The sequence below is a fragment of the Terrapene carolina genome, unplaced genomic scaffold, assembly GCF_002925995.2.
Source record: "Terrapene carolina triunguis isolate 2854851 unplaced genomic scaffold, T_m_triunguis-2.0 Scaffold33723, whole genome shotgun sequence".
Taxonomy (NCBI): Eukaryota; Metazoa; Chordata; order Testudines; family Emydidae; genus Terrapene; species Terrapene triunguis.
The window spans coordinates 2,368,182-2,494,835 of record NW_020698074.1 but is presented as its reverse complement, the minus strand read 5'-3'; the positions used below and the strand labels follow the sequence as shown (position 1 = coordinate 2,494,835).

The following is a 126,654-nucleotide window of genomic DNA, read 5'->3' as shown; positions in this document are numbered from 1 at the left end:
AATGGTACAGGATAACTAAAAACAATTTCATTCACATTGGTTCTACAATGAAACCATTGTGCTGTCTGTGACCTTCTGAATTTTCTCTTTGTTGCAGAGATGTAGATGCCCAGGGATTGGAGGATCACTCTAGAATCCTTTGATAAGTGAAGGGATTCATCTGTAGCCCTGCTGAAGAGCTTGGGGCCCTCAAAGATCCTCTATTGTATTCTGGACCTCCCTTAGGAGTCCAGAGAACTGCAGCCAGGAAGGGTGGTGCATAATTGTGGTAGCTGCCATAGAACAAAAAGCTGTGTTCACTGCATCCAGTGAGCCTTGCAAAGGGGCTTTGGCAATCATCTGACCTTCAGTCATGAAAGCCTGGAACTGGTCCTTCTGGTCTTGTGGCACATAATAAAATGAGATAACTTGTTGTAATTTGTGTAGTCATACTTTGCCACTTGGCCATGGTAGTTAACTATCCTGAATTGTAATGTGGTCAAGAAGGACCAGACGCTTGAGCTCCTTTTCCTGAGGAGCAGATCTGGAGTGATGTTGTCTGTTTCTCTCCTTTATGGCATTGAGCCCCAGAGAATTTGGAGTGGGCTGGAAAAAGAGGTGTTGCAGGTATGCAGTATTTCTTGTCCACCCCTCTTGCAAATAGATGGGATAGTGACTGGTGTTTGCCATACTGTTCAAGCTGGTGACATTTATAGGTTAGGCTATTTTGCTATGTGGAGAGATATGTAGGATGTCTACTAGGGCATGCTGTGGTTCCTGCACCTCTTCCAAGGGGACCTGAAATGATTCAGCTATCCTCTTCATAAGTTTTTGGAAGACTTTGAAGTTATCTGCATAGGATGGGAGTTCTTGTTCTTCTAGAGGGTCCTCTTGAAGAGGGGAGGGGATCCTGTGGTACCAGAGGTTGCCCCTTGGTGGAACCTTTTGCATGAGGGTATCCTATAGAATTGGCCTCTGTGTAGGATCCAAGGATTCCAGAAAGGCATAAGGGAAGAGGGAGGGACCCCAAGGGTGCTCCTGCCAGAGAGGTTGTTAAATCAGTCATTGTCTGGTTCATGGGGTCTCTTCCTTGGGAGACATCTCAGGTAGGGAGGTAGTGAAATTTTGGATGGACATCTGAGTCTGAGGAGGTATGTTCTCCTGTTCCTATAGAGGCAGGGGCAGGAGGAGTTGGGGGCAAAAGATGTCTGCACCAGTGGCTGTGTTAGTATCAGCAGTTGTGTTGGTACTGGCTGCGATACCTTCACCTGAGGGTGTGGCAGCATCTGGGAGGTATGGCAGTATCTGCAGAAGATCCCTCTTGATACTTAGTAGAGGGGATTCAAGTTCTTCCAACACTCAAAGATCCTCTTGCAAAATAAATCTAATTGGTACTGGCAAAACAGGACACTGAGTGGTGGTTGCGATGCAACTGGCGGTACCAGGGATGGTACAGCTGGACCATCCGTATGGTCCTTATGCCCTGGACCCACAGGTGCTGGGGTCAGGACTAAAGATAGTGTCTTTGAGAAGTCCCTGTGCCTGGAGGACTCCAAGGGGCATACCAACATCAGTGCCAAGTGGGGCTGTTTGTGAGAGACTTTTCGATGTGCACCATGCTGGAGGTCTTCTTTGATGGTATGTGGAGCTTGGTACCGGAGGATGTAGAATCCTTAGCAGTACTCATAGTGGGACATGAGGTCTCCTTGCTACCTGATTTGTGGGAGACTTTTACCTTTTCTTAGTCTCTCTATAGGGGAATCTTGGTCTTTTCTTAGAAGCCTTCAGGGTCTCTGAAGCTGTCCTTAGGTCTCCAATCATTGGAGCAGTAGAAGTCACCAGTGCGCTCATGGTGTCTGAGCTGATATATGGTGGGGGGGATCAGGGTCAGAAGTGGTAGCTGATCTCAGGGAACTGTCCATGAGGAATAGCTTGAGTCTGTCTTCCCTCAGCTTCCTAGATCTGCTCTTAAAATCGGTGCAGATCTTGCACTTAGATGGAATGTAGGACTCTCCGAGACAGCAGAGGAAGCTGGAATGTCCCTTGCTGAGGGGAAAAGTTCTATTACAGGTTGGGGGGACTTTGAAGTCTGGGGTTTTGGGCACACCCCAAAACAGAGAAGGCCGTAGACAAAGACAGGCCAAGATTGGAAGGGTGGGGCAACTGTGGGGGAAAAACAGGGGGGACCTGAAAAGCACACAGTGTGTGGGGAAATTAATAAAACGACAAAATAAAAATGTAAAAAGGTAAGAATAAAACAATAAGCTAGCCAAAACTAGGAAGCTAATGGACACCACAGCACTCTGTCTCTAGCTGCAGGTGGTTGAGAAGGAACAGGAGTTCCATTGGGTCCGCCCTCCTCTACATGCCCTCAGATCAGAGCACAAGGAAGTAGGGCACAACTGCACCACTCCCCAAACTCTCTGATTGAAAGCGCACAGATGTGTGCACACCTAAAGTGGACAACCAACTATTCAAAGAAGAAGTATTATTATGCCCATTTTACTGACAGGGCGCTGAAGCTCACAGATGGAGGGAGTGATTTGTCCATGGTCCCACAGGCAATATGTGACAAAGCTGGGAATCAAAGCCAGTTCTCCTAAGTTTCAGTACTGTGCCTTAATCACAAGGTCATTTTATCACCCCAAAATGTAGACACTTATTTAGATGCATGAGAACATCTATAGTTTTATTCCTTAGGATAAAAAAAACTCTGCATCAGGATATAAGCCAATCACTAAGTGATGACTGTTGGGGAGAATTTTTCCTTCTGGGCAGGTTATTCCATAATTTCCCACTACAGTTTTGCTCACCTCTTCTTTGGAAGCGTCTGGCACTGGCCACTCTCACAGGCAGGATACTGAACTAGACAGACCTCAGGTCTGAGCCAAGATGGCTATTTCCATGTTGATGGCTATTTCAATGTTTGAGTTAAATCAACAACAAAATCATACATGCTTTTTCTACAAGCTAGTAATTGCAAACTGAATTAGCATTAGGAATTAATATTAATGGACCAATTTTATCCCTGGTGCATCCCCATTCTGCCATTATGTCATTCCAAAGTGTTTAGAATTATCAAACCATGTTTAACAATTTTACCTTTTTCTCCATCATGTTTCCAGCATTTGTCACTATCTTTAATTGGAAGCAACATGGTCCACTGGACCGAGAGACAGAAATCCTGGGTTCTGTCCACATCTTTGCAACTGATTTGTCAAATGAGCTTGTGTAAGTCACTCATTTCTCTGTACCTCAGTTTCAAAGTCTTGTGGTGCTCGACAGATGTGCTAGAAGTTTCATGACAGATCAGTTGTTGCAGGAAATGGCTTGAACTGCAGCTGGAGAAATCTATATTTTGTACAACTGCACAAACCACACCAATGTTTGTCTAACATTGACAAGTTTGTCATGGAACTGAGACAGATATCCATGGTACACCAGTACTGTGTTGCTCATCCCTGAGCTAAAGAAATTATAATTTCATCAGTCCTACTCTCTGCTCACCCAGACAGGGGCCTCTAATGACTGGAGATAACATACCTTATAGTCCTAGAATTCTGGTTTGTGAGTCTTCAGAAGCAGGATCTAAAGATAACAGGAGCCTGGGGATTGGCAAATATGTTTCACCTGCAAATACCCACTCCAGAAGTGTTTTTATATTTTGTGTCTTTATCTGGCTGTTCCTACTGGTGATACTGGATCCAAATAGCCAAGTTCCCTGATGCACTGTCAGAGGGACAGACCTGTAGAAGTTTTCCTGCTGTGACCTTATTGCATATTGGCAAAGGGTGTAACTAGGAGACCGAAAGGGCTATAAACTGTACATGCAAAAGCCTCGTGAGCCACAGATTATTGGCAAGTATTGTAATTGGTGGAGCTGTGACAAGGAGAGGGATATTGACAGGATGTGTACAATTGGGTTAAACCTTGACCACTCTGAACTTATTTACTGACAGATCCTGGGTTTTATTGACCAGCTACATATTTGCTATATTGATTGTCCCTAGAGGAGAAAAATTAAACATAAATCCCTCAGTATCCCCCCTGTTGTGTGACTTGGGCTTTGAGGAGGAAGAATACCATAGAGGTATTCCGGTTGCCCCATCCTCTCCAGCAGAGTTTGGGGCTATGTGGGGCTCATTTTGTTTGCAATTACTAGCTTGTAGAAAAAGCATGGATGATTTTGTTGTTGATTTAACTCAAATGCCTTATAAATAGTTGACAGAGAGGCTATATTGGTTAAAGATTCAACGAACAGGGTCCGAACCAATTTTTTCCCCCCTCAGTGGCATTGCCTACATAAAAAATGTAATACTCTCATTCCAGGAATGGTGCAGCAACACTTATGAGTAGCCACCTTGCCAGTGCTAAGATAGACAGGGTTCAGAAGTTTTGTGTGGGTTGTTGTGTTTTGTTTTGTGTGGGGGGTTGTTGTTTTTTTATTTACCACCATGTCATGACAACCTACTCAGAGCTCTGTTTGGAATGTCCCAATGAATAGGAGCAGTGATTGACATGTCTGGGGGAAGGATGCATTTTTCCTTGCGGTGCTGGACATATGATGAGCTGGACCTGCTCAGAGCAAGTTTTCATATCATGGTACTAAAAATGTTTGTGCCCTGTCTGTGCTAGCACTTTTACACTCTTGCTTTCGTTAATGCAGCCACACTGTTGCTGACCGTTCTAAAGTAAACAAGGCCTAAGTGGGCACAAACTGCACTTAGAGCCAATCATACCACTAAGTCGTTACAGATTCAGTTAAAAGTTATAGATTGTGCCCATGTTTGAACTGGTTAGTTTGGTTTTTGAACTCAGGCACAGGTTGTCAAGAACTGTCCATTCTGTTCTCATAGGGCCAAATTTCCGAGGACTTTGATCAGGTGAAACTCTCATTCAGTTTGTCCTCAACATTCTCACATGTGTCTACCACTCCTTGTTTGTCACTGAATTTTTTTCTAGCATTTCAGATGACTACAGTCAGCACTCAACAGCCTTTTGGAAAGGTACCACTCTGCCCCACGCATTTGAGAGAATGCCCTAGGCTACGTACCTTTTTACATCCAGTTCCCTGATTCCACTTCCCACAAAAGATCAAATTCGTTTTCCTTTTTCCTGAGAATGCAGTGGTGCCAACTCTCAGAATTTTATTGGGAGTTTCATTATATTTGAAGTTTTACTTAAAGCTCCACCTCCTGGAAAAGGTTGGTTACGTGAGAAACCTCAGTTTAATTTTTTTTTAAATGTAAGTTTTTAGCCCTTATGATTGCAGAGAAAGCTTGAAAAGGTGAAGCAAATGCACCTAAAATATCAGAAACCAGAAGGTAAATAAATAACATAAAAATACCCACATTTATTATTTTAAAAAAATCATATGATATTTAGGCCAATCTCATGAATTCTGGGAGCCTAGCTCATGATTTTTGAACTGCTGGCTTTACAATACTGGGACTGTCTAATGGACATTAGAGAGAAATCAAAATAAATACAAAATCTGAGTTGTTGGCTATATGGGTTCCATGGTAAGTGAGCAAGATGTCAGATATTCAGGCTCAATCTATTTATTGAGTGAAAACAAAGTCAGCATAATACAGAAAGGTTCACACGTTACCAAACTGGAGAACAGTCTTTCAGTGGTTACATCTTCACTCTATTCCAAATTATGCTTATATTTATATTCCTCTTGTTTATGACTGGTAGAAGATTCACCAATTTTACACATCTTTTCTTATCTAGGTTTTGTACATAACATTCCAGATGGCAGCAGACAATAGAAACATCTAGGCTAACTGTACCTAGCACACAATTTGTATTTGGCAAACTTAATAACATTCCAGATTTCACTAGACCGTAGAGACACATGCACTAACTGTACCTGCACACAGTTCATATTTGACAAATCTCAACAGATCATACATCTTGCATCTGACAAATTCTGCAAATACAAAGAACAAAGGTTACAACAATTTAACTGGTAGTAAATTTCCACAATAAAACTTAGCATGACTACAAAGCATTCAAGGAAATTTTAACTAGCTCAAGACACTAACAAACTAAATGTGGGTGAGTCCAAAACTATACAAACGCCAAGAGATACCAAAATGGTATAAACTAAAGTGGAAAAAGATTCTTATTCTGGAATAAGAGTTTCCAAACAAGGAGTTATACCAGTATAATTATAGTGGTAAAATTATACCTGTATAATTAGGCTGGTAAATTTCCCTATGTAGATTTGTCCTGTGTTTCTTATAGCAACCAGGTTTCTTTGTTCTCTCCCTCAGGTAAGGCTGGCCAGTCTCCAGAGGGTTGAAAGTTATAGAATTACACATCACTTTACTTTTTCTTCTTCCATTCCATTTGGGGCATTTACTATTGCTCCCCACTTCTATTGCCTGCTGAGGATTGTCAATAACTCATCTCCAGTCAGTTGCTTTGGTACAGGGTTTGGGCATATCTGCTTTTAGCACTTCCAGTTTTACTTGGTATGTAGGATCATTAACTTTTTGTTCGTCTTCAGAGCCCATTACATATCAATAGTGTGACGGGTTGGACTTCCCCCTCCCCCGCCATCTAGGATGCCACCTGATGTACTGGGGTTTCACTGAGCCTCTCCTGCTCCACCAGCCTGGATTCCCTCTTCCTGTTTTGCTGGATTAGGTTCTCCGGCCCTTGCAGCACACACACACAGGTAGGGCTGCACCCAGCTGCAGACACAGACACAGGCTGAAGTCAGCTCTGTATGAGATGACTCACCCAGCATTCATGTGCATGCCCCTTTTGGGAAATAAACCCAAAATAATACTGTCTCGCACTGTATAGAAAAATCTGCACAGCGCAAGCTCATAAACATTCGCCGTGTTCCTCAATGTGAAGAGAGATATGCACAGCTCCTTGCCCCTCCAGTTAGAAATTGCATAAACTGGATTTAATAATACACAAAACAAATGTTATTAACTATGAAAGGCTGATTTTAAGTGGTTAAAGGGATAGCAAACAGAACAAAGCAGATTACTAAGCAAATAAAACAAAACACACAAACTAAGATTGATTCACTAAAGAAATTGGCTACAAATAGTAATTTCTCACCCTAAATATTGTGACAGCAGATTACAAAGAGTCTTAAAGGCCAACAGCACTGGCCTGCAGCTTGAATCAGGTATTTCCACTCACAGACTGAACGCCCTTCCAGCCTGGGCTCAACCCTTTTCCCCTCAGTTCAGTTCTTGCTTCCAGGTGTTTTTCAGTGTCTCTTTGGGTGGGGAAACAGAGGAGAACCACAATGATGTCACTCCCCTGCCTTATATAGCTTTTGTGTATGGTGGGAACCCTTTGTCTTCCAGTGGAAAAACACTGGCATCCCAACATGGGGGGGAGGGCCAGTACCAGGTGACTCAGACCCATGTCTCTGCAGGGTTGTAGCAGCCATTACTCTTAGGCTGTCTGGGGCGTCCACAGGAAGATTAAGCTCTTTCACAGTCCATTGTCTTTGCTAATGGGCCATCAGCCCTGTCTGGCTTTTTCACTGTTGTACCTGAAGGACTAGTTGTGAGTGACACCCAAAGTAGCACATTTGAAATACAGATACATGGTCAATATTCCTAACTTCAGATACAGAAATGATACAGGCATACAAATGGGATAATCACATTCAGTAAATCATAACCTTTCGAATGATATCTTACATGAGCCATTTTGCATAAAGTATATCATAAGCATATGGAGTGTAACGTCACAAATAGTAACACCAGTTATAGAAGGCTGTGTGTTTATACCAACTCTGCCCAGTTCAAGTCACTCACACAAACAGTGCATGAAAATGAAGGTTCTACACACAACAAAACTGCTTTGAATTAATCTTGAACAGGATTCTATCCAAATAGAAAATCAGGGCTTGTCTTGGCAGGGGAAGAAGCCCACAGTAGCTGGTGTGCACTAGTTCTCTGCTCAAACTCCCCATGTGGACACTCTTACTGTGCACTCACCTTGGAAGTGTATTAAGGTAATCCACCTGAGGGCACTATTAGTGTGCAGTAAGAGAGTTGGTTCATAGTAGCTAGTGCACTTTAAATTCACCCCCTCGCTCACTGCACACTAACTTCCTGGTATAGACAAGCCCTCAGATTAGGGTGACCAGACGTCCCATTTTTAAAGGAACAGTCCCGTATTTAAGCCTTCCTGCAGGTGTCCTGACTTTTTCTTAAAAACGGGCAAATTGTCCCGTATTTTCTGTCTCCCCCACATCAGTACTGGCCAGATACCTGCTCAGCAGCTGCCCTCCCACCAGCGGTGAGTCAGGGTGGGGGGTGTGGTCCAGTGGCCGATGATGAGGGTAGGTGTGCAAGGCTGGTGGCGGGGAGAAGATGCAGTGTGCAGGGCCGGGCACTCCCCCTGCTGGTCCATCAGCGCAGCCCCCTCTGCGTGCTGGCTCTCAGTCAGCAGGCCCACACCCCTCCCTTCCCCCCGTCCCATTTCAGGCTGGCACTCGTTGCGCGCTGCGAACTGCAGTGGCTGGTGAGTGCAGGCAGGCGCCAGGTGGCGGCTGGTTACGTGTCGCCTCTGCTGCCCACCCATCGGTCCTTTACGTGATCCCACTCTCGTTGTCCTCTCCCTGCTTTGCTTCTTCACCCCCCCTCTAGCCCCGCTGTCCTCCATATTCCCACCGGTGGGGCACGTCCTGCTCCCAGCACTGTGTGGAGAACAACCCCCTGGTCAGAGTGCTCCGCTCACCAGCAGTCTGGCCGGCAGGCTCCTTTCTTCCCCCACTTCCCCTGGCTGGGCTGGTGCCTTGGGAAAGCCCAAGACACTCCGGCCCGAGATGCTGGCAAGGAGGAGCTGAGCCCTACATGTGCCAAAGCCCCACACAGTGCTGCCACGGGGAAGCTTCTCCACCCCTCAGCTAAGCTCTGCAGTGGGGATGGAGGGGAGTGATTTCCAGCCTGTTCATGCCCCAAACCTGCAGGATCCACAGCAGCCCCTGGGGCAAGGGCTTAGCACCCTCTTCACACACACCAGGAAGCACAGGCTAGTCACTCTCCCCTGCTGAGCCATCTCTCTGGGCGGGTTGGCTGAACCCCCTACAGTCAGGTTCACTGGGCCCTGGTGCACAATGCATCCTTAGGGCTTAACCCCCTCCTGCCCGCACTGTAGCCGGGGGGGGGGGGGGGCATGGGGGTTAGGGGGGGGGGGGGGGGGGAGGGGGGGGGGAAGGGAGGAGCTCTGTAAAGACACGGGCCAGGCCCCCCCTCCTCTTCCCCTGCGGCTGGAAGTAGCTCCCTCCCTTCCCTCCTGCACAAGTGCCGAAAGGCTGCAGCTGGCCACATTCTGGTGTGAACTCTGGCAGAAATCTGGCGGGGGGAGGGCATGTGACCCTGTGTGCGCCCCCTTCCCCACGGGTTGCCTCAGGAAGACGTGGCGCCAGGTACCAGGAGAGGTGGGTCCATCCCGGGTGCCCAGCCAGGCACGGAGGGCAGAGAGCGCCGGGCAGAGTGGGTTGGTCGGTCTCTTCCCCCCCTCATGTAAGAGAGGTGTCCGGAAATGTGTGTGTGTGTGTGTGTGACCTCTCCCCATGTGTGTGATGGGGGGGTAGGTGTATGTGTGTCACCCCTCCCTGTGTGAACCCTAAAGCCTTAAAGATAAGAAGTTAAATAAAAAGAATCCAACTATGCAGTATTTCTTTTTAACAGGGGCTCAGTCAACTTGATGTTAATTTGAACGTTTGTACTGCATAGTTCTGATTGATTGCCGTTGAACTTGCTTGAATACGAGTAATTTTACCAGGTGTCCCATATTCAGAATAAGAAAATATGGTCACCCTACCTCAGATCATCTTGAGCAAGGGATGGTAAAAACTGACTAAGAATTTCAGGACATGGCAGCCCAAAAAAACAGATTGCCCCATCTGGACATTATTTGTAAAACTCTATTTGAGGGCATAATACTGTTGAGTTTGTGAATGACTTTAACTTTGGGTTCTGAAAGTGTTGGTCTACATTAGGTGGGTGTTCTTACTTTGTTCCCATCTATATGTGGTTCCTGGGACAAAGGCCCACTGCAATCAGTAGGAGTCTTTCTATGGACTTCACAGGGCTTTGGATCAGATTCCAAGTCAGGAATGTGAAAGTTGGTATTCAGATAAGACAGGGAGATGAGAATACTATTAAAAATATATAATTATGGCCCCGATTCTCCACTACTTTGTATCTTGTGCAGTCAGTTATACTTCTGTAAAGTGGGTGTGAAAAGCTACCATTCTGATCTGGTAGCACTTTACATAGGTGTAAATGCCCAAAGTGCAGTATAGTATCCCTATGGGCTTATCTACAGTGGGTTGATTTTTTATTTATTTTTTTGCCTTGATGTAGCCACATTGAGGTGAGCTGAACTGGTGCAAGCCCCTACTGTAAACATGTTGCATCAGTGTAAAATGTGACTTACACCCATACAACTTACTTCAGTTTGACACTTGGTAAGATGCACTGGTATCACTTTTTATGTAAGTGCAGTGTGGCTGCACTAGAGGTTTCCTCCAGTGTAGCTACCCCAGTGCAAACATTCCCTATGTAGGTAAATCCTTATTTCTAGACAATTAGGCCTTGTCTGCCCAAGAAATTGCTAGTTTAACTTAAATTGTTTTTTAAATCTATTTAGTTAACCAAGTGCAAAGCCCTGTGTGGACACTTAAGGTTGGTCTATGCTATAAAGTTAGGCTGACTTAATTACATTGCTCGGGCTGTGAAAAATTTCATGCCATGTGATGTAGTTAAGCTGACCTAAGGCCTGGGGTAGACACCACTAGGTTTATGGAAGAATTCTTCCATGGACCTAATTACCTGCCCTTGAAGAGGTGGATTTACTACAGCAACGGAAGAACTCTTTCTGTTGTGTAGTAAGTGTCTATGCTACAGCGGCACAGCTGTGGTGTTTCTAGTGCAGACATAGCCTTAGTTCTGTTTAAAAGTGGCTTATTTTGGTTTAGGTTAAACCTGTTCCCAGTTGATTTATGCTAAACTGAAATAAGGTTGGTTTAAACTGAAATAAGCACATCCACACAGGCTTTTACACTGGCTGAAGTAAACTAGTTTAAAATCGTGCCTTTAGTTAAACGGTGCAAGTTTCTCATGAAGTCAAGTCCTTACAGTTTTGTTACCCATACCTTTACTTTGCAAAGACTGAGAAGACTGCCTTTCCCATACACATCCATATTATGTTGTAGGGGAGGGATATTTGGGGGGCTGTTTTATAAGACTTGGTGAAATTAGGAGGGACAGTCCCTGTTGCCAATTGCAGCTTATTCCATTTCATAGTGGTTTATACCTGATACTCCCCTTTTCGCTTCCCTAACAAATGTGGAAACATAAATGTTTGACAGGTCACGGTTTGGTGGAAGTATCAGGGTAAGTACTAGAATAGAACCAGGAACAGTGCTAAGACATTCATTTTGACGAGTTAGTTCTATCCCACCTGTGATGGTAAGGACAGCAATGGCCACCTATTTAGTCTTGTTTAACTAGTAATAATAAGCTAACAAATTGTGTGGTAGTTATTAAAAAAACTTCACTGTAGGCTACTTGTTGTGGCTGGCAAGGAATTAAAAAAAAAATCCTTTGTGCCTTATATCCATGCCCATCTACAGTGGACTACTCTTGGGGGAATTCTGCCCCCCAAAATTAAAAATTCGGCACCAACAAAATTAAAAATTCTGCGCACAATATTTTAAAATTCTGCATATTTTATTTGTTAAAATAACGCAGTATAATCACGCTGGTTTCAATTATTTTGGTAATTTATTTAGACCAGTGGTCTCAAATTCAAATGATCACAAGGGCCACATGAGGACTAGTGCATTGAACCGAGGGACGCATCACTGACACACCCCCTTGCTGCCTCTGGCCCCGCCCCCACTCCACCCCTTCCATTAGGCCCCGCCCCTGCCCCACCTCTTCCCACCCCTTCCCTGCCCCATTCCAACCCCTTCCCCAAAGTCCCCCTGCCAACGCTGCCCCCAGGGGGTGCAGAAAGGGTGCAGGGTGCGGCGGGGGCTCAGGGCAGGGAGTTGAGGTGCAGGTGGTGTGCAGGGTGCGGCAGGGGGCTCAGGGCAGGGCATTGGTGGGTGGGGTGCAAGAGGGTGAGGGGTGTGGCAGGTGGCTCAGGGCAGGGAGTTAGGGTGCAGGAGGGGTGTGGGATGTGGCAGGGGGCTCAGGGCAGGGAGTTGGGGTGTGGGATGTGGCAGGGGGCTCAGGGCGGGGGTTGGGGTGCAGGAGGGGTGTGGGATGTGGCAGGGGGGCTCAGGGCAGGGAGTTGGGGTGCAGGAGGGGTGCAGGGTGCGAGCTCCAGCCTGGCACCGCTTACCTAGAGCGGCTCTGGGGTGGCAGCAGCGCGCACTGGGGCCAGGGCAGGCTCCCTGCCTCCCTGCCCTGGCCCCCAGCCCCGTGCCGCTCCATTCCAGGAAGCAGCTGGAACTGTGTCCCTGCAGCCCCTGGGGGAGGAGGGGGGCCTCAGGGTTCCGTGCATGCGCTGCTCTTGCCGCTCCTCTAGGTACCTCCCACAAAGCTCCCATTGGCTGCGGTTCCCTGTTCCCAGCCAATGGGAGCTGTGGGGGGCGGTGCCTGGAAGGAGGCAATGCAGGTGCCCTCCGCCTCCTTCCCCTCCCCTCCGGCCCAAAGGGCTGTGCTGCCAGCTGCTTCAGAGAGCGGCGTGGGGCTCGCAACGCCACAGGGGACAATCCCCCGGGTAGGCAGAGGGGTGGGGGGGGGGCACGGGGAGCTTGGCGGGCCACACACAAGAGCCCCGCGGGCCGTGTGTTTGAGACCCCTGATTTAGACTATAATACAATGGATAAAGAATGGGAGTGGGGAGCATTGGAGGAAATCCCCAAACCCCTTCTGTCTAATAGTAATGTACCTAATGTTGACCCTTTACTTCTAGTTATTAGTCAACAAATATATGCAGCCATATGCTCAGTGTTACAGCATAGGCAACTGAAGAGCAAGTGAGGGCTGGGGACTCAAACTCACAATGTATATTGGCTACTGACCATCTCCAGACAGGTCAGTAGCAAACAGTTCATGGAGCACATTTTGATAGGAAATTTTTTCAGTCTAAAAATTTAGACCAGTTCTAATCACTAAAGCACCATAAGCATTTATAAGTCCACACTGTCCTTTACAATAAGGCTCTTTTACACCACTCTGGCAATGCAAAGGAGCCTTAGAATTTTTACACCTGTTTTATACTCCTGGGGAAATTCACTAAGAACTATGGGAACAATTCACTAAGTAGGCAGTCTGCTACATTCTGTTCTGCCTGAGGGAGCAGAGCCCCCTGCCCCATGCCTACCTCCCCAGACACACCCCAAAGCCTTGCCCCTCCACGCCAAGCGTGCCGTAATAGCGAGCGCGAGGGACAGAGTGTCTCTTTCTCTCACACGCATGACTGCCAGCCCTCCCGTCCCAGTGGTGATTTATGTCTCTACCGGCTGCTCCGGGCGCCCACACTGACCTGCCTGCACTGCTGGGGAGGGGTGTGTGACTGGTCTTGCGGCTTCCCTTTGCTTCCCCATCAGAAGTCATTTTTCTGTGAGGAAGCAAAGAAATCTGTGGGGGCCATGAATTCTGTGCACGCGCAGTGACACAAAGTTCCCCCAGGAGTAACTGGAGTCAGAGGAACTGGATGGGCACTGGGCTCAGCAGTCTTCTATGGGAAGAGCAACAGCAGTAGCCAAGGAGTTTTCACAAGAAGTACCACTATCATCATCCATTCAAAGTTGAAATTAGGGCCCTGTCTACATGAATGACATTTACATTGTTGTAATGGCATCAGTATAGTTATACCTGCTGTTAATTTTCTTAATTTGCTGTGGACTCTGGATTTTTGTTTCTCATTTGCTGTATTGTCATGGGTTGTTGGTTGCTCTCTCTCCTGCCCTTCAACTACCCTGCTTCATCCTCCCAGGCCCCACCACCATGCTTCTCTCCCTTTCTGCAAAGTCTCTTCCACCTCTTCACTTGTCTCCCTCACCCTTTGTTCTTACTCCAACAATCTCTTCTCCGAAACAAATAGAAACAAATATGTTAACACAAAAGAGAGAAAACTACCATGATCATTTAGTAACTTGTACTACTTTCCCATATCCATTCTCTCACTTTTGGTTTTTAAATAGCAAGCACTTTGGGGTAGGGGCTGTCCTCACCGGGGCCTGTGCGTGCTGCCACAATACAAATATGAATAATAACATTGAAAGATGGCTGTGAATCATGGTGCAGGCCGACCGAAGGGGAGTGAAAGCCCCTTCCCCAGCAAAGGGTGCTAATTTTAAAGTCACTTAGGTCTGGTTTATACATAGTTTTTGTACTATTTCAGTTACAGTTATGATTTTTTTTATTGAAATAGTTATGGTGGTATAACCTCTATTGTGGATGCATTTATATCTGTATTTAGGTGCCTTATAGGCCAGGTTTACATGACAATTTTTTGCTGACGTAACTATGTTGGTTAGGGGTATGACGAGGGATAATCTGTGACTGACATAGCTGTACTGGCAAAACCCCCTAGTGCAGACAGGTATATTGGTGAAATTATGCTTTTGCTGGTATAGTTCATTTTGCTCAGGGAAGCTGGAATAAGCTATACTGGCAAAATGTTGCCACTACCACCATTCTTGCTAGCAAGCATGCCTGTGCCTCTGGACACTCAGTACTGCCTCCATAAAAGGGTCCATCTCCATTCAATTTCTATTCCTTCCACACTCAACTTTAAAGGTGAAAGTGAGCAGTTCACAGAAGCCTCCCATACTTGTGTGGAGTAGGGCTGCAGCATTTGGAATTGTTCCTTTCACTTTCAGTGGGAGGGGAAGACTTCACATAGGCTATCATTCTGCATCCTGCCAAGTTTCATTTGTAAAGCTGGGTGTGGAAGAAAAAGAAACAAACTAAGTTTCATTTGCTATCGTGTGACTCATTTCAAATGTCTGACTGTTCTCTTGGAGATACCGTAATGCATGTGTGTTGTGAGGGTGTTTCAGGTCATAGTTCCTGCTGAATTCTGTAGCAGAATTTTGCAAGAAGTTTTATCAGAATTAATGTGGGATGGGTAAAGTGAACGGTGTGCCTGCATTTAAGTGTGATGACTCAGAATGGATGTCTAGTTTCTAGTTTGTACCAAACTCCAAGTGAACTGGCCTTCGCCTCTATGAGCCAGCTTTCACCTCTATGAGCCAGCCTTCCATTACTCAGCCCCCCGGCAACAGGCTTATATACATTTTGTCCAGTTAGTGCGAGTTTTGCCTGAGTAAGAACTGCTGCATCTCAACCAGGGACTTCGCCTTCTTCAGCTCACTTAATATATATAAATAAAATTACACCAAATAGTTTCTAAAGTTCTCCTCTGTTGTTCTAGCACTGATACAGCTCCACTGATCCTAGCAATTGCGGGAGCACTAGTGTAGACCATGCACAAGGTGTTTTTGCCAATGTGTTGTCTAGACTTTCTCTGATCAGAGTTAAACGATGTGGTGGTAAAAATCTCCAGTGACAGCAAGGTTGCTGATTCCCCACATGTGGTGCTATAGTAGGGTTACCATACATCCGGTTTTTCCCGGACATGTCCGGCTTTTTGGTAATCAAACCCCCGTCCGGGGGGAACTGCCAAAAAGCCGAACATGTCCGGGAAAATACCGTCCGGGCACTTCCTCTCCCGCAGCTGCTCTGCTCCTCCCCTGACTCTTCGGCTCTGTTTAAGAGCCGAGCTGCTGAGCGCTACCGGCTTCGGGCAGCCCCCATGCCTCCAGACCCCAGCCGCCGGCCGGGCACTTCCTCTCCCGGGCTCCAGCTGCTCTGCTCCGGCAGTGCAGGGTCCGGAGGCCTGGGGGCTGCCCGAAGCCGGTAGCCTTCAGCCGACAGCCAGCCACTCCCAGTCCCTATTGAAGCCGGCCCAGTGGCTGGTTTCGATTTTCGAAGTTTCAGCTGCTCAGGGGCCTATCCCCGGCGCGAGCCGCCCGTTTCCCCGAAATGACGTCGATGGGAGGGCGTGGTTAGAACGTGGCCCGCCCGGGCCTGGGTGTGCAGCGAGTGTAGCGCGCCCGCTAGGATGGGTTTTGTTTACGGCCAGCAGCTGAGCAGTGCCAGGCCGCTGTGTAGAGCTGCGCGCTATGGAGGAGCAAAGAGCAGCTGCAGCGGCAAATGCCTCTGTGTGCTGGCGTGCTGCCGCCCCTTCAGGATTCAGGTAGGTGGGTGCATGTCGCCATTGCATCCATAGGAGGTGCAGCAAGCCAGGGAACTTCTTACGGAAGAAAGCAGCCTGCACCTCTCTTTAGTCAGGGTGCACTCGGGGCTAATGCACGAACCCATCGCCTCCCCCCCCCTTATTCCCGCAGATTGAAAGGTAGAGAGAGAGCCCAGAGACCATCTTCCCAGAGCCACCCCTACTGCAACTCCCGCATTCGGCAGGGCTGCGTTGCATTGAAGGATGTGTTTCTTTAGGGGCCCCCAATCCCACCTTCGTTGGACACCCAAAACTTCCATGAAGCTAGTGGGGGTGCTCAAGGAATGCAGGGGAGAGTCCATGTTGCTTTTAAGGGAAGGGCTGTTACATTCTACATGTGCAAAATAACGGGTGCAGTTATAAGTATTTTAGAGGCTTGCCTGCATGTGGGGTGAATTATGAGGCCATCTTTGCTCTTTCACCTGGGGGCTGGACTGTGTGTGCTTTGTGGTGCCCTCATGTACAGAGTACTTAAAAAAGAGGGACTGGTTGTATGGATCTGTGTTTAAAAGTGGGGGGAATTCGTTTAGTGCAGTCTGGAAATGAGCACATTTTCTAATGGAGTTGGACCCCTTTCCACACTGGGATTAAGTCTTGTACTGTTGCACCAGGAAGCTGCTTTTTGATCTCTCTGTAAACTGAAATTTTTTTTGTTTAAAAAGTAGAGTGAATGGTCTCTGCACTTTGGTAATAGCTTATCCTGGTAATGTTTGTTTTTCTTTTAATCCTTTTCTTGGATGTTTGTTCCAAAACAAACCAGCAGTTTTGCAATATTGCAAAAATAGATAATTGAGGTTTATTGCAAGTGGTAAAAGGTTTCCAAATCTCCTGGAAAATATGTTAGTAGGAGTCCAATGGTTTCCCCATGGATCTGTTATTGATACAGATACATTGGACTCTTCAGAGCTGAATATAGTCTAAGCATAGGCAAGGGAACCAGGATTTGTAGAGTTGTATTCCCAGCTCTGATATTGACTCACTGGTCTTGTCTACACCAGGGAAATCTTGCAGAGATTTCTCACTATCGCTTATACTAGTTCAGCTCCACCAGCAGGACTGGGAAACCTTGTATAAACAGCTACCTGTGTTTCAAGTACCCTGTTGATCTTTTCTTCGCTGGATCACATCTTGTGGTGCTTAAAGTGTGATGGGAACTGGTGGCTGTTCTACACTAGGATTCTCCAAGTTGCTGTCCCCCTTCCTCCCCCTTAATGGCTGTAAACCAGAGTTAACAATTTATAGTATTTCCCTAATGGAGACAGGAAATGCTAGCTAAATACAAAGTTGCTTATTAGAGTGTAACTCTGGTTTATGTACACAGCCATCCTCCTGGAGATAAGACATGCTATTGCCCTTGTTACAGGGAGGAAGAGGCGATAACTTGGAAATTAAAAGGAAAAATCCTATTCTGTTACAATGATAGGATAACACTACTTTGGATAATAGGTAGGACCAAATTCACCACAGTGGTAAAAAAGTAATTATTAACTTAAGGGAGGTCCATGCCACATATGATAGTGTTAAGTTTGGCTTGGGAGGGGAGGAGGAAGAATGTCAAGCACAGATCTATCTTTTTAAATAAACCCACAATGGCTCTTGGCTTGTTCTGTGACAAAGAACTACACCATTAAATTAATCAGATTCACATTTAATTCTTGTATTTAAGTGGTGGAGCTGCAATACTGTGGATTTTACTAGTACACCTCTACCTCGATATAACACTGTCCTCGGGAGCCAAAAAATCTTACTGCGTTATAGGTGAAACTGCGTTATATTTAACTTGCTTTGATCCACCGGAGTGCGCAGCCCCGCCCCCCCCCGGAGCACTGCTATATCATGTTATATTGGGTCGCGTTATATCGAGGTAGGGGTGTATTATCTTTTACTTGTAAAGTGTTATAAGTTTTCAAGGGGCTTCCCAAGATGTGTTATTAGACAGGTACTTGCCCTGTGGAGTTTATAGTCTAAATGGGATGAATACAACTTAAATAATTAAAAGACAGGGTAGGAGCATAGAGTCGTAACTGATCTGTGGTGGATCAGGGTTTCCCACATCTAAAGCCCCATTCATCCAGTGATCTCAAAGGGACAGATGTGATACCTTCACTCATACTGAGTAGTATCTTACTCTGTGACTAGTTTCCTAGATTTCACGGTTAGAGCCATGTGAAAATCACAATTTCACGGACTGGGTGGAAATAGTGAACATAGTGAACTTAGCCCAAGACGTGCTGTTGGCAAAATTGTGGGAGGTGGAAGTCGGCATCTGTGCTCGCTGGTCTCAAGCTCCGTGCAGCTGCTAGTTTGCATTCCAAGCTGCAGCTGCGGCACTGGCTACTGTGCCTTCCATAAAACCAGCTCCCAGTTCTTCTCTCCCCCGCCCCGAACTACTGCTCCAACTAATGCTGCTGTTCACTACAAGCTGTACCCAGCATAAGATCGATGTGCACGGATGCCCACTTCCACTTCCCTGATGTTGGAAAAATCATAGCAGTTCAGGAGGGACTTTGTAGCCGTGCATATTCTGTGAAAATGGATACTTTACTTGTGCTGCTGCCTGTGAATTTAAAAAATAAATCTGTGATTTTTCACAGGTTCTTACATGATGTAAGGTCCTGGCATGGTTTCAGTGCTACCTGCACCTCTGTTCCTTTGCTGTCTCTCTGAGTGCAGCCCTGCAAGTGTCAAGCCTTTACTTCTCTATCATGGGGTGGAATTCCACGTTTCTCCCATTCGTGCACCAGGCTCTGAGCTACAGTACCTTGTGTATTGACTGTGCTTACACAGCAGGTATGACAGGTCCAGCACCTGCAGTTCTTCTCTTCAGGAGTGTATGTGTGTATAGTGGTCAGACAGCACTCTTAAAACCAAATTGTTGTTTAACAGTAGGAACAAAGCATTTAGAGAAGAAGACTTTTGAAATAGTCTACATAAATGTCTATCTTATCTAAAGACTTACCATCTCTCATGGTATCTTCTGCAGACACCCCAGCAGGTCCTGAGGATTACTCTGATTTTTCCTCTTGAGGGAGTCCATTTTTCAACTCTTATAGTGCTTTTCAATCTTCAGGTTCCCAGATCTTGGCTCTACTCATTAAAACCAGTTTTGTAAATTGGCTGTAGTCAGGAGGTTGAATTGTCAAAATTAATAGTTCGGGCATTGTCTTTTAACAGCTCTTAAGTGTTTGCTGAGAAGTGGCTTATCTTCAGCCATTTTGATTCCTTCCTGCTTGTTTTCCTTACCGCACCCATCTTAAACTAAACCGGTATTTATGCAGTAAACATCCCAATAAGCAGGTCAACACACAGTATTCATAATTTACTGCAGAGCAGCTCCAAATCAGTCATAGGTGCTATTTAGCATATGTAGAGATATCACAAGCTAGTTTTTCATCAGTAGATCTCAGCAATTCCCCAAATCCCTGTGAGACTGGGAAGTGCTATTATCCCCATATTACAGATGAGGAATTGAGACACAGAGAGGCTAAGTGATTTGCCCAAACTCACACAGAAAGTCAGTGGCGGAACAGGGAATTTAATCTGGGTCTCCCAAATTCTATGCTAGAGCCCTAATCACTAAACCATCCTTCCTCTCCTTTAAGAACTAGTAACAAAGATGATTTGTGGTTTAACAGGGGATCTGAAGGCATCTGTCTGCCACTAACTGCTTTTGCTTTCATCTTTCCTTATTGTTTTGCTTTCCCCTCACTCATTGTCTTTCCTGCCTGAAAATCAACTAAATATCTATCTAGTATTTATTTTTTTGCATTTTAGTTGTGCCTGGAGCCCTGGCAGAGATTGAGGTCCCGTTGCACTAAGCACTAAATACACAGCGTAAGAGACGTGACCTGCCCTGAAGACCTGACAGTCTAAACAGACACAACAGAGAAAAGGTGGGAGAAAGGAAGATTATTATCCAAGTTGTACAAATGGAAAAGAGAGACTAAGTGATTTGCCCAGGGTCACACAGGATGGCTGTACCAAAGCTGGACATTGAGCCCAGATGTTCTTGAGTCCCAGTCCAGTGCCTCAACCTCCAGGCTGTTTTTCATCTCAAAATCCCTTATGCCCCCTATCGCTCTGATTTCTGTGACCCCAACCATCCCTCCCATTGTTAATTTCCCAGATAACACCTAGGACAGTGGTGGGCATTTTGCTGATGTTGACCGTCCGCAGGCACGGCCCCCCGCAGCTCCCAGTGGCCGCAGTTCGCTGTTCCCGGCCAATGGGAGCTGCGGGAAGCAGCGGGCCGCAAGGACAGCTAATAGGTTATATTGTGGTATGAGAAATGTCGAAATGATGTACCTCTTTCCAGATGAATCTTTGTTTAAAGCTGAGCTGCAAAGAAAGTGGGCGGGGCAAAAAGTAGGGTTATGCTCAGGAGGGCTGGAACCATTGTGTAGTGGTGGTGCTGAGAGCCATTGAACCAAACTGTAAACCCTGGATATGCTGGAATCCACTTCAAGCCAGGGGGTGCAGCAGCACCCCTAGTTCCAGCACCTATGGTTATGCTATTATTTTTCTTGTTCTGTGTTGTAGACAGAAGGCGGGCTTTTGCTCTGCTTTCTAAAAATTTTCTGATTGTTTTTTACATTAGGAATTCAAGTTTTGTCTGACTTGGAAGAGTCTGTGGTGACTGGAGAACTAGTAAAATAATGATGCAGGATTTTTAGTAGGGCTGTCAAGTGCTTAAAAAAATTAATCGTGATTAATCACGCGATTAATCGCACTGTTAAACAATAATAGAATACCATTTATTTAAATATTTTTGGATGTTTTCTACATTTTCAAATATATTGATTTCAATTACAACACAGAATACAAAGTATACAGTGCTCACTTTATTTTTGATGACAAATATTTGCACTGTAAAAAAACAAAAGAAATACACCTCTAACCCGATATAACGCGACCCGATATAACACGAATTCAGATACAACGCAGTAAAGCAGTGCTCCGGGGGGGCGGGGCTGTGCACTCCGGCGGATCAAAGCAAGTTCGATATAACACGGTAAGATTTTTTGGCTCCCGACGACAGCGTTATATCGGGGTAGAGGTGTAGTATATTTCAATTCACCTAATACAAGTTCTGTAATGCAATCTCTTTATCATGAAAGTTGAACTTACAAATGTAGAATTATGTACAAAAAGTAACTGCACTCAAAAATAAAACAATGTAATACTTTAGAGCCTATAAGTCCACTCAGTCCTACTTCAGCCAATCGCTCAGACAAACAAGTTTGGTTACAATTTGCAGGAGATAATGCTGCCCACGTCTTGTTTACAATGTCACCTGAAAGTGAGAACCCGCGTGTTTGCATGGCACTGTTGTAGTCGGCATCACAAGATATTTATGTGCCAGATGCGCTAAAGATTCAGATGTCGCTTCATGCTTCAACCACCATTCCAGAATACATGCGTCCATGCTGATGATGGGTTCTGCTTGATAATGATCCAAAGCAGAGCGGACCGACGCATGTTCATTTTCATCATCTGAGTCAGATGCCACCAGCAGAAAGTTGATTTTCTGTTTTGGTGGTTCGGATTCTGTAGCTTCCACTTCAGAGTGTTGCTCTTTTAAGACTTCTGAAAGCATGTTCCACATCTCGTCCCTCTCAGATTTTGGATGGCACTTCAGATTCTTAAATCTTGGGTCGAGTGCTGTAGCTATTTTTAGAAATCTCACATTGGTACCTTCTTTGCGTCTTGTCAAATCTGCTGTGAAAGTGTTCTTAAAACGGACAACATGTGCTGAGTCATTATCCGAGACTGCTATAAAATGAAATATATGCAGAATGTGGTTAAAACAGAACAGGAGACATACAGTTCTCCCCCAAGGAGTTCAGTCACTAATTTAATTAACGCATTATTTTTTTAACGAGCATCATCAGCATGGAAGCATATCCTCTGAAATGGTGGCCGAAGCACGAAAGGGCATACGAATGTTTAGCCTCTCTGGCATGTAACGCTGGCTACAAAAGTGCCATGCGAATGCCTGTTCTCACTTTCAGGTGACATTGTAAATAAGAAGCAGTCAGCAGTATCTCCTGTCAATGTAAACAAACTTGTTTGTCTTAGCGATTGGGTGAACAAGAAGTAGACTGAGTGGACTTGTAGCCTCTAATGCAGGGGTCGGCAACCTTTGGCATGCGGCTCGCCAGGGTAAGCACCCTGGCGGGCCAGGCCGGTTTGTTTACCTGCCGCGTCTGCAGGTTCGGCCGATCGCGGCTCCCACTGGCCGCAGTTCGCCGTCCCAGGCCAATGGGGGCGGTGGGACGTCGCGGCCAGCACATCCCTCGGCCCGCGCTGCTTCCTGCATCCCCCATTGGCCTGGAGCGGTGAACAGCAGCCAGTGGGAGCCGCGATCGGCCGAACCTGTGGACGCGGCAGGTAAACAAACCGGCCCGCCCCGCCAGGGAGCTAACCCTGGCGAGCTGCGTGCCAAAGGTTGCGGACCCTTGCTCTAATGTTTTACATTGTTTTGTTTTTGAGTGCAGTTATGTAACAAAAAAAAATTACACTTTCATGATAAAGCGATTTCACATCACACAAGTACTGTAGCGCATTGAAATATACGATTTCTTTTGTTTATCATTTTACAGTGTAAATATTTGTAATAAAAATAATATAAAGTGATCACTGTACACTTTGTATTCTGTGTTGTAATATAAATCAATATATTTGAAAATGTAGAAAAACATCCAAAAATATTTAATAAATGTTGATTGGTATTCTATTGTTTAACAGTGCGATTAATTGCGATTAATTTTTTTTAATCACAGTTAATTTTTTGTTAATCACGTGAGTTAACGGCGATTAATCAACAGCCTTAATTTTTAGTTTTTATTTTTATTTTAAAAAATCTCAACCACTTATTGAAAAAGCCCACTTATGTAACAAATTAAATAACTTAGTAAATGACTAACACTTTAGATAAAATATGCCTTTAATAAAGATTCAGTACCCTTATTCTTTCAATTAAAACAGGAACTAGTGAAATACATGCTTTGAGACATACAGCAGTTTTTCCCACAATACCGGGGAAGATCAGACTGGATAATCTTGATATTTCTAAGGTAATAAACAAGCAGAAATTAACTTTATTATTATTATTTTGGCTGGGAGGAGAGGTACATTTAGCGTTGGAGAGATCAGAATCTTTTGGGTGTTGCACTTTCCTACACGATAAAACAAAAGAGCACAAGCCTAATTGTTAATAGAATCTTTGCAAGTCACCTTAAAGAATGCAACACAATGCTGAGTTGGATGTGGATAATTAATTTAGCTGTGAAAGGACTAGAATTGTTGCTTCCTTTTCAGGGCAAAAAAAGTTAGCTAAGTTATTGTTGTAGGATCCTAAAGTCATGGTCATCCCTAGACAGAGGAAAAATAATACTTGGCACTTAAATTGCAGTGTCTGTACATCCTCATGAAAATGAGCACTAATGTACTGACTGATACTGCAGGTAATAGTGTGAGTATGGACTGTCCTGCATGTGCAAAGTCCCACTCGCTGTCATGCACAGGATCAGGGACTATGTATTTGGGATTGGGCTGCCCGTGGCCCAGCACTTTTTTCAGATGGATAGCTCTGTCAACACACATGTGGGATAACACAATTTCCCTACCGGCTCATGCTTTCCTCCTACCCCCGTGTCTTGATATTCCTTTACTTTTTAGCTTGTGTGTCTGGGTTGATTTTTGAATTACAGTATCACCTCAGAGTTACGAACACCTCGGGAATGGAGGTGATTCGTAACTCTGAACAAAACATTATGGTTCTTTCAAAAGTTTACAGTTGAACATTCACTTAGTACAGCTTTGAAACTTTACTATGCAGAAGAAAATGCTGCATTTAACTGTCTTAATTTAAATGAAACAAGCACAGAAAGTTTCCTTACCTTGTCAAATCTTTTTATTAAAACTCCCCCCTCCCTTTTTTTTAGTAGTTTACATTTGAGACAGCACTGTACTGTATTTGCTTTATTTATTTTTTTGTTTCTGCTGACTGCATACTTCCAGTTCCAAATGAGGTATGTGGTTGACCTCTGGTGTTTATAACTCTGAGGTTCTATTGTATTGTGTGATGTGGAAGTGGGAGGGTGGACAAAGCCAGTCAAAGAATAGTCGTGGACTGCCAGGAGCCACCCAGGGGCCCTGCATGTTACTTTGCACAGAATCTCACAAAATTTAGACCTTGTCTAGATTATGGGTGAGTTTTGGGCTGATAAAAATGTGTTAGCTGGTGTTTAAAGGTATTTTAAATAGCAGTTAAAGTGTGCTCCCTAACACTTTAAAAAATTTTTTTTTGCTAGCCTAAACAGGAGAGAAGGCCCTGTCCAAACTTGACAAGTCTATTTTTCCTGTGCCTGAAATTTTCATTTGTTTGAGTCACAACTAGATAGTCTGTCAGTGTTTCTCAAACGGGGGTCGCCTTTGTGTAGGGAAAGCCCCTGGTGGGCCAGGCCAGTTTGTTTACCTGCCCCATCCGCAGGTCCGGCGGTTCGCTGCTCCGGGCCAATGGGAGCTGCTGGAAGCGGTGTTGGCCGAGGGATGTACTGGCTGCCGCTTGCAGCAGCTCCCATTGGCCTGCAGCGGCGAACCGTGGCCAGTGGGAGCCGCGATCGCCCGGACCTGCGGATGGGGCAGGTAAACAAACCGGCCCGGCTCGCCAGGGGCTTTCCCTACACAAGCGGCAACCCCAGTTTGAGAAACACTGGTCTATGTCTACATTAAACGTTACAGGCACCACAATGGCATAGCCACAGCATTGCAGCTACGCCGCTGCAGTGTAGACGCTTCCTATATCGATGTAGTTAATGCATCTCTCTGAGGGGCAGTAGCTGGGTCAACTGAAGAATTTTTCTGTTGATCTTGCTGTGTCTACCCTTGGGGTAAGGGCGACCTAACCATGGCACTCAGGCATGGAATTTTTCACAACCCTGAGCAACATAGCTAGGGGCGGTTTAATTTTTAAGTGTAGACCAGGCCTAAGTGCCAGCATTATGAGCCAGAATGTTGGAACATCACAGGTGCAAAAATAACAGTACATTCTGCAATTTTAAGATTTTTTTGCCATCTTTACCATTTAATGTGGAGCCAAATCACATTTTTTTAAAAAAGTTCTATTTTGTTTTCCGACTTTTCGCACACAACAACTATTTCAATGCAGGCTGAAAGCTTCTTTGTGCAGCATCCAGGGAACAAAGTGTAAAGGGCTGCAGCCTCCTTTGGGTGGCTTTTGGGACCTTTCAGTGCAACAAAAACATTCGATGGGCCTGATGTTACTGCATTCCATCTGTCTGTGGAGAAGACTCCATCTTTCTGCCTGACAGCTGCAGTGTTTGCTTTCGGAAGGAAGAGAGGCTGCTTCTTTGGCAAATGTTCATGTAGCCTGTTGGAATGGGTTTATTTTCTTTCTCTCTGAATGCTGTTGAAGGTGTTGGCAGTCACTCTTCTACAGTTTAGTTGTTTGTGTTTTCTGCTGATGTGGTGATGTCTGTCTTCGAGGACGGGGTAAGAAGTTGCATTCTTTTTGCATGACAGGAAGGGTGACCACAAAGACTTCCGGATGATGAAATTCCACAGGCTGGGAGAGAGGCTTCTCGTTTCCCACCATTGCTGATAACGTTATCATCCAGATGTAAATAACACCCCCCCCCCCAAAAAAAAATCTTTCATAAAAAAAAAAAAATACTTGTAGCCCTGCTGCCTGGATTTTGGAGGAAGTGACATGCCTTAGGGAGAAAAGGCCTTTTCTCCCTAGCAGCTGTTGCTATAAGGTGAAGCTTCTAGATGAACTTGCAACAGCAGCATTAAGTTAACCACATTACATAATGTAGATTGCTATTCTAGTTTTTCTCATTAAATAAGTAGCTTAACATATTGTTTGTCTTACAAAATGTATAACCCCAGAACATGCAGGCTCAACAATGTGTCTGGGCCTTTAACTTTCACATTTCCTGATTATCGGATCCAGTTCTCAGTATTGCTAACCCCAAACGTTCAAAAATCACAAGTCAGGCCTCCAAAAAATAAAGAAGATTGGCTTAAAGATGATGTTATTTAAAAAAAATTAATTGAGCCTTTAGGATTCACTCTGATCACAGTTTCAAGCTTTTCTCCACAACCACAATGCTCCCTCTCCACCTCCTCGCCCCCCCCCCCCCAAAAAAAAAGAGAGAGAGAGAAAATTGGGACTTTCATGTAATCACATCTCCAGGAATTGGTGAAACACCAAATATCATGAGAGTCTCAACAGAATCCAAAGACTTGGCAACACTGAAGTCAATGGGAGCTTTGCCCTTTGATTCAGTAGGAATAGGATCAGACCTTAGTGATTTTACTATTGTATACAATACTTAGGTCCAGATCCTGTAAACACTTACACACATGCTTAATTTTGCTATAATGAGTAGTCCCATTGAGTTCATTGGGACTCTTCACAGTAGAAAAGTTAAGCCCATTCTTAATTATTTTCAGGATTAGGGTCTTGATATTACATTGATGTAGTTATTTGCATTCAATTATTCTGAAAGCATGGAGAAGGGTCTCTGTGGCTTCCCTGCCCCCAGACCTCTGTATTTCTGTGACTTAAGGAAGATTTCCACCCGGTGAGGGACTTGGTATTTCCCCAGCAGGAAAGCCAAGGCCTTTGGTTACTTATGGTTGTATGTTCTTATGGTTCTGATTTTGCCCATTTATGTTGCATGAAATAAATAATTGTGCTCATTCAAGCCAGAATAATAGATTATATCTTTGTTATGAACTCCTATGAATGGAGAGATGTTTAGCTTTCTTTGAGAGAGAATTAAGCTTCAGGAAGAAGTTAGAGCAATATGTTTTATGTAGCAATTGGCAGTTAGTTCAGGGGTTCTGTTTCAATAAGCACTCAGCTGTCAAATTTTGATATCCAAACCTCTTGGCTCTTGTGCCCAGCCTTGCTCCCAATGAAGTCAACAGCAATCATCCCATTGATTTCATTAGTATCTGTTTTAGGCCCTTGGCTGGCAAGGTCAAAAGAATAGGCTTTGCCACAAGCTTTTTAGTTCTGCTTCTGGTTGTGCTGGAGTACTGCATGAAGAGACTCTTGCTGTATTTCATCACTACTGCTTCTGGACAGAATCAAGAAATGCAGGAGATCACAAAAATTAAAAACTGGCCAGAGGAAGTTGGTAAAATTATTGCAAATGCCAAACAATGGTTAATGTTGAGGAATACATTTTGGGTCAGCTGTACCGAGTAGATTGAAACCAGAGGGAGAGCTCTGATCTCCACACCTCCCCCTTCTCCAGCTGGGCTGATGAGAGTGAAGTCTCCATTTGCTTTTCCTGCAGGAAGGATAGTTGTGTTCCTCTCAGCCTCTTGACTTTAACTGGTCAGTCTCCCATTTTTTACATTTACTGTTTTTCTTTCTGGGGGAAGACATGAGCTTATCTGATTTCACTTATGCTGGGGTAAATCAGGAGTAACTTACAGTAGTGTAAAATGGTGCAAGTGAGATCAGAATTGGGTCCTACAGACCAGCATACTTCCTCTTTCATTTTCTTGTCTTGTGAAAAGAGGTTAAAATTTCTGGTGGTTTCTAAATTTGATCTTTCTTGTGATAAATGCTGTAATCATTATACTCATGTTTGGTTGTCGTCCCCCCCCCCTTTCTTTCTAATTGTATTTTATTAGAAAAATCAGTAACAAAAAGCAAACAAATGTTGTAACCAAAGATCTTTCACTATATTGTTCCATAACATGTCTGTGAAACTTGGTTGTAGTGTTGATTTTTATTTTAAACGGACCTAAAATAAATACTTAATATTACAATAAACAAATTTAATTCTGGGCAAAAGCCAGAGACCCCACCCTCACTACATTCTCCACCTTAATTCTTGAAAAAACAACAACAAAGTCCACCCTTGATAAGATGAGCTATATCAAGCATTATATGTACTCTGATCAACACAGAACCAAACACACATGCACAATGCATATTAAGAAAACATCTCGGTAGCTGAACCTGTTTCAGGATATTTTTTTTCTTCCTGTAATCATTTTTTACTTGCTCCTGATGTTAAAGGGATACACGTGGATTAAAAATCATAGATTAAAACTGAAAGAATTGGAAAAAGTCTAAGGATTTTTTTGTAACATAGGTAAGAATTTGGTTTTTAAAATATTACTCGTTTTTATTATTTACACAGTTTATTGCTTTTTTTAATATTTTTTTTGCAGCTTGAGAAATGAAACTAAGGTTCCATCTTCACTATGAATGCATCTGTCTCTCTGATTTGTGTCTAAGGCTTTAGCATAATTCTAGGAACTTGGTTAGGTCCTATCCACTGCGTTTCCTTTGTCTAAAAAATCTGTTACCTTTTCAAAGAAGATCAGGTTGGTTTGGCATGATCTGCCTTTTGTAAAACCATGTTGTATTTTGTCCCAGTTACCATTGACCTCAATGTCCTTAACTACTTTCTCCTTCAAAATTTTTTCCAAGACCTTGCATACTACAGATGTCAAACTAACAGGCCTGTAGTTACCCAGATCACTTTTTTTTCCTTTCTTAAAAATAAGAACTATGTTAGCAATTCTCCAGTCATACGGTACAACCCCTGAGTTTACAGATTCATTTAAAAATTCTTGCTAATGGGCTTGCAATTTCATGTGCCAGTTCTTTTAATATTCTTGGATGAAGATTATCTGGACTCCCCGATTTAGTCCCATTAAGCTGTTCGAGTTTGGCTTCTACCTCGGATGTGGTAATATCTTACCTCCATATCCTCATTCCCATCTGTCATCCTGCCATTCTCCCTAAGCTCCTCATTAAAGACTGAGGCAAAGTATTTGTTTAGATATTGGGCCATGCCTAGATTATCCTTAACCTCCACTCCATCCTCAGTGTTTTGTGGTCCCACTTCTTCTTTCTTTGTTTTCTTCTTATTTTATATGGCTATAGAAACTTTTACTATTGGTTTTAATTCCCTTTGCAAGGTCCAACTCTACATGGCTTTTGGCCTTTCTCACTTTATCCCTACATGTTCTGACCTCAATAAGGTAGCTTTCCTTGTTGATCCCTCCCATCTTCCACTCCTCGTAGGCTTTCTGCTTTTTCTTGATGCAAGATTTCCAAACTGATGGGAATGCTTAGCAACACTTTTTTGTTTATTGGTAGTTCATTCTTGGGAAAGGATTTTACTTGAAGCTTCAAAACTTGCTTTTCTCTTTCATTTTTGAGATTTTATTTTTTTGGAAGTAACATTTCTCAAAATAAATGTTTTTGGTTTTAATGCTTTTGAATCCCTTCTCCCCAAACATGTTGGATGTTGTGACTATTTTAATTTCTCTGTGTAAGTAATTTTGTTTTGCAATTTAAATTGCAAAAATGATTCTGGTTCCTGTCATTGTCCCCTTTATGTTCCCTCGGCGTGTTTCATACTCCCTTTTCTTGTATCTTGTCTTAAATTAGATTTTGATCTCTTCAGAGCTGGGTATATCTCTTGTGTTTGTATGATAACGTTTTCAGGCTGTAGTCAGATTGTTATGCAGTTTTGCTGTGTAATTGTCTGCCTAACTGTATAACCAGAAAAGCTGGTCAAACCCCAGGAGAATTAACAGGTTTTTTGTTTTTTTTCAGAAATGTTTCCTGTTTTTTCAACCAACTAAAATTAAACTTTTAATTTGATTTTTTTTAAACCAATTCTGTAGTTGTCTCACGGTTTTTTCCAGATGTATGTATATGTGTGTGTCCATTTAAATAAATTAGTTTAAATACCATTTTTAAAAATAAGATTCCAACAAGATTTGAGAAATGTACCAAGCACCTACCAGCCAAAGGACTAAATCTGCTAGCCAAAGGTTGAGACAAACATTAAGAGGGTAAATTTCAAGTCAGTGCTGTGGTCCAAGTTCACCTCACCATCTTCAGCTGCTGGGATAGGAAAGATGGTTTTTATCTGTCCTGCTCCTAATGTCTGGTGGGAGGAGAAGTTGCTACGTAAAATGAGATTAAATTGGCTTCAGAACCAAAGTGAATAATTGTTGCAAAAGAGAATTTGGGTCTGATCCCAAGAACATCCATAATTTTCACTGAAGTCCTTACAAGCTGGTTATCACCTTTCAGGATTAGGTCCTTTATGAAGGAAACAGGCTTATTCTTGTGATTTTTTGGGGGGGGAAGGAGGAGCACCATAGCATAGAGCTTTCATTTGTTTGTTTTGTTTTTTCCCTTTCAACTAGCATGGATCCCATGGATTACGCAGAGTTTATGAAAAAAGCTGGAAATGAGAACTTTAAAAATGGAAATTATTTCTTGGCCATCAGAAACTACGATGAAGCCATACGTGTACTCTTTCAGTTATTCCAGTGGGGGATGTAAGTATTCAGCTAATGTATGACAGAGTAAATGATAAGAGAATTTTAAAGATAAGTGATCCAGCTATCTGAGGATAGCAGGAATCAGGAACTCTTGAGCTCTGTTTTCAAGCCTGATACTGACTCTTTTTTTTGTTTTTTGGCAAGCCACTTAACATCCCTGATTCATTGTTTTTCCCCATCTGTAAAATGGGCATGATACTAATCAAATTACCTGAACAAGCCCAAAATAAGTATTGAGAATTATTGTAAATTAAAATAAGGTTAATTCAAGCTTGAATTAAACTATTTACTGTGACTTACTTATTTTTCATTTTTTCTTTCACTCTGACTCTTTCTACTGGCATTGGGCTAGACCAGCAGTTCTCGAACTTCATTACACCGTGACCCCCTTCTGATAAGAATTACTACACTACTCTAGGAGGGAGGACTGAAGCCTGAGCCCGCCCGAGCCCCGCCGCCCTGGACAGGATGGCCAAAGCCCAAGGGCTTCACCCCCCAGTAAGGGGCCTGTAACCTGAGCTCCACTGCCTAGGACTGAAGCCCTTGGGCTTAGGCTTCATCCCTGGACAGTTGGGCTCGGGCTTCAGCTTCAGCCCCGGGCCCCAGCAAGTCTAACATCAGTCGTGGTGACCCCATTGTAACGACCACTTTGGGAACTCCTGCTTTAAATCAAGGTTTAAGGACTTTAGTAACTCAGCCAGAAGTTACTATAGGAGTGGTTGGGCGAGATTCTGAGGCTTGTAATGTGCAGGAGGTGAGACTAGATGATCATGATTGTCCCATCCGGTCTTAAAGTCTTCGAGTCTATCTGCTGTACTTATGCTCAAACACTGTAGTATCTCAGCCCCTCATACAAACTAACGAATTTATCATCTCACTATCCCTCTGAGGTAAAGAATGGAGGCATGGAGATTTTGTGACAAAGCAGGATTGTATCTCAGCTCCTCCTCCGACCCAGTCCAATGCCTTGGTGTCTAGGTTCAGGATCTTTAGCATAAATTTTCCTAGATACTGTCTTGGTTTGGGTCAGATCCCCACCATTCAAATTATCAATATTCAAAAACCAAGTAAGAATTAAATTAATGTTCTTCCAGATCCTCATCTGGTATAAATTCGGCTTCCCTGGAGTTATGCCAGCTCACATCAGCCAAGGATTTAGCCCTGTATTTTTAGTTAGCGTTTCTTGGTTGCTGAAGCACATTTGCTCTCCTTACCACCTGCAGGTCACACCCCCAGTGTTCCACTCAGGCCTTGGGCCTGATCATGAACCCATCCAAATTGTTTAATTGAACCAATGTACTTTCAATATTTTCCTTCAGAGATTAAATGAAAAAAATAGAATGCAGTCATAAAATAGACTGTATTTAATGCATATCCCGAAAAGGGTGGGATAGAGTTATGGTGGCATGTATGAGCATAACTGTATTTCTTTACTTCACCTTGTAACATTAATGTTGTTTTAAAGTAGTATTTTTCCCTATGGAATATTGCTATAAGTTATGGAATTGTGTTAACTGAATTTGCAGGATCTTTATTTTCTTTCCAGAGGATATCTTTTTGTACCATAATTCTGTTTGGTGGAATAAATTGAAGAGTTTTGTCAAATTTTTGTTCACTATAAAGTACCATTTATCTCTTTAAAACTGATTAAACATTAATGTTGCTAATTTTTGTAGGGTTTCTCATAGAGATGTGGCTGTGTTATTGTGCAACAAATCAAATGCCTTTTACAGCCTTGGTAAGTGGGAAGAAGCATATCACTGTGCCAAGGAGAGCCTCCAGTGGGATTTGTCCTATGTTAAGGTACGGCACGTTTAATCCAACAGCTCAGCAATGCTTGCCAGCCTTATTATTCTAAACAAGATTCAAAATTAGTTTAAAAAAGATTAGTACACAAATACTATTATTTTTCTTACAAGGTGGTGTAACTTCAGGGTCCCTAATCAGTAGCCGAATATATGTTTTGACATAAAAAAAATTACAATGGCAGTTGTATTTTGAATGACATGGAACTAGCTTACCATGAACCCAGGTATAATGAAACCATAATTAAGTGTTTCATTGCACTATGCAAATTCCAATACAGCAAGCTGTCTTGTGAAAAATGATTTCACTATGACCCCAATTCAGTGAAGCAATTAAATGTATGCTTAAAGCCCTATGTCGAAGCCATTTAAATACTTCAACAGATACTGAAAAGTGGTACTAGATTTTTGACATAAGCACGTGTTCAAGAGTTTTGCTGCACTTGTGAGAGGGTTGAAATATATTTGATAGTTTTGTTCTTTGGTTATTTTTCAAAGTCTTGAATGAGAATTCTCTGCTTTCTTTCTAGACACTTTAATGACATTGATAATATGTGAAATACAGGGGTGAGCATTTCCAATGAGTCAGGTCCTAAGAAAATTGTGATTTTACAGACCGTCTGGAAATTGTGAAATGAGCATAAAACTGTGTTTAGTCTCTCTTCCTCCCTCCTTCTCCTCCCCCCCCCCCTTCCCCAACAGTCTTGTGCTCGGTGTGGCTCATAGCATCATTTCAGAGCAGTAGTTTGACAGGACTTGGTGGCTGGTTTTATGCAAGGCTTGGTAGCCAGCACCGCTGCTACCTCAGCGGGGAGGTGGAGGCAATAGCAGATATCTGCGTGCAACAGTCTCATGTTTGGTGTGGCCTGTGGCCAATTTTATGCGAGGCCCAGTAGCCAGTTACACTGCCCCTTGGAACACATGCTGCAAATTGCACTGGGCATGAGACCAGCATGCACGGATGCCCACCTCTGCCTCTCCGCTGTTGGAAAAAATCTCAGCAGTCTGGGAGGAACTCGGCAGTCGATTTTTATGCGAAGGAATGCAACAGTGATCTCTCGTTGCATCTGAAGAAGTGGGTTTTTTACCCACGAAAGCTTATGCCCAAATAAATGTGTTAGTCTTTAAGGTGCCACCGGACTCCTCGTTGCTTTCGCTGACTGAATCCCATGCATATATTGTGAAATTCACTACTTGGCCTGTGACACTGCTGTGAATTTTATTTAAAAAAAAAATCTGTGATTTTTCTCGGGGCCCTACCAATGAGTGCCAATGTCATACACCTTTACCCCGATATAACGCTGTCCTTGGAAGCCAAAAAAATCTTACCGCATTATATCAAACTTGCTTTGATCTGCTGGAGTGCACAGCCCTGCCGCCCCAGAGCGCTGCTTTATCGCGTTATATCCGAATTCGTGTTATATCGGGTCGCGTTATATCGGGGTAGAGGTGTATTTATTCTTACAGAATTCTTTGAGTTTGAGTGTAACGAGCTGAGAGAGTAGTATTAAAACCCACACATGAGGTACTTTTTGGGGCATGATTAGCAAGTTGGGACTAGAAAATGTTTAGCTTAATAATGAGGCTCTCTAAATAATTTTGTTTGCAAAAATATTTAATTTAATTTTCAAAAGATATTGGGCCTTCAGGAGACTAAAACATTATCATATTCAGATGCCCACAGTATTTTACAGCTTTGTTCTGTAGATATGTGAGTAATTCTCTCAACTATTTAAAATGTTGATAACTTTGTATGCAGTTAGACCAGGTCCTGCAAGTCTTATTCAGGGCAAACATCCCATAGTAAAGTTACTGATAGTTTTCTGTAGGGCTTTCAGAAATGGGCTCCTAATCTCCTAAAATTAGAAGTAACAAGATTTGATGACAATTTTGTTGTTGTGTTTTTCCCACTAGGGCTACTATAGATCTGGCTATTCACTGCTGCAGTTGTCGAGAACTCGTGATGCAGTTATTACATTTTCTCGTGGTTTGACTCTTCTGTGTGGTTCTATGGATCAATCTCAAATTGCTGATTTTATAGTTGGAATCTTCACAAGTGTTAACGGTAAATTGGAATGGAGGCTTGTATTTTATTTAGATTCATTTAATAGGAACAGGACAGTTGAGGGGCTTGTGTATGAGATTTGGAGCCATTCTTCCTGGAATAGTTAATTAGGTGTCTACCGACCAGGATCAGATTTGAAAATTATTAACATCTGATAGCTGTACAGTGGCCACTGTAAATTGGATGGATAGTCTTAATCCTGTTTATAGATGAGGAATATCCACATTCCCAAAACACCACCACTGCCACGCAGATGAATGAGTTGTCACACACAGGTGCCTCAGTTGTGTTACAGTTAGAACTGGTTGAAATTTTTCATTAAAAAAATGAAAAGTTGTGTGGAAGAGGAAAAACTTCATGAAACCGTTTAAAGTTTTTTAAAAATTCCTGCTAATTGAAAAATTTTGACGGAAAATGTATACAAAAACAGTTCAGGTTGTTCCTTTGCCAAGTTTAGTCATTTGTTTGGTTCTTTTTTTAGTTTGTTGCCAGTTTTGATTGGTCACCTTAGCCACGTTGAGGGATTTATTCAAAATATAAAAATTTCCTTTTAAAAAAAGTTAGTTTTAAAAAAATGGAAAAATCGTTTGAAAATAATTCTGTAGATTATTTTTTTAAAAAAATCAGTCCATTTACAACACTATTGGAAGGAAAATGTTTTCAAATGGTTGGAAATTCCCATTATTTTAGTGGGAGAGTAACGGAGGAGAAGTGATAGCAGGTTTTAGCCAGCTCTAATTATAATATGATTTGGTTGGGCCTCAGAAAACTTGGCTAACCTGGGAGGCAGCACAAAGCTGGAGAAAAAGCAAATGTTGTACTGATTTTGCAATAAAAGAAAGAAGATTGATCCTGGCAATTGCCACTTTTTAACTTTAACTACCATCCCTAGTAAAACAATGGAACAGATATCAAGAGGAACAATCACAAAATGTTTAAAAAGGAAACACAACCAAGAGCAGTATGAATCTTCCCAGGCAAACTTGCTTGCCTTTTCGGACAGAATTACAAAATTGGTGGATGTAAAGAATGCAGTAAGTTTTTAATTCAGAATGGCTTGGAACGAATACTGTCATGTGTATTAAAAACTGACCGAAAGACCTAGATCCAAAGCCCATTGAAAGGGAATCTTTCCATTAATTTAATGGGTCTTAGGGCTTAACAATATATGCAATGAATTTAACTAAGTGCAGTCTGGAGATTTAGGGCCTAATTTTTCTGAGGTTCTGAGCACCCACAGCTCCCACTGACGTCAGCTGGAGTTATGGTTGCTCAACAGTTGTAACATGGATTGTAGTATGGTCCAGTCTTAGCTAACGTCTCTATTAGTGACTAGGGGAAGGAATGACAGCATGTCAGTGAAATGTGCAGTTGCTACAAAAATGGGCTGAGTTGCAAACACAGTTAGGACAGAGAAAGTACCTGGAGAGTAAAAGAAATATGAGCAGAAAATCTCAAAATAAGATCAATATATAGTACATGTAAGCCAACACGTCCGGGGAAAAATAATTAGAAATGCTCACTCAGTGGGAAGCATTAATACTAAGAGACCTGCAGTGTCAGTGAGCAGCCAATTAGACTTGAGTTTGCAATCTTTATCTGGTAGCAAAGCACCAGGTCAATTTTGGGCTGCATACTCTTAGTCCTCTACCCTACTGGCGTGACACACACACACAAACAAATTGTGACAAACTGAAGAGAATTTATAAATGAACATTACAAATGATTATGGAGCGGAGGTGACATGAACAATAAAAAGAACTGAACATGTATATCTTGGTCAAGCAAGACTTGTGGGGATATAAATTCTCCACATATGTGAATGATGTAAGCACCAGGGAAGCAGAGTAATCATTTAATAATACTTAGCATTTTTACGGTATTTTCAAAGCACCATACATTAACTGATAAATTTATATAACATCCCTATCCCCTCTCCCCCCAGCATTTTACAGATGGGGAAGGTGAGACAGAAAGGTGAAGTGTCTTGCCTAAGGCCACAAAGAGTCAGGGAAGAGCCAAGCCTAGAACTTAGGACCAGCTGAATCATAATGCTGTACTGGTTTCTTCCAGCCCACGCACTTTCCTAGTCAGTGAGGCAGATCAAGGAATAGCTAGGAGTAATGAAGAAAGCGAACATTTTAGGCTTAACATCAGGAAAAACTTATAGTGAGATGTATTAAGTTGTGGAATACTCTCCCAGAGCAAATTATAGAAAGGCCTGTGATGTCAGCAGTGGGAAGAGGGGAAAAAAACACATGCAAAGGGATACTTGGCTTTTCCCATCCCACTAACTACTTATTTCTGTGGCAGAGTCAGACCCCTTTCTCCTAAGATCCTACATTCCCGCCTCCACTGTTGCTCAATGGTCTGGTTTACAAGCTTTGCCTGAGTCAGGGCCGGCTCTGGCTTTTTTGCCGCCCCAGGCAAAAAAGCCTCCGGCCGCCCCCCACCCCCCAGCAGGGGGGGGGGGGGGGGGGGCGGCCGGGGCCCCGGGGGGAGGGCGGCGAGCCCCGGCGGGGGCTCCACTCTCCCCCCGGCGGCCGGGGGGGAGGGCAGCCAGAGCGCCGGGGGTCGGGCGGCGAGCCCGGCCGTGGCCCCGCTCTCCCCGGCGGCCGGAGCGCCGCGCCGCCCCCCCTCCAGGTGCCGCCCCAAGCACAAGCTTGGTGGGCTGGTGCCTGGAGCCGGCCCTGGCCTGAGTGAGCCCAAGGGCATGCCATCTGGTTTCTGGCAATGCCTCTCTCTCACTTGCTTCGTGCACTCTCATTCCTGTTTTAGTCAATTTGGTCACTTACATCAACTTCTCTGTTCATACACATAAGTAGAAAAACTGGTGGAAGGTTTTAGATTTTCTTGGGCTTCAGAGATTTTTCAAAAGCAAATGGTTAATTTCACATTGTTCGTGAAATCTGTGGCATCTTAAAATAATGCACCATTACTAATTATTGAGTAGACATCTTACTAGTATTAGTTGTGTGAATTGTATGTTCTAATTTAAAATGTTTCAATGTATTAATCACTACTGAAGAACTGACCATATGAAATGAATTGCAGTACTTGGAGAGCACAGCTTGTAAAAGTTGCATGTGCTAAACACTTTTCTTAAGCTTCTTTTTTTATTTTCTTAGGTGAAAAATATATAGCACCATATTTTCTTTCCATTTTCAAGAACATTTTGGATGAAAGATTTGATGCATTAGTTTGGCAGGTGGTAATAGAAAAATTAGCCAAGAAAGGAATGTGGCAGGTAAGTTTATTGCTGTGCCAGGAATATTAGTTAATCTGATTTTTTTTTCAATAATAAGCTTTAATTTTCTTAAATTGCTTTTAAAATCTGAAATTATTGTTCCCCTGTGCAAATGTCTTGATTTTTAGAATTAGAAAAAATAGAAACTGAGTAGAAAATAGTTTCTAAAATTCTCATTCCCTTTTGAAAGGGACACAGTCAACTTCAAAAACTTATTTGTTTCTTTTTGTTTATTGTGGTTACAAGACACTTCAAATGACTAATCTAATCTCTGAAAGAGATGAGAGAAAAATATTTATCTTCATTTGCATTTATGGTCAGTCTTACTGTTTTTTTTGTATGACCAGTCAGTCTTCTGATTTGTATGGGTCTTTAACCCAGCAACAGAGAAATGGAGAACAAAAATAGGAATATATGATTGCTAAACCACAAAAACTAGCTAGAAAACTCACTAGCAGGTGATTAGTGTCTCAAATTAATTTGTCTCCCTTTTTTTTAACTGACCAGATTTGAAGTTGATAGTACTTCTTTAAATTCTGAATGATGTAATAACCATCTAGACAGATCATGTAATGCAGTGATACTCTGACTGAGGCTCGTGAGCTGCATGTGGCTCTTGGCAGCACGATATTAAAACACTGTGTGATATAATGATTAACCAGTCAGGATGTTTTTGCTATGTTGTTAACCAATTGTAGTTGATACAAGAATAATACTTGGTCAGTCATTTTGCTGTGAGAATGATATACATAAACTAAGTATTTCCCCTGTCATACTGCTTAAATATGAATATATAGCACTATAGTAAATGAAACAATGAAGTCACACTACTGTGGCTCTTTTGGGTAATGTTGTTCGCTAATTTGGATTCTGAACTACTGAGGTCTGAGTAGCACTGTTTCCTGCTTCAGAGCACCAGCTGAATCTTAAGCAAACACATGTTGCCAGAGATATGCTTTTGTCACTGATGATGCAGGAGCATAAACACGATGGCAAATGCTGCAGCGCTGTAGTAACTTGTGCCTGATGAGAAGCTCAGGTGGGGAAAAGTGTTTAATTTGGCAAAGGATTTAATGAATGAGAAGAAAAAGGAAGCTTTAGTGTTTTGAGAATCTGTTAGGTTATCACAAACGATAGGCAGTAATAAAAAATTATATCTGTAGAGAGCACTGGTCAGATTTTTTCCCTTTAAAGTTTGTTTAAATGCATCAACAAACATTAAAATTAGTGTCTAAATGCTTGTAGGCTCATAAATATTTGTTTTTCCTAGTCCTTGATGTTGGTGGCAGCTGAGAGAGACAAGTTGCCGAGAAAGCTGAGAGTCACTCATTTATCACTGAAGGATCTTTTTGAGGTACTGTGCTGTCGCATGCATTTTATTTAACAAGATGACTGACTGTCTTTTTTCTTTTTTTTCACAGTTTTACTAAATGACTTAATATTCTGTGAATAAGAGTGAGCACAGATTAAACAAACATCAGTTTGTAAAAATATGTCATTAGTGCTGGCCAAAACATTTTGTCTGAAATTGTCCCCTTTTTTTCTCAAAAATTTTAGAATGTTTTCAATGAGCTGTATAATACACTAATTCTGTAACAAAAAATAGGAGTCTTGTTTGTATCAGCTTTGGTAACCAGCACTATACAATCAAGTTGCTAAATCAATTGTGAGAGTGTGGCAGCTGCCTTCACCCTCATATGACATCTCTATAGACTTCCTCTTCCCTTCCTTGTGAAATCCCACAGATTCTGCTGCATTTGAGGTCTTTCAAAGCTTTATTGCAGCAGGGAGGGTTTCTGCCTACATAAACTCTGCAGTCCTGATCCTGTTTTCGTTGACTTTAATGACCATTTTCCCATTGTCTTTAGCAGTGCAGGATCAGACCCTGTCCATAGGTTATCTCAGTTTCAAAGAAACCACAAGAGGGCATAATTTAACATCCCCTGTCATATGACAGGTGCTAATTAACGAGTTGCAATTGCAAAGGCAAAGCACGGGCTACAGAATCTGTTTTGAATTATGAAACTAGCCATCCATAGGTTTTCTTTGTTTTTTTTTTTTAACCTAAATCAGATCACTTATGTTTCATATAGCTGTTGTGTGCAAATTGTGCAATATGGTGTTAAGAGAGGATTAAAAACCTTCTGCTGTGGAATTGTACTGAACCTGCTGTTGATGTGAGTTTTTACAGTGCGCTTATGCTTAAAGTTCTCTTTGTACTGCTGTTAAATGCCTCATCTTCAGTGGTTTGAAATCAGATATTGAAAAGTATAAGAAAATATATAAATTAGGGGACTATAAAGTAAGCTCTGTACAGCTACATTTACTGGCTAAAAGTTTAACACTGTAGTAGGGCGTATCTGATGGAATGTGACAGGTTGCCACATATCCTGTAATTCAACAGCACAGTTAGTATTTTTACTGTACATCTTTGAAACTGGGGCTGTTTTTTACTCCTATTGGTGGAAAGCTGTTCCATGGATGGTGCAGGGAAGAGGAGAAGCCCTGAGAAGGAAGGGAAGGCAAAACTAAATGTAAAGACATTTAACCACATTGGCTAATCGTAGCTTTTAGTTACCACAGAAAAAACTTGTCTGTATTTAATTAATGTGAATGGTGTAGAGGACTTTTATAAAAGGCCCATGATCTAGGAGCCATACTTCTCAGATGGCTGAACTGAAGCCTACAGATACAGAGAGATGCTGGTAAACCTTATAAGGCTGTGTTCCTTACTAGCATGATTGTCATTATGAAATAATAGTACACATCATCATCATGTTCCTATTACGCCTCTGGCGTTTAGGGCAGCAATGAAGCTCCTCCACTCCTGTCTGTTTCTGGCAAGTCTTTCAATGGTTCACCAGCTGTGCCCCAGGTTTTTCAGTTCGGCTTCCACAGCAATTCACCATGTTGTTTTCGGGCAGCCTCGTTTTCGCCTGCCTCCATCTTATTGCTACTCTGGTGATGGAATCCGTTTCTATCCGAAGCACATGACTGATCCATCTCCAGCGCCTCCTGGCAATGATGGTGCTCAGATCCTCTTGGCTGCACTGTGTCAACAGATCTTGGTTTGAGATTGTTCTGGACCAAAAGATATGGAGGATTTTTCTGAGGCAGGTTATATGGAATTAGACATGTCATACTTTCTCATTCCCCAGCATTCTGCACTATAAAGTAGTGTTGAAAGTACGCAGCTCTGATAAATCTTGAGTTTGGTTTTGGTGTTGTATTTTGATGATTTCCAGAGTGTATTTAAGCTCCTGAAGGTGTTCCTGGCTTTACTGATTTTGTTCTGGATATCCTGGCTTGTTCCACCGTCCTGGCTGATGGTGCTGCCCAAGTATGTGAATGTTTCTACATTGGTGAGAACATAATCCTCTATCCGTACTGGTGATGGTGAGGCAGTATTAAAGGTCATGATATCTGTCTTATTGCGGTTGATTTTCAGTCCAGTTTGCTGTTTGAATGTGTTGAGTCGAGTTGTTTTTTCTTGTATATAGTGTTGGGTATGTGATAGGAGAGTGACATCATCTGCGAAGTCCAGGTCTTCAAGGGATGAGAAGAGTGTCCATTTAATGCCTCTTGGCATGTCTTCTGTTGTGTGGCACATTACTCAGTTGATGGCAATGTTGAAGAGGATTGCAGACATGACACACCCCTGACGTACTCCTGTTTCAAAACTGAGCTCACTGTGATTAACACTGCATGTAAAGTTGAAATAGATGCTTTTGATGACGTTATACAGAAAGGAATTCCATATGACTGCAGAATGTGCCATAGGCTGGTCCTGTGATGCTATCAAAAGCCTTCTCAAAGTCTATGAAATTTATGTAGAGTTGCCGTTGCCATTCTAAGCACTGTTCTATTATGTTTCGTAGAGTGAAGATCTGGTCTGTCCATCCACGCCCTTTCCGAAAACCAGCTTGCTCTTTTCTGAGAACGGTATCAACTGCCTCTGATATACCCTGGACTATAATCTTGCACAATACTTTGCTTGGCACAGATAAAAGTGCAATACCACACCAGTTACAGACACTGAGAGTTCCTTTCTTCAGTATCTTCACTATAACCCCATTGGTCCACTCATCTGGCACTTTCCCTTTCCCAGACTGATGTAAATAGAGGTGCCAGGATAGATGCGGCTAATTTAGGATTTACCGTGAACAATTCTGCATTCAAGTTATCCTTGCTAGGAGCTTTCCCATTTTTTAAGGATTTGATGGTTTGAATGATCTCTTCCTTAGTTGGGGTGTCTGTGTTGATATCAAGATCTTCTTCTGCCTCCTGGATGTTTCCGTCCTCTTTAGGTGGCTCCTGTTCAGCAATTCTTTGAAATGCTCTGTGCGTTTCTTGTTCTTTTTTGGTTGTTAGTAAGTGTCCTTGTTTGTTCCTGATGAGTGTTTGTTGGTGTCTGCCGTTTACCACTGATAAGCTGCGTCATTTTGTAGACGGTTCCTTGTTCACAACAAGCAGCTGCATCCTCTGCTTGTGTTGCCAGATTATCAATATAATGCCATTTGTCCACTCTCACAAGGCATTTGACCTCCCAGTGTGCCTTGCTATACTGCTCGTGGTATTTGTCCTTTAGCTTCTGGGATTTTGTGTCTAAAACTTTTTCCTTCAGGGCTTGTCTGGTTTCTATGGAGTTCCATGTGCTGCGTGTAATCCACTCCTTCCTTCTCTTCTGCCTGTAGCCTAGACAGGCTTCACCGCTCTGTTTATAAATTGCTGTTACTTTGTCCCACCTCTTGTTGAGCTCCTCATCTGCATTTCCCTCCTCTTCATCAAGGTCTGCAAGTGCTTGAAACCTGTTCTTTAACTGCCGAACGAAGGCTTTCTGTATTTCAAGGGACTTTAGCTTGTCGATATCATAACGTCCATGTCCTTTGTTTAGTGGACCCACACTTCTCAGTTTTAGCTTGATGAAGGCTGTCACGAGGTGGTAGTCACTGCCAACATCTGCACCCCTTCTCACTTTCACATCTGTCAGTGAGTATCGCCATTTGCCATTGATCATGATATGGTCAATCTGGTTCTTATCTCTGCTATTTGGAGAACACGGTGTCAGCTTGTGAATTTCATAATGGTCAAATAGGGTTCCGCCAATGACTAAGTCATTCATATTACAGAAATCAACAAGCCTTTCTCCGTTTTCATTCATAGTGCCACACCCACGTATTCCCATTGCTCTTTCATTGTTTGCGTTGTCCTTACCGATCTTGGCATTCAGGTCTCCCATGACGATAGTTAGGTCATGGCATGGTACTCTCTAACTCCGCCTGTAGTGTAAGGTAGAATTTGTCCTTTATTTCTTCATCACTGTCCTAACACTGAATCAGGGTGATATTATGAGAGCCAGACTGAAAAGCAAACATAATAAGTCTGCTGCTGATGGATTTCCATTCAAGCAGGGAATGCTCCACTCCCTTCTTCAAAAGGATGGCAACAGCTTCATGGTGTTGTCCATCATCCTGTCCAGAAAACAGCAAAGTTTCTCCCAAGGCTGCTGTTAATCTTCCTGATCCCATCTATCTACTCTCACTGACACCCAGGATGTGTAAGCTGTAGCGTCTCATCTCTGCTGTGACCTGAGCTAGCTCCCCTGCTTCATACATTGTCTGTATGTTCCAAAAACCAAGTTTGGTTTTTGTCTTGGTGTTGAGCACTTCAGTCTTCATGCCAGTGGCTTCCTTTCGGCTTTCACCACTGGCAGTCATACAGGTCATTGACTCCTGAAGGCCATCACACACAGTAATGGCTGATTTCTCTGTCGCTTTTTCCGTGACATATTTTGTTTTTTATGAGACAGGGTTGTTAGCTCTGTGCCTAACTCCCAACCTGGAGAACCAGGGTGTCTGTTTTGTCTGGCTCCTCCCTCACAGACCAATCTGGCATGGTTGAACCTACCAGGAGCAAAAAGCCCCTGGGGATCATTAGAGCAAGCAAGCTGTTCCGCCATGACAAGGCACGGACACCAGAGGACTGAAAGTACACAATGTTTAGTTTAATTTAACTCTAATACTACCAATTTTTGCTCCTGAAATTTTCCCATGGAATTTTTGTATATGTGGAAGAGTGTAAAAAATTCAAGATGGAAAATTCCCAAATGTTGTTTTCCTTTGGAGGAAATAAGAGGAAAAAGTGCCTTTTTCTGCTGGAGTTTTCAGTGCTGCTTTTGTTTTTGCAGGTGTATATAATATTTTCACTTCGGATTTTGCACAAACAGTAACTCTTGCAAATCAGAGTTCTTAAACATAAATGTTGCAGATGTCTGCAATATGTGTGGAGGCCACTATTTAAAAACCAAAAATGGGAAATAAATATAAAAAAGAATAAATAGAGATACATAATATACAATATACTCTGTGTGTGTGTGTGTATGTATGTATAATATATAAAAATAAAAAAAACCTTTATATTGAGAGCTCTTTGGGGCAGGGATGGAGCAGAACAGATCCCTGAACCTGGTCTGGGGCTCTAGTTGCTACTGTAATATAAATATGTGTAATTAAATTTAATATTGGGTAAGGCAAGTGGCCAATATTTATTCATAGACTCATAGACTTTAAGGTCAGAAGGGACCATTATGATCATCTAGTCTGACCTCCTGCATGATGCAGGCCACAAAAGCTGGCCCACCCACTCCTGGAATAATTCTCTCCCTTGACTCAGATGCTGAAGTCCCCAAATCCTGATTTAAAGACTTCAAGTCACAGAGAATCCTCCAGCCAGCGACTCCTGCCCCATGCTGCGGAGGAAGGCGAAAAACCTCCAGGGCCTCTGCCAATCTACCCTGGAGGAAAATTCCTTTCCGACCCCAAATATGGCGATCAGCTTAACCCCGAGCATGTGGGCAAGATTCTCCAGCCAGACCCTCTGGAAAAAGTTCACTGTAGTAACTTTTAATATCCCATCATTGACCATTGTTACTAATTACCAGAGATGGCACGTTATTGACCTGTTGACTAAAATCACGTTATCCCATCAAACCATCCCCTCCATAAACTTATCAAGCTTAATCTTAAAGCCAGAGAGGTCTTTCGCCCCCACTATTTCCCTCGGAAGGCTGTTCCAGAACTTCACCTCTCTGATGGTTAGAAACCTTCGTCTAATTTCAAGCCTAAACTTCCCGACGGCCAGTTTATATCCATTTGTTCTCGTGTCCACATTAGTACTGAGCTGAAATAATTCCTCTCCCTCCCTGGTATTTATCCCTCTGATATACTTAAAGAGAACAATCATATCCCCCCTCAGCCTTCTTTTGGTTAAGGTAAACAAACCGAGCTCCTCGAGTCTCCTTTCATACGACAGGTTTTCCATTCCTCGGATCATCCTAGTGGCCCTTCTCTGTACCCGTTCCAGTTTGAGTTCATCCTTTTTAAACATGGGAGACCAGAACTGCACGCAGTACTCCAAATGTGGTCTTACCAGTGCCTTGTACAATGGAACCAGCACCTCCTTATCCCTACTAGAAATACCTCGCCTAATGCATCCCAAGACCGCATTAGTTTTTTTCACGGCCACTTCACATTGCCGACTCATAGTCATCCTGCGGTCAACCAGGACTCCGAGGTCCTTCTCCTCTTCCGTTACTTCCAACCAATGCGTCCCCATTTGCTTTGCCTTTGTAACACTGAATTCCCAAGTAGTCAAAAACTTTGCCTGGGCTGAAAAGGTAACAGGACTAAAAAGATGATTTCTTTCACATATGTAAAATAATATAACTGTAATATATCTCTCTATTTCTTTGTTATCAGAAATATGTCCTGTTTGGCCATTATGAGAGAATGGAAAGAGTACCAGAGTTGGTAGAGTGGCTGATCACCATTGGAGCAAATGTTGGGAGCATTGGAGCATACCCACTTCATGCAATCATCAACCTCTGTATCAAAGCAAGTGAGTGACATCTCATGTTGGTATAAAACAAAAGCAACCGTAGTCAACCTACAGAGAATTTGCATATAAAGCTCATATTTAACAATCTAAAGTAAGCTCAAATCCAAAATATATAATCTTACATAGCTTTAGTCATTACTCTTAAAAATAAAATTACTTTAACTATGTGTCCAGTTCATGTGTACCTGGGAGTCCTGGGAGCCTAATAATGACCCTCTCTTCTTTGATTCAAACCTGAAGTGTAACTGATGTGACCATCTCAGACCCTGAATGTGTTAACTCTGAAAAACCTGTCTGGGGATCAGGGTACATGTTTAAAATTTGCGGTCCAAATTCAGAGCTGCATGTGTTAGGGCAAAATTTGGTTGTTTATCTCCGACAATGCAGCTGGCACTTGACACCATTTCTTGCTTGGTATTTTACACTATACTTTCCTCTCTGTCACCCTTAACTTTTAAAGAGAAAGTCTTTGATAGCTTGTCTGCCCACCTCTGGCAGGGGTGCGGGGGAGCAATACTGCTTCCCCCCATCCTGTCCTAACAGGACAAAGTGTGCTGTTTTAATAACATGTGGTTTTAATTTATAATCATTTCAGAAGGGAACCATCTTTTCAGATGGCTACTAGATGAGATACCAGACTTGAAGGGTAGTATCAACCAGCAAGACCAGGATGGTTGCACAGTCTTGCATGTCGTGGCCTCTCATTCCACTGGATATCCTATGAAACGTATGTAATTCCAAATGGACTTTTTCATCAGCTTGGACTTTTGTTTTTTATGGCGAAAGAAAAAAAACTCCAAACATTGATATTCTTTATTTCATGCCAAGAAGGAGAATGACAAAAGACTTGCAGGCTCAGTGTACATTTATAACTATAGCAAATATAGCAGAACTTAAAAAATTATAGGGCACTGCTTTGGTGGACAATTTCTTTGTCATTTTGCATAGTTATTCTGTGTAAGGTCTTTTATTTTGGTTGGTGGATTAAGATTTAGCCACAACTTGCTGCAATGTATTTATATCTTTCTTGGTCCATTTATGTATTGATGTTCTCAGAAATTAGAAGAAAATTAGGCCTCAAACTAGTCTGAGTTTTTTCTCACTTGTAGAGGAGAACCAAATAAAAACGTCCCTTGATGTCAGTAGCAGTGTGTCTTGGCTTAGATATTGAAACTTTGAGAGCTGCTTTTCTTGTGGGGGTCAAATAGCCCTGCCATCTCTGTGGATGCTTTTATCTTATAACTATAGAAACCTGGTTTGCTTTTTATTTGCATTTCTTAATAAATCCACTGGGTGGAAACAGGAAGTAAGCATCAGTCCTGAAGTTACCCTAGGCTTTTTGTTCATTATACACAATGGCATTCTGGGGCCTCCCTTTGATCGTCTCTGTGAGTCTCATTCATACTATTTAATTTAGTTTTGCTGTAGATGAGTCACATTTCTTCTCTCACTGCTGTCCCATCTGTTGCACAGCGAGCACAGTTCTTGCAGAGCAGATAATGGAAGACATTTCAGAACCATCTTGCTGACAAAACTCAGTTAAAATAACATGAATGGCAAGGCACACGTGTACAAAAGCAAGAGAACTGTGTTGAGTGTATAAAGGTGTCTCACTTCTTCCCAACCTTTTCTTCTCCAAGTTTTGCCTGGTATTCTAGCAAGAGGGACACATACAGCGATTCAAGTTGTTAAACTTGCAGTTGTGTCTGAGGAAAGTGGAAATAATTTGATGCAGCTTTCCTAGCAATCATTTTATGCTTCTTTCACTTGCCTGGCTGATCCTTTGATTCTCCGATGCTCCTCCTTGCTGTTCTTTGACTGTGATTTATAGCACATGTTCAGCTGTTGGAGGCAAAGAGAGTACATCTCCTTCTCTCAGGGTAGCACAATGCCCATCATAATGGAATGTGACAGAGTGAGACAGGAGTATAGAGCTTTGTGGTATATTAAAGATATTGTGTCAAGTGTTGAATCAGAATTTATATTTTGGGGTTTGGCCAATTATGTTTGTTCTGCAGTGTTTTAGAGGCAGTTATATTAGGATACTAGCTTCCGTTGAAGAGAATGGTGGTACTGTCATATTTATCGAAGTGGAGATAACGTATGCAGCAAGGCTTGTTATTAGGTAATCATATTTTTATGCCACTCCTGATATGAAAAAAAACCCTAGTGACTAGCTGTGGTTTCAGGCTAAGTATCTTAGATACTTTTGAACATGCTTTCCTCTTTCACCAACCAACCCACCAAAAACAAAAAAAACCCAAAAACCAACAACAAAAACCCCAACATCAAAAATAAACCCCCCAAAACAAATTGATAAAATGCATTGTTTCATGTAAGGACCAACTCCAAGTATAACGGCTTCTATAAAATTGAGCTGTTCTTTCTTTGATTAAAAAAGCATTTGAAACCATGGCAGTGATTTTTCTTTCATTCTGGACAAGAGGATAGTGCTAACTCTCTACTGTATTTATTTTATGTTTCAGGTCAGACAGAAAATGTGCAGATGCTCCTAAATGCTGGGGTGGACCCCACTATTCCAGACACACAAGCAAGGTGTGCCGCAGATATCTTGAAAAAAAACAAAAACTTCAAGGCAGTAGATCTAATCAACAATCACCTAGCAAGACATGCTGCTTCCTCTAAGGAATCACCAGGTACTGATTGCTTTCCCCGTTTTAAATGACATTCTTCATGTACAGAAATGTTACACTTCTCATAGGTTGTAATAGGTAAGTTTTTATAGGGTTCTTCTCTGGTGGAAGTGCATCAAAGTGTGCTATTTTTGCCACCCTGCCTCCCCTTTGTCTTCTGCATCAAGTTAGACATCTTGTCCATGTCTACAAAGGCCTACGTAACACCCCCACTGACATTTCTAACTTCTTACTGCAGCGTCCCAAAGCCTCTCTGCTCTGCCAGTGATGCCTTTTCGATGCCCTGCTGTCTGCTTATCCCACAGCCACCTCTGTGGTTTTTCATACTGCCTTTGATGCACAGAATGCCCTTTTAGCCTTGACCTGCTGAATTATTACTTTGGCCTCGTACAGATTCCTCCTTAAGCCTTGCTGCTTCTGTGATGAATCCTAACATCATTGTTTTTGTTTAAAAACAAAAATTCTACCACCAAGTTGTTCACGTCCCAACTGAATTATTGCTGCAATTGTTGTTCGTTTCACGTTCCTTCCCCTCTCTAATGTTAGTCAGCCCCTCTCATTGCCTCCTGTGCAAAAAACAGACCCCAGTCCTGAGAAACGCTTACTTATGTGCTTAGCTTTAAGCATCAGTGAGACTACTCATCTGCTTAAAGTTACATATATGCTTAAATATTGTAATAACTCTTTTGGGTCATGTCTTCCTATTTATTATAAAGTGTCCACTGTGCTCCTGGGTGCTGTAGAAGTGATAACCTTCAAATTTTTATAGTCCTAAAATTACGATGGAATGAGATACAGTGGCTTATCATTTGTGCCAGTCATTATGTGATGGTTTTGTGAAGCTGAGGCTAAGAGTAGAGACTAAGGACTCATTCTTGTTCTCTGTTATGTGTAAATTCAGCTATTGTGCCTCTGTGAGCCAGTTCTGTAGCTGATTTTTCCATGATTGGAACTCAGTTTGACCTGTCATCAGTGAACAGGCTCAGATGCTGTTGGGACCTGCCAAATTAAATTCACTTAGGCCTGGTCTACACTTACCCCCCAATTCGAACTAAGGTACGCAACTTCAGCTACGTGAATAACGTAGCTGAAGTCGAAGTACCTTAGTTCGAACTTACCTCGGTCCACACGCGGCAGGCAGGCTCCCCCGTCGACGCCGCGGTACTCCTCTCGTATAGCTGGAGTACCGCAGTCGACGGCGATCACTTCCTGGTTCGACTTATCGCGTCCAGACAAGACGCGATAAGTTGAACCCAGAACTTCGATTCCCAGCCGCCGAACTAGCGGCTGGGTGTAGACATACCCTTAGATGTCTGGATGAAGAAGACACACATAATTACAATATAAAATTAGTAAAATAAAAATCATATCTGATTAGGAGCTAACACTCTAGAGCAGTACCTTACCATTCCATACCGTTAACAATGGGAAAGAAAACTGGATCTTTTTGACTATTCTCCTTTCAATAAAGGAAAACATCCTGACCTGTTACCTCCATCTACCAGGGAGCAAGAAGGACCAAAAGGATGAGTTCTGCTGCTGGTATTCATAGCCTAACCCACACACTTCCTCTTCAAATCTTTTTATACTCTTCTCGTCCTCATTTCCTTTTTCACGTACATGTTCCAGCTGGAAGAGGAAGACAGAGAAATGATAATAAGAGAGAGAAAATAAATTCAGTTGAAACTCATTACAGATTAGCCAAGTGAGAATTAAAGGATCTAATTCCATTTCTCCACTCAGATTTATTAGCAGGTCCCATTATTAGATCCTATGTTACAAAGCCTGCTTTTTAAAAAAAAAGAGTGCTAATTTGCAAAATTAGGTACTCTGTAATGGGTCACATAGTCATTAGTGCAACTCAGCTGGGCTTTCTAGAAAAGAAAAACTTGGAGAATATTTAGGGAAAGGATCTTGTGAGGAGAAGCATTTGGAGTCCAATAGCACTACAGCTATTTTCAGCACTTCAGCCAATACAAAGATGAGATGGTCTGCATTCCAGATGTCCTCAGGTTGATCCTGCTTGAATATCTTGGAAATGTGTGCTACTATACCTGCTTTATAGGCTAGCATGCATACAGCCCCTTCAGTTTCCCATGCCTGTTTCAATGGCCATACAGTGTAGATAGGGTAGAGTTTTGGGAAGGGGGGCTCTTATATTTGTAGAGCTTTCTTTTTTTAAAAAATTTTTCCTCCCTCTAAGTCAGTTTTGAATTCCCCTCCTCACTTAGAGTTTGTTACATACAAGACTGGGGAGAAGATGTTCCTGCTGCTAGTGAGAGATTTTTCAATGGTTTGGTTAGCTTCCCTCTAGGAGTGCTGTGGCTCTTTTTTGCAATCAGTTCCAATGTCGCTGCTGCTTATGCGGCCCCTCATGTCTCTGGTCTGTCTTCTCATAAGCTTCAGCAAGCTCTCCTCTAAAAAATTTTTTGGCAGGACTCCCGCATGATCCTCATGCTAGTTTTTTCCCTTTGCCAGTTTAAATAAGTGGCAGCCATCAGGCTTGGGTACTAAATTAATTGGGTTGGAGACATTTGAGGAACTAGCTCCATTAGGAAGAATGTGGACAAATTGAAGAGTGCAGAGGAGAGCAACAAAAATGATAAAAGATTTAGAAAACCTGACCTAGGAGGAAAGGATGAAAAACCTGGGCATGTTTAGTTTTGAGAAACGAAGACTGAGGAGTGACCTGATAAGTCTTCCAATATGTTAAGGGCTGTTATAAAGAAGATGGTGATCAATTGTTTTCCATGTCCACCGAAAGTAGAACAAGAAGTAATGGGATTAATCTACAGCAGGGGTCGGCAACCTTTCAGAAGTGGTGTGCCAAGTCTTCATTTATTCACTGTAATTTAAGGTTTCGTGTGCCAGTAATACATTTTAACGTTTTTAGAAGGTCTCTCTCTATAAGTCTATATTATATAACTAAACTATTGTTGTATGTAAAGTAAATAAGGTTTTTAAAATGTTTAAGAAGCTTCATTTAAAATTAAATTAAAATGCAGATCTTATCAGTTTAGTGTGATCCTTGCCCTTTTCCTTGCTGAGTTTTCCAATGTCTGGCACGTATTTGGATACTTTAAGCTGCACACAGGCTTCGGAGTGATCAGTTATTAACCGGCTCCGAGGGGGACAGAGGACAGATTTCATGTGTGAAAATACCTGTTCACACAGGTATGTGGCTCCAAATGCTGAAAGCATTGCAAACGCAATTTTCTTCAAACAATTAAATTTCACTGGCAGGGATGTCCAGCAGGTCAGAATAGAGGCCCCATAATCTCTCTCGGTAGCTTCAAGTGCACTCCACAGATCTACAAACTTTGGTGCCCGCAATTCTGAGCTTTTTAACTGAATGAGCTGCATTTCGAAATCTTCAACACCCAGCCACTGAAATACAGACAAATCCAAGTCGCTTTTGTTGAACTTTTCAGGTTTAATTAGAAAAGAAAGCATTGGGCCAAATCGCTGGAAATCTGTCAGAAAATTCTGATTCCAGTTCTTGCATGTACATTCCAATCTCATCGACACTGATAGTGCAACATGTCAATAGCTCTTTTATGTGTTGGAAGTAGCGGAAAGTAGAAGTTCGAATATCCTGAGAAAAAATGGCTAGTTTTACAACAAATGCCTTCCAGGCTTCATAAAGATCCAGAACCGTTTGCCCTGCACCCTGGAGATAGAGGTTGAGTTTGTTTAGGTGAGCGGTGATGTCAGTTAGAAACACGAGCTTACACAGCCATCTGTCATCTTCCAGTTCGGGGTAGTTTTGTCCTTTTTCTGACAAAAAGGCCTCAATTGCATCAAAACAGTTTACAAAGCGCACCAAAACCTTGCCACGACTTAGCCACCGAATATTGCTGTGAAGTGGAATGTCGTTATAAGCACTGTCCATCTCTTCTAGCAGTGCTTGAAACTGTCTGTGAGTCAAAGCAGATCAAGCAACAAGGAAATTGACTATTCACACCACTGTATTCATCACATTATTAAGCTCTGAATTAGAAATTTTAGCACACAGGTTTTCTTGATGGATGATACAGTGAAATTTGACTGTCGGGCGGCCAATTTGATCTTCAAGTAACTTTACAAATCCCTTCTCTTTTCCGACCATGGCAGGAGCACCATCTGTTGTCACACACAATATTTTTCTGATGTCAACTCCTCGTTCTTCAAAATGGTTTACAAAACTTTCCATTATATCTTCCCCCTTTTGCTGTGCCATGCAGGGGTTTTAGGCAACAAAGTTCCTCTTGGATTTCATCAGAAGCACAATATCTTGCAACAACTGCCAAACGTGGGACGTCGTTTATACCCATGCTCTCATCAGCTGCAACGCTAAACACTGCTGTGCCTTTTAATGCAGTCGTCTGCTTTTCGTTAATGTTTTCTGCCATTTCACGTATGCGTCTCTCAACTGTTCTGGTAGAGACAGGCAGTTCTTTTATTCTAGATATGATCGTATCTTTATTTGGCAAATCATTGAATAAAACCTCCGAACTGCTGAGAAAAACTTTTTATGTATTCCCCATCTGTAAACGGCTTTCCGTTTTTTGCAATGCACTGTGCAATCTTGTAACTTCCTTCTGTAGCTTGATATTTACCTACACGTAAGCATTTAAAAATACTGCTTTGCTTCTCTGATCCTTCTACTGCCTTTTTGATCGATTCAGTCATGTCTGCTTCGTGAAGAGAGGTTTTCTCGTGCTTCGTTTGAAAACGTCGTCGAACACTTGATGTGCGACAAACAACACTTCCATAACAGAGAGCACGAACAGCATGATCCTTCTTTTGAATAAATCCAAATGTGTCTGTCCAAGAAGGCCGAAATGAACGGACATCTAACTTTGCTTTCTTAGGAGCTGACATTTTGTCAAATGTACCCCTCAACTCACAGTGGAAAAAAAATGGCAACAGAGGGCACGCACAAGGTCAGATGCAGTACGTTGTTCCACGTGGTCTGATATAAGCAGCAAACCAGGACTTAAAAATATCCCAGTGGCCTGGAACAATTTTTAAGGTGAGGGTGCTGAGCTGTGCCCCCTCTTGCCCCTGTCTGCACCCCCACTGCCTCAGGCTCAGGCCAGTGGGCCACAGCTGGGGGTGGCTGCAGAGCCCCGGGCCAGCAGTGTGCTGAGCTTGGCCGGCAGCTGGGACCCTGGCTGGTAGAGGGCCGGTGGCTGGAACCCCAGACTGGCAGCGGGCTGAGTGGGGCCGGCGGCTGGTATCCCAGGCCAGCAGCAGGCTGAGTGCGGCCGGGACCCCAGTTGGCAGGGGGCCGGCGGCTGGAACCCCAGACTGGCAGCGGGCTGAGCGGGGCTGGTGGCCGGGACCCCAGACCGGCAGTGGGCTGAGCAGGGCTGGCAGATGGAACCCCAGACTGGCAGCGGACTGACCGGCTCAGCCTGCTGCCGGTCTGGGGTTCCATCCGCCGGCTCCTGACAGCAAGTATCCTGGCTGCCGGCCACGCTCAGCCCGCTCCTGGCCTGGGGTTATGTCCATCCAGGCAGGCAGCGGGCTGAGTGGGGCCAGCAGCCAGGACTCCGGCTGGCAAGGTGCCGGCGGCCGGAACCCCAGACCGGCAGCAGGGTGCCATTGAAAAGCAGCTTGCGTGCCGCAGGTTGCTTACCCCTGATCTACAGCAAGGGAGATTTAGCTAAGAGATTAGGAAAAACTTTCTAACTATAAGGGTAGTTAAACTCTGGAATAGGTTTCCAAGGGAGGTTGTGGAGTCCCCATCATTGGAAGCTCTTAAAAACAAGTTGGACAAACACCTGTCTGGGATGTTGTAGGTTTACTTGGTCCTGCCACAGCACAGGGGGCTGGACTTGGTGACTTCTCGAAGTCCCTTCCAGCTCTGTATACTATGACATTGAGAAAGAGCAGCACCCCACAGTACTTTAAGAGATAATATGAAATCCAACATTTATGTCACACTGCATAATCCTTGACATAATCATTGCTTGAAAATATACCTCTCATCTGATCAAATGTTTCCTAGTGGCTCCTTATTGGATATATGTTGTTGGACACTAGGCACTAAATAAGTGATAGTTCTTAAAATATAGGACAGATGGTCACTTCCAGTACAGGGCATTGATTTTTTTTTTTAAAGAAAGGAATAAGACACCACTTTTGGCAGATCCTCCCAGGTGGAGGTTTCCCTTGCCTTTTCTATCGAGTACAATGTGTTTTGGATCAGGCCCTTAACAGAGAAACACCCCTGTTGACTTCAGTGGACTTTAGATCAGACCCTTAAAGCATTCCTGGATACCAGTGTGACGGATTTGGTCACAGAGACCCCCTTGGGACTGTTACCTGATGTGCTGAAACTACCTCTGAGCCCGTTTTCTCTGATGGCTTGGGACTCCAGAACTCTGCCTTGTTGAGCCAGACACGCTAGTCTGCTGCAACACAGACCCATGGTCTGGGCCACACCCCCAAAGCTGCAGACTTTAACCAAAAACTGCTCAGCAAATCACCTATCTCCAGCATCCAGACACTCAGTTCCCAATAGGATCCAAACCCCAAATAAATCCGTTTTACTCTGTATAAACCTTATACAGGGTAAACTCATAAATTGTTCGCCCTTTATAACACTGATAGAGAGATATGCACAGCTGTTTGCTCCCCCAGGTATTAATCACTTACTCTGGCTTAAGAAACAAAAGTGATTTTATTAAGTATAAAAAGTAGGATTTAAGTGGTTCCAAGTAATAACAGACAGAACAAAGTAAGTTACCAAGCAAAATAAAACAAAACACGCAAGTCTAAGCCTAATACATTAAGAAACTGAATACAGGTAAATCTCACCCTCAGAGATGTTCCAATAAGCTTCTTTCACAGACTAGACTCCTTTCTAGTCTGGGCCCAATCCTTTCTCCTGGTACAGTTCTTGTTAGTTCCAGCTCAGGTGGTAACTAGAGGATTTCTCATGACTGCCCCCCCCTTCTCCTTTGTTCTGTTCCACCTCCTTTTGTAGCTTTGGCACAAGGCGGGAATCTTTTGTCTCCTAAATGGAAAAGCACCAGGTTTAAGATGGATTCCAGTACCAGGTGACATGATCACATGTCACTGTAAGACCTCATTCTCCATTCTTTCAGGGCTGGCCTGCACATACCCAGGAAGGTTTGCAAGTAAACAAAACCATTCACAACCAATTGCCCTAGTTAATGGGAGCCATCAAGATTCCAAGCCATCATTAATGGCCCACATTTTGCATAGTTACAATAGGACTTCAGAGTAATACTTTATATTTCTTGCTTCAGATACAAGAATGATACATTCATACAAATAGGATGAACATACTCAGTAGATTATAAGCTTTGTAATGAAACCTTACAAGAGACCTTTCACATAAAGCATCTTCCAGTTACATTATATTTACACTCAGAAACATATTTCCATAAAACCTATGGAGTGCAACGTCACAACCAGATATCCCACACATGTCCTGCACAAAAGCAATCCAGGGCAGCTGCCATAAATTAACTTTTGCAGTGGTGGTGTAGTCATGTTGGTCTAAGGATATTAAAGAGACAAGATGGCTGAGATACAGTTTATTGGAGCAACTTCCACTGGTGAAAGAGACAAGCTCTGTGCTTCTCAAAAGCTCCTTCCTTTCACCAAGAGAAGTTGATCTAATAAGACATTATTTCACCCACATTGTCTCATAAATTAACTAGTTGTTTAGATGAGGCCAAAGGATATTTGCACCCAAATGGATGCTCCTCTCATTACCCTAACCTCCATAACTGTCCTACCCCCCAGTTCTTCTACCCAATCTCCAGCCCTCACCAGATATTTCAGACTGACCTAGACATCATTCTTAGGCATTTGAAATGTAAGGTATAGCTTTTAAGATGTTTACTTATGCTGTTTTTGTCACTACAACCTTGCAGGTAGACCACCTGAGTTCCTCTACAGATGCCCCCTTTCCTTGAAGTTAGCCAAAAATGTGAGATGTATTGCAGATGTCTGTCAGTCTGAAGTTTACCTAAGTTGCCCTGGCGCTGTGGGAGAAAACACAGTGGGTGGAAATCTCCCCTAGCTCGAGGAGTGAGTATAGAATGACTTGACCTTTTGAAAAACACACAAGAAATTTCAGATTCATGGTGAGGCGTACTTCCCTCCAAGACAGACGGAATTCTGAAAACTGGCACAGTTGGAGACATTTTAAGATGTTGCCTTACATTACCTTTCCAATTTCCTCTGCCTTTAAAGTAGTTTCTCTTTCAAACCAGAGGATCAAAATCTTTCTTTTGAAATCAGTATAGACAGCAGAGACAGGATAGCTTCTCTTCCATCCTCATTGATTCTTTATGATTTGGTAGCACTTTATATTCACTTTGCGGTGGAATGGCACTGCAAGGTGCCGAGCAATGTGAATCAGACCCGTGCTAAGTACAGAACCTGACTTGACAGGCTTAAAATACAAACAGTAGTTCCAATAAAACACTTCAAAACTCTCTGAAGTATTTCTTTAAAATAACCCCTTTCCCAATTCTTGGGGGAAGAAGAGACACATGACAAGGAAGTTTACCTGCTGGTAATTATTTCTTGTATTTCTTTCCTTACCTTCCTCCTCCTCCCACCATCCCGAGTATATGATCTATATCAGTTTTGGAAGTAGAGTTGAGCTATTTATACAAGCAGTGTCAAGCAGTCCCTTTTTAGTCAGCTTACTTGCTGATAGGTGGGGACCCAATGCTGTTGGTCAGGATGTTTTCCTATATAGGCTGGAAGAAGAGAAGGATGGTGGTCGTCATCACTAAAGTGTATCGATAATGTTTTTGCTAAACAAAAGTTGGCAAAAAAATTAGGGGGACAATTTACATTTTTCTTGAAAAACAAAAATTGTTGGCTATTTGTGTTTTGCTTTTGATGAAAACGCTTTGTTTTAGGGCTGTTGATTAATCACAGTTAACTCACACGATTACTGAAAAAAATTAATCACAATTAATTGCCGTTTTAATTGCTCTGTTAAACAATAGAATACCTATGGAAATGTATTAAATATTTTCGGACTTTTTCTACATTTTCAAATATATTGGTTTCAGTTACAACACAGAACAAAAAGTGTACAGTGCTCACTTTATATTATTATTTTTGTTAATAATTTTTATAGTGCAAATATTTGTAAACAAGAGAAATAATATTTTCAGTTACCTCATACAAGTACTGTAGTTCAATCTCTTTATCGTGTAAGTACAACTTACAAATATAGATTTTTTTTTTTTGGTTACATAACTGCACTCAAAAACAGCAAAGTAAAACTTTAGAGCTGACAAGTCCACTCAGTCCTACTTCTTGTTCAGCCAATCGCTAAGAGAGACAAGTTTGTTTACATTTACAGGAGATAATGCTGCTCGCTTCCTATTTATAATGTCACCTGAAAATGAGAACAGGCGTTCACATGACACTTTTGTAGCCGGCATTGCAAGGTATTTGTGCCAGAAATGCTAAACATTTGTATGCCCCTTCATGCTTCTTCCACCATTCCACCATGCTTCCATGCTGATGACGCTTGTTAAAAAAATAATGCGTTAATTAAATTTGTGAGCGAACTCCTTGTATGTCCCCTGCTCTGTTTTATCCGCATTCTGCCATATATTTTGTGTTATGGCAGTCTTGGTTGATGACCCAGCACATGTTCGTTTTAAGAACATTTTCTCTACAGATTTGACAAAATGCAAAGAAGGTACCAATGTGAGATTTCTAAAGATAGCTACAGCACTCAACTCAAGGTTTAAGAATCTGAAGTGCCTTCCAAAATCTAAGAGGGATGAGGTGTGGAACATGCTTTCTTAAGTCTTAAAAGAGCAACACTCTGATGCAGAAACTACAGAACCCGAACTGCCAAAAAAGAAAATCAACCTTTTGCTGGTGGCATCTGACTCAGATGATGAAAATGAACATGTGTCAGCCCACACTGCTTTGGATCGTTATCGAGCAGAACCCGTCATTCGCATGGATGCATATCCTCTAGAATAGTGGCTGAAGCATGAAGGGACATATGAATCTTTAGCACACCTGGCACATAAATATCTTGCAACGCTGGCTACAACAGCGCCACGTGAACGATTGGCTGAACAAGAAGTAGGACTGAATGGACTTGTAGGCTCTAAAGTTTTATTTTTGAATGTAGGTTTTTTTTGGTACATAATTCTACATTTGTAAGTTCAATTGTCATGATAAAGAGATTGCACTACAAGACTTGGTGAATTGAAAAATACTATTTTGGTTTTTACAGTGCAAATATTTGTAATCAAAAATAAATACGAAGTGTACAGTGCTCACTTTATATTCTGTGTTGTAATTGAAATCAATATATTTGAAAATGTAGAAAACATCCAAAATATTTAGATAAATGGTATTCTTTTGTTTATTAATCATGATTAATTTTTTTAATTGTTTGACAGCCCTACTTTGTTTCAAAAATTTTGACCAGCTCTGATTTTAATGGATGATGTATGGCTAAATCCCTTGTACTGCTCTGAAAGTCTTAACTACTGCATACAGTAACGCAAAAAAGAATAGCAAAGTTTAGTATCACAATAAAACTATTGTCTACACCAAAGCAATGGAGCTAAAATTAAGTTTGCATAGTACAAAGCACTTGTCACCATGCTCGAACTTTGAAATGCATTTTTAAAATGTTTTTAATCACAATTGATATTTCTAGGCAACTTGCTAAGGGAAAAGGGTCTTGCTAAAAAAAACTGATGATGTTTGTGACTGTTTATGTGAAATTCCAGGAAATGAGTATATAAACTGGTTTCCAACCTGCTTTAACAGAAATTCTGACTTTCCCATTTTTAACAAAACTTAAAACTAGATTTTGATAAATTTAATCAAATAACAGATCTCTCTCTAAATAATTGCTAAACTGTTAGTAATGAAAGTAGCAAACTCTAGTGTCTAAATGTGTCAATCCAAATAGTGGATACTTCATCCTCCATGTAGCGGCTGAAGATGGGAAAACAAACTTTGTGATAATGGCCCCAAATAAAAGGATCAGAACCAGCGAAGCCCTCAAGTTTTGTTTCCTGTCTCAATAGGTGGAACAGCTTGCTGGATAGCCATCGAAAACACTCTTCAGGTGGTGGTGGTGGTGGTGGGGTGTCAGTACTAAAAGACCCTTTGAGAGGTCACTATGGGCATTCACCTGGGAGCACAGCTGAACACCTAAGTGAGCAAGCAGTTCCTTAAGGACCACAAGATTCAGAAACAGAGGAGACATGTCTCAGCTCTGACCTGGGCAAAGTCAGTCATGGCTTGGGCCTACCTCAAAGCCTGCGTATAGAGAGATAATGGAGTGCCCTGGGTTTTACTTTCACATGCGTCTCCTCTATCTCTGGTTCCTGGAAAAGTGGTCCCTACATTTCTCTCTCTGTATTATTGTCTTCCCTGGCCCTATGCTGGTGGCTTCAGAATGAAAAGATCAACTTAAATTCCTCCAGCCTGCGTTGTAGTAACAATGGGCATACGTTTATTGAGCTGGGGTCCTATATGATGCACTGTTTGGTCCAGGGTTGCCTGTTCCTCTCAAAAATTTCTTTTCCATTTGCCTTGGCACTTTTACACCTCATTCCCTTTCTGAAGGGCGTGGTTCTGAATGGCAAGGTTTTCTGGGCTTAGTGCAGGAGTAGGTGAGCTGAGCTTTAGTTGCTGCTTTGTGGCAAACTGTCTGACCTCCCTTCTGGATCTCCTGGAAGAAGACTAGCTTTCTCGGGCTGTCTCCAGCTGTCATTCTTATGTGGTCTGTCACGTGGACAAAGTTACATTCCGCAAAGCTGCTGGCAAACTCATGCTGAGTCTGGACTTTTGTTTTTAGGGCTTTTGTTAACTAATGTAAACCACACTGTCGTTGTACATTATCCTGAGTATGGGATAAATTGGGAGGTATTACATTACTATGTTTTTATTTTAAAAAATGTGTTTTTATCCATGCTAACACGCCATAAGCTGCCAATAAAATGTATTATATAATTATATTTTTAACACCCCCCCCCCAACAACAACAAACAAATAAGTAACAGGATTACCAGTTTCAGTGATATTTTTTTCAGGAAGGAGCGAAAGCAAAGCCTCAGTTAATGAAATCAACTCTCTTCTGGATGCTTTTGATCAGTTCTTGATGTTTTGCAGTCCTGAAAACCAAGCACAGCATAAAAATTTATTGAAGCATGAGACGGTTCAGAGGTTTCTGAAGCTTTTGTCTACTGTAAAAGGTAAAGTGAATTCCCATCTCTCCCCTTCACAAACTTAATAGATGTGAAAAATATATTTGATGTTAACATGTAGAGTGCTTTCCACAAGTATCTGTAACATCTCTCTCAAGTGCTGCCCTATCTCACCTTTCCTTCCCGGTGACTCTTAAGAGAAATAGCCTGGATTCTGCTTTTAGAAATCTGGATCCTTCAGGCTAGAGAGTTCTGGCTGGGCTCCTGCTTTGAATAGAAAGGGGTGTTGGCTGTGTCACCTGCTTATTGAACAGTGTTGTTGTCTGAATGGTGTCATGCTTCCTTTGAGTTCTCGCAGCTCCTGTTGGCCCTCTCCAGGCCGCATAGGTTTCTCTAAACCACATGCTGGGTCTAGAAGGGATGAGTTGAGGTGCATGCTCTGAGGGACTTTTCTCTTCAGTCCCCTCCCACCGCAGCTGCTACGGGGAGCCAGCACTTCAGCTCACAGGCAGACAGATGTTCTAGCTGAACTTGAGTTTCTCACGACCTTGCTGTCTGCTGATCCCTAGGTGTGGGGAGTTCACAGCCTGCCAGGCCTCCGCCCCCTGCCAGGTCATGGCTACCAGATCAGACCAACCCTGAGGTGTGGCTCAAGAGTCGGACTGACCATGGCTGGTGGCTCAGCCCACATAGTGCTGGGCTTGCAAGGAGTGCTGGTCTCCACATGCTATCTTCACCGCGATGCCTCTGCATCAGGGATGTCCATCCTGGAAGAGGTTGAGTTCACAAACTGCCCCAGGTTCCCTGAGGTATCCTTGACAGATCCCTGTTTTACAGGTCCCCAAAGTGATAGCTTTATGGCAGGCATGGAGGTGCCTTCTAGCCCAGCTCTAAGATGGTATGTACCAAGTTTATTTCTGATGCTGCCAATAGCATCTTGCCACCTGTCTCTGAATCTCCCTGGGGGGCAAAGCAAAATATAGATCTGTTATTCCTGTAAGGGCTATCACATGTCCCCCTAAAACTCAACACTTGGCTGACAGCTGCTTTCTAAAAGATAAAAGCATTTTTAATTTTTCTTCCCTTCTGCAGCATTTCCCAAACTTTGGAACTCAGTGCTGGGTAGGTGATATGCTGGAATACCATAGGGGGTGAGAGGTGGCGGATCATGGTAGTTTTTCAGCATAAGGATCATGGGATTTAAAAGTGGGAAATTTTTCATCTTTACAAAAACTAGAAACGTAACATTTGATCAAACCGTTTTCTATCTTGATCTTAGAAAGCTGTGCACATCCTATGGCTGCGTGCTGGATGTGTGAGAGAGGGAACACTGCTTGGCAAGCGGTCAGTCAGACCAGAAAGGGAATTTGGTGATGGGAATGCTATAAAGGCTCTGCTACTCTAACTGGGTAATCCCCAGCATGTTTTGAAATGTATTGTTATAAATATGAAAGCCTGTAAGGGAATTGTGATTAAATGGGCATTTAAAAAAGGTAATCAGTTGTAATCAGAAAAAGGTGAGTAATCCCTGGTCTACTCTTTATCAGTCTAGCCTTTTATGCTTCACTCATGACCATGCCACTGAGTCTCTACTCTTCTTCACCCAGATTTTCAGGATACTCTTTTCATTTTTATAGAATCTTTCCATTGTGCCTAGTCTCCTCCTGAGTAGGTTCTTTCTAAACCCCCCTTTTTAAAAAAAATTCCAAAAAGAGTCCAAGGCTTTCAAGATTTGTGAACACGTGCAAGTAAATTTTTTCTCAGAAAAGAGAGAGCATAAAAATGATGGCATTTTCTTATTCAACAGAGCTGCACCCTGTGTCAGCGTTGTGTATACTGCTGTTAGTGACAAAAATAAGCATTAGAATTGTAAAGCCAACAGAGTGAAAAGAAACTGTGTTTTGTTCTGGCTTACAGCAGAATTATTTAAATTAGTTCCTACCATAGGGACAAATTTTGCCCGCAGTTACACCAGAGCAATCCAATTAAAGAACTTGAAGACTACTGAATTGCACAGTTGAAACTGAGAGCAGAATTTAGTCTGCAGAATCTTTTATTCAGATCTTTCTGAGCTGGCAGTCAGAAAACTCATGTACGTACTTGTATAAACTCAGCAAATTTGATCTGGAAATAATTGGTGGATGGCAAACACGGAATCCCACATTGCTATATTGTTTAGAGTCACTCTTCAGAATAGAACTGTGTTAAGATCTAAATCCAGAGCCTGGGTCCTGGGCTGAGCAGATGTAAGGAAGAGGGGGATGAAGTAGTCTGCCTGGCCCCAATGGGAATCGAGAGGACAGGAACGTGTTTGCTGCAGCAGCCTTGCTTCCTGACTCACCTGTGCCCTTTTCTTTCTCACTGCTGCACAGGGAGTTTGAGTGGTGTGGGGCTGTGCGGTGCATACACTATGTATGTCACATTCTCTGCACAGCAGAACCACACCAGTTCCATTGCTAAGGGGGCTGGGTTTTGCCCTAAGTGTCTATGTCTGGACTCTAGTAAATTGATCTCTCTGTTAGAGACAAAGGTGTCTGGCCATAGCTGTGATGAACCTTCCCTAAGAAAAGTTGAAGTTCATTTGCATAGTCACACTTTCTGCTGGGAGAAGCTTAGAACCAGTAAGAGAAATGATGTCCTAAGGACAGGAGGGGATGAAAAGGGTCCAGAAGAGTGCAGCAGTTGAGGTTTGTTTCAGAAAATTGAGGGATGAGAGCAGGAGAATAAAGCTCTTTTATTCCCATGAATTTAGTCCTTTTGATAAAGGTGCCAGACTGAGAGCCCCAGAGATGGAGGTCCTTTAACAGATATAGCAGAGGCAGCAGCACTGCAAACTTCTCAATACTGCCTCACCAAGTGCCTCAGCCCTTTCCAGGAGACCGTCACCTTTAGGACTAAAAGTGTAGTTCACTCTTCATGCCTTTATGAATCCTTGTCCTCTACTGGTTGTGAGTTAGTGACAGTTGTGGTGATATATTTTGTCACGTGCACACCCTTGTCCATTAAGACGTGGACGGAGACCAACTCACTTCTCATAGGGAACCAAGCAGCTTCTGGTGATACATGTTGTTAAGCAAAGTAGAATTCTTTCTGTAAAGCGGTAATTAGAACTCTCTTCTGACCTGGAAACAGTGAGTCTGTGTCTGCCTTCAGTTTTTGTTTGTGTTAGTTTTTCTTGATTTTTAGATTGATCAGTGTTCAGGTCTCCCTTCCTTTTTGGAGGTTTATTTAAATCCAAACTAATTGGTCCAATTCTATCTGGCTTTACCTGCTATCTGATCTCAGTGTAGGAAGTCCCGTCTATATTCAGTACCGTTGTATGTAGATTGAGACAGTTTAATAGCAAAGGTGCTTTACTCGTAACCCTTTGGGTTCTCCTCCAAAGGCTCCTGCATTAATCTTTAACAGTGAAGATTCCACAGTTGCGTATTTGGTGCCTGATGAAGACTCCTTTCCTGACACCGGGAGTTGTTCTGAAACTGAAGGTTTTTTCTTCAAGTGTCAAGAACTTGCACTATTGGGACAATTAGATGCAGTTGCTGTCTGATTTTGCATTCTCTGTCTGTACCATGTCCAGTCAGTCCTCTCATTCTTTATGAGAAGGTTTTAGGTTTACAACTCACCTTCCATTCAGGGAATAACAACCTGAGTTACTGCTTTGCCGTTTTCCAAGAATGGGAATTGTCTGATTGGTAGTTTTGAGTTATCCAGTGATTTCTTGTTTCCTTGAGGTACTAAAATAGCAACTCATTTACCACTAGTTTGTAAAGTCCTGCATGAAGTCCTAAATCTTTTGTCTTGAAAAAATATGGTCAAACTGCAGCTTTATCATGTAGTTGATGGCCTTCTAAGGGTGGCCTTTGTTATCAGGACTTCAAACCAGATGTTCATAATAGGCCCTTCTGGCCTTAAAATCTATGAATCTAAGAAACTCCATTATTTAAATTAAGGTTACTTAGATTTTTTTAAGCCTCCTAAGCTGATCTCAGAAAAGAACCTTCTTGCTTACCTAAGGTAGCATTGATTTTGTTTATTTCCCCCCCGGTGCTGGATATAGAGTATTAATGCAAGACTGCCAGTTACATATACTGTATTTTAATGGGGATTTTTTTTTCAGTCAGTGATTCTGGAATCAGTTTGCATTGGTCATTATTTTATTGCTACCCTGCTTCTATTTAATTATCTTTTGCTTTGCTTCCTTGCAGAAATTCCTGAAGAAATGGTTTGTGACATTTATGATACTTGTGCTAGCAGTTTCATAAAGCTTTTGTTGGAGAAGCAAATGTGGCATGAAGTTTTGCTATTGCTAACACGGAAAGCCAACGGGGAAATGCCATCATGTGGTGGACTCATCAGAAACTGCAGTCTTTCAGACCTCAACATTGGCAGTGTTATCAAACAAGTTGACAGATTGGATAAGCGACGGGTGCATCTTGTAAGATGCTTGCTAAAAAGAGGAGGTGAAAACTCACAGATATTAAAATGTCCTAAAAGATTTGAAACTTCTGTTTGCTGACTGAAACAGATTATTTTAGAAATATCACAACCTGACTCTCTGGCCCCATGTAAATGCAGTAGCTGTTTTATTAAAGGCTTGATTCTATCCCCTAGATTGATTGTGGAGTAAGCTACTACTCAGCTTGAGTAAGTGTGGCAGAATCTGATCTGAAATGGATATAGGATTGTATTTGGGGGGAAATGGTCAAGTATTATTTTTGCCGTAAGCTTTGCTTGATTTTTTTTTTTAATTTAATTTAATTTTATTTTATTTATTTATTTTACTTCCTCATTCCCTTTCCTCAGTTTCTTCCTGCTTAAAAGAGCAGAATTGACATCATTGCCTTGGTGTGTCACAGTTGCTTTAGCTATTCACTTCTTGGGAGGCTCTTCATGCAGACACTACCACGCTTATCCATTTTGAAGTTTCCACTTTAAATCTGAATGGGAAATCCATTTTTCTCACTTTGGGTGAGGAGAACTGTAAAGAGCTTGTGTTCTTTGTTCTGAATGTAAATAAGCACAGTTAACCTTACTTTGGACCCCCATATTATTTTCTTTAAGGTTTTTCATGGCAAAATGCATTTTTATATAAACACACACCTTCCTGAGCAGTATTCTAGGTGTTTTAAGGTAAGCATGAAGACAAGTTCCATTCTCCAAAGAGTGTTCAATGCAAGTAGCTGAAGTTTTAAAGAGAGAGAAAAGAGATGAAATAGCCATTGTGTCTCACCAGATATGAGGGCTTTTGGAGAAGAGGAGCAGTTACTAGTTGTGACACTCTGGGATCTGTTCAGTTTTAGTCCTTTGCTTCTGCTAGGTCTGGAAATTGAGATTACTCTGACATGTTTTTTTCCCCCTCTTGACCAATGCAGTGGGGATAAATTAATATTTTTAAAAGGGGAGGGGGGAAAGTAGTCTTAGTGTGTACCACTAATGTGTACAAGCAGCGCTATAGCTCTGTGTATGTCTGAAGCCAGAAGAATTCACATTCTTTTCTTCAAGTATTTGACTTCTACACTGATTTATTGAAACAGGTATGTTGAGGGAAATCCTGGCCTTTATATTTGAAGAGAGAAATTGTTTTTAACTTGATTCAGTTTTGGGAGAGTTCGTATGAGGTTGGCTTAATATTTGAATTTCCTTAATAGTCTGTTAAATTTATAAATGTGATCAGCTGGTTAAACAATGCATATATTCTTTTTTAACATCTACTCTCTCAACAACTGAAGCTGATGTCTTACATTTGATGCTCTTTTTGAGTTTACAGATCAAGTGTATCAAATTTAATCTTAAATATGCCAATCTATTTCACTAGCTTCACCTGAGGGGACTGGAGCCATCCCTGAAAAACCACTGCAGATGTGCTTGAAAAATAATGATTTTGAATTGGCTTATTTGCTGCTGAGCAGTGGTGCAGATCCTCGGAGTGTTTCTCTTGTCGACGGCGATACTCCTTTGCATGCTGCTGTTTCCATCTGCTTAGATAAAAGAGGTAAGTCTTTGTTTGGGTGCGCAGGTCCACCTAAACGTTAATTTATTCTGATTATTATAGGAAGGAAGATTTATTATTTCTACTTCTACACCTGCGTAATGACTAATATTGTATAGGAACCAAAAAAATGTGGAGGGTCAGAAAAGGAAGAGGTAAAGGTCTAAAACTGAGTTACAACTGTTGACTCTCCAGAATTTGCCCCATAATTTCCTTAAGTTCTTTACTCTATTTTTATTCGGTCCTTACCAAGCTAAGCATTCATTGACTTCAATGGGAGCTTTGCCTGAATAAGAACAGAATAAAAACTGAGTAAAACACTTTAGAGCTTGGTCCAAAAGAAATTAATATAAATTAAATAATACAGATTATTTTATATTTTGCTATATATTAATTTTCAGAAAGCCTTTGACAAGGCTCCTCACCAAAGGCTTTTAAGCACAATAAACTGACAGTGGATAAGAGAGAAGGTCCTCTCATGGGTCAGTAACTGGTTAAAAGACAGAAAACAGAGAGTAGGAATAACTGGTCATTTTCAAATGGAAAGAGTTAAATAATGGTGTTCCCCAAGGATCTGTACTGGGAACAGTGCGTTCAACATATTCATAAATGATATGGGAAAAAGGGGTAAACAGTGGGGTGGCAAAATTTGCAGATGATGCAAAGTTACTGAAGATGGTTAAGTCCAAATCAGACTGTGAAAAGTTACTAAGGGATCTCACAAAACTGGGTGACTGGGCAACAAAATGGCAGATGAAAATGCAAAGTAATGCGCATTAGAAAATATCCCAACTATCCATACAAAATGATGGTGTCTAAATTTGCTGCTACTCAAGAAAGAGATCTTGGAGTCATTGTGGATAGTTCTCTGAAAACTTCTGATCAGTGTGCAGCGGCTGTCCAAAAAAAAAAAAAAAAAAAAAAGCCTAGTAGAGTGTTAGGAATCTTTAGGAAAAGAATAGATAATAAGACAGAAAATATCATAATGCCACTATATAAATCCATGCACCCACACCTTGAATACTGCATGCAGTTCTGGTCACCCGATCTCTATAAAGATGTATTAGGATTGGGAAAAGGTACAGAGAAGGGCAAGAAAAATGATTAGGGGTATGGAACAGCTTCCAAATGAGGAGAAAATAAAAAGGCTGGGACTTTTCAGCTTGGAAAAGAGACAGCTAAGAGGGGATATGATAGAGGTCTATAAAATCTTGGATGGTGTGGAGAAAGTGAATAAGGAAGTGTTTATTTACTCCTTCACTTAATACAAGAACCAGGGGTCACTGAAATTAATAGGCAGCAGGTTTAAAACGAACAAAAGGAAATATTACTTGACACACACATAGTGGAACTCATTGTCAGGGGATGGTGTGAAGGCCAAAACTATAACGGGGTTCAAAAAAGAACTAGATAAGTTCATGGAGGATAAGTCCATCAGTGGCTATTAGCCAAGATGCTTAGGGACACAACACCATGTTCTAGGCGTCCCTAAATCTTTGACTACCAGAAGATGGGACTGAATGACCAGGGATGGATCACTCAATAAATTGCCCTGTTCTGTTCATTCCCTCTGAAGCATTTGGCATTGGCCATTGTTGGAAGACAGGGTACTGGGCTAGATGGACCATTGTTCTGACATAGTATGGCCCTTCTTATGTTCCGACAAACTGTCAAGTTAGGTTAAAAATTCAGGTTTTGTATAAAAATAGTTTTGTAAATCCAAAGGATTAAAGCAGTGTGTTTATTGAAGTTTTTCTTACAATTGTATACATTTTTTTTAAGATGAAAATTTTTAATAATAATTTTGGCCGTCATGCTATATCCAGGGTTTACAATTTAGAAAAAAAAATTTCATGTGTACTCAAATTGCCACATGACTAAGACTAAAAAAGCTATAGAATATCTGATATCTCTAATCTTCTGGAGGGCATATAGATGGCTCAGGAAACTTCAGCTTTGGGAAGATGGTTTGAAGTTGGACTCGGTTTATAGTGACCAAATGCTACCAACATCAGACGTTGTTCGTTTCAATAGGTCACCCAACATAGTTCATTACCAAGCTGACAAATGTCCAACATCAGAAAAATCAAAAGAGCTGGCACTTTTGTTGGTGGTTGCCTGGGGAGAAGCTGTTAATTGAGCAGACAAGGAGACTAAACAAGTCTCTCACCCAAGAAGGTTAAAAGAAAAATTCAGCACAATGGTGGGGGGAATGTGGCAAATCTTCTATTGCCCTTGCTGCTGTTGTGCCTGTTTTTCTGAATAAATAGAAAACCTCAGTTTTTAGGGCTATCAAAATGTGATGTGTTAGAAGCACTAAATTCACTTTATTATTGTAAAGGACATTTATTTTCAGTTAATAGCAGCAAAGAGATTAGTAATATACATTTTCTGGTTCTCAGGAGAAAGTATATTTAAGTTAGTGATTTTTTGTTATATTTTTTTCAGATGACATTGGTTTACGCTTCCTGAACTATCTACTGGATCTCTATGGTTCAAACCCATCCACTTTCCCACACCTTAATCCAAACAGCCAAGATAAGAATGGAAATACAGTGATGCATATTATATTTCAGAAAGCTCAGTCAAAGCAGGTTAAGAAAATAATGGATTCGTTAGCAAAGTTTGACATTAACTTTAACTTGAAAAATAAATTAGGAAAAGATGTGAGGCACAGAATAAAAAAAAATGACCCTCGGCTACTCACCTGGAATACAGCTGTGTCAGAGAAGAGGAGGCACCGTCAAGATACAGTAGGGCAGCTAGTTAAGCTGCCTAAATCCATTCCAGTCTGTAACACATCACAGGCAAAAAGCACAGGTCATTCGTCATCTGCATCTGTCTGGAGAGCATCACCTGGCAACTCGGCACCTGCTAATATCCAAAATACAGATCCAGTTGCTGATAACTGGGAAGAAGCAGACGATGCTCAGTTGACAAAGCAAGAAACTGGAGAAGTAAATAAGCCCTTAACTTTGCGGGAAAGCCTACTGAAAGCAATCACAGATTTAATCCAGTGTCTTCAATTGGGTGACAACCCGATAGAGGATAATTCTCAGGTATCAAACCCATCTTCAGCACCAACCAGCGTTGAAGGTAAAAAGAGCGAGCCCCAGCAAACCTGTGGATATGAGAGTTTGGCTCACAATAAAGGAGAGGGTGCTGACCCTGAGAAAGTGGAGGATACTCAGAAGGAGTGTGGTGAATCTGACATGCCCATGCCTAATGGCGTAGGTGAAGAAACCATGGACGTTAGTGGGCAGATTCAGGACATTGAGGCATATATTCAGGACTTTGATAGCATGACATGGGAAATAGAGTGCACTTCTGAAATGCTGAAGAAGCTAGGCAGCAAAGCTGTACCTCATTATATGAAAAAGAAAATTATACTGGCAGTTCAGCAGCTGGGAAATGGAGAATGGACCCAGGGCCTCCAAAAGCGGCTAAAACATTTGAAAGCTGATATTCAGCTGTACGAAGCTAAGCTGGACAAAGGAGCAAGGATGTTATGGGAGCTTGCAATAGACTTTTCTCCCCGTTGTAGTGAGGCTGCAGAAAAGATTATAGAGACAGAACAGTCTATACATCCTCTAGAGAAGTCTGGGAGAGTTTACACCGAAATCATTAGAATATGGGACATTGTTCTTGATCATTGCAAACTCGACCGTGCTATCGGCACTATATGTACTGCATACAACCGTGGCTTGTCCTGCATCTTGAGGAAAAAACTCAAGGGTATAAGTAAAATCAAGCAGTCTTCTAACTTGAAAATGCAAAAGCGCATTCCTCGTTGTTATGTTGAAGACACAGAGGCAGAAAAAACAAAAGAACACATTATACCTGAATACTTCCCTCCAGCCAGCGCAGTGGAAACGGAATATAATATAATGAAATTTCACAGCTTCAGTACTAACATGGCACTTAACATCATAAATGATATGAATTCTGCTGTTGAATACCCCTTCAGAGTTGGTGAGTTAGAGTATGCAGTGATTGACCTCAGTCCCAAGCCCATGGAGCCAATAATCTTAATTGGACGGAGTGGAACAGGAAAGACTACTTGTTGCTTATATAGACTATGGAAGAAATTCCATTCTTACTGGGAGAAAGCACAGTTGGCAGGAGCCCCTTTGCTGGTTAGACAAATGTGGCAGAGAAGAAAGTTTGAAATTGAATCTGAAAAAGAAAGCACAGGGGTGGATGATGATGATGATGAAAAGCAAGGCAACAATGACTCCAGTGAGTCAACTGAGTTGGAAAGCATAGATGATGATCAAGAACTAGATGATGAAGGTGAACAATATTCAAGTGCAGATGACGCTGAATTGAATTTATTAGGTGACTGTGAAGAGGAGGAAGAGCATAGCACAGTAGAATCGGACAAATTGGAACACTTGCATCAGATCTTTGTTACTAAAAATCATGTTCTGTGCCAAGAGGTTCAGAGGAATTTTATTGAGCTCAGTAAGTCTTCTAAGTCAACAAGTCATTTCCAGCCACTTGAGCCAAATGTTTACAAGCTACAAGACGTTAAAGATGAAAATTTCCCATTGTATGTCACCTCAAAACAGTTGTTACTGTTACTCGATGCATCCATACCGGATCCATTTTTTCTTAGGAATGAAGATGGAAGTCTTAAAAGAACCATTGTTGGTTGGTCCACTCAAGAAGATTTGGTCATACCAAATTGGCAAGATGAGGAGGAAGAAGGTAACGCTGAAGTAGAATATGGTGAGGATGAAAAGGCTGCAGAAGCTCACTCAAGAGAAAATGACCCTCGAGTTTTTGTGACTTATGATGTGTTCGCTAATGAAATGTGGCCAAAAATGATGAAAGGCAAAAACTCCTATAACCCTGCATTGGTTTGGAAAGAAATAAAATCTTTTTTGAAAGGGTCTTTTGAAGCACTAAGTTGTCCTCAGGGTAAACTTACAGAAGAAGAGTACAAAAAACTAGGGCGGAAGAGATCACCAAACTTCAAGGAAGACCGGAGTGAAATCTATCATCTCTTTTGTCTTTATCAGCAAATAAGGTCACAAAGAGGTTACTTTGATGAGGAAGATGTCCTATATAATTTATCTCAAAGACTCTCTAAGCTTGAGGAGCTACCATGGTCCATCCATGAGCTTTATGGTGATGAGATTCAAGACTTCACTCAAGCTGAGCTAGCACTGCTAATGAAATGCATCAATGACCCTAATGCAATGTTCCTAACTGGTGACACTGCACAAAGCATAATGAAGGGAGTTGCTTTTCGTTTTAGTGATCTGAGGTCACTATTCCACTACGCCAGCAAGAACTCAGTTGACAAGAAACAATGTGTTGTTAGAAAACCTAAAAGGATATATCAGCTATATCAGAACTACAGATCTCATTCAGGTAGAGAAATTACTATATTCTGTTTTGGGGACAAGATCTTCAAAAGGCAGTAGTGATTGTGGATGTCTCAATATTTGGGTGCTCAACATGAGATACTTTTAAAGGTAACTGATTTTCAGACGGCAGGTGCTCAGCGCATTTGGAAAATCTGATCCCTTTAAGGTATCCTGAGTTGGGCACCCAAAAATGGAGCCTCCTAAAATCATCAGTCACTCTTGAAAGTCTTTCCCTCACTGAATGTTTTGTTTGGGGTATTTGACCCATTTAGGATGATTTTTTAAAAAAAATATTTGTGTCTTAAATTGCTGCTTCCACACCTCCCAAAATTCACAATTTTGAGGACAAGTGGCCTACTTCTGCTCTTGATGCTTTTTTCACGTTTCTAACCTTTGCTTAGTCTCGTAGCCTATGTTCTGATTTGTGGTGGCCCTGCAAATCAGAGATGCTCAAAGTGTATCCTACAGCTGCTGTCTCCTCCTAATCACAATCTTAATCTGGCATTTCCAGATTCTGTGCAATCTGAACAACGTTCATTTTTATTATAGTTATGTTTATGTGAGGTGTATATATTACGTTTGTAATATGTATTTTTGATCATCACAGGAATTCTACATCTGGCCTCTGGGGTGGTTGATTTACTTCAGTACTATTTCCCAGAATCTTTTGATCGTCTTCCTAGGGATTCTGGCCTCTTTGATGGACCTAAACCTACCGTCTTAGAGTCTTGCAGTGTTAGTGACCTGGCAATTTTACTGAGAGGCAACAAAAGAAAAACACAGCCAATTGAATTTGGAGCACATCAGGTTGGCTTTACTTTTTTTTTATGATGTTTTATATAGAGTTTTTTGGTTTGTAGCCAGATGTAACAGCACAATCCACTTTTCTTAAGGACCAACCCCCTGACTGCTTGCAACATTCTTTTGGTGTCCATATTGCTCCCTGATAAATAATAATGTATAAATTCAGGACTTACCTTTCTCATTTCTGCTTCAGAACCTTTTTAAAAACAGGTATATTTGACTTTCTCTCATTGTAATTTCTGCTCAGTCCTGCCCCACTTTTCATTCAGATTTTTCTCTTCCACTAATACTCCATCTGTCTCATAATAATAGGTAGTGTGTCACTGTTCTGGCAGCCAGAAAGCAGCTTAGCAACCCCTTTTCTGGAACGTGCTGAAGTATCCATGGAGTTAACATAGTTTTAATACTACATTGATACCTACTGTAGTCTACTTCTTAGATAACTTTGCATTGCAATAACTAATTGCTCATTTTCCACTCTCTAAATGAAATATGTTGTCTTTTTGATTCATGTGTCACTAATGCATTTATGTTTTGGCAGGTGATATTGGTAGCGAATGAAATGGTGAAGGATAAGATTCCAGAGGAACTTAGTTTAGCACTTGTGCTAACAATTTATGAAGCAAAGGGCTTGGAATTTGATGATGTCCTCCTTTACAACTTTTTCACAGATTCTGAGGTATTTAATTGCACTTTATTTTCCGCTTTTGCTTCTTCCTGTTGGTCTGAAGTTGGTCTAACTGTCCTAGCTGAGGAAATATATACAGTTCTCTCTAGAGATAGTCAGTTCCACTACAGAATAGGACTCAGGGCTCACTGGTAAGCAAATTGAGCTGCTGCTCGCTCATCCCTACATGGGTTGCTGCATCTTCTGTTGCACTGGCTTATTTCTGGTATTTATTTTTCTCATTTTAAAAGTTTTCTGTGATATGAGCTGGGTTCAGGAAAGTGACAGACCAGCAGTATAGGCTAGAGCAGTGGTTCTCAACCAGGAGTACATGTACCCTGGGGGGTACAAAGAGGTCTTCCAGGGGGTACATCAACTCATCTAAAGATTTGCCTAGTTTTACAATAGGCTACATAAAAAACACTAGCCAAGTCAGTACAAATGAAAATTTCATACAAACAATGCCTTGTTTATATTTCTTTGTAGATTATACACTGAAATGTAAGTAAAATATTTGTATCCAAATTGATTTATTTTATAATTGTATGGTAAAAATGAAAGTAAACAATTTTTCAGTAATAGTGTGCTGTGACATTTTTGTATTGTATTTGTCCTATTTTGTAAGCAAGTAGTTTTGAAGTGAGATGTAACTGGGGGTACGGAAAGGGATACAGTAGTCTGGTAAAGGTTGAGAGCCACTGGGCTAGAGCTTAGGTATACTGTGCACTTCTTGAGCTTTTTAACATAGCTCTGCTAATATACATCAGTCCCGAAGAGTGATCCTCCTGTCATTTTTACACTGATGTGAATCAGGAGTAATGCCATTGACGTCAACAGTTAAAACAGCATAAGTGAGAGGAGGATCCGCCCCTGAATCTTTAGCATCCATAAGTCAAATCTCTGGTTTCTCTTAGAGAGCCATCTGTATGATGGTTTTGCACTGTTCACAGAAGTCTAGTCAAAAGTTAGGATGAGTCCTCTTTAATGAGGCAGAATTTGGATACAGGTCTCCAGAGTGAAAAATTATTTTATTAACTGACTTTGCCATGTAAGCATCATGTTTTGAGGTATGAATATAAAAGAAACTTAAGTTATTTGGTTTTTTTTGTTTGTTTTTTGCACTCAGGGAACATAAAATCATTTTGACTTAAATTACAATTAGCAAGAGTTTCAATAATACCTAGCTTTTTTTCCATAAAGACTTCTTAATTTGATTACTTAAGGTTGTGATTGCAACAGAAGTATGAGTTCGTGACTGTATATCAAGCTTAACTTTTTGGTTTTCTTGACTTTTTCAGGTTTGCACCACAAATTCGACATTATTGAAACAGTGTTTCATTTAATAAAGAAAAGATGCAATAATTTAAAAGCAGCAGAAAAGATTATATTTAATAAAGATTTTAGTTGAGAATTATGTATGGTATTTCTACAAATTAAGGCCCCAATCCACAACTTTTAGGATATAGGTAGATTGCTGCATGCAAAATCTTGGATGTATGTGCATGGGGTTTTAAAATATATATTACATATGTGTACGTATATGTAGGCATGGGGACGCAGTAGATTCAGCTAACCTGAAATCTTTGTATGTTTCTCAAATTATAGGCTTACAAAGAGTGGAAGATCATTTCTTCTTTTACCCCTTCCTCTGATTCACTAGGAGAAAGCAAGCTGGTGATCGAAACACCTTTAGAGAAAAATATTGCTACTCAAAGCAGATCTCTGGTGCTTAATCCAGAAATGTACAAGGTGATAAACTCTGGGTTTTTTTTTATAACACATTGTTTGGAGATAGCAAGCACACAACAAACTAAGAAAAATCTCAAAGTTCAAGAAAGACTCCTAATAAATCTTATTTGGCATTTTCATGTATAACAGTTCTTTCAATAATATAGTAATATTACATACTGTAATTAATTAATCCCAGATCCATCAATATTTTTTCTTTTTTCTGGCTTTTACCGAACACATGATTTTCTTGGGAGGATTTAGAAGTTTGTATGTTTTTGGACATATAGCAGGTGGGAAGGCAAAGATCTTCTATAGTTAACTCTTAGTTCAAGTAGTTATAGTTAAAAAACGAATTAAGAGTTAGGGACTAATTGACCTCTATGTTATTCCAATCTTATACTGTTGTACCTATTAAAAGCAATAAAGTTACATGAGGGATGCAGTAGTGAACCAGACTCTTAATACCAGATTTTTCAAAATTCTGAGAGAAATTGCATGTTTAATTTGTACTTGAAGTGTCCATAATTGTGTGCAAAAAATAAATGACTTCATTTGTAAATGTTTTTTAGACACCAAACTGGCTCTTTGTGTATGGAACTATCTAACTTGCAGTACAAGTAATTGCACACAAATTAGATGCAAAATTGCACATGCATTTTTGCAGGCATAATTCAAAATCAGGCCCTTAATATTTAAAGTGGCTTATTTTAAGATACTTTACTTTAAATAGTTAATTCTGTATGTACTCATAGCATTCCTTTTACCATGCACTCATATAATTTCCTGCACATATCATGTCATTTGTCTTTTTAATCACTCTATCCTAGATGCTCAATGGAGAGCTGAAGCAGCTGTATACTGCCATTACGAGAGCCAGGGTCAATCTTTGGATCTTTGATGAAAACAGTGACAAGCGGGCTCCGGCTTTTAAATATTTCATCAAAAGGGAATTTGTTCAAGTTGTCAAAATAGATGAAAACAAAGGTAAAAGCTACATCAAAACTTCCTATAAAAACTCTGAAAATTAGATAATCCACTAAATGTTTGTTGTTTGTTTTAAACCAGTTTAAATTCCCGTGTTCTTAGCAAATATTTCTAGCTTTTGAATTATCATAATATGATGAATGGTGTGTGTGTGTGTGTGTGTGTGTGCTTGCCTCTAATGTTGTACATTTAAGAGTAAAATACTATACTTTTCTTAGCTCTAAAATATCTGCAATGTTTGTGAGACATCTCATTGTTATCTTTCCTGTACAAGTGAGGAAGGTATGCAACCAACCCATAAACACTGAGTATTGATTATGAAAAACTGTCTCAGTTAAATGAAACTACTCGTTGTTAGCAAATGAAAGAACCTATTTATTATTAAGGGACAGTAAGGTTACTCTAATCTTTGTTGCCTGTATAGTAATTACAATTTTTAGAGGCCTTTTAAAATAAAACTTGAATTGTCAATTTTAAAGGTAAGGAAAAAAATAGGAAAAATCTAATTTACCCCTTGGTGTGATCAGTTGATTTGAGTGTAAATCATGGGGATTTTGGAAAACTGTAAAATGATGATAATCCTTAGCTTTGACCGAAGCTTATATTATATTAAGTGTCTTCTCTTATACCATATCACTAACATAAAATAACTGTCTTCCATCTTCTCCACTACCCAGATTTTGATGATAGCATGTTTGTTAAAACTTCAACCCCAGAAGAATGGATTGCACAAGGAGAATACTATGCTAAGCATCAGTGTTGGAAGGTAAAGTCATATGTTTATCTGAGATAAGTTACATTATCTCAGTTTTGAGACCCTGTTCTCTTTGTATCCGTAAAAGTCACTTTAGAATCGTTTGGCTGTTTTACAGTAACAAAAATATGAGTCAGTTGAAAGTTGTGACTTTGAACCATTTAAAATTTTATTTCAGTAAACAGTGTTGTAGGCAAGACACTCAATTTCTTGGAAGCATAATGATCTGGGTGATGAGCCCAAAGCCTTTTAAGGTCACAGTGTGGTTTATGTCTGTATCTATTTAATCTCTTTCTAGCAGTAATATCTGAGAACCAAAGGATTTTGCTGCAATATAAAAGTCCACATAAAATATTAAATAATAAAAAATGAAACCATCATTTTAAAGTGTGCACAATATTATTAAAAAGGCCTGTTAGAACTCTTGACTTTTAAAGTCTATTATTTGCTAGATTGCTAGCTAATATCGTCCAGATTGGGTCTGTCTGGTCAGTTGATAATGTGGAAATGTTCTGACTATTTCTCAAGTAAATAACTATAAGACTAAGTTTCTGTGATGGGTATCAGAATGGTGCATTACATTTCCTGAAGACAGCAGCATATAGAGTTCTTGTTTAAAAAAAAATGCTATGGAAGCACAAACTGTGTGTTCAGTACTCCTGCCATACAGGCCAAAAATAAAAAAAGCTTCCTAATCTGATAAAGACGGTGTGTTCTGGAAGGAATGGGATTATCTATATCCAATACTGATTCCTTAGACCAGTGAGGAAGTTAGCGGAAGATCCTTCCATATCTCTGGCTACAATGGTTGGCTGTAAGAAAGGGGATTAACTTAAAGCAAAGGAAAATGTGGGAGATTGTGATGGGGTGGAGTAGGTCTGGAGGTCCCCTGCTGGAGGCCTCACAGCTCTGCCTCACCCTGCCCCAGAAAAGAGCAGAGGAGAAGTCCTCCAGGCAGCCCAGAGTGGCTGAAGGGGAGCAGCCAATTCGAGGAGGGGTTGCTGGAGTGACCAATCAGGGGCCAGAAGAGCCATATAAAAGGAAGTAGCAGATGCAGAGCAGTCAGTTGCTGCCTGTAGGTTGAAGAGGGAGGACCAGTGCCTGGCTGGATAGGACAGGACCGTGGACAGCTCACTTCAGGAAGGGTTGAGCTCAGGGAAGGCTGCCAAAGACTGGGTGCCTGGCCAGCTGAAAGAGCATCAGGACTGTGGACAGCTCACTGCAGGGAGGACTGAGCTCAGAACCTACCCAGACCAGGCGAGGGTATCGTGATGGGCACTGCTGGGTCTGGTTGAAGACAGAGCCGAGGGAGGGCTGCCAAAAAGGATGCCAACTGAGGGTACTGAGGTGGGCCTCTATTGGACTGTTAAAGAAGGCAGTGCCTCTGGGAAGGAAGCTTTGGTGCTACGGCTCCATACCAGGGCCATGAGAAAGAACTAGAGACTGTATATCCTGGATGTGGGAGAGTGTGTGACACTCAGCCAGAGGGCGGAGTCACTGAAGATCCGCTGAACAACCGTTGGCTGAGGGGAAGGGAGGGGCACCCCATTGTCAGAACAGAGAGAAAAGCAGGCTCACACCCTACCAGAAAGGAGGCACCCGGGAGACATTGGTGCCAACCGTGTTACAGAGATCCTTGGAGCTCCTACATATCATTTCTATTAATTAAATGATGGACTTTATGTAAGCTTGTATTGTCCAAGAGAGGGCTGGGCAGTACAGGATATACCTTTCCGAGAGGAAATCTGTGACTAGAAGTGTATTGGGGTCACTCTGCAGTATAACCGAGGCTGATAAGAGCCTAGGTGTGACTGGCAGGCTGCGGGTGCACACAGACGTAGCTGGGAGTGATTTGCATACAGGAGGCTGTTTTGGAGCACTCCCAGGATGCCAGGTCAGGCCAACAGGTGGATGCTCCTAGAGGCGATGTGTGGGGGGTCATGCAGGGTCACATCCCCCCCCAAGTTGTTGCTTGGCTTGTAGTGAGCATGCTCACATGGACTGAGCATGCTCAGTAACATCTGCTGAAACCACTGCCCTCACTCTGTCCCCCGATTATTGACAGGTACAGGTAGTCTGATCCCTCCGTCCTCCTTAGAAGGGAATCACCAACCACCACCACCCTCTGTTTCCTCTTGGGAGTGGTGGTCATGATGCTCTCAGCCTTGGAAATACATGGCTTCTCCTCCTCCCCCAGTGGTCTGGGGGAGATTCTGGATCCCTTGTTGCCAGGGCAGCATACCATTTCTTTAAATATGGACAGTAGGTTGGGAGCAGGGGTGGAGCACTGCCTGCTGCCAGAAGTAACCAGCAGCCAGGTTCATCCCTGTGAAGAAGCCATTTCCTCCTTTCCTGGTGATAGTACTGCAGTCCTCTCCAGCCAGTTGCTTCCTTCACCTTGGAGGTCTTCCTCCTGTGCACACATGCTCCTCAGCCTAGCCAGCTCCTCCTGTAGCTCTCCCATATGCTTCCTGGGAGATTCTACCAGTAGACACCTTTCACACTGGATGGTCTTCCCAGCCTGGCTTTCTGTGAGGGGAAATGCAGGTCAAGGTCTCTGCAAATCCATACCAAGACCTGGGTAGAGATCCATGGTTGGGTTCTCTGTCTGGACACAGGTGCAGGTGGAGGAGCCAGAAGCATTGGCGGTGCAGCCTTTCCAAGCCATGCTGATTTGATTCTTTCTCCCTCCGACAAGCTCCCTCTCAGACTCTTCTGTATGCTGCCCTCTGTTGGCTAGCTCCCCGTGGTCACCTAGCATCTGGCTTTTAAGCCCCTGTCTCCTAAGTCAGCCTTTCCCCTTCGTTAACAAATGGGAATGGTGATCAGAAGGATGATCAAGGTTCAAAGGACAGAAGGCTAGAGCCTTGCTAGTGACCACTCAGCTAGCAGGCCTCTGGCCCACACTCTCACATAGTCACCGACAGACCACCACTATACATTTTAACAGACTGAAAGAAAAACCAGACAGACAAGCTTGCCCACTCATGCCAAGAATTAGTGCTCACTCCTCCTTCAGCAGGGGATCTCCCTCTCAAACTCCCCTGTTGTTGTCACAGGACAGTACTGGTATATTAACCTTGTATGTAAACAAATAGTCCATGTTCTGTGATTTTGCTCTATGTTGAACAGATCTTTTTTCATCCTACAGTGATCGAACTGAATAAGTGCTTTTTAGGCAGCACCTCCCTAACTTTGTGTGAATTGCTTTGTGCATAGTTTAAATGTTGGAGAACCAGCTTCTAATCTCAGGCAGTTCATATTGCCCATGTATGTTTTGAAAAATCCATTACTGCATGTGCTGAATATTTTTTAACTATATGGTTGTGAATACTGAACATTTGAGTTTAGCCCAGGGCCCATGATGATGCAGGGAAATATGCAAGGAAGGGTTTACTGACTTCCGCAAATGGGGCTAGTTCCCTTTGACATATCAATTAACCCTTTAGAGTCTGATATAGTAGGAAAGTATTGTTTGTGTTGCCAGTCCACCCAAAATGCAGCTTTCCCTGCTTTCAGGTTAATTGTAAAATTGTGCGTGAACTTATTTTGAAGCTTGTCTTCATATTAAAAATGTACTCAAATGCTGTCCCTCCCCTTCCTCCAGGTGCTTTTCTGATGTTAATGTTTCCCTTGATGTCACTGATGTCACTGTAAAATGAAATGTAACACTTTTTTAGGCAGACAGGTTGTTTCACCAAGAAAATTGTATGAATGTGTGATAAGCTTTAAGGGACACATGCATGAATGCATACATACATATATGTGCATGTCATTTATCTAATTTCAGGTGGCAGCCAAATGTTACCAAAAAGGAGGAGCAATTGAGAAGGAAAAACTGGCCTTAGCGCACGATGCTGTACTTAATGTGCAATCAAAGAAAAGCAGCCCCAAGTAAGTGCTGAAATATAACTGAATTTATTAGTAGTGTTTCTTGGAAAATATAGGGAACAACATGTTCTTGTTGATGGAACTGCTGGTATACCAGACTTGTAAAAAATAATGTTAAATTGGATTGGTTGTGCATATGTGATCTTTTTTCTTTTTTGTTTTAAATAGGGAAAAACAGATGGACTATATGTACTTGGCTAAGACCTATTTGGAATGTGGAGAACCAAAACTATCCCTGAAATGTCTGATTTATGCAAAAGAATTTCAGCTTTGTGCAGAACTATGTGAAAAATTAGGCAAGGTACTAAAATCCTCTTCCCCCTCCTCCACCCAGTGTTTAATGGAGTCTGTCTTATTATGGGATTTTTAGATCTATTTAGGGATTTTAAACATCATGGTCCTAGACAGGACGCTTTAAAATTTGTATTCGTTATCTCATATTCGTATTGGTGAGATTAGATAAATGTTCTTCCACGGCACACTGGTAGAGTCATAAGTAAAATACAGTGTGTTTCAGGTGGATCGTATGTCCAAGAGCAACATACATCACAGAACAGAAATAAGAAGAGGGAAGAGGCAATAGCAGGGATTCTGCATTCAAAGATTAGGTTTCTTTACCATTCCCCACAATGCCAAAGAGTAGTCATTCTTGCTTTGGCTTTGTTGGTGTTTCTAACTCGGAAACCTTTATCTCCATACAGTCCAGTGGGCGGGGGAAGGAGAAAAAATTATTTTTGTTTGATAGTTGACTAAGACTGAAATTATTACTTGATATAACCATTCAGGTGTTGCTGGCTTCAGCAGTTTATGTGCCAAGTGGACAGTTTCTGCCTGAACTGGTCTAACATGAATAACAATCTATTACTAATGTAGAGTTATACAAATTATTATAATTTTATGGTTTAAACCATTGCCTGTGAACTCTATCATCATCCATTTGCTGAAAAAGTGCAGAAACAACTCAAATTGTGTGATGGAATAATGCACCCCAAATGAAAACCAGGTTGCAGCTCCGATATCTCAGTAATTAAAAAAAACCAAAACATTGTGGTTCAAAATAAGAGTTTTCAAACACACTCCGCGTTAGCCTAACTTTGCTCCCATTGCAGTCAGTGATAAAATTCCCATTGACTTCTGTAGGAACAGTTAGGCCAGTTGTGGGCAACCTGCGGGCCGCATGTGGCCCATCAGGGTAATGGGCCGTGAGATGTTTTGCTGACGTTTAACGTCCGCAGGCACAGCCCCCCGCAACTCCCATTGGCCAGGAATGGCGCACTGCGGCCACTAGGACCTGCGGGAAGCAGTGGTCCGCAGGGACGTGCTGGCTGCCGCTTCCCACAGCTCCCAACTGTGGCCACTGGGAGCTGCGGGGGACCGTGCCTGCAGACGGTCAACGTCAGCAAAATGTCTCTCAGCCTGTAATCAGATTACCCTGATGGGCCGCAGGTTGCCCACCACTGAGTTCGGCCAATGCAGAGCACTTTTGAAAATCCAATCCTAGTGTATATTTTTTTACCTTAATTTCCAATTTCTTGACTTTAAAATGTTTGAGTTTTTGAAACAATTCACCATTCTAATGATGATTATTTTTAATTAATACATTTATCGTTACAAACATAACCATTCCCATCCAGATAATATTGTAAAAATAGATTTATCAATAGAAGGTCATAGGAACTGGCTGCATCCATTTCTCTCTCCATTGTATGGATAAAAATACCATGGTTTTTCTGTTGGTATTGTTCAAATATTTAGAAGACTGCAAAATTAATAAGAATTATTATGGTGCAGATAAAAGATGCTGCGTATTTCTATAAAAGAAGCCAGTGCTACCGAGATGCATCCAGATGTTATGAACAAATCCAGGAGTTTGATCTTGCGCTTAAGATGTGTTGCCATGAGGAACTGTATGAGGAAGCAGCTATTTTAGTGGAAAGGTATGTTCGTAAAGAGAATGCTGCAGAGGAAAAAATCTCTTTTCTTCCTTGTGCTGCTTGAGCATAGTAAAGTAGGTTCTCCACGGATTTTGACAAGGGTTTTAGTTGATGACATTACTTTTGCACCAAGATCAAATTCATTTGGTTTATGAGAACTCCCTCCAGCTTGAACTGTAATAGAGAACTTGATTTTTTCCCAGGACTTATTTCACTCCCTTAATGTCAGCCATGTCAAATCTTCAGTTCTCCATCTGGACTGGTCTCCTCAACTAGATCCCTAAGGTAGATATCACAGAAAGATTCAAGAAAATAACAGATTCATTACCCTTAATTTGGCCCCCTTATGGGTATGCGTTATGTTTGCTCACAAAGGGTATCTTTACACAGGGATAAAAGACCCTCCACCCTCGCAGGGTCCCAGAATTTTGACTGCAGCCTGAGCCTGAATGTCTACCCAGCAATTTTTCAGCCCCAGAGAGAGCGAGCCCTGTAAGCCCGAGTCAGCTGATCGGGCCAGCTGCAAGTTTTTTATCCCTGTGTAGATGTAGCCTTAATGAGAAAATTCAATATTTTGTTTTCTTCTCAATGTTCAGGCCTTTTTTACTGCACACAATTCAAACTCTGCTCTGAAGACAGAATTATTAATTTCTTCATGGGATTTTTTTTATGCCACTTATCTCTGTAAGTGTCTGAATGCTTCAGAAATATTATGGAATTATCTTCACAACATTCCTGTGAGATCAGGAAGTGGTATTTTTCCCATTTTACAGATGGGAAACTGAGGCACAGAGATTAAGGTCAAAAGCATCCATTCATATGGAGTTCCAAATCTGAGATGATTGGGACCTTTATTTTTCAGAGTATTTATCATTTTATAGCACTTCATATGTTCAGAGCTCAACTCCCAAAGACTTCAGTTGCAGCTGTGAGTTCTCTTAGCACTTCTGCAAGTCAGACCCCAGGGTCTCAAGTCAGGCACCCAGAAAATGAGGAGCACACAACTAGCTACCACCTCTAAGTTTGGTTTAAGTGACTTGCTAGCATCATGTAGAAACTGTTTAGCTGAGGCAGGGAAAAAATCCAATTCTCCAGGGTAGCATTCAACCGTGGGATCATCATTTCTCTTCCTGCAGTCTCTTGCCTCATTCACTACACACATTCCAGTTTTGCAAGATATGAATCAGGGGTCCTAAAGACAACAGCCTCCTTCACTATACTACCCTGATTAATTCCCGGAGCAGGACTGTGCACTGAATGACATAGGGGTCTTGAGGAAAACATAGTATACAGTCATGTTATTAAAGACTGCAAAAGGAGGCACCAGATTAAGCTTGCACAGGCAACCTTAATTCTTGCTTTTCCTGACTTTTAGTGCTTGACTTTGCAACATCGATGACATTATTTTAACATAGGTTTTTGTGTGCAATTTTCTAGGTTTAATTTTTTTATTATTATTTTTTAAAGCAAACCGAAAAAACAAATTCCATCATGTGGCATCATATTGATACCACATAGAAGCTTTAGATCCACCACACAGACTTCTGTCAGTTGAGCTAATGGAGTAACTGATTGTCATCCTCTATAAAGACAAGAGAGAAATGGAGCACTTTGCTGATGGGTTTCACAGATATTTGCAGATAGCAGAGGAATGGTGAGATGCGTGAAGGCTCTGGAGGGGAGTGTGCTCTACTTGGCACAGACCTTTCTGTCCCATCCCTCTAACCTGTCCTTGTCACAGTCCTGTCTTTTTCCCTACCCCTGCCTATCGTCACAGTCCCATTCTTCTCATCGCCATGCCCAGTTGCCGCCACTCAGGCGTCTCATCCCAGTCCCCGTCTCCTTGCCAAGCAAGTTCTAGTCTCACCCCTTCATATTACCAGTCCCCAACTCCCAGTCTCCTTGCCCATCCAGTCCTAGTGCCCCTTTCCCTTGGCTCCTCATCCAGTCTCTCTCTCTCTCCACCACCTTAGCCTCTAGTTACCCATTCCCACTGGCTCCCACTCCCAAACTCTCTCCGTGACCTCCTTGTTTTTATGTAAGGATCCCACCTCTTTCCCCAGCTCCTCAACAGATATGACTCCCCTTCCTTCTCCTCACCCCACTGGTTCTCAATCCCAGTCTCTTTCCTCAGCCAGTCCCAGTGTTCTCCCTCACTCCTCCCTGGGCTCCTTATTTGATTTCAGTCTCCCCCTGCCCCCTCCCCCATACACACCTGCTGGCTCCCAGTCCTTTTTTACCATTTCTCTTCCCAGCTCCCAGTCCCAGTCTCTTTGCCTAACCTGTCACAGCCCCTCCCCCTACCTCATACATCATGACTCCCAGTCCCAATATTCTTCTCCCCTCACCTCCCAACCTCTAGACCAGTCTCTCCCCTTTACCAGGGTCCTCGTCCCTACCACCCTCTCCTCAGCAGGTCCTGCTCTTATTCCTTGTGCATCTGAATAAGGCAGTTTTCTCTTCCATGTTGCCTGAGCCCAGCAGGAGGAGTTATTGAGAGCTCAGGGAAGACGGGTTATCTGCTGTCAGTTCAGGTGCCCAGGCCCAACCTGACACAGCCAAGGGCTGCAATTGCAGGGAAAGTCCTGCTCATCCCTGGGCAGGAGCATAGAATATCAGGGTTGGAAGGGCCTTCAGGAGGTCATCTAGTCCACGCCCAACGTGGACAGAATCTTAGGGAATTTAGCAGCTAAACTTGAAGAAATCTTCTATGCATGTGTGAACTGCAGTTTTTCATAACTTGGTTTATAACTTTTCACAACAGGTTCATAACTTGGCCAAATTTAACGGATTTTCATAGGGACAGCAAAAGTCTCATCCCTGCCAAATTTTAAGTCACTGCTCAAAAATATGGTGGGCTAAGTTCCCTCTAAGCTGCACGGCTGCACAGCGTGGGAGAAGCGCCCCGCCCAGCCGGAGCTGGAGAGGCACCCCTCCCCCGGCTTGGCCCAGCCCAGCCCTGCCGCAGCTGGGGAGAGGTGCCTCTCCCTCGGCCTCGAGCTGCTGTGGTGAGAGAGGACTGGGGGGAGTCCTCTCTCCCCGCTGCAGCCCCGGGGCAGCCTGCACCCCAGAGCCCTCATCCCCAGCCCCACCCCAGAGCCTTCACCCCCAGCTGGAGCCCTCACCCCCCACACCCCAACCCTCTGCCCCAGCCCCGAGCCTCTTCCCACACTCCGAACCCCTCGGCCCCACCCCTGCCACACATCACCTCCATATTGGTGAACATAACAAAATTCATTCCGCACATGGATGTAAAAAATTAGAGGGAACACTGATGGTGGGGACACTAGACCTTTAAAAAAAAAATGTTTTCCGGGATGTTTTAACATGGACAAAACATATTATTTTTCCCCAGCTTTGCTCTTGGAAATGATTGAACCTTTTTGGCTGAAATTTTCAAATAAAATTCAACCTGAATCAGATACCCAGCATGAAAAGTTTCAGCCCAAATGATTAAAGTTTGGCAGAATTATGAGCAACTGAAAACAGGGTCTTACGATGGGAAGTATTGGGCAACCTTCATGGATACATAGATAGCAAGGCCAGAAGATACTATTGAGATTACTTAGTCTGATCTCCTGTATAACACAGGCCATAGAACTCCCCCAAAATAGTTAGTTAGAGCATATCTTTTAGAAAAACATCCCATCTAAAAAGTGCTAGTGATGGACCTTAATAATAGACAGTGCTGCCTGCCCCACCTAGAATCATAGGATTAGAAGGGACCTCAAGGGTCCTCTAGTTTAGCCCCCTACCAAGATGCAGGATTTGTTGTGTCTAAATCATCCAAGATAGATTGCTATCCAGCCTCCTTTTGAAATCCTCCAGTGAAGGAGCTTCCACAGTTTAATTCAACAACTTAAAACTTCACAGTAAAGTATGTATGTTCCTCAAACAGCATAGTTAATGTTCATATTCTGTATGACATAGCATGAAATCTTATGTTCTATAATGTGGTAATTTGGAAAATAACTCTTATTACCACTGTACTTGGGAAGTTTTTTTTTTTTTTTTTTAAAGAATAGCATTTACCAAATGTATAGAAATAGTTTGATTCAAAATTGGAAGTCTTAAAATTATTTTTAACATCTAATGTTTTATTTTAAATCAACCTTGCAAAATCATTTATGCAAATTTACCATCCCAGGCACAAAATCTACTCCTTCACTCTTACCATGAAAAAAATGATAATGAAAAGCTAATGATGACTTACTCACCTGTCAAAAAACATTTCTTTGCCCTCGGTGAGTGGATGAGAAGACTATTGCAAGGTTGAAGTTTGGCTATGAAACAAGTTTACTAATTTATTGACATCATATAACAGTAATTAACCAGCTGAATGTCAGAACTAATGTTGAAAAAGGTACCTTGATCTGCCACTCAGAAGCAACAAATGGGAGAAAGATTTATATTATATGCCGTACTATGGTGCACATGTATTCTGTTAATCATAAAGTGATCAGTGATTGATGTAAGCTTTTGTTTGGATTTACCAAGTTTGACCCCTGAAGAATGATATTTGATAATGTGAGGGTCTTAGTCTCAAAATTCTGACTGTTCATGTAGCAGATTCATAATTATCATATGTATCTTAATAGGAGTTCATACCGCTGTGTTTTGAATTACTTTAATCTCACTTTCATCATGATTTTAAAGCAGTTTGTAGCAAGACCCACTGATGTTCTGAGCTTCTAATCTGATTCCTGATTGAAATTTTAGTGATCTTAATTCAGACAGCTTTAAATTGTAATGAAATGATTTGTAGATCTTTTAAAGTACTGTGATAATTTTTCATATTTCTGAGACCTCTCATCATTATGCACAACATTTGATGTGCGTCTGGAGTAGACCTGACTGGCACAGAATTATTACCTTGCTCGACATTGTGTGATCTTTTAAAAAATGCTAGATTGTGTCTGTTTCATTCATATATGGTAGTAACGTGACATTGATGTATCTTTATTCCAGATATGAAGAGATACTAAGGATGAAAAGGCAACCAGTTTCCAAACTTTCATACTCTGCAAACCAGTTTTATTTGGAAGCAGCTGCAAAATACTTGCGTGAAAACAAAACCAAGGAAATGATGGCAGTCCTCTCCAGACTTGACACTGAGGACCAGCTTGTATTCTTGAAATCACGCAAATGCTTGGTCCAAGCAGCAGACCTGTTGAAGAGGGAGGGTCGAGAGGAAGAGGCTGCTATGCTGATGAAACAGCATGGGTTTGTGTTGGAAGCAGCCAAGCTCACTACCAAGAAGGAATTTCGAGCATCATGTCTGCTTACTGCGGTCCGTTTTAGCGTAACTGGCTGTTCAGAATTGGAAAACAGAGACACCATCCTGGAAGAAGCCTTAGAGCTTTGTAAGCAAACAAATCAAAAATTCAGCATTGCTGAGGCAACTTTTCTGCAGGGAGTTCTAAAGAAAGATTTTAGAAAGCTTGAAGAGGCCTTTTACAAGTTCTCGCCTTTGAATCATTATGCTGGTGTGGTGGAAGCGCTCTTTGAATCAACCCACTGCGAACCAAAAAGCCAGGACATCTTTGTTCTGGCATCGTGTGGATTAGAGGCCCTTCTAAATCTGGTCAGAGCTCTCCAAAAAGCAACCACCAATGCTGAGAAAGAAATGGTCAGGTCATGTTTTGATTATTTTGGGATTTTGCCAATAGATGGCAATGTTTGCCAGGTGTCTCAGAATGAAGCTGGACATATTCTTCAATTCTTGCCCGATAATCCTAGTCTGAAAGAGAAGAAAACTAAAGATCACTTCTTTGTAGGCATGGAAGAGGTAAAGTCTGCACTGAATAAGCACTTTTTAAGCAGGCTGTGTTCAGTTACATGCAGTATACTTGAGCAGAGTTACCCTGATATTTGCATGAAGTTCATTGCTGGCTTGAAGTGTGAGGATAAAACCTGTAAAGATTTCCATAGACCTTTGTTGCGTCATGAGGCAAAATCTATACTTCAGTGTAAAATACATCTGGCAGCAATAAATGGACTGTTGTTACAGGCCAAGAGAGTATTCCCAAAAGAGCTGTTGCATGAATTTAATGACATTGATGAAATTTTGACTGCAGATAAGTATGCATTATGCAAATCCCTATTAGATTTTGTTTTCCCTAAACATTTTCATCTGAGAGTGGTGTCTGAAAACCCAAAGGCATGCAAAGATATCTTGGGACTCAGTCAGTTTTCTAAACCCTGTAGGATGGTGCTGAAGGAGTACGTCATATTTCAGTTTAAAAGTGAAAATGCCATAAATAGAAGAGAATCAACCGACTTGTGGCTCAGGGCAATGCAAGTTTTCATCTTGTCTTCCAGTTATCCTGAAGAATTTGAGAAGCTCCTTGTTAAGGAGGAAGATGATTATAACAAAGAACTGAAGTTACTAGAAGCTAAAAAATATGAAAAGGAGGATAGAGGCAGAGGAGGAAGACCCAAAGGAGTAGATGGCAGATATGGCATGTTGATACCTGATAAGTATTCTGGAAATGCAGAAAACACACACTTGTGTTTCATTCGACTTCTTGAAAATTCACTAGAGCGGCTCTATGTTTACAGAAACCCAGAAGACTGTAAGTGGATGTTTTTCCGTTTTATGAATGTCTTGGTGAAGAAATGCATTGAACCTCTGATTCCTAGCATAGGAAATACAGTGATGTTGCTGGAATTCCAGTATATTCTCTGTTGTGCCGTCCTGATGCGCCTCTGCAAGAACATTACTCTGTGTCTTCCGAAAAGTTACATCGCTCTCTTTCATTACTGGGAGTTTTTGTTCAGAAAAAGAGACCAGAAGAGAGAGATTAGAGACATCTTTTCCATTATACAGGAGTACAAACCAAAGGACACAAATGAGGCTCTGAAAGAGTTCAAATTTCATCTCCTTTATGTTGCAAAAGTTTTGTGCGGCGCTAAAAACAGTAATTTCAATGTTCTTCTTGATGCTTTTGGGGACAGCGATTGCATTACGTCAGGGGAAGCAGAGCGTACAATGGTGCTATGCTTAGTGATGTTAGTGAATGCCAATCAAGTGCTTAGTCCTAGATGTAAATCCCTTTTACATGAACACTTTCCTGAAATCAAGGCAAAGTTGATAAATATGAAAAAAGATTATCCATCCAAAGTGCCTGAAAGATTGGTTAAAATTGTGGAACGAGTGACTGATGCTGTAAATGTGAGGAAAATAGCAGAAGGCCTGCAGGAGCTGCTGATTGAACGAGATGAGGAGTACTTAGCTGACTGCCACTGGAAGTGGGACACTATGTATGCTAAAGGAGCAAGTATACGGGGCATCTTTTATGAGCAAGTAAACCTAGATAGATTTGAGTCATATTTGGATCCTTTGGAATATTTTGAGGAACCAGAAACGGAACTCGAAAGGGATCTCTATGTGGAAGAGAGAGAGGATCCCCTAACAGCCATAGCATCCATAAAGCAGCAGAAACAACAGCAGAAAGCTCATGCTAAGCGGAAATTGTGGCGTTTGTTTCTTTTAGCCTATTATTGCATAAAATGGAAGAGGAACTCATGTTCAAAAGCAGATCCCAGTGGGATGGAAATGAAAGAATTGGTATCAGGAATCTTTAAAAAAGCAGATATTGACCGAACACAGTGTGACCTCTGTGGAGTCAAATTTATTCAGGGTCCTGAAAACTACTTTAACCAGACAGAAGACTTTGAGAGAGAAACTTCTGAAGCTGCGACACCAAGAGAGACTGATCAGGGAGAAAAGGAGAGCATGAAAAGGAGTGAAACTGTTGTGGCAAGTGAGACTTATGTAAAGCACATATACCTGGATGAGCATAGAAATAAATACACTGCCTACCAGAATTATTTTGAATTTTTCAAAAGAAATGTGGATCCAAAATTACGTGAAGGGTTAGATGTAGTGGACACAATTGAACAAAATACCTGGCTCACAAGTCACTTGATATTTAAAGAACATTCCAATGTGGTGCAAAAAAAAATTCAAGAGAACATTAAGAAGATTTCTGATATAGTAGAGGATGTCTATAAGAGAAAGGCTTGGGCTGATGGTAAGACTTTTTTGTTGTGTTGCCATCTCATCATTGCTTGTTGCTTGTATGGTCTTGTATTTTAGGTTCCTCCAACACTTGAATGATGTCTCAACGATATGAGATAAGTATGGGAGTGTCTATAAATATTTTAGTGCAGCGGTAATAATATAGGCCCTGATTTCTCCTTTTATTTATTCTGATTTTCAGTGGAAGTACTCCTGATTTATCCTAGTGCAAGTGAATGGAGAATCAGGTCCATATTGTTAAAGTCTGCTTGTAAAGAAAGATCTACACTGCCTCTCAGTTTTTGCCAAATGAAACGAGTTAAAATTAAGGATGCTATTGACAGTCATATTTTATTTATTTAAATTTTATATTTCATGAACACACAGAAGAGTATTGAAATAATACAATCAGAAGATAAAATGAATAGTTCTAATAGGGTCTCAAGTTCAGCTCTTTGTTAAAGTCTTTTTTAATATTTTAGATACATGATTAGGTGCTGCTGTCATGCTTCTGTGGCAGTTTCTAACTTGTCTGAAGTGTACTTCTAGAACACCTCTAAGGTTATGTCTACACTGAGAAGTTTTAGGAATTCTTCAGTTCTTGATATAGCAGCTCCACTAGTGCTAGCAAGATGGGAGCACTGGTGTTAGGATAGTGTCAAGATTAGACTGCGCATTGGGTAAGAACACCTGCAATCAGTCTACACTTGTACCCCCAACACTGCTAGCACTGTGCTAGCTACACAATGCTAGCTACACTGATGCTAGACCAATGGTGGGAGCATTACTAAAGATCCTCAGTGTGGACAAGGCAAAAAAGCATTGTTAACAGTGACTGAACAGGAGTTGTATTACGTTTTATATCTTAGGAAATAAATATGTTGATACAAATATTATTTCATATTTGTTTACATATATTTGATGTTTTGCACTGTCTCTGGCAAGGAAAAATTAAATTAGTAATGAGTGGGTGGATGATCTCGGAACAGAATAGAATGGACTAACTGCTCCTAGAAAAAAACTAGCACCTTAAACCAAAACCCTGCCATTAACTCTAGACCAGCCTTCAAAAGTGTCATGGCAGTTCATCAACTGTGGCATAACATCCACTTGTCTAAGGTGACTTATAATGAAAAAACTAATGATATTTCACTCACCCATCAAAAAAAACCCTGCTTGCTGTGATGAATAGAATTTTGCAAGACTGTGTCATTCATAAGCCTGTGTTCACCAGTGTGTTACATAAGTCTTATGTTACTCCTCTCGTGGGAATGTTACACTATTTGGAAAATTGCTATATATAGACGAAGATGTTAAGTGCATAAAGTCAGTTTATTACACATGCTATGGGCTTGCCTATCTGTGACCTTACGTTGTTGAAAGTTGCTGATTTTTATTTAGAACAAACCATATTCAAATGTCACGGTTTAAGGGGTTTTTTTTTACACTTACTAGATAGTAAAATAAATAAATATAAAATAAAATTAATATACACAATCTTCGCAGTAGCAGAGAGATGTATTGTTATGTGCACTGGAGATACAAACATCTCTCACTGCTGCAGATTTTGGCTGACAGATGTCAAAGCAGTTTTCCCCTGCGGGAAAGCATCATACAGAACCACGGAAAGCTGAAGATTTCACTTCAATTTGGGAGTCTTTATTTCAAGTACAAAAATCTTGGTTAGTTAACAGACCCTGACATGTTTTGACTTCTGTTTTAACATAATTAAGTAGTCGGCCACATCATCAGCTAGCGTAAGTCAGCATAGCTCCAGTGAAGTCAACACAGCTGTTTCTTTGGGAACTGTAGCAAACCTATCATCGGTTATTTGTCTAAGAAGTCATCTGCCAACTAGAGTACTTCTGTTCAATAAAAATTCTGATTATTATTGTAATACTAATTATTCACATACCTAATTGTTAATGGTAGATTTAGCTGCAAGATCTCAGTACCTGTTATCTTTGTTTTTCCATCCCGGAGGAAACTTTACATACAAGTTTATATTTTGCTTCTGACGTTTTTTTTTTAAAGTGTTTTTGTTAAGTCTGTAATATTACATTTGTAGTGTATTGTGCATGAACCTGTAGAGTTTAAGGGGATTGAGGAGAGAATTCAAGGAATCTTCTCGTTTGCGCCCTGCACAGAGCTAGCCATAATGTTGATGGGGAGTTTAGGCTGTGCATGGCCTTTCTAAAAGGGACAGGGTGAGGGTGTGTGCTGTGACCACCCCCCTCCCCCACGTCTGGCAGAGTTGATTGATGCGGAGAGGAGTGCATGCTCTATCCTCTTCCATGGTGGTCTCTCTCCCCTACAGCACGTACTTCTGGAAGCCCCCAGGAAGAATTCTTGTTGATTCAGACAAAATCCTTCCTAGAGTTTTCAGCGCAGCATGGCCCTATAACACCTTTCCTTTAGTGTGGGCTGTCTTTCTAAGTCACTATCCAGCCCTCAGATAATAAGCACGATCTTAGTATGTTTAACAATTTATCTATTTCAGCTGAAGAAATAATGGCCAAGCCTGTTAGCAGTTTATCCGTTAATCTTGGCGATGCTCGTAAATGGCTGAAGAACACCGAGTCATATATGGTAAAGGAGGAAGGTACGTCATCAAATTATGCAAGTCTCCATATCCACAGAAATTATGTGGTTATATTTTAATTTGGAGGTATTCACCTTCTAGGTTTTATCAAGGCCCCTACCATTATTGCATAGCTAAAGAGGACTGAGTAGGCTGTGTATGCAGGTAGCGGTGGGTCAGGTGCGCTGTTCAGAACAGAACAAATAACTATTAAAAGGGAAGGGAAATGGAACCTTCTTCACCAAACACTAGGGAATTTGTTTCTCAGAACTTTACAGCATCAGTATGTTTATGGACTGGTATCTGTATAACCCCAAGTTCTTAGGTCAGTGGTTTCTAATAGGAGTGATTGTTCTTAACCATTTTTTTACGTTCTCTTTTCATCTGGGTACAGGACAGAAGAAAGACAAGTCAAAGGGAAATAAAAAGATCCCTACCTGTAAAATATTCTTTCTATAAGACCTAGTGATTTGCATATGTACCTTAATCCATCACAACACTTAAGCATAAGCTTAACGTTAAGCATGGGAGTAGTTCTACTAACTTCCTTGGGAGTACTTGGGTGCTTAAAATTAAGCATGTACCTAAGTGTTGGATTAGGGCGATAATAATGATGTTGAGAAAGGAGGCAGTATCCAGTAATAAAGCTTCTTGAATGTCATGTTTTTCTAATCTAAAGCTGTGGTTTTAGACCAGTGATTTTGATCACCATTACATATCCTGTTATCCTCTGACAATACAAAGAAAGAGATAATTAAAACATAGTATGAACGAGCTCTTAGTTCTACAAACAGCATTAAAGCCTTATTCCTGCTCTCTTTTGAGGTCAATGGGGAAATGCTTACTGATTCCAGTGGTAGCAGAATCGGGTCCTGAGTGTCTGTCCACCATTAGCAGGAGGAATCCAAGGGAGAAATAAGTACTTTGACACACAGATTAGCCATTAAGACATGCTCTTCTGTTCACGTCAAAACTTAATAGAGGAAAAATACTTTATTAAAAAGAAGTCATGATCATGAATAAAATTAAGTCTTCAATGCAAGAGGTATATCGAAGCAACAGAGACTGTAATGTTCATACCAAAAAATGACTTGTAACTGATTCATTGGTTGAAGCTAATGAGTCTACTCAAGAAAGGTAATTATTTTAACACTTAGGTTAAGATGCTTTTGTTCTTAATTTTGCTATCATAAAATGTAAATATGCAAGAGGAAACTGCTAAGAAACTATTGCTGCTAGGAAAGCTTTCAGAGAAACTTTGCCTCCCCCCCCCCCCATATTTAGCTTTAATAGTGGTATTTCATTAAACTTGATTTTATTTATTTGGTTGTAAAATTTTTTTTAATTTTATATGATTGGTTCATTGGTTCACCAATTCGTCCTTATTCAGCAACACACTTTAGCACATGCTTAGGTCTTCTTGAAGTCAGTTGGTCTTAAGCACAAGTTCCATACCACCTTGTGCTTAAGTGCTTTGTTGAATTGGGGCCTGAATAGGAAATGGCTATAGTGTGTGTTTGGTCGTGCCTTTAGGAAAAGGAAGTTTCAATCTTATACACTTTTGAACAATTTGTTGTTTTTTAAATAGGTTTTGCAGATGACAAAGACTTTGAAAATGAAGGAGAGGATGAAATGGCAGCCTTTGAAGAACTAATCCCTAAAAAGTCTTCAAGAAAAAAAGGAAAACGTAGAAAATAATAATTTGAAAAATATGCAGATGACTATCCCACCCTGTACCTCTGTAATTTAGGAATAAAACTGTTAAAGGCTTTAATAGAAAAAAATATAACGGGATAGGGACAGCAAGGGGGAAAATGTGAAAAATACCAGCAAAGATTTTTTACTTTTGATTGTTTTTAATCATTTATTGTGGGGGAACAGTGACCTACCTGCTTGAAGTTATTTTATAAATTTATGTATTTTAAAAATTAAATTGCAACAGGACAAACTTCAGGCAGAACCAAATGGGCAACTCAGAAGTGACAAACGCCAGCATGTAACTTAGGTCATGTCTACACTAGCAAGCTTACAGCGGCACCGATGCAGCTGTAAAATCGCTCATGTAGCCGTTCTATGCCGATGGGCGAGAGCTCTCCTGTCATCATAATTAAACCACCTCCAACGAGCAGCAGTAGCTATGTGGGTGGGAGAGCGTCTCCCACCGACATACAGCTGTCCACACTGGTGTTTCTGTCAGTGTAACGTACGTTGCTCAGAGGGGTGTTCCCCCCCCCCACACACACACATTCCTGAGCAACATAAGTTATACCAACAAAAGTGCTAGTGTAGACGTAGCCTTACTAATTTGAAATGAGCCAGTGGAAAGAATAGCACTTTTCTGCCTCTACTCAGGGGTGTTTTCTCCATCTATTCCTTTTCCTGCTTTTAATTTGCATCTTTGCCATCCTGCTGAGCTGGAACACTCATGGGAAGGAAGATGGTTTCTGATTTTTTTTTTTTTTTCTTGGAGGATTTTAATATCTTTTTTTTGGACTGTCCAAGACAGCTTGTCCCTGGAGGACATGGTTTCAAATAGCCATTGTGAACTAGCCACGTTTGGAGGAACTTAAATCTCCTTGGGGGGAACTTGCAATATCTCTTCTATTAATTCCAGAGTCAGGAACGGTGAGTACAGAGAGTTCTAAACACATTTGTATGTGTGTTCTATCACCATTGTATACATCTCTAGTTAGATATGGACAAGAAGTCTTTTATTCCTATTTGTTCTTGATTTGATTATGCTCTGTACATATCAAAAACATCTGATGATTCTATAAAGTTAAAGATTGTTTATACATTTTACTTATTTTATAGATTTGACTTGCCAAAAAAAATCTTTACATGTAGTACATTTTATAAAGCCAACAAGATTGATGTTATAGCCTGATGTTGTGTCATTTTTTTTAATTGCTGTGCAAGGGCCGTATAGGACTGCTCACATACAAAAGAGCTGCGGGATTTGGGACAAAGTACAGAATGTGTAATGGTGCTCACCACCACTGCAATTTCTGGCAGTTCACATCTCTGTTATATACTCTTAGGATGTTTTTGGTATTTTTAATGATTATGTGTTACTATGTGGCTGAGATATTTAGTTTTGAAAAGGTAGCTATTTTGTTTTCACATATCAAATTGTTTTAGTAGTTACCAGACCCGTCAAGAGAAATTTGGGGCCCTGATACATAGGGTTCATGATCCCTCTCCCATTTCACTTTGTTTACATAGACATTAGACTTTTTTGGGGGGTGGGTACTGACCTCAGGGGCCCTGGTACACTTGTCCCTCTATTTTTCCCATCACCCACCCTGGTAGCTACCTAAGCATTTTCCTCTGGGCCCCTGGGCCCATTGCTTTGGAAATTGGATGCATTGCATTGATAAAAGCAAAACGTCAGCGTGGACCTGTGCAATATGGGCAGCAATAATAGCCATCTATCAAGTACCAACCACCCATCCATCACAAGAAGAAAAATGTATTATCCGATGGCATTTTCAGTGTGCTCTATGAAATGAGTGGATCGGTCTCGTTTTGATTTTTTTCCGAGGTGGTGTCCACATCCCATCAGACACTATCACAGTTGGCAACTTGGGAATGGTCATGAAAACTGATCTACTCGTTCTGCTCTAAGCGTGGTACATCCAGGCTGGGGTGAAGGTGCCGTGGCGGTGGAGTTGGGAGAAAACCTATCTGTCATTGCCCATACTCTGTGTGTTCTTTCTTTAGCTTCCAGGGCTGTATATCTAGTGCACGTGCACAGCTAGTAACCTTGAAGGTGTGTTTTGTTTTCTTCTTAGCTCCCCCAACCCTGCCGAACAAATAGGGATATTAACATTTTAAAGCCTATATTCCTGTAACATTAAAGTCAAGTGTTTAAATACTCTTGAGTCAAAGAATAATAAAGGTAAGATTCTCAGTAACTGTCTTGGCTATTTTGCACATACTGCATGTTGAAATTTCGGTCAGTTAATTTTTTTTAAATTTGTATCTTAAGATTTTGGTTTTTGTTGTTCACTGTAAACTATAAATATACGGGAGGGTCATGCAAACATTACTCCAAGAACCTTCACTGTTGAGTTTCCTGACTTGGGTGTTTAAATTCTTGACTTTAATGTTAGCTAAACAGTTTTTGTATTTAAATTACATTTCATATTTGAAAAGCCCTTCACATTTATATTTAAGTTATTACATATATACTGGCCTTCACTTTAGTGAAAAAGTCAGACATTTAGGTGTGTTTTCCCATAAAAAGCATTTAAAAAACAAATAAAATTACTGTAACAGACCAAAAAGTTGAAACAGATATAACAAAAGCAAAAACTTAAGCTTAAAAGCCAAATCATAGTACACTTGTACAGGGACTTTAGATTCCTTGTGTGGATCCATCTATGCAAAGGAAACGGCAAATGAATCCATACAAAAAGTCTGACTCCAGTTTTGGATCAGAGTTGCTGGATGGAACCTGTCTCAGCAGTGAGCTGAATTCAAACAGCTCCCTAAAGTCTCTGAAGTTCACATTCAGATTTCCAACCCCCACTCCCACCCCTTCAAATTCAGGAGTGTCTGGATCCAGAGTTTGGCTCTCCTCAAATAGAGACAGGAAATCTGGGTCTGAAGATCAAATCTCAGTGCTTCGCTTGAGCCTCTTTTTGGTGTAAATAAATTCTTGCCCTCCCCCTGGCCATTCTCTTTGAATAAAAAACCCGCTGTTCGTGAACCGTATCCTAATGTGTGATTAATGCAATGACGTTACAGTTCATTCAAATCTCTCTCCGTTTATTTGATGATTTAGTGTAATGTTCCTGCCTCGCAGGGTGTCCCCTTCGGCGGTGGAGAATCAGTGCTCATGGCTGGTTAGTCTCTTGGCGGTTCTGGCTTGCGGCTGTGCAACTGAGCAGATCAACCATCTGTAGCTCAGGTGTAGCTGAGCAAATCAACAGTCAGTGGTTCAGGTCTTCTGGCCGAAGGGTTAGCACTCATCCAGCCCTGAGTGCAGAGCCAGACGTAGGGGGACTTGGGTCCACCCTTCTCCACCGGGTCCCAAACCAGGGCCCTAGAAATGACAGGTTGACAGGAGAACAGGGGTCACTGTCTTGCCTCCCTCCAACACTGGAAGACCCATGTTTCTGTTCCCTGGCATTCCTACCAGCATCCGGAGGGGCTGCTCCATGGCCTCTGGGGCCTGGTTCCCGGTCTTGTTATTGGGCAGCCTGCTGTCCACTCCCTCGTTGGGCCTCTCAATCTCTTCAGGCAGCAGCTGGTTTTCCCTCCAAGCCAGCTCCAGAAGGTTGTCACCCGCCACAGCCGGTCATGGGCTCTTCTGGTAGTTTGGCTCCCTAGGAAGGACAACTAACTCCTTCCCTGGTCTGGCCCCAACTGAGCTACGGGGCCCTGTTCTTATGCTTCTTGCCCTGCTCTGCCCCCGCACTTCCTGCGGAGACTGGACTGTTTCAGAAGAAAAATGTATTAGTCTTCAAGCTTCCAGTTACGAGTGGTGAACTATCAGGCTCTCCTGGGCCGGTACAAATTCAATCTGTGGGGCTCCCTGCCTATATTTGAGGACTCCCTCCAGGAGCGTGATAAGGGGTTCAGGGTGCTCGTGGAGGAAGGGGCAACGCCAGCTCGAGCTTCCCTACAGGCTGCCTCGGATGCTGCGGACACGGCTACGCAATCGATGGCCTCAGCGGTGTCCATGAGACAGGCATCATGGCTCTTACTCTCTGGGCTGTCCAGCGAGGCACAGTCTTCCTGCAGGACCTCCCATTTGATGGGAAAGCCCTGTTTGCAGAGGAAACAGATACAAAGCTGCATGGCATGAAGGACTTCCGGACGACCCTCCGGACACTGGGCATATATGTCCCGGCTCCGACAAAACCTAAATTTAAGCAGCAGCAGACTTCTACCCTGGCCGCCCTCCCGAAGTACGAGGCCGCCCATGAGAAGCAGCGGGACTGTAAGAGATGCCCTCTGGACCCTCTAAGGGCAAGCAGGCGGGAAAAAGGCAGTTTTGTCGGGACACTTGGGGGCATCCCGCCAGTCCTCGTCAGGGATCCACTCTCAGCAAGAGGGAGGAGTGGTAGATACGCTGGAGGGTAGGGATAGGATGCAGAGGGACCTAGACAAATTAGATTATTGGGCCAAAAGAAACCTGATGAGGTTCAACAAAGACAAATGCAGAGTCCTGCACTTAGGACGGAAGAATCCCATGCACTGTTACAGACAAGGGACCGAATGGCTAGGAAGCAGTTCTGCAGAAAAGGACCTAGAGGTTACAGTGGATGAGAAGCTGGATATGAGTCAACAGTGTGCCCTTGTTGCCAAGAAGGCTAACGGCATTTTGAGCTGTATAAGATGGGGCATTGCCAGCAGATTGAGGGACGTGATCATTCCCCTCTATTCGACATTGGTGAGGCCTCATCTGGAGTACTGTGTCCAGTTTTGGGCCCCACACTACAAGAAGGATGTGGAAAAATTAGAAAGAGTCCAGCGGAGGGCAACAAAAATAATTAGGGGGCTGGAGCACATGACTTACGAGGAGAGGCTGAGGGAACTGGGATTGTTTAGTCTGCAGAAGAGAAGAATGAGGGGGGATTTGATAGCTGCTTTCAACTACCCGAAAGGGGGTTCCAAAGAGGCTGGATCTAGACTGTTCTCAGTGGTACCTGATGACAGAACAAGGAGTAATGGTCTCAAGTTGCAGTTGGGGAGGTTTAGGTTGGATATTAGGAAAAACTTTTTCATTAGGAGGGTGGTGAAGCACTGGAATGGGTTACCTAGGGAGGTGGTGGAATCTCCTTCCTTAAAGGTTTTTAAGGTCAGGCTTGACAAAGCTCTGGCTGGGATGATTTAGTTGGGAATTGGTCCTGCTTTGAGCAGGGGGTTGGACTAGATGACCTCCTGAGGACCCTTCCAACCTTGATATTCTATGATTCTATGATCCAACCCCAGTAAAGCTTCCCTTCTCCAACCGCGGTTATGTTTTCTCCTCCCGGAATGGTCGCGGATCACCTCGGACCAATGGGTCCTCAACACCACCTCCTGGGGTTACACCAGTTTACCTCCTCCCTGCCCAACCACCCCCCGCCCCCGTCCCTCCTGAGGGACCCCTCTCACAAAGCTCTGCTCGAGCAGGAGGTGGGGCGGCTCCTGGAATTAGGAGTGATAGAGGCGGTGCCTGAGGAGTTCATGGGCAAGGGATACTACTCCTGTTACTTCCTTATCCCAAAGGCCAATGGGGGGCTCAGACCCATACTGGACCTACATGGCCTAAACCAGCACATGGTGAAGCTCAAATTCCGCATGGTCTCCCTGGCCTCCATCATCCCCTCCCTGGATCCCGGGGACTGGTACGCTGCTCTCGATCTACAGGATGCGTACTTCCACATCCACATATTTGAGGGGCACAGGTGCTTCCTCCAGTTTGTGGTGGGACACAATCATTACCAATTTACGGTCCTCCCATTTGGACTGTCCACTGCCCCCAGGACGTTTACAAAATGCATGTCGGTGGTAGTGGCCTACCTCAAACGGCGGGGGTCCAGATATTTCCTTATCTGGACAATTGGCTTGTCAAGGGAACCTCCGGGTCGCAGGTGAGGGATCACGTGGCACTCCTCCTGTCCACGTGCACGGCCTTGGGACTACTGGTAAACAATACCAAGTCCACGTTAGTCCTGGTCCAACGCATCGAGTTTATCGGGGTGCTCTTGGACGCAGTGTTGGCCAGGGCCTTTCTCCCGCCAGACAGGTTTGAGACCCTGAAGGGTCTCATCGACTTGGTCACGAGGTTCCCGGTTACAACAGCCAGGGTTTGCCTGCAGCTCTTTAGCCATGTGTCAGAGTGCACGTACGTGGTGCGTCACGCCAGACTCAGGATGAGGGCCCTCCAGCTCTGGCTGGCCTCGAATTTCTCCCAGGCCACGGACGGGATGGACAAGGTCCTCACAGTGCCAGACTCGGTGATCACCTCCCTGAGGTGGTGGTCCGCCCCATCTAACATGCTCCAAGGGGTCCTGTTCAGGGACAAGGCCCCGTCGTTCGAGCTGGTGTCCCATGTGTTGGACCTAGGTTGGGGAGCCCACGTGAGGAGCGTTCAGACCTAAGGTCTGTGGTCGGCTCAAGACCTGACCCTACATATAAATGTCAAAGAACTCAGGGCAGTGCGGCTGGCATGTATGCCCTTCCGCTCACGCCAGGAGGGCAAGGTAGTCAAGGTCCTCATGGACAACACAGCCTCTATGTTCTATATCAACAGGCAAGGCAGGGCCCGGTCCTCTGCCCTCTGCCACAAAGCCCTCAGGCTGTGGGACTTCTGTATAGCCCACAATATCCACCTGAAGGCCTTCCACTTACCGGGCGCCTGGAACGAGAGGGCAGATCGCCTAAGCAGGGACTTTGCCTCACAACATGAGTGGTCCCTCCACCCGGAAGTGGCCCACTAGCTCTTCCAAAGGTGGGGAACTCCCCAGGTGGACCTGTTTGCGTCTCAACAGAACTGGCAATGCCCGCGGTTCTGCTCCAGGGTGTGTGTGGGGAGGGGCGCTATCTCTGATGACTTTCTCCTGTCCTGGTCAGGTAGACTCCTCTACGCCTTTCCCTCATTCCCTCTAATCAGCAGGGTCCTGGAAAAGATAAAGTTGGACAAGGCCTGGGTCCTCCTAATTGCCCAGGCAGTACTGGTACCGGACCCTCATGAGCCTGGCGGTAGCTCCGCCATGGCGGTTACCGCTCCACCCGGACCTGCTCTCACAGGATCAGGGCCGCCTCCTCCACCCCAACCTGGCGGCACTCCATCTCACGGCGTGGCTGCTCAATGGTTAGGGGGAGAAGAGAGGGCATGCTCGGAACAGGTTCAGCGCATCCTCCTTGAAAGTAGACGGCCCTCCACTCGCCGCGCTTCTTTGGCTAAGTGGTCATGATTCTCTAGGTGGGCGACGGACCAGGGTGTCTCCCCACTGTCCGCCCCATCTAGCTTGTCCTTGATGACCTCCTCCACCTGAGGGCCGAGGGCCTGGCGCCCTCATCGGTCAAGGTGCACATGGCAGCCGTATCAGCCTTCCATCTGCCAAGCCAAGGACACACGGTGTTCTCTCACGCTATGACTGGTCCTTAAAGGTCTGGAACACCTCTTCCCATACTCTAGACCCCCAGTTCCACAGTGGGACTTAAACCTGGTCTTAACTCGTCTCAGGGGGCCCCTGTTTGAGCCATTGGCCACGTGCTCCTGGTCTCACCTTCTGTGGAAGGTGGCATTTCTGGTTGCTATGTTGTCGGCTAGACGAGTCTCGGAGTTCAGAGCCCTGACCTCCGAACCCTAGTACATGGTTTTTCACAAGGACAAGGTCTAGCTCCGCCCACACCTCACGTTCCTCCCTAAGGTGGTCTCCACATACCACATGAGTCAGGATATTTTCCTACCGGTCCTCTGCCCCAAACCTCACACATCCAGTGAGGAACGCCGCATCCACACGCTCGACATGCGGTGGGCTTTGGCTTTCTACCTCGAACAGACTAAGCCATTCAGAAAGTCCTCACAACTGTTTGTCGCCTCGGCTGAGCATGCGAGGGGCCAGCCAATCTCCACCCAGAGGCTTTCCAACTGGATCACTTTGTGCATCCAGTCCTGTTATGAGCTGGTGGGCGTTCCCCCACCGCCCATTGTGAGGGCACACTCGACCCGGGCGCAGGCCTCGTTGGCTGCCTTCATGGTCCATGTCCCCATCCAGGACATTTGTAGGGCTGCCATGTGGTCCTCAGTTCACATGTTCACCTCGCACTATGCGATCGTCTCCCAAACCAGAGATGACGCTGGGTTCGGCAGGGTCATCCTCCATCCTGGGAACTTGTGAACTCCTACCCATCTCCAACAGATATAGCTTGGAATCACCTACTGTTGAATACACATGAGCAATCACTCAAAGAAGAAAAAACAGTTACCTTTTTGGTAACTGGTGTTCTTCAAGATGTGTTGCTCATGTCTATTCCACATCCCACCCTCCTTCCCCTCTGTCAGAGGTGTCTGGCAAGAAGGAATTGAGGGTGGGGGGAGCGTGCAGCTCCCCTTATAGCGCACCAGGCAGGCGCCACTCTAGGGGTCACGGGGGGTGCGTCCGTCCCCCCACAGGTACTGCTCGAGGAAAAACTTCCGGCACCAGTGCACGTGGCAAGCATGCACACCTACTGTGGAATAGACATGAGCAACACATCTCGAAGAACATCAGTTACAGAAAAGGTAACTGCTTTTTCTCAAACTTTTGTATTGGTGACCCCTTTCACACAGCAAGTCTCTGAGTGCCATCACCCGCCCCCCCTTATAAATTCAAAACACACTTTTTAAAATATTTAATACTATTATAAATGCTGGAGGAGAAGTGGGGTTTGGGATGCTGCATACTGTTTTTGTTGCAAACTCTTCCAGTCTAATGTTCCAGCCCCATTGGGTTCTACAGGAACAAAGGACTAGAAAAATCTGGCTAGAAATCTGGCATGCCATGAGAAGGCAGCAAATCACCAGAGAGCATTCCATAAGTGGAAAGAGCTTGAGATGAGACTAAGGTTAAAGGCCACCATAGATGATCAGCATCAAGAGAAGATTGCATCAGAGTCTCTTTACTGGCAAAATGTTCTGAAAAGACTCATTGCCATTGTGAGAATGCCTGCTACCCAAAACCTAGCACTGCGTGGCACTTCAGATCAGCTGTATGTGCCAAACAATGGAAACTTCCTTAAAATTGTGGAGCTGATGGCTGAGTTTGATGCTGTACTCCAGGAGCATCTAAGAAGAGTTATCACCCAAGAAATGTACATACACCACTACCTTGGAAAAACAATTCAAAATGAGATCACACAGTTACTGGCAACAAAAGTCAAACAGAAGATTGTGGCAGATCTGAAATCAGCAAGATATTACTCTGTTATTCTGGACTGCACACCTGGCATCAGCCATATGGAACACATGACTTTAATGGTGCGTTTTGTAACAACAACAGAACCTAGTGAAAATGTCCCTGCAATGGTGACTGTCAGAGAGCATTTTCTAGAATTTATTGACATTGATGATACTACAGAGGTGGTATGACAAATATGCTTCTTAAAAAGCTGGAAGAGACGGGAATTGCGATAGCTGACATGAGAGGTCAGGGCTATGATAATGGTGCCAACATGAGAGGAAAGAACAGAGGAGTGGAGACACGGATCCGAGAGTTAAACCCTCAAGCTTTTTTTGTCCCATGCAGTTCTCATTCATTGAACTTGGTGGTCAGTGATGCAGCATCAGCTTCTAATGAGGCTGCTGAATTTTTTAATGTAATTCAAAGCATTTATGCATTTTTCTCTGCATCAACTCATCGATGGCAAATTTTGAAGCAACATTTAGGAACATCCCCTCTGACACTGAAACCATTGAGTGCCACATGATGGGAAAGTCGAGTGGAGGCGATAAAGCCTATCAAACACCAAAATTGGGAAGATAGATGATGCCATAGTTGCCATTATGGAGGATAATGCTATGACAGGAAGTGTTCGTGGGAGAACAGTGGCAGAAGGAAATAGAATCACCAGAAACATACATAACTTCAAATTTCTGTGTGGTTTAGTGTTGTGGCATGACATACTGTTTGAAATAAATGTTGTAAGCAAGAGACTCCAAGGTGTTGACCTTGATATATCTGGAGCAATGGAACAACTGGACAAAGCAAAGACATACCTACAGTCTTACCGGTCAGATGAGGGATTTCAAAATGTTCTGAAGAGTGCACAGAAGTTGGCAGAGGAACTTCACACTGAAGCTATTTTCCCACCCATTCAAGAATACAAGAGTCACCGAAGAAGAAGACATTTTGATTACGAGACATGGGATAATCCCATAAGAGACCCCAAACAACAATTCAAAGTTATATTCTTTAACCAGGTGCTAGATTGTGCAATACAGTCAGTTGAAGAATGTTTCATGCAGCTCAGGGAACACAGCAGTATATTTGGGATGTTATATGATATTCCAAAACTCCTCACTATACCTGAAGAAGACCTACACCCTCAGTGCAGGGCACTAGATACAGTGTTGACACATGATGACATGCGCGATATTGATGCGAGTGATTTAGGTGATGAACTGAGAGCCCTTTCAAGATACATTTCAAGATACAGGATCAACTCCAAAGGCTGTTCTGCAATATATGTGCACAAATAAGATGACAGCCCTCTTTCCAAATGCTTTTGTTGCTCTGCGCATACTTCTAACACTTCCTGTAATAGTTGCCAGTGGAGAACGCAGCTTCTCCAAGCTGAAGTTAATAAAAACACATCTATGCTCCATAATGACACAGGAGAGGCTGGTCGGCCTTGCAACCATCTCAATAGAGCATGAGCTGGCCCAGACTGTGGACCTTCAGGAAGCAGTTCAAATCTTTGCAACCAAGAAGGCATAGAAAGCACCACTTTGATTATTCAAACAGATAAAAATGCCAGTGTTTACTATGCAGACAAGAAAAGTTACATTTGCTGTTCAGGTGTTTGAAAGTAAAGTGTTACTTAAAATTTTTGAACAAGGCATTTTAAGTTGTTAGTTCTCCTTTATTGGAGTAGGTAGCAGAGCAGTACCATGAGAGGAGTAGAACAGGAAGAAGGCAGAATTGAGACCTTTCAAAGTTTTGGCCCAAGCAAGGGGACATGGGGGCGTCATTTAAGCTCCCTGGCTAAAGTGCCAAAATATTGTGGGCCGGCCCTGTGTGGATTTTTCATATGCCTGAGCTACATAGCTGGGTTGACCTAACTTTTTAGTGTAGACCAGGCCTCAATCTGTTTGTGCACTAATTTAACTGTCTACAGACAGTTTCTAAACCAAACCCTTAAAGGGAACTGGATTAGCCCCAAGACTATGACACAAGAAAATAAAAGGTTAATTAGTATCAATGACTAGTTTTTATTAAACCTTCAAAAAGTAAATTCATATAATTCCCTTTATATCATTGATAAATAGGTCTCTCCTGAGGTTGTGACATGGATGCTCAACTCGGCATCTTCTCTTCACGAATTGGTCATTGTAACCTTCACTTGTCCTCTGTTGGGGATTTTTTTCTAAACATCAATGCTAGGTATATTTTTCACCGTTAAAGAAAGTCAGATCGAGATGGAATGTGAACATGCATACAAAATATCAAGCCATTTAAAATTTGGTTACTTTCCTAAAAATAGGGAGGAAGAGAACTATGAAAGAAAATCCCTCTGAAATGCACACCTATAATGCAACAGGCTAACATTTCTTCTGCTCAACAAGATTCTGTTCTATTCTGCAGGCAATTCAAAAGTCATTAATCAAAATCCTTTTTTCTTCTACTTCAGATAGTGAGTCTGTGGTACTGAAAGGAGCCACATTAAGATGTCTTTGAAATTGCCTTTTAAATCAGGGGTTCTCACAGCTAATTTTTTGGTGGCCTCAGAGGGCCTTTCTTACTGGTGGCCGCACTGACACTTTTCCCTAAAGTACTTAATTTACTTTAGGAAAAACAATTAAATATGCACAGATACACACCCAACTCATTCTAACTTATATTTGTAGGGTTTTTTGGCAGACTCAATAATAAAAAATAATGCTGCCTCCTCCTTCGGGGAATTATATTTGTATATTTGTTAACTTAGTAGCTAGCTGGGAGGCTATGAAAAGTGATATTAACAAACATACAAATATCACTTTTCACAGATAGCTAGTAAGTCTGCTGTGAAAAGTGATACTTGCATGTTTAATATCACTTTTCTCAGCAAGCCCCAAGACCCATTACGCTCTAGTTGGGGGAGGGAGGGGAGGCAGGCGAAAGGGGAGAGAGCAGGCGATGGGGGGGAGGGATGCGGGGCTGGGGGAGGCAGTGGGGGCCTGGGGCGATGCGGGGCTGGGGGAGACAGTGGGGGGTCAGTGGCGATGGGGCTGGGTGATGAGTCCTACTGTCGCGTGGCCAGGGCATGGTGTCTGCTGCCATGCAGCCAGGGCTCGGTGCCCACAGCCAGAGCGTGGAGCTGGGGACAGGAACTGCATGGCCGGAGCCAGGAATTGGAGCCTGCTGCTGCACAGCTGGAGCCGTAGGTCAGTGCCTGCCACTGCATGGCCAGAGCCTGGACCTGGGTACCGGAGCCCAGGAGTGTGTGGCTATAGCCAGGAGTCAGCACCTATTGCTGTGTGACTCGAGCTAGCGCTCACTGCCACATGGCCAGGGATTGGCACCTGGGGCCAGCTCCTGCCACCGCGTGGCCAGAGCCTGGGAATGGGATCATAGCTGTGGGTTGGCGCCTGATGCCACGCAGCTGGGGTAAGGGATCAGTACCAGGAACTTGGGCCAGCGCCCGCCACCACATGGCCGGAACTGGGGGCCAAAGGCCGACTGGAGCTCTGCAGCTGGAGCCGGGGGTCATTGGCACCTTCGGCCAGCGCCTGCCACTGTGCAGCCAGAGCTCAGGACTGGAGTTGGGGGCCACACAGCTGGAACCAGGGGCCAGAGCTGAAGCCTTGCAGCTGGAAGTAGGGCTGTGTAGTTGGAGCTAGGGTGACCAGGTGTCCGTTTTTTGACCAGAACACCTGGTTGAAAAGGAACCCTAGCGGCTCCGGTCAGCATCACTGACCGGGCCATTAAAAGTCTGGTCGGAGGTGTTGCGGGGCTAAGGCAGGCTAGTCCCTACCTGTCCTGGTACCGTGCTGTACCCCAGAAGTGGCCAGCAGCTCTGGCACCTAGGCGGGGGCCCAGGAGGCTCCGCGTGCTGCCCCTGCCCCGAGCGCCGGTTCCCGGCCAATGGGAACTGGGAGGGGCTGGTGCCTGCAGGTGAGAGCAGCGTGCAGAGCCTCCTGGCCCCCTGCCTAGGTGCCGGAGCTGCTGACTGCTTCTGGGGCACAGTGCGGTGCCAGGACAGGCACGCAGCCTGCCTTAGTCCTGCTGCGCCACTGACTGGGAGCTGCCCAAGGTAAGCCTGCACCCCAGCCCCCTGCCCCAGCCCCAAGCCCCCCCCCAAACCTGGAGCCCCCTCATTTTTGGCCCCACCCTAGAGCCTGCACCCCCAGTTAGAGCCCTCACCCCTTCCTGCACCCCAAACCCCTGCCACAGCCCAGTGAAAGTGAGTGAGGGTGGGGGAGAGCGAGCCACCAAGGGAGCGGGAATGTAGTGAGTGGGGGCTGGGGCCTCAGGGAGGGGGTGGGTCAGGGACGGGGGCCTCAGGGAAGGGGCGGGGTGAGGATGTTCGGTTTTGTGCGATTAGAAAGTTGGCAACGCTAGTTGGAGCTGGGGGGGGCACATGACTCCTCCTGACGTCTTGCCACTGGAGCCTGCTGCCCAAACCCCCAAGATGGGTTAAGAACTCACCTTGCTCCTGCAGCGTTGTGCCCCACCTCTCTCCAGAGGCAATGCAGGGCAGCGCATCTAAGAGCAACAAGGAGGGAGTGGAAGGGGTCAATGCTTTCCCCCCCACCCCATGACCGCCCAGGAGACTGTCATAGCTGCATGAAAAGCCCCCGGTGGCCGCATTTGAGAAACGTAGTTCTAAATATTGTTAGACTATAACACATTTCTGTGCTTTTAAGTGGGCGGGATTGTGGTCATGTGATTAGAGCTAGGGTCTAGGCAGCAGGACTTCAGAGGAAGAGGGGGAGTTTTGTTCCTGATTCACTTTGTCAGTTTAGGTAACATATTAATAATAGTGCCTAGAAGGCCCAGCCAGCGTCAGGTACCTGTCCAAACACATATTGTCCCAAAGAGTTTACAATCTAAATAGGCAAGAAAGCCAGTGCAAGAGACATGGAGGGGGAAGCTATTTGCCCACGAGTTACTGGCAGAGCCAGGAATAGAACCCAACTCTACTAACGCCCAATCCAGTGATCTAGCTACTGGGCCTTGCTACCTCTCCTGCCTGTCGCTTGCTCTTCCTTTCCATAAAAGGAAGATATGAATACTGACTTCAGGGGAGAGGGTGAAACTCATTTTTTATGAAGACGTTGAAATTCCAGGATGTTTGGTGCCATGCAACTGAAAACTAAAGCATTTGTGCACAAATCAACCTGGTATGTTAGCTGCAAGGTTATATTGACTTGTATTGTGTTTACCATGCAAAGACAAAACATTTAACTGCTTGTGTTAGTGATTCATTCAGAACGGAATCTGTTTTCCACGGTTCCAGGATAAAACATAGTGACGTTTCAGAAAGATCCACTCTTGAGTAATTACCAGAATCCCTTGGCTGGAAGCCTGCATAAGGAACTGAGGGAACAAAGCAGAAGTGAATTCATAAGTGAAGAAAAAGACTTAACCTTTCAGCCACTTGGCCTGTTTCTGTAAATAACTTCCCTGGGCAAATCTTATTAGTTTATTTTGACCCTGTCACTCTGGATCTGTCTCTGCTGTTCAAGATGATAGCCACAAGATTAAATACAGGATAATAGGAAGGAATTTCCCAATATGCTGGGTCCCCAGATTGCTGGCACCTTGTTGCTAGCTTGCATACAGGAAGTGTTTTACATTTAAAAACCAGAATAAAAGTGTGGAGTGGGTGACAAGGTTACATAACAGGCATCATCCCCACAAACCCAGGGAATCTGTAGCAGCAATTCATAAGATGTGTTCTGTAGGAGTCTTGCTGTAATGGGGAAGAAGATATTGTATGTTCTTTATGTGAGATATTCTTAGCTTTGGGAACTAAAAACAGTTAAATGTTCTTAAAGGTGATATGAAGAGGGTAAAAAAAGATTTTTTTTGTGCCCACCTCCATTTGCTGCTTTTGTCAAAAGTTGCTTTTTATTTTTTGTAAGTTCTTTTTTGGGGGTGGGGAGAGGCGTTTTGTGTGTGTGTGTGTGTTTTAGCTTAGAAATAGTAACTCTTTCCTGTTTTGCAGGGGAGCTCCCTTGGAGAACCCAGAGACATGGGTTGGGAACTCTTAGCCCTCAGATTGAAAGAGTGGAAGTTTATTCTTTAACAAAAAGGGCTTTTCTCCATCCTGACATTTGCCCCCCATACAGACTATTTGGATTGTGCCTCTCTCTGTACAAATATCAGAGCCAGCTCAGACGTGACCCTAGCTCCAGAGTTGGTCTTCTACTCGCCCAACAGAAACTACTTCCAAAGCTGTAGAGCATACTGAATTCCTAGTAGTAGTAAGCTTTGGTATATAACATAAGTTGTACCTTCTGACTGGTGGAGGAAAAGGAATGCCAATCCCCACAGTCCTGGCACAGCAGCAGAGAGACAAGCAGAGCCCATTTAATCTAGGTTGAAGAGAGGTCAGTCCGGGGAGTACATTCTCCCACTTGTTTGTCAAAGAGTTTGAATTAAATACGAGTTAACAATAACAAACAAGAGTTTTCCTGGGGGAAAAACACCACTTCCCTTGTCCATTAATCAGAGCTAGGGTTTTGTTTCCCACTTTTTTCTTCCTACATAGACCAATAAAATGCAATTCTCTAGGTAAAGACCTGTTATTAATTAATGTTTCTTCTAACATGAGTCTTGGCTGCATTATAAATACAGCCACTGTGGGAGATAAGAGGGACTAGTCAAATTGATACAACTCCAAATTTTACAAAACTCCGTGTTTTGGAAGGTCTCTCCACTCAAAAGGGGAGGGAGAAGTTAGAAGTTTTTTTTCAGAAGTAGTGCTCTTTCATTTTGTCTCTCCTTTTAATCTGACTAGCTTTGTGCCTTCCCTTCCCCTTTAAGAATGATTCTGAAACACAAGCTTCATATCTGGATCTGAACAGTGTTTGGAGTCAGACTCTTGTGGTTCTGTTTTAGTTATTTCTGGTAGGCAAACTGCCCCAGTGGCTGCAAGTTTCCCCAGGCCTAGTCATTTCAACCTAAGGGTTCAAAAATCATGAGTTGAGTGAGGGCCCCCAAAATCATGACCTTGGATTAAAAATCATGAGTTTAAAAAAAAATAACACTTGTTAGGTTCTTTTTATTTGCCTTCTTGTTTGAGTCTTTAGGGTTACACTTAGGTCACATTTTTCTAAACTTTTCTCCACAGCCATGAGGGTTGGAATGAACCCTTTTTTTTTTTTTTAAGTAAAACTGAAATTCTCAAGTAATTGCCTGCCTCCAGGGGCTGAGACTTAAAAAAACAACCCACCAGGTATTGCAAGACTTGTGATTAAACCTCGAAATTTGGTAACATTGAGCCTCTGTCTATTCTGGACTACTTGTAAGAGGTGGGGAAAAGGGGAGGAAAAACATTCTGAGCTATGGGCTGTCCCCTGCTCTTCTCCATCTCTCTAAGGAAGGAGGATGAATGGTAATGAATGCCATCTAGATTTTCCAGCAGACCTTACTCGTCATCTAATAGAATCTACAGTAGGCCCCTTTTTCTTACACGTGTATTAAGCAAGAAGCAAATGCGATGTCGTGATTAAAATTAGGCACTTGGAAAGTGGGTGTGCAAGGAGGAGGGTGTGGGATCCTCCCTTAAAGAGCACACTCATTTTTAGCCAGACAACATTTTTGCAGGAACTAAAACCTCTGTCTCCAACAGATGGAGGAGAGGTGGGTGGGTGGATGAGTTGGAATGTATAGCTCATAACTTCTCTTCGTTCATGGCTTCGGCTGCAAGGGAGGGTTTATGATATATTAGTCAATAAAAGAGTGAGTTTAAGTCCAACCACATCTAGAAAGGAAATGTAACACTCCATACTTACATGAGGTTTTTCTCCATGGGTCTCAAAGTGTTCTGCATACATTAGTCAACTAAAAGTGGGAAGGTGTTGATTATCCTCAATTTACAGATGGAGAAACTCCGGAACAGAAAGATTGTGATATGCTTTAGGATCACACAGGGCTATTCAATGGCAAACCAAGGAATAGAGCCCAAGGCCCTATTGTATGTGCTCTAACTACTAGACTACATTCCACATGTGCGATTGCTCACACTCAAATTGGCTCCCTGTTCTTAACTTCAATTAATCTTTATGCTCCTTAGTTAGACTTCTCTGGCAGAAGCAGTCTCATTTCCAGTTTGTGAGTAGATCACTTGGCCCTTTTATTACAAATGAAGGCTTTAAAGTAGGATTGTCAAACGATTAAAAAAATTAATTGCCATTAGTTGTGCAATTAAAAAAATTTATTGTGATAGTCGCACGATTAAAAAATTAATTGCACGATTAAAAAATTAATCGCACGATTAATCGCGGTGTTATAATAGAATACCATTTATATAAATATTTTTGGATGTTTTCTACATTTTCAAATATTGATTTCAATTACACAGAATACAAAGTGTACAAAACTGCATTCAAAAATAAAACAATGTAAAATTTTAGAGCCTGCAAGTCCACTCATTCCCACTTCTTGTTCAGCCAATTGCTCAAACAAGTTTGTTTACTTTTGCAGGAGATAATGCTGACCACGTCTTGTTTACAATGTCACCAGAAAGTGAGAACAGGTGTTCGCATGGCACCGTTGTAGCCGGCATCACAAGATATATATGTGCCAGATGCGCTAAAGATTCATATGTCCCTTCCTGCTTCAACCACCATTCATGGGGTCATGCATCCATGCTGATGACGGGTTCTGCTCGATAACGATCCAAAGCAGTGCGGACCGACGCATGTTCATTTTCATTATCTGAGTCAGATGCCACCAGCAGAAGGTTCGTTTTCTTTTTGGTGGTTCGGGTTTTGTAGTGTTGCTCTTTTAAGACTTCTGAAAGCATGTTCCACACCTCGTCCCTCTCAGATTTTGAAAGGCACTTCAGATTCTTAAATCTTGGGTCGAGTGCTTTAGCTATCTTTAGGAATTTCACATTGATACCTTCTTTGTGTTTTGTCAAATCTGCAGTGAAAGTGTTCTTAAAATGATCATGTGCTGGGTCATCATCCGAGACTGCTATAACATGAAATATATGGCAGAATTCAGGTAAAACAGAGCAGGGGACATACAATTCTCCTCCAAGGAGTTCGGTCACAAATTTAATTAATGCATTTTTTTTAATGAGCGTCATCAGCATGGAAGCATGTCCTCTTGAATGGTGGCCAAAGCATGAAGGGGCATACAAATGTTTAGCATATCTGGCATATAAATACCTTGCAATGCCGGCTACAAAAGTGCCATGCAAATGCCTGTTCTCATTTTCAGGTGACATTGTAAACAAGAAAAGGGAGCATTATCTCCTGTAAATATAAATAAACTTGTCTGTCTTAGTGATTGGCTGAACAAGAAGTAGGACTGAGTGGACTTGTAGGCTCTGAAGTTTTACATTGTTTTGTTTTTGAGTGCAGTTATGTAACAAAAAAAATCTAAATCTGTAAATTGCACTTTCATGACAGAGATTGCACTACAGTACTTGTACGAGGTGAATTGAAAAATACTATTTCTTTTGTTTATAATTTTTACAATGTAAATATTTGCAATAAAAATTATATATACTGTGATTTCAGTTACAACACAGAATACAATATATATGAAAATGTAGAAAAACATCCAAAATATTTAATAAATTTCAACTGGTATTCTATTGTTTAACAATGAGATTAAAACTGCAATTAATCGCTATTAATTTTTTTGAGTTAATTGCGTGAGTTAACTGTGATTAATCGAGAGCCCTACTTTAAAGTAATCCTGAAAATGAAAGTATGGAAATTCCTTCATCAGGATAGGGGGAGACTAGGGCCTAGTTTTCAGTGGGAGATTCACCAAGAGATGGAAAATACACATATTATTCACATTTGCACAGAGCGCAGTTCAGATCAAACAATTATTTAACTTTTCAATCCAAAACGAAACTGAGTGGGTGCATGTCTAAAATGATGATTCTCTCCCTCAGCACTTGCCTTCAGGGAGAAAAAATGTCTCTGATAATTTATTGCAGTGCAGATTAAGTAATTTTCCATACTTCCTTCACAACGAGCTACTATTTTAAAGACCTGGGGCCGAATTCACTACTGATATAACACAGTTGTTCATGTTCCAGTCTTTTGGGAAATCCTTAAATTAAAACACTTAGACTCAAATGCTATGAGCCACACAAACAGACACACCATATAAACTTCCTAGGCTAGGTTCTGAGCTCACGCAAGTGTAAAAGCAAAGGGAATCAATGGAGTTATATAGCGTAAAAGCAGGGCAAAGAAGAACAGAATTAGGCTCTTAAGTCCTGGCCCAGCACGTCCTGGTTGCTGTATAAACCCTGAGATGGATTTTCTGGAAGCATTCTTTTCTTTGGTTGTCCCAAAATCTTGGTCAGGGATCTGAAAGAGGGTCCCTGGATATTGCAAACCTCAACTCTGTTGACTTTAGTGAAAATACACATGCTTATGCTGTTGAGAAATTTGGGCCAACAAGCCTGTTTCTTCCTTTGTGACATTCTAGGAAGTGCTTATTTCTTTAGGTGAAAAGAGTGGGATGGGGTGCGGGGTCTCTCTTAGTTGTATGTGTTACTGGAATTATATACCTCTTAGCTGTCTCTCTTCATTGGGAGCATTGTTCAGTTTGGACCCACATGTATCTTCACCACACAAACATGATGCTACAGAAAGGTAGTGTGATCCACTGGCTAGGACTCTGATCGGGAGTCAGGAAACTTGGGTTCTATTCCTTGTTCTATCATTGATTGGTTTTGTGACCAAGGGCAAATCATTTCACCTCTCTTTGCCCATTTCTCTTCACTGTGAAAAGAAGTAGCTGTAACTAAAACATAGTTCTATAAAGTGCTGGGCTTTATCTCACTTTTTATTATTGTAAATTATTTATGTCCTGAATGCTGACTCATAAAACAGAGTTCTTATGCCAAAAGCATTTATGCTAAAAGGAAAATGACCCTATATACTTTTAGGCTTCCGATGTAATTTTTTTTTTTATTCCTCTTTGGGGATCTCTGTCCTACTTTCTATCTCACGTTTGAGTCTTAACTGATTGACAGGAAGACATGAAGAGCCTTGAGCGAAAACAGTTTTCTAAGCAAAGACAGAAGGTCTCGGGCTCTTTTTAAAGGGCGGAAAGACATGTGCTCTGCTACATCAAACCAAGCTGCAGAAAAGTGTTAGTCAGAGTCTGACCCACTTCACTGCCAGAGTGAAGGAGCGGATTAATACATTAAGTAAATTATTGGCTTAAGTTTCATGCTATTTAGCCCACCCTCCCCAAATCTCAGTGGAGGAAAGTAAACAAAACTTAGTTGCCTTTAGTAGGTCAGAGCCTGGGCCACTTTTTGGCTTATTAATATTTCCTGAAAGGTGGGGTTACAAGTCATGACCTAGATACTGATACCATTGTGGTAGGATTGCTTGGTCTTGCTAAATTGCTCATTTGCCATGGTTTACTCTCTATCTGGGCTCATCTAGTCTCTGTGTGCATTGTCTGATGTCAGTATTGTTGAATTTAGCTGCCTGGGTTGATTTCCTGATATCAGTCTGATAATTAAAAACGAATAAGTGACTCCTTGTAGCCTTGAACCAGCTTTTCTCATATTTTCTAGTCAAAGACGACACGTGGTAGGGATTTAGTTATTCCGATGGAACCTAGAACTGAAAGGGCTGTGTTACTACTTTGTCAAAGCATTTATGCTACTTATTTCCTTTTGGATTTATGCAGTGTCACTTTGAAAGTGTGTAGAGTGTAGTTTAAAGGGGGTTGCAATTAGAGTGCAATCATCCACAACATACCTAGATTCTTGTATTTAACCTTGATGCCATAAAAAGACTGACTATATATGCAGCCGCTCACTGTCTTTCAAATAAGCCATTATGATTTTTTTTTCTAATTCTTGCCCTAAAACTGGGGATAGGAATGCCCAAGCTCAGATGGCAATCCAATCAGGATAAAGCTCTTTTCTTACTGGAAGCCTTTAGTAATTTGCAGCAGCAAAATCTCTCTAAATTGTCCTCCATAAAAGCACTTATTGAAAACCGAAAGGAACTCAGAGTAGTTTCAAAGCCTTATGCCTAATGTAGTGTACACAGACTTAGACATACGGTATAAGGGAACTACGGAAGCTGTAAGTTTCTCTCTGAATATTGAGAAAGCCCTTACAGTTAACATTCTCCTGAATGTTGCTACAGAGAAATTTGACTTCAAGATATTTTAAAATAAATCATTTGTTTTTGTTGACTCTTCAAACAGCAGGCTGGAAATTGATGTGTGAGCTCTGATTCCCATAGGGCTGCTCTCACGAATGTCAAGTTATCAGAGAAGCCAATTTTAGCTCCAAACATGATTTTCAAGTAAAGCTCACATTCACCCCATGGTGAGAGTGCTGTGGAGAGTGAAATAGGTGAAGCAGCTCTCTTTAAAGTTTCCAGGGAAAATGATGGGAATCCCTTGCCTTGGAGTTTTCCAAAATATTCTGTAGGAGACAACCCAGCACTGACTGATCTAATCATGTTTTTTCCAACTGTGATTTTTATAAAGTTAGTTACAGGCAGTAATGTGTTCAGTCACTCTTCTTTCATTTTAAACCCCCCCCCTTTTTTTAAATGTCAAATACAGGCTGTCTTCACATTCACATTCTGTTATAATAAGACAAATACCACATGACATGACTTGAAGGAACTGACTCAGTATTTTTCATTCAGATTAGGTCTCCGGGGCTATCCTTACTTCTTTTCTGATGATGCAGATAAATTGCCTGGGTAGCAAAACATAGTCCCCAGGCTCCCAGTCTAAAGGCAGATACACCGCGGTGGGCCTATTCCTAACAAGTGAAGAGGGATTAGATGCCGTTTGCTTAATCAGTTTGGTGAAATATTTTGTTTCACAATTTCACTAATGTGTCCTTATTCAAGAGGGTTTTGTCGGTCCCTCCTCTCCCTGTAAGAGAGTGGAAATCGTTGCTTTGTTACACAGAAAAAAGATGAAGTGATCTGAAACTTTGGTGAGAGTTGGCCTGGAAAGCGAGTACATTTTTCAAAGCAAATATCAGTGGAGCAAGGCCAATCAACTCTAGCCAAAGATCTGACCCAGTGTCTTTTGGTTCCTTTGCATAAGGTAGAGGTCAATGGAATTTTTTTAAGGTGATCTGCAGTGGATTTAAAAGAAACACCTGGAATTGTGCCCTTTTACTGCTCCTCTATGATTTAAAGAGAAGACCTGAACTTTTATAAGGGAAGGAAGTTTCTTTTTTTTTTTTTTTTCCGTAGGAGTGTCAAGTCTAGTCTTGGCTGGTTGACTGGTTCTATTGATGGAGGAAACAGAGGGGTACAAGAAAATGGGACAAATATCTGAAGCAAAAGGTTGTAGCCCTCTGGAGGCTAGTGAAACCATAGCAATAAAAGCACAGGTTTGTAATGCAAGGCGTGACGAAGTATCGTATCAAGTATTGGCATCTAAGGATATTGAAGAACTTTATACATGTCAAGTCAAGGCTCACCACTTAACATATGAAGAAGATAAATATTATTATCCCTATTTCACAGAGGGGTAACTGAGCACAGTTCTTGACCAAATCCTGGGTCTAGTGCCTATCTGCCTCTGGAATGCCCAAAAGCAGAATAAAAGGCTGACAGTGTAGGAAAGAAGCATGAATAAAGATCATGTGCAGGGAAATTGCACATCCACTGCAGGAGAATGGCTAATTTACCCCTGAAAGTGTGCACATAAATTAGGCATATGAGTTTGTGCCTAAACTTGAAAATTAGGCCTTTAAAATTAGACTAGACAGAGCTCAGGAGAATATACTGTGGAGAACAAACCTGCACTGGTGAGCTGCAGGAGGAGGAGGAGATTGACAAAATAAGAAGCGTTTGACGTTGCATGCTACACTGTGATGTTTGTGGAGGACACAAGTAGGCACAAGCGTGGTTACATTCGAAGCATACTTCTTCCCATTGAAAGTCATATTTGTCACAGTCCCCAGACTTTCCCCCCACAACCCTACGTAAGTGTACGAGTTCTCTAACTTGCAATCACACTGGGTAAAAATGGGGCCTAGTATGAACAGATAAACAGGCATATTTGAGGAGCCACCTGTTAAAACACAACCCCCGTCAAACTAATAAAGCACTAGCTATATGCTGTCCTCTTAGACTTTCCTCCTTCAACTCGATGTGAGTAACTTGGCAGCCATACAGCATTGCTTTCATTACTCCAGGGCCCCCCTGCTCTCTGGACCTGATCCAAACTCACTGGAGTCAGTGGAAAGACTCCCAGTGATTCCCATGGGCTTTTCCCAGTGATTCCCATCAGGCCCTATTTCCTCACCACTTTTCACCTTGTGCTGTTGTGTGCAACCTAGTACTCCTGCTGTGCAAGATCAAGAGTGAAAAGATTGGTGAGTAGAGAGGTTAACGCACAAAGAGTTTAAAAAACCCCACCTATAAATAATATAAAATTATAAACACACTAGATCAGCAACAGAAGCAAAGGAAAGTGTTAGTACCATCAAGAGAAAGGAAATGGCAAGATATTTGTAAAATGTTTTTCTGAGGGGTCAAAATTAATGCCAAATGTAACATGTGCAGTATACATTTCACAGTGTATATACTTCCAGTATTGCCTGCCCCAGGCATTCAAAAATCTTCAATCAGGCCCTCAAATGCCATGACATTAGCTTAACAATCATGAGATTTAAAAAAACAATAAATGTTGGATTCTTTTTATTTTTGAGCCCTATTTTTCAGCTTTTCTCCGTGACCAAGAGGGCTAAAAACTTTATTTTTTCAATGAAAACTGAGCTTCTCATAAAAAGAACAGGAGTACTTGTGGCACCTTAGAGACTAACAAATTTATTTGAGCATAAGCTTTTGTGGGCTAAAACCCCCTTCATCGGATGCATGCAGTGGAAAATACAGTAGGAAGATATATACACAGAGAACATGAAACAATGGGTGTTACCATACACACTATAACAAGAGTGATCAGTTAAGGTGAGCTATTACCAGCAGGAGAGGGAAAAAAACTTTTTGTAGTGGTAATCAAAATGGCCCATTTCCAGCAGTTGACAAGAAGGTGTGAGGAACAGTAGGGGGGAAAAATAAACATAGGGAAATAGTTTTACTTTGTGTAATGACCCATCCACTCCCAGTCTTTATTCAAGCTTAATTTAATGGTGTCCAGTTTGCAAATTAATTCCAATTCAGCAGTCTCTCACTGGAGTCTGTTTTTGATATCTTTGGTTCTGTCACATTCTTCACTACAATGTAATTTTATTGGAGGACTTGTCTCTCTTTGTCATATGATGTCATTTGCAAATTAATACCTGCCCCCTCCACACCCAATTTCTTCCTAAGTACACATCCGAATACAAGTTACTTTGGCTATGGAATGATGCTGTCAATGACACAATAAAAAAAAAAGTTTCCCTTTGTGCTAATTGTAATTTGTTAGAGAAGATCTGTTTTTAAAAGCAGCTTTTTCTCCTCCAGACTGCAATGAAATGAAACCTAATGTTCCATACGGTAATGGATTCAAACAGAAACAGCCCACATATTTCCAGTTCACATGCCTGAGGCTGAAACAAAGGCAAAAGCCCACAGTATATTTTCTTAGATAACACAGTATAGCACATAGAAAAAATAATATAATATACATTTATCAAAGGGGCTCCTAAGGGTTTGTCTAAATTAGGAAAAGAGGTCCAGGTTTAGCTGGGGTTAGCTAAACCAGGTTAGCAAACACTGACCTAACCACAGTCTTTTCTGTAGTGTAGGTGCAGGTTACCTTGGTTTAGCTGGTCCATATGGAATCTAAGCAGTAATCTAGGTCTACATTAAGGTAAAGGTCCAGGTTAGCTAACACGTATGAGGTAACCCTGGCCTAACCTCAACCTCTTTTTCTAACCTAAACAAACTCTAAATGTTTATATGGGCAAATCTCGCTCTTTGTGTTGCACTTGCCTTTTATTATGACTGGGAGAAAACTCTGCAAGGCTTGCATCCAGGAAAATTCTACCCCCTTTGTCATATCCCATAGATTTTCCTGTGGGAGGGGCAATTAGACCCACAATCTCTGTGTTCCTCAGCTTCCCCATGTGTAAAATTATTAGTAGTATTAGTCATGTTTATTATGTTAGTACTTAGGGGGCCAACAAAAAATGGGGCCCTACTTGTGCCAGGCATTATACAAACAGAATAATAGTCTCTGCCCTAAACAGCTTGTGATATAAGCAGACAAGACAAAGGATAGGGGAAAGGGATATAACACAGAGAATGAACAATGTGATGGTGGCAAATGCCACATTAGTTCCATGATTTTTCGGGGGAGGGAGTGGATGACGGGGGGGGGAAGGGGTCAGTTAGGAGAGGGGAGGAAAATGAGGATAGCATTGTTTACCCATCTTTTATAAAGTGCTTTGAGATCTACAGATAAAAGACACTATATGTTACATAAGTAGTATTAATGAAAGTAGATCTTGCCCCAAAACACAAAATTCAAATGTTGATAGAGAAGGTACAGAAAATCCCCAACCAGGGCATATTTGTTACAATAAAAAATGATTTTAATAGTTGGAGTGTTTCTCAGATCGAATCTGCAACTTTGTAGCTCTTTCTCTACTTCCTGGTTGGGGACGTGGCTGGAGGCATTATTCTCATGACAATCTGTGGCAGAAGTCATCAGAGCCACATCAGAGGGTTGGCAAGTAGGATTGCAGCCCACTTGCCTGTATAAATAAAAATGAACTCCCTGCCCCATCTCCTTCCCTTAGGGAGCCTACTTTGGGGGAGACAGGGAATTGCATTTCCCACAATGTCTGACGTCTGTGCATGAGGTGAGTGAGAACGCATTATGTAACAGGGGGATGGGAAGGACAATGGCAGCTACAAGGCAGAGCTGAGGTAATAGAAAGAAGCTGCTGCTGCTGAAGAGATGCCCAGGAAACAAGGAAAGTGTTTCCCCTTCTGGCCTGTAGCTGGTACCTAACTACCTCATCAGGCACCAGCTGGCAGGAGTCAGAACCCTTCATCAGTATTGAACTGCAATAGATTAAATGATGTAGAGATGAAAGGCTCTGTAGCTCTTGCATTGCAATTTCTGGTCTGCTGATATATGTTTTCCCGTAACGTCTCTCTTTCTCTTGTTTTTATTTTTTTTTCAAATCATACTCTGGGTCTATAACAAGAAAACCTACATGCAATCTGTAACTCCAGACGGGGTTCCTGCACGCACTACAAATGGTCATTTTAAAAACTGTGATCCTGCTAACATCACTTTTGTGCTCATCGCAAGTAAATTCTCCACTGCCATGGCCATTAGTACCAATGAAAAACATGATCTCCCATAAGGAGTTCCCCGAAGGCGTCTTTATAATTTACATCAGAACATGAAGTAAACAAAGCAATTAGATGAATGCACAGCAGGTAAAATTTTCACACACCTTTACAACTCTAGTTCAACGCTTTTGAAAATGTTATCCAGCATCAGTTTCTCTGATATCAGAAAACATTGTTGTGTTGTAAATTCCCTGGGACCACTGACTATGTTTTCATATATGGTTGCCCAGAGTCCTGAACCTGTGCACTATTGCCCTATAAATAAAGGCAATAAATGGTGCTGAGAGTTTTTCTTGATTTATATAATAAAAGCACTGATATAGCACTTTTTATCTTCAAATGCTTTGACAATATTAAGTATCCCAACAGGGGGGCATGGATCAGTGTTCATGTCGCACTCCCGGCCCAGACCAAGGAAGCTCATGATCCAACCAGAGGACCAAATTTGGTAATGAATCCTGGTCACGTGACACTGAGGCACGGTGTGCATATGCTAAGAAGATGTCTCCCAACAGCACTGTGATGGTAAGTATCATCATTCCCCGCCCTCCCCCCTTCTTAAAGCTGGGGAAACAGAGACAGAGCAATTGAGCTACTTGTTCCAAATCATAGTGGAAGCCTCTCTCAGAGCTAGGATTAGAACTCAAGGCTTCCTGAGTGCCAAGCCTGTGCATGGTTTATTGGACTACACCTTTCTCTTGGGAACAAGGTAGAGTCTCATAGCTAAAAGGGATTGAGAGTCAAAATCCTGAGTTCTATTCCCAATTCTGCCAGTGACTTGCTGTGTGACCTTGACTGAGTTACTTAATCTCTTCATGCTTCAGTTTATTGTTTGTAAAACTGAGATAATATCTATCTATCTAGAGTTTTCTTTTAAGGTCCCGCACCACCGAGGTATCTAAGCACCTCAGGGTTGTTGTGTGGCTTAAATAATGAATGTTTATAATGAGCTTTGACATCCTTGAATGGAAGGTATTATTGTATGCAATTTATTATTATTTTATTATAAAATGTTGCTCACTGAGATATCTGTCCTGAGGAAGACGTCTCATTCTGTGAGTTTCCTAGGGAGACAGCAGTCCTAAACCAGTATGTTTCAGTACAACACACAAGCCACATGATGTGAGGCACAATCTGGAAGAGCAGAGAATGTCAAGCGGTCACAATTTCGGTTCATTTTATTCTGATGAGGCTTCATTAAGATAATGTATTAGTCATTTCCAAAAGCTTAATTAGAGAGAATTCTCCAGCCTCATCAAAATGTTGCCATTTCTAATATTTCTATGATCAAGAGCACCACTACATTTTAACTTCTAATTATCCTGATTTGACATTGATTAATTATCTCAGCGACTGAAAAACTGAAACAAGGCAATTTGTTAAGAGGAAGATACTTGAAGCTAACATGACTTAATTTGTCCAAACTACCGGGCTCGGTATTTCCTTCCCATAAGTAAAATTCCAGGTGAATGTCATTGCTAATGCAACGACTTGCCATTCCAGAACCAAAATGGAAGCAGGCAGAGTCAGAGTTGTGGGTTCAGAAACTTTACAGTACAGCTACACACTATTGCTGAATGCAAGGAGCACTACAAGTTTCTCCGCACCTTATAATAATAGTTGAAATTTAACAATTACTCTAAACTGAAACTCAACCTGTGATGCTGAAGCCTCGTGCAGCTTTGCAGGATCCTAGGTGTGGCAGCTGTAAGCATTGTCGTCACTGGGGAATATTACGAAAATATTCCCACTTGTTCAGCTGAATTGGTGTTAGTGCCAGTAGCAACCCTATTAGGTTTATAAATATAGAGTTAACGATTCAGGAAGCTGCTGGAGCCCTGTCTACATTAGGACTTCTTTGGCCTTTTTTTTCTGATTTCCTAGGAGTCCAGAAGTTTCATGGGGGCTAATCTTGCTCTAGGAAGAATGAATAAAAACAACTCCCATCCTCCCAGCAGCCAGGATTTGAGGTGAGGAGGATGCAGAACAGATGATCTCTCAAGATTTCTGCCAGTGGGTTCTGAAATCTGAGGAGACTATGAGCTCACGAGCTTTTGGCACTGTTGAGACAGAAGCTATAACTCTGGTTCAGTATAAAACAGAAGTCCAACCCAACCCAACCCTACAACTGCAGGTATCTGGATCCAGATCTGAACATCGCCTCCTTGGCCCTCTGTAATAATATAAACCCTTTTTATCCTGGTATTGAAAATTTTAGATTTTAAAAATCTATTTTAAAAGGAAACAATGTATAGGTTTTTTCAAACACATACTTGAAATACAAATTCGTGCTGGCAAGAGGTACAGAATGATATCATTATTACTCCCTGGATGGTAATGATTTTTCAAAAGCTTGCCTCTCAATTTGAGTCATATTGCTGACTATGGTTGTGGTAGTTTCCTTTACTGGTTTTTCTTTGATCTTTTTAATTTACTCAATATTGTTACCTACAGGATTGTATTAGGGTTATTCTGGGACAATACTACTCTTGCTTAGTTCAGGTCAGAGTACCCTCAGCATGCCCACTTCGTTCCCTTTGGAGATTGTTCCATTCATTGTATCGAGCATTTATAACCTGAATTTGTTGGTACCTTGATTTTGACAATCTCTGTTGCTCCCATTTGGTTTGATGCGTTTGTTACAATTTGTGTTACCCCTGTTCTGTATAAGATAACCACATCTGTTTTGTCTTTTCATTCAGCACCTGTGGACTCAGCACCTGTGATTTTCAACTGAAATCCTTCTCTGACATAAATAAAGGGATGACAAAGAATTTTCTAATGTTAAGCTGAAACTGTTGCAAGATGTGTTTATTTGGCTCTATGATGTTATTAAATGCTCCTCCTTTCATTATTTGTGTTAAAATCTATTCAGAAGCTTCAAATTTAATGTAATCTACTCAATACATTAATATGGCTTCCTCTATAAATCAGATCTGAGCAATATATATAATCTTGGAGACTTTAATACAGGTTGTTGGTATCTTACTGAACAGGTTTTAAAATTTTGCCTCTGAGTTCTAAACAGCTTCATTCAGATTACATTTCTTCAGCTTTATAGCAATTGCAATCAAGCTGTAGAGTTTACTTTCATTGAACTTTAAATATGTGCATTTGGGGGATTCAGTTAAGATTTGTTATTTTAGTCTCTTTTTTTTTAGCCTTCAGTAAAGGTTAATTTTCTGGCTGTTGGTTATTTTATGTAAAGTGGTTTGAGATACTTTTTTTGAGCCATGCTATATTAATTGCAGTTCTATCTACAAGAGGAATAGTTTGGAAACATTTCCCACAGTTGCTACCACAGATCCAGTGATAGCAGTATTAGCATCCCTAATATAGGTGCCTATGTTTTAAGGATCGGGGGTAGCCATATTAGTCTGTATCCAAAAAACAACGAGGAGTCCGGTGGCACTCGTTTTTATGTTTTAAGGATCACATTGATTATATCTGCTCTGAACAGGCTTACATGACACTATTCTTAAAATGTCTGTGACAACCAGTGGTTTATTTGCACTAGGACTCCCGCTATTGATGATGAACTAAGAGTAATAAAAATATTGGCAAATTTTCCCTGCAGGCCTTAGACTGTATTATAGTGCTAGTGTTAAAACACGAAACCTAATGTGACATAACAAGGGCTACTAGCAAGTTGTGAAATAGCCTTGCATGAATAATACTACTACATGTATACAAATCAAGTAACCAATATTTTCTCAGATGGGTTTAATTTTAACATTGTCATGTTATGGAACCCCTATTCCTAGCTTTATTTGTACAGTGCTATGGGGCAGATTTCTGGGCATCAGGAAGACAGATGGCAATTCCCAGCAGATGCTGGAAATAAATAGATTAACTTTAAAGCAGCATTTTGTATCCATGGACAGTTGTAGTATATTTTAAGCAAAGTACATAAAGACAAATGGGGTAACTATATTTGATTTAGGAATTCATCTGCTCCTGTTACTTATTCCTGGTCTGCAGTAATAAACCTGTTCTGAAATAATTTCCCCAGCAATCAATTGTAATATCACAAACAAAGCATTATAGCAACAGGAGTGGAGCAGGAATGATTAAAATTTAAAATGTAGATTTTATTTTCATGCAGCTGTCCCTAAGCAATAACAATGTGAGAAGAGAAATTAAGAAAATGCAGTATCACACACAATGATTTCTAAATAGAATGCTTTACGAGAAGAATCAGTGGGTCCTTAAATTCAAATGGCTGTGTGGTACGTAATGCCAGCCCTTGTGAAACAGATTAGGTGCGAAGAATAAAGAAAGAAGATGATGTTTTGAGGAGTGGACATTGAAAGGTTTGAAGAGTGAGGGGAAACAGGATTAGAAGATTTGGGGTGAGGTTATGAAAAAGAACGGGTTTTTAATTTAAAGGGCTCAACCAACCTAATAATTTTTTTCTAAATTCTTCCCCCATTTTTAACTCCTATGTCAGCCATAGATGGGTGAGAAAGTGTATGAAGAACACAATTTATATAGTTGAAAGTTTTTGATGTTAACTAGGCCAGTGGAGCATCAATCTAGTACTTGAGCCATAGATTTAAAGACTTTTAACACCAGAAGGGACGATTAAATCATCTAGTCTGACCTGTATATCACACACATTACCCCTGTACTGAGACCAAATAACTTGAGTTTGGCTAACACATAGAGGCTGTGCAGTCTTGATTTGAAGACATCAAGTGATGGAGTATCTCCCATTTCTCTTGCTAGTGTGTTCCAGGATGAGGTGTGTGTGTGTGCGTGCTGGGGGAGGACTTGGCTGAGTGGGGGAGACTGGGGGAAGTCAGGGAGTAAAAGGATTTGATGAGACCCTGCCAGGTTCATGTGCTTGGCGCTGGTTAAGAACCAGAGGAATCCACTTTGCTAAACTAAATAAACTGGCCGGGCTGGGGAGGGGCGAAGGCGGGATGTGGGGGGTGACTAGGGGATGCAGAGCTGGGGGAGAGGCAGAAGCGTAGGGGGCGGAGGGTAGTGGGGATAGAGGGGCGGGGGCAGTGCCCCGGGAGCGGTGCCTCGCCCGCGCCCCTCCCGGCTGGGCTGTGTCTCTCGCGCCGCCTCCCCGGGGCCAGCCCCGGCCCCTCCCCGAGCAGGAGGCGGCGCCGCCGCTGCTGCCGAGAGCCCAGCCAGCAAGAGCAGCAGCGACCGCAGCAGCTGCCGGAGCGACCCCCGGGACGATGCCCGCCGCGGCGCCTCCCCCGTTGCACCCCCCAGCGGGGCCCGCGGGCTCCTGCTGCCCCTACGCCCACCACCCGGGTAAGTGAGCCCGCCAGCGCCATTCCCCTTCCAGCCCCCGGGCAGTGCCCTCCC

At 42.3% G+C, this 126,654-nt stretch overlaps 1 protein-coding gene across 1 annotated transcript; it reads left to right on the top strand.

Moving 5' to 3' along the window:
- Positions 1-16,072: 16,072 nt before the first annotated feature.
- Positions 16,073-95,106, top strand: LOC113409510 (TPR and ankyrin repeat-containing protein 1-like). The gene is made up of 24 exons (XM_026663515.1): positions 16,073-16,197; positions 30,463-30,597; positions 32,277-32,403; positions 34,320-34,470; positions 37,599-37,717; positions 38,988-39,071; positions 45,475-45,613; positions 46,209-46,340; positions 48,100-48,270; positions 60,333-60,494; positions 64,652-64,906; positions 66,262-66,438; positions 68,884-71,814; positions 72,418-72,617; positions 73,156-73,293; positions 74,887-75,030; positions 75,840-75,996; positions 76,674-76,762; positions 80,541-80,644; positions 80,810-80,942; positions 82,433-82,578; positions 87,544-90,611; positions 93,099-93,200; positions 94,768-95,106. Exons 1-24 carry the CDS (start codon positions 16,124-16,126, stop codon positions 94,875-94,877), a joined length of 9,048 nt encoding a protein of 3,015 aa, XP_026519300.1. The 5' UTR covers positions 16,073-16,123; the 3' UTR covers positions 94,878-95,106.
- Positions 95,107-126,654: the final 31,548 nt, after the last annotated feature.

Bases quoted from the DNA above. Each gene is read 5' to 3' on its own strand.
- LOC113409510 (XM_026663515.1), top strand. From the start codon at position 16,124: ATGGAGGAGCAAAGAGCAGCTGCAGCGGCAAATGCCTCTGTGTGCTGG. The intron at 34,471-37,598 runs GTAAATTGGAAT...TTATTTTCTTAG, and splicing joins AATCTTCACAAGTGTTAACG to GTGAAAAATATATAGCACCA. The intron at 82,579-87,543 runs GTATGTTCGTAA...TCTTTATTCCAG, and splicing joins GCAGCTATTTTAGTGGAAAG to ATATGAAGAGATACTAAGGA.